This window comes from Pipistrellus kuhlii, unplaced genomic scaffold (genome assembly GCF_014108245.1).
Source record: "Pipistrellus kuhlii isolate mPipKuh1 unplaced genomic scaffold, mPipKuh1.p scaffold_m20_p_1, whole genome shotgun sequence".
NCBI lineage: Eukaryota > Metazoa > Chordata > Mammalia > Chiroptera > Vespertilionidae > Pipistrellus > Pipistrellus kuhlii.
The window spans coordinates 123,222,619-123,366,797 of record NW_023425404.1 but is presented as its reverse complement, the minus strand read 5'-3'; the positions used below and the strand labels follow the sequence as shown (position 1 = coordinate 123,366,797).

Genomic DNA, 144,179 nt, shown 5'->3' with positions numbered 1-144,179 from the left:
CATAAAGTAAATAATAATGAGTCTAGGTCTAAGGTATATCTAACCCTTATGAAACCAGAAACATACCTGCAAGCCATACAAACTTGGAAAAAGCATTACATGAGTCTTTTTAGAACTTTGAAAATGTCCAGGATTCTACTCATACGAAAGATTATTCAAAGGACAATTTTTAAAAATATATTTTTTAATTTTTTTATTTTATTTTTATTTTTTATTAAATTATTATCTGTGTACATATTTTAACATTGCCCCCCCTCCCATAAATACCCTCCCTTGTTTTATGTTTTATGTCAATTGGTTGTACTTATATGCATGTATTCAAGTCCTTCGGTTGATCTATTATCTCCCCCAGATCTCCCTACCCTACCTGCTGTAATTTGACAGTCTGCTTGTTGCTTTACTGGCTCTATATCTATCTTTTGGTTCATCAGTTTATACTGTTCTTTATTATCCATAAATGAGTGAGGTCATATGGTATTTCTCTTTCATTTATTGGCTTATTTCATTCAGCATGATGTTCTCCAATTCCATCCAGGTTGCTGCAAATGATGAGAATTCCTTCTTTTTAATGGCAGCATAGTATTCCATTGTGTAGATGTACCATGGTTTTGATCCAATCATCTGCTGACGGGCACCTAGGCTGTTTCCAAATTCTGGCTATTGTAGATTGTGCTGCTATGAACATAGGGGTGCATATATCGTTCTGATTGGTGTTTCTAATTTCTTGGGTTATATTCCTAGGAGTGGAATTACTGGGTCAAATGGGAGTTCCATTTTCAGTTTTTTGAGGAAACTCAACACTGTTCTCCACAGTGGTTGCACCAGTCTGCATTCCCACCAGCAGTGCACGAGGGTTCCTTTTTCTCCACAACCTAGCCAACACTTGTCGTTTGTTGATTTGTTGATGTTGGCCATTCTGACAGGTGTGAGATGGTACAGCATTGTTGTTTTGATTTGCATCTCTCGGATAATTAGTGACTTTGAGCATGTTTTCATGTGCCTCTTGGCCTTCCTTCTGTCTTCTTTTGAAATATTCTATTTAGGTCCATTGCCCATTTTTTAATTGGATCATTCATCTTCCTTTTATTAAGTTGTATAAGCTGTCTGTAGATGTTAATGGTTAAACCTTTATCAGTGGTAACATTTGCAAATATGTTCTCCCACAAAGTGAGCTTTCCTGTTGTTTTGTTGATGGTTTCTTTTGCTGTAAAAAAGCTTTTTATTTTGATTTAGTCCCATTTGTTTATTTTCTCTTTAGCTTCCATTGCCCTAGGGGCAGTATCAGTGAAGTTCTTTTGGCATATGTCTGAGATTTTGCTGCCTGTGGATGCTTCTAGTATTTTTATGGTTTCCCGTCTGATGTTTAAGTCCTGTATCCATTTTGAGTTTATTTTTGTGAATGGTGTAAGTTGGTGATCTAGTTTCATTCTTTTGCATGTATCTGCCCAATTTTCCCAACACCATTTATTAAAGAGACTGTCGTGACTCCATTGTATATTCATGCCTCTTTTGTCAAATATTAATTGAGCATAGTGATTTGGGTTGATATCTGGGTTCTCAATTGGATTCCATTGATCTATATGTCTGTTCTTGTGCCAGTACCAGGCTGTTTTGAGAACAGTGGCTTTGTAATACAGTTTGAAGTGTGGTATTGAGATGCCTCCTACTTTACTCTTCTTTCTCAGGATTGCTGTGGCTATTCGGGATCTTTTATTGTTCCAAATGAACTTTTGGAGAGTTCTTTCTAGGTTAGTGAAATATGCCATTGGTATTTTAATGGGGAGTGCATTGAACCTATAGATTGCTTTAGGAAGTATGAACATTTTGATGATGTTGATTCTACCAATCCATGAACATGGTATGTTCTTCCATCTCTTGACATCTTCCTCTGTCTCTTTTTTCAGTGTCATGTAGTTTTCCGCATATAGGTCCTTTACTTCCTTAGTTAAATTTATTCCTAGGTATCTTAAATTTTTTTTTTTTGGTGTGATGGTAAATGGAATTGCTATTTTAGTCTCTGTTTCTGTAATTTCACTGTTGGTGTATAGAAATGCCATGAATTTCTTGGCATTAATAATAGTCTGAGGAGGATAGGTTTCAGTTCTTCCTTGAATGTTTGGTAAAACTCTCTTGTGAAGCCATCTGGCCCTGGACTTTTGTTTGCTGGAAGCTTTTTGTTGATTGTTTCAATTCTTCCCAAGTCACTGCTCTATTGAGATTTTTAGATTCTTCCTGATTAAGTTTTGGAAGGTTGTATTTTTCTAGGAATATGTCCATTTCCTCCAGGTTGTTCAGTTTGTTGGAATAGAGTTGTTCGTAGTATTTTGTAACAATCCTTTGTATTTCAGCAGGGTCTGTTGTTATTTCAGGTCTTTCATTTCTGATTTTGTTTATTTGAGTCCTCTCTCTTTGTTTCTTGGTTAGCCTGGCTAGAGGTTCATCTATCTTATTTATCCTTTCAAAGAACCAGCTCTTGGTTTTGTTGATCTTATGTATTGTTTCTTTGGTCTCTATGTGGTTTATCTCCGCTCTGATTTTTGTTATTTCCTTCTTTCTGCTTACACTGGGCTTTTCTGGTTGCTCTTTTTCTAACTCTTTGAGTTGTAGAGTTAGATAATTTGTTACCATTTTTTCTTGCTTTTTGCAATAGGCTTGTAGGAAACTTTCCTCTCAAAACTGCTTTTGTTGTGTCCCATAGATTTTGGATTATTGTGTTTTCATTGTTATTTGTTTCCAGGATGTTTTTAATTTCTTCCTTGATTTCTCTGGTAACCCAGTCCTTGTTTAATAACATGCTGTTTAGTCTCCATGTGTTTGATTTCTTTGGGTTATTTTTATTGTAGTTAATTTCTAGTTTTATGCCACTGTGATCTGAGAAGATGCTTGATATGATTTCTATCTTCTTGAACTTGAAGAGACTTTGCCTATGTCCCAAAATGTGGCTGACTTGTCCAAGATTTTTCTCTGCTATCTGGATTCCAACAAGAGAGTTAGCTTCCTGTAGGCCCCCATGGTTTAAGTCAGTAAATTCTGATCCACTCTAAGATAATGTCAGAATTAGGGCTGGTGCCTTCCCAACCATGAACTCTGATGATGCAACTCCTCCTACAAGTTTACCATGACAAACAGCCATAGTAGGTGACATACAGCCACAATTGCAGGACACGAACCCCAGCCCCCAAGTGCCTCCCCATCAATCACACCAGGAGAGGGTTCTGCTGTCAGGAACAGTCAGGAGACAAGGCTTTGGGATGTGTCTGTGCTTCACTATCCTCTTTTTAAAGGATGGGGATCATTGTGTCTGAGTTCTGGCTTCAGGTTGTATCTCTGTGTGCTGCCCTAGGAGAAATGTGTTGCCCTACTACTCCTCACCAGTTCTCCCAATGGTACTGCCTCAGCAGGTCTAATGGGAGTGCTGCTTATCAATTCATCAGTTTCTGGCACGTCTGTGCTGTTGCTTTTGCTGTTTGAATAGCTGGGTCCATCTCTTGAAAATCAGGGTTCCCAGCTCCACCAAACAGCTATTTAGCTTCCCTGGAGAGGGTAAGGATCATCTGCCTCTTTGAGCTCTACATCCCAGACTCCACAAAGCAAATTCTGTATATAGCATTTAGTTCGACCCCAAATCACACCTCCCCACTTGGTGACAGTGTTTCTTTTCTGCGATGTGACCCCAACTCTTTAAGCTCTCTTCCTTTTTTCCATTCAAAAGTGAATGTGGATATTTCTCTTCACCACATGGCCTGTATTCTAAGGCAGATTGTTCCAAACATACACTATAAATTTGTGGGAAATCTGCCAATTTTTCAGTGATTTAGTGACACACTAAACTGTATGAGCTTTATTGACATTTATCGATCTTTTATGTATTTGCTTGGTTCTTGGATCTGGATTTAAGAATACAAAAATAATACCATACCACAAAGCTTATGCTCTAGAATCAGAAGACTTGAATTAGGAACCCCTTTCTGATATCTCCTAGTCTTTGTGAACTTGGGAGCATTGTTCTATCTACTTTTATAGAGCACATACATACAAAAAGCCACACAGATAAATCATGACTGTTATTTAATTAAAGGGATTCTAAAAGGTCAACCTTATAGGAAATATTCCATACCAAGTATTGTCATAAATCTCCTATATTATTATTAAAGTGATATATATTAAGCAGGTCACTAGGAGTATGTTACCTGGAGGCAAATACACAATGCCATCCTCATCCTTTATATTCAGACAAATCATGTCATCAAATCAGGTCTTGGAGTCACTTTTCAGAGCTGTGCTCAGAAAACATGGGTTTTTATGGTGGGATGCGATCAGGGAAGAGCCATAGAAGAAAGTATTGTTAGGGCTGGCAGTTTTGAAGGAGCATTTTAGGAGTGCTGAATTCGTGATGGATTTGCACAGAGATTCAGGTTGAAATTGGGATTTTAAAAAGAGAAATAAGGTAGGCCACAAAATAGATATGGTATAAAACAAGACAACAAAAATCCTGGGCCATTTTACAATTGCAGGAACTACATAGGGCTTTTACTGGAAGCAAAATTGCAATCTGAAGAGAGATGCATGTAGATTGCCTAAAATCTGAATGCTCATAACTTCTAAGAGATGAAGGGGAGAGAGAAACAAAGACAGATCCTTCATTCTCCCCCTTTTCAGTTGACTTTGTTGATTTTCCCAATCACCTAGTCATCCCCAAAGTCCAACTTGATTTTTTGCCTAAACTAAACTACAGAACAGCAAACTTGTTCCTTTGGTGTAAGGTCCTTAATGCCTTCAGTCACTATCATAGCAAAGTGGTCTTGATATTGAGGTAAAAACAGGGCTAGAGCCTCAATGGTTGGACAAAAATGAGGCTCCGCAGCCCACTCCAAAACCTGACTTGCATGCGAAAAAAGTGATGTTGTGTGTTTGGTGGAATTTTAAAGGAATTCTTCATTATGAACTTTTACCATCTAACCAAACCATTACAAGTGCAGTGTATAGTGCCCAATTGGAAAGGTTAGCCCAAGCTTTAAGAGAAAAAGAACCCGCGCTGATTAATCAGAAGGGCGTAATTCTTCACCACGATAACGCACGACCGCATACTGCAAGAATCACTGCTGAAAAACTGTGCCAGTTGGAATGGGAAGTTCTCCCTCAACCTGCATATTCTCCTGATATTGCCCCTTCCGATTACCATTTGTTTCGTTCTTTGCAAAACTTTCTTCTTGGAAAAAAATTTAATAATGAAGAATGCCTCAAAAATGCATTGACCGAATTTTTTGCATCAAAATCACAAGAATTTTACAACAGAGGGATTAAAATGCTTCCTGAGCGTTGGGCACAAGTATTTGAAATAATACATAGCAAGAAGTCCAAAATAAGATACCTATCATCAGCCCTAGCTGGTTTGGCTCAGAGGATAGAGTGCTCGCCTACTGATTAAAGAGTCCTGAGTTCAATTCAGGTCAGGGCATATGCCCTGGTTTCGGGCTCGATCCCCAGTAGGGAGCGTGCAGGAGGCAGCTGATCAATGATTCTCATCATCGATGTTTCTGTTTCTCTCTCCTCTCTCTATTCCTCTCTGAAATCAATAAAAACATATTTTTAAAGAAATTTACTATTATCAGTTCAGAGACGAGATAGTGTTTTTCAAAACATAGGATTTTTGATGTCATATACATTCTGCAGGCTTTATATACAATTTATCTGTCTGTCAACATATTTCCATGGGGTCCTAAGTTACTCAAATGCTTTGATTTTGTTTATAGTTTCAGGTGAAGGCCCTTTAAGGACAGTTTCTTAGTATTCATCAAAAACATGATCACTTAGTCCGACCAGCCTGAATCAATGGTTGAGCATCAACCTATGAACCAGGAGGTCCTGGTCAGTGCATATGCCCAGCATGCAGACTCAACTCCCTTTGGGGGTGTGCAGGAGCAGCCAATCAATGATTCTCTCTCATCATTGATGTTTCTATCTCTCTTTCCCTCTCTCTTCCTCTATGAAATCAATAAAAATGTAGTTTAAAGAACATAATCACTTGAATGCCAAAATAAAATAAAATAGATGTTGAAAATTTTAAGTTGTTTCAGTAAATAGCTATAACATTCCATTACTAACAATCTGGAAATTAATCACATAGAATAGATTTAAAAAAAAAAAAACTAAGTTAGTTGCAAACACACTAACAGGATTAATGCCAGATATGATATTGACATATTTGTAAGCAACTGTTGTTTTATCTAGAATTATGGAGATTTTTAATACATACATTGCATTCACTAGCTGCCTGTATCAGTGCTGACAATAGAAATATAATGAGGGCCCATAGGTAATTTAAAATTTTCTAGTAGCCATATTAAAAAGGAAAACTGGGCTACCTTGACTTTAATATATATTATTTAAACCAAATATTCAAAAATTATCATTTAAATGTGCAAGCAATATACAAATTATGTATAAAACACCTTGCATTCTTTTTTTTTTCTACTTAGTCTGGAATTGGGTGTGCATGCACACTCCCAGCAAACCTCAGTCAGGACTGGCTACATTTTATGTATCCAGAGGCACAGGAATCCAGTGGCTGCTACATTGGGCCACACAAGTCTAAAATCATAATCACAATTCAAGTTCACTATGATTCATCCTCTCTCCTAAAAGCAGTATAGATTTACTTCCTTAAATTCTGTATTTTTTTTACATTGCTCATTGCTCATAAATGCTGACCCCAGTAATGTACCTATACATAAATGAGAGGAATAATCCAGTCATTTAGCCAATAGTGCCAGGAAGTTACTTCAAATGTGCTGATTGTTAAAATTGCTTCTAAGGTAATAACAAAGTGATGTTGTTTCTCAGTTTTTAATTTCTTTGGGTAATTTAGAGACACTAGTGATTTTTTGTAAGTACTGATTTGAAGTTTCTATTTTATATGCTATGACAAAGCTCATAGACCTCGGGAATTTTTTTAAAAATTATCAACTTAAGTAATTTTTTGAATTAAGACTTCTGCTCTCATGAAAAACTCTCACAATATTAGATCATAACTGTGTCTTAGATGTATTCCCTTTATTATATTTTTATAGATCATATGTGTCAATATTGAAAATAGAGGTAATAAAATGTCTAGAATATTATTGTGAAGACAGAGCAATTATTGAACACACAAAAAAAATATCTGAAGGAATGCTTCTCTGTACCCATTAATAAGAATCAATACTAAAATGTGGGTACAAATCATAGCTCCCTTCTGACCATGACAAATGGCACTTATAAACACTAGTGGTGGATCCAAGGTGAGCAAGTCACAGACACATTCAGGGTTAGAGCAACATGAAATAAAACTAGTATATTAATAGACATGAGTTTACTCGGTTGCCCCTGTACCCTGAAAAGTTAATGGCACTTAGATGACAGTAAATATCTGGTAGTGGAGAGGAAAAAATAGCCATCTGAAGATACCTATTTGTTTCTTAACCCTGTAAGTAACAACACCTTTCTCAGGATACAAAATTACATGTAAGTGTTCCTGGAACACTAGAAAGAAGAAAATAGCACTTTTGCTTCCTCTCTATCTTGGAAGTAATGGTATCTCTATTTAAAAGTATTTTGGGTAAATAGGCATATTTAAAAACTACCTAGGTCAATTTTGTTGTGTAGATATTTAATATCTTTTCAAAGATAAATATTTCTAACTAGAGTTCTGGTGCACGGAATGTGTGCATGGAGGGGGTGTCCCTCAGCCCAGCCTGCACCCTCTCCAATCCAGGACCCCTTAGGATTATCCGACTGCCAGTTTAGGCCTGAACCCTGTGATCAAGCCTAAACCAGCAATAAGACATTCCTCTCACAATCCAAGACTGGTGGCTCCTAACTGCTCACCTGTCTGCCTTCCTAATTGCCCCTAACTGCCCCCCTTCCAGCCTGATCACCCTTAACTGCCTCTGCCTGTCGGCCTGATCACCCCTAACTGCTCTCCCTGCCAGCCTGGTCACTCCCAACTACCCCCCTGCTGGCCTGGTTGTCCCGTAATGGCCTGATCACTACAAGCAGCCTGCTGTTCAGTTGTTTGGTTGTCCCTCACTAATCCCCTTGCTGGCCTAGTCACCCCACACAGCCTGCTGATCAGCCATTACTGTGACAGCATCCTGGACAATTTGCATATTCCTCTATCATTAGTATATATTAGGGTGTGATTGGTATTTTACTGATATAACTGTGTAGTTAGTATATAGCCATGTGAACAAATATAATTTAAAAGTTTATGTTAAGAGATGAAATTTTCAAGGAAATTTTAATTAGAAGGGGGTTCTCATGGGAAAAACTTAGCATTGAGGAATAATACTCCAATGTTTCTAGTTCATGCATGAACAGATCTTTGCTAGTTGGAAAGATAAAATAAAAGATAAAGTAAGTGAAAATCAGCCACTTGTTTGTATATAATGTGCCTTCCAAGGGATCATAAAGCATAGTGAAAGAGTAAAATAAGAAAAATACTAACCATTTTCAATCCACATAAAGTTCTGTTTTTCTTTGTGTTTAAGAGACAAACTTCAACAATTATCCTGCTTAGTTATATGCAATCATAAACCGTTAAGTTTCTATTCCAGACATTAGCAGTCATAACATGACTGTCACATTCTGCAATTAGTCAGCTTATTAATATTTTTTAGGTTGATGTGCCTTTTTGGACTGCTATCAATATTTACTAATAGATGATGTCAGTGGACATTTTGTATGAAGTATTTGGAAAGAAACACTCTTTTTTATTTTAATAAAACCATGTCCACATAACAACTGGACTTGACAACTTTTATACCATTTTGAAGAAAGATGGAGTTTTCACATAAATATTGATATTTCTTTTATTTGGATGAAGGAAGTAAATCAACAAGATATTTCAGACCAAAAATTACAAGCCTGGGGTTCAAATATTACATTCTCACAAAAACAAAAAAAGACTAATAGTCCCTTAGGACAGATGGAGCCACTAAGTATTATGTGGTCTGTTTACCCCTATCTATACTAATAAAAGGTAATATGCAAAGGTCAGGATGCCCTCACAGTAGTGACTGAACAGCAGGTTGCATGGGGTGACAAGGCTGGCAAGGGGGTTAGTGAGAGACAACCAAACACCTGAAAAGCAAGCTATGTGGGACATCCAGGCCAGCGGGTGGGGAAGAGGGGGTAGTGAGGAATGACCAAATGACTGAACAGCAGGCTGCATGGGGTGACCAGCCTGGTCGGAGTGTTAGTGAGGGACAACAAGTAACTGAACAGCAGGCTGTGTGGGACAACCAGGCCAGCAGAGCGGGGCAGTAAGGAGCAACAAGGCCTGCAAGGAGGACAGTTGGCAGAAACCAGGCTGGCAGGGGGGACCATGAGGAGTGACCAGGCTGGCAGGGGGAAGTTGCAGGTGACCAGGCCAGCGGGGGGGTGGGGAGCAGGCAGTGAGGGGTGACTAGGCTAACAGAGGGGAGCAGTAAGGGGTGACCAGCCTGGCAGGGGAACAGTTGGTGGCAACCAGGCTGGCAGGGGCAGTTAGGGGCAATCAGACCAGCAGGCAGAGGGAGTTAGAGGTGATCAGACTGGCAGTGGGGGCAGTTAGAAGCCAGTAGTTCCAGATTGTGAGAAGGATGTCTAACTGCTGGTTTTGGACATTCCCCAAATGGTCCCAGATTGGAGAAGGTACAGGCTGGGCTAAGGGGAACTCCTGGGCATGAATTTTGTGCACCGGGTCTCTATTATTTTATAACAGTGGTTCTGAAACTTGTTGGATTCAGGATCTCTTAACAGTTTTAAGAATTTTAGGGAATCACAAAAAGCTTTGTATCATATGGGTTACATCTATAAATCTTTATGTTACTCAAGGTAAAATTGAGAAAATTTTTGATAACTACTTGTTGATTTATTTTTAATAATTATAATAATAAAACCATACCCTATTAACATATTTTCAAAGAAGAATAATATGTTCTTTTAAAAAAGTGAGGAGAGGCATTTTTTTTTTTACTTTTGTAAAAATCTTTTTAATATCTAACTTAGAACAGAGTTGGAGTATCTGAATTCTGAATATCTGTTTTTGCATTTATTCTGTTAAAATATACTGTGTTGGATTATCTACATAAAACAAATTCAACCTCATACAAGATTCTATTTGGAAAAGGGAGAATATTGTAATAGCCTTTTCAGATAACTGTTATATTTTGGGATATCACACCAAAATATAACAAGTGGTTGTTTCTTATAAGCTTCAGTGTGAAAACTGTCATGTGTAATCTGAAGCCCAACAACATTTTTTTGTACTCTGTGACATTAATATCTATGAGTTTATCTTTCGCTTTCAAGTTGATCTATTACCCATACGCAATGCCATAATATCATTCATTTGTCATTTGGAAATATCAGTTAAAGTTGTTCAGTTCTTTCATATATTGACCGGTCTCAATAAATAATACCAAAAATTCACACTTATACTATCACCACTGAGCTCATTAGAAAAGTATGTAAGCACTAGAAAGATGCAAGATCACTGTGATGGATGCAATTTTTCCAAATTGTATCATTTGAAAGCTCAAAGTGTATTGGCAGCAAGTAGTGTCAGCTGTTTTCCTTGAAATGGTGGATCAGTTTATTCCATTTCAGAAAATATCTGCTAGCTCCCCAAATCAGAATGATGAGAAATTTTCTGTCAATCATTCTTTGAAATAAAAAAGATTTTCCATGGAAAAGTAAGCAAGGTCATCTCACAACTCAATGAGGCATGTGCTTTTTTTCATGATAGTTACACTATTTTGATAACTAAAAGTGAATAATCCATATTTCCCATTTCAGTACATATTAAAGGTAGTGTACAGCCTATCCAGTGTGGCTCAGTGGTTGAGAATCGACCTATGAACCAGTAGGTCACTGTTCAATTCCCAGTCAGGGCACATGCCTGGGTTGTGGGCTCCATCCCGAGTCAGGGGCATGCAGGAGTCAGCCAATAAATGATTCTCTCTCATCATTGATGTTTCTATCTCTCCCCCTCTACCTTCTTCTCTTAAATTAATTTTAAAAATATATTTTTAAAAGTTATGTACTAAAGAGTAAAATTTAATAAAATTAAAATATATTTTCCTGCCACAATAGTAATGTTCTAAGTAAAGCCAACATTTGTTTTCTTTTACTGTGCTGATAGTGAGAAACAAAACTGATTGTTAGTACAGTGTTGTGCCACTGTTTTGATTCATGCTAAACCACCAGCAATTTTATCCACGATTGCTTTTGCATCATCAGAGCCAATGGCAACACAAAAGGCACTGATGTCTTAGTATAATTATGCAAATACTTTTGACCATCACAAAGATCTCACAATGTATCAGAGATACCACCCTGGGAGAACCACTGCTCAGTAATTTCATTAAGCAGAGGTCCAGCTTCAGCTTGAACACCTTAAGTCAGGACATCCCTTCTTAGGACAGAAACAATGATCTTCTTTAATAAAGTTGAAGTCCATCACCCTATAACTTCCACCAGTAAAGCCTAACTACTTTGACCTCTTGAATACCTATGCATTTGAATAGCCAAGATAATACTTTTATGTTCTTGAAAAATAAAAACCCATTTCCTATGTTCTATTATTTGTTAGTTATTTGGAAAAATTCACATTTTTTCATAGTAGAAGTTTATTTTTTAATTTGTAGTAAATACCACTTCTCCCAATAATTTCTGTGTCTCTTATTAATGGTCCCCTCCCTTGTGTTCTGTGATCCTTTACTTCTGTTCTGCTCCCTGCCAAAAAGACAGAGCCTATGACGCTAATTTGTTTTAAGCCAAAGCATATGAGAACATAAAAGTCATCCAAAGTCTACTTAAGCATTGCTAATATTTATGTAAAAAGACATGAAAAGTGTCAAACACACTCTTAGATGGGTTTATATGAGTTGTTAAGGAAAGTATGTTATATTAAAACTAGAGGCCCAGTACATGAATTCATGCATGAGTGGGGGCCCAGTTGGGGGAGGGACCACAGAAGGTTGGCCAGCTGGCCCTGCCCCCAATCAGAGTGTTTGGGACTGATCAGGGGAGGGGCTGACTGGGGAAAAAGAGCTGTGGGTGGTTGGCCAGCCCCATCCCTAATTGGGGTGTTGGGGGCTGATCAGGGGCCAGGCAAGCCTGGGGGTGAGGGGGCAATTGGGGCCCAGATCAGGCTGGTTGACTGCCATAGTGCACCGATAGCCACTGGTCATTCTGGTTTGTTTGGTCCCTGGAATTTGAGAGAGATAGATAGATAGATAGATAGATAGATAGATAGATAGATAGATAGATTGTTTTCCGTGAATTTCATGGATACTTTCTGCAAAAATGACATAAAGATGTTGAAACCCACTATTGTTTGTTAAATGTGTTTGCATAAATCTGCCTTTCCTGACAGCAAACTATTCTGAGAATATAAATATAGGACTTGAATTATTGAACTCTTTCTTGTACTTAATAAATAACAGTTTATTTTAAGTATAACCATATTTTTTTAAATTCAAGCTTATAAAAGCTACTGGGTAAAAAATATCTGTACTAAGAGGCTTTTTCAGCTAGCACCTAAGAATTAAAATATGTCATCTTAAAATAATTTTTAAAACTATATCAAAATAATAATTACATAAAAAGTTCTTCTTAGAAGGGAAGATATGAATACTAATGAAGATAGCTATTTTTAAAAAAATATGTAAGCATTAATAAAAGTCATACAATTTACTTCTAAATTCTACAGATCAGTTTAGAATTTTTTATTTTTAACAAGAATTGCAAAACTCAATTAGACTTGACATTTCTGATCTAAAATATACAGAATAAATAAATGAAAATATGAACTACTATTTTCTAAACATTTGAAAGTCTAATTTATTACTTCTGTATTTTAAAAAGTAAAGCTAACCTATTTTCTACATTTTATTATATACTAGAGGCCCGGTGCCTCAGCCCAGCCTGCGCCCTTTCCAATCTGGGACCCCTCAAGGAATGTTAAACTGTCCAACAGGCAATTGGACATCCCTCTCATAATCCAGGACTGCTGGCTCTAAACTGCTCACCTGCCTGCCTTCCTGATTGCCCCTAATCGCTTCTGCCTGTCAGCCTGATCACTCCCCAACCACTCCCCTGCCAGCCTGATTGATGTCTAACTGCTCCCCTGCCAACCTGTTTGGCCCCAACTTCCCTCCTCTGCCAGCCTGGCCACCCCTAACTGCTCTCCCCTGCAGGGTTGATCACCTCAACTGCCCTTCCCTGCTGGCCATCTTGTGGTGGCCATCTTGTGTCCACATGGGGGCAGGATCTTTGACCACATGGGGGCAGCCATCTTGTGTGTTGGAGTGATGGTCAATCTGCATATTACTCTTTCATTACATATGATAGAGGCCAGGTGCACAGGTTGGGGGCAGCAGGTTTTCCCTGAAGGGTGTCCCAGATCAGGGTGGGGGTTCCCCTGGGATTGGGGCAGCCTGGGCGAGGGGCCTGTGGTGGTTTGCAGACCTGCCACACCTTCTGGTGACCCAAGCAGAGGCCCTGGTGTCTGGAATTTATTTACCTTCTATAACTGAAACTTTGTAGCCTGGAGCAGAGCCAAGCCTCATGCTCTCTCCAGCTGCCACCATTTCTGTTTGGTTTTATGTATCTTTTATAACTGAAACTTTGTAGCCTGGAAACTTTGTAGGCCTGAGCCACCAGGGTAGGTGGAAAGCTTTGCTTCCTCCATCGCCAGTGGCAAGCCTAGCCTGCTCTCTCCAGCCATTTTTCTTGGAATTTATCTTCTATAATTGAAACTTTGTAGCCTTGAGTGGAGGCCTAGGACAGCCAGGTGTGTGGAAAGCTTGGGTTCCTCTATTGCCTGGGAAATCTAAGCCTCTCAACTGCTCTCTGTGGCTGCAGCCATCTTGGTTGGGGTTAATTTGCACACTCACTCTCATTGGCTGGTGGGGGTGGCTTAATTGGAGAGATGGTTAATTTGTATATTACTCTTTTCATTAGGTAGGATAAACTAGTGGCCGGGTGCACAAAATTTGTGTGTGTGTGTTGGGCGGGGGGGGGGGGGGGGGGGGAGGGAGGTTGTCCCTCAGCCAGGCCTGCACCCTCTCTAATCTGGGATCCCTTGAAGGAAGTCGTCTGACTGCCAGTTTACAAGGATCAGGCCTAAACCAGCAGTCAGACATTTCTCTTGCAATCTGAGACTGCTGGCTCCTAACTGCTCACCTGACTGCCTGCCTGATTGCCCCTAACCACTCTGCCGGCTGGCCTGCTAGCCCCCAACTGCGCCCCCGGGCCAGTGTGCTCACTCCCAATTGCCCCCTGCTGGCCTGCTCACCCCAAACTACACCCCCCCCATCCTGATTATCCCCAACTGACCCCCACTGATAGCCTGCTTGCCCCCAACTGCTTCCCCTGCTGATCTTCTCACCCCCAGCAGCCTCCCCCACCAGCCTGATCACCCACAACTGCCCTCCCCTCTTGGCCTCTAACCACCTCTACCTCAGCCCCACCACCATGGCTTTGTCCAGAAGAGCATCCTGAAGTTCTCCTGGAAGCTCTCCCAGTCTAATTAGCATATTACCCTTTTATTACTATAGATAGAGGCCTGGTGCATGGGTGGGGCTTCCTGGCTTGCCCTGAAGGGTGTCCCAGATCAGGGTGGGGGTTCCCTTGGTGCACGGAGCAGCCTGGGTGAGGGGCTAATGGCTGTTTATAGGCTGGCCATGCCCACCAGTGGGGACCTTTAGCCCTTGGGGGTGTGGCCAACCTGGGTAAGGGGCTGAGGGCCATTTTCAGCCTGGCCACACCTCCCAGGGACCCAGGCCTCCAGCCACTACTTCAGTGGTGGCCAGAGTGGGTGGGAATCTTGGCTTCCTCCATAAGAGGGAGCAACCCAAGCCTCCTGCTTGCTCCAGCTCCATGGCCACCACCATCTTTGTTTGGGTTAATTTGCATACTCACTACTGATTGGCTGGTGGGTATAGTGGAAGGATGGTCAATTTGTATGTTTCTCTTTTATTAGTGTAGGTATAGCAAGTTTATTTTGGTATGTTAATTTTTAATACATTTTAAAATAAAGCATTACCCTAGCTGGTTTGGCTCAGTGGATAGAGCATTGACCTGTGGACTGAAAGGTCCCAGGTTCGATTCTGGTGAGGGCACAAGCATAGGTTGTGCTATTAAAAAAAAAAAAAAAAAAAAAAAGCCAAAACTGGTTTGGCTCAGTGGATAGAGTGTCGGCCTATGGACTGAAAGGTCCCAAGTTCAATTCTGGTCAAGGGCATGTAGCTTGGTTGCAGGCACATCTCCAGTAGGGGGTGTGCAAGAGGCAGTTGATCAATGTTTCTCTCTCATTGATGTTTCTAACTCTCTGTCCCTCTCTCTTCCTCTCTGTAAAAACTCAATAAAATAGATTTACAATAAATAAATAAATAAATAAAGCATTTACTTAATGTTTAAAGCAAAAGTATATTACTTTTCAAAAATATTTTTAAATAAAACTACTCCATACTCTCTTCCAAAACCATTCTAAGTCCTAAAAAAGGATAAAAGAGTTAAGTGAATCTTATTGATCTGTTCCAGATGTTCATGTTTTAGTGTACTGGATCGGTAAATAATTAATGAAATATTTAGGATGTTTCCCTGAATAATTAATGGATTAGCATAAATTGGTACTTCTTACTTGGTAGGTTTTCAAGATACTATTTCTTCCAGGTTCCAAGTTTTTTATCAAACAGCTGAGTTGAACAGAGACAACCTGGTTTCTCTACCTTTCTTTACCAAAGGAATTTCTATCAACCTAGAGTGTTCCATTGCAGTAGGTTGGATTAGCATTATTATTACCCATCCCATGTTACTATCTCCCCCTCCATGAAATGTAGAACACAGAGTGTCTGTTCCTGCCTCACTGATGTTAAATTTCACCATGCAAAGTACTTTAACATTGCAATGGAATAAACAAAAATCTTTAGACTTGCATGCACATCTAGCTAGCCATCTTGCATTCATATAAACTGCCATGAAAAGAAATGCTCCTAATAGTTCATGGTCCTCATAAGATGAGGAAATATATGGCATACCCTTGAAATGAATTTGCATTATGGAACCTCTAGTCCAAATTCTGAAGGTCAGCATAGCAAGGTGAGTTGCATCTGATCTACAGTCCCATGAAAAAGGAATAGGTGCTCTTTGTTTTACGTCCCAATGATTTTTTTTTCCAATGAAATATTGCAACAGAAGAGAGTCACTGTCATGGATACACAGTGGTCTTGACAAAAAAAAAAAAAAATCTCACTGTGAACACCTGCCTGTATGCAGAGCTTGATGGTGAAAAGCGGGGCTACGCATTTGTTAGGAGAGCAGGTTGTAAGTGCCTGCTTACACAAATAGATACGCTATGTTAGAATTAAGTACAATTTTATTGTTATAGAGGACTGAGTAGAAAGGGGATATATATATGGGATGAAATAGCACCATTTGCAACAACATGGATGGACCTTGAGAACATTATGCTAAGTGAAATAAGTCAGAGAAAGCTAAGAATCAAATTATTTCACTCATATAGGTCCATAATGCCATTGAGGTGGGTTGAGTCAAACTGGTGAACACAAACAGCAGTATGGTGGTTGCTAGAGGGAAGGGAGAGGGAGAGAAGGAAATCCTAATATATGGTGATGGGGGGATATTGGACTTTGGGTGGTAGGTATGGTGCAATATACAGATCTTGTAACAGAAATCCACACCTGAAACCTATACGTTCAACATCACCAATGTCACTCCAACAAATTTAATAAAAAAAGAAGTGGGATATCTATACTAATTAAAGGGTAATATGCTAATTAGACTGGGAGACCTTCCGGACAAAACCATTGACAGGGCTGAGGCAAAGGCAGTTAGGGAAGATTGGGCTGGAGGAGGAGGGCAGTTGGGGGCAAGCAGGCTGGAGGAAGAGGGTGGTTGGGGGCAAACAGGTCAGCAGGGGGGCGGGGAGCAGTTGGGGGGGCATGCAGACTGGCAGGGGGAACAGCTGGGGTGAGCAGACCGGCAAGGGGGGCAGTTGGGGTGAGCAGGACAGCAGGGTGGCAAGCAGACTTACAAGGGAGCAGTTGGGGACAAGCAGGCTAGCGGGAGTGGGAGTGGGGTGGGAGGGGTGTTTGGGGGTGAACAGGCCAGCAGGGGGGCTAATGGGGGAGATCAGGCTGGCAGGTAGAGTGGTTAGCGGTGATCAGGCAGGCAGGCAGGTAAGCAGTTAGGAATCAGCGGACCAGGATTGAGAGAATATTGTCCGACTGCCCCCCTATCCACAGGGATCAGGCCTAATTGGCATTCAGACATCCTCCAAGGGGCTCCAGATTAGAGAGGGTATAGCCAGGCTGAGGGATACCCCACTCCCCCATGCATGAATTTTGTCCATCAGGCCACTAGTATATAATATGTCATATGTTGTTACCATATGTTGTCATCATATGTTTGTTTGTTTTTAAGTAGCAAGAATTAATCCAATATAAAACAAAATTAGTTTCAAATAATATCTATTAATTACCATGATTATACATTATATACATTTTAGTGTACTGGGATATAAAGGGTATTCCAAAAATGTATACACACACTCTGAAGAATTATAAAGGCAGAATTTTTTTAAATCTATTTTTTTTTCAAAATTGAGCTATCAGATGTTAAAGTGTATATATATCTTTTAGGACACCATGTACATATATAGTGTATAATATATATATATATATATATATATATATATATATATATATATATATATATATATATAGTTTCTGTAGCTGGTTGTGAAGCATTACATTTGTTGAAAATCCTTCTGAGGGTATGTGGCTATTGACCTGTATTGGTAGCCTATTTTATCATTTTATCCCTAATTGTCCCACTGGAAATCAGAGATTACTTGTTCTTATTCCCAGTGATGTGTGAGTTCTAAAAGCTGAACGTGTATATTTTTTCTCCCGGTCCCCTCTAACTACTATAACTAACCAAAATAATCTATTACTGACAACTAAATTGTGTAGATCTGTCTGCAAAATGTAGAGTTTTGTCTCTTATTCAAAGGTATGTACTAGCTTTTACTTCCAATTGTTTTGGCCCAATTTATGATAATAGGTAGTATATAATCCCTCATACAGATTTAAATAACATAAAAACAAAATGAGGAGGATTAAACACCTTGAGGAAATACTATTTTAATTTTGCAGATAAGAAAAGTGAAGTTATGTTGGGAATCTTGCCCAAGATCACAATCTACAGAAGCACTAGCACCATGACCCCTAGCTTCACTCAACTGCATGTGTAAGGAGCCTCCTGCCCTTTTGTCTTATCTCAAGATCAAAGTATCTAGGGTAGGGGTGTCGAACTCAATCAGAGAAGGGGCCAAAATCTAAAATCCAGCCTAAATCGTGGGCCGAATGGTTTACTGAACAGTCATAAACTGTCATTGTGATGGAAACGCAGCGGAGTGCAGTGATGATAGCGCGGTGCGGCCACATTGCAAGGCCTGGCGGGACAGATTTGGCCCGCGGGCCTTGTGTTTGACACATGTGATCTAGGGGATGCACTTTTTGGGACCCTGCATGCATGTGAAGCTCTGGAACAGTAGAAGTCAAGGGGAAGGAAAAGCATCTTTGCTGGTGATGTCATTGGAGCTGAAGGTCATACCTAAGGAGGAAGCAATGTTAGCCATTACCATTTACTAGAGACCCAGTGCACACACTTGTGCACGGGTACGGTCCCTCTAGGTCACACATGTCAAACACAAGTCCCGCGGGCCAAATCCGGCCCGCCAGGCCTTGCAATGTGGCCCGCACCGCGCTGTCATCACTGCACTCTGCTGCGTTCCATCACAATGACGCGTGGTGACATAGGAGGTTTGTGATCTCGCCGGCCTCGCCGGCCACCGTACTTGCTATCTATTATGCATGCGCATAGATAACAAGTCACGCGAGATTCAGGAGGCGTGACCTATAGTCCGGCATCCGATGTGGTTGTGCGGGTGGCAGAGCAGAGGAGAGAGTGAGTGTGCGGGCATAAAAAATACACAGCAGAAGCTGCCAGTTCCTGGCATAAAGTGCAGGCATAAAAATCGCAACAGAATCTGCTATCTGTACCCAGCCAGGCATTTATTGACTGACTTGTTTTTTCTCCACTCCATCTGCCAAATCAAGCTATCCCTGTGCAGTTTTCAACTTTTTCCTTCTAACGCAGATTTCCAATAAACTACATCTTTTACTGCCAATATTGATACCAAAATGTTCAGGAAAAGAAAAGTTGACGGTGAAGGCACACAATTTAATGACAAATGGGAAAATGAATACATGTTTGTGCTTAGAGAGGGCAAACCAGTGTGTATATTGTGTTATGAGACAGTGTCGGTGATGAAAGAGTATAATATACGTCGTCATTTTGACACCAAACATACTGTTAAGTATGGCAAATATACTTTGGAAGAAAAGCATAAAATTGTTAAAGAACTAAAAGGCAAACTACAATCACAGCAGCAAATGTTTACAAAGGCTACAGCGAAAAATGATGCTGCAGTGAAAGCAAGCTTTATAGTGGCTGAAGAAATTGCACGTACTTCAAGGTGTTTTTCAGAGGGTGCCTTTTTGAAGCAATGCATGCTAAAAGTGTGTGAGCAAGTATGCCCAGACCAGATACAGAGTTTTCAAAATGTCAGTTTGTCAAGAAACACCATTGCAGATAGAGTTCAAGAACTCTCAGGAAATCTATCATCACAGCTGGCCAAACAGGCATGCAGTTATCTCGCTTTTTCACTTGCTATCAATGAAAGCACAGACAACACTGATACAGCGCAGCTGTCCATCTTTATACGTGCTACGAAGACCGACCTCTCTGTCACTGAGGAACTTTTGGATGTAGCTGCCATGCATGGGACGACGACTGGTAGAGATATATTTGAGGCTGTGGAGAAATCTATAAATAATTTTAAATTACCCTGGGAAAAGTTGGTGGGGCTAACTACAGATGGCGCACCTTCAATGTGCGGAGAAAAGAAAGGCTTGGTTGGACTAATGAAGGAAAGAATGCAAAAAAGTCACTGCCACACACCCTTGATTACTTATCATTGCATTATCCACCAAGAGGCTATGTGTGGAAAAGTTCTGGACATGAATGACATAATGACCACAGTCATTAAAACTATTAACGTTATACGGGCACGTGGCATGAATCATCGCCAGTTCCAGCAGTTTTTACAGGAGGTGGGTGCAGAGCATGGAGACGTGCCATACCATACCACACAGAAGTAAGATGGCTGAGCAAGAGCGCAGTCCTCAAAAGATTTTTTGAGCTCAGAGAACAAATTGCTCTTTTCATGGAAAGTAAAGGAAAGCCCTTGCCTGAACTGTCGGATCCCGCCTGGCTATGTGATTTTGCTATGATGTGTGACATATGCGAGCATCTCGCCCAACTGAATCTGAAGCTGCAGGGACGCAAACAAGTCATCACGAAGATGTCTGACATGATCACAGCATTCCAGCGTAAACTTCAACTATAGAAGTCCCAACTGGAACAGGACAATCTTGCCCACTTTCCCGTTTGTTTGAGTATCTCAACCACTATTTCTGGTACTTTTCCTTGCAGTCGGCTGGCTACCAAAGTTAGCCGTTTACTAAGTGAATTTGAGCGGCGCTTCTCTGACTTTAGAACACAGCACTCAGGCTTTGACATCTTTGCCAATCCTTTTACAGTTGATGTCAACAATGTGCCCCATCACCTTCAGATGGAGATAATCGAGCTTCAGTCTGACAGTGGCCTGAAATCAAGGTTTCAGGATGTTGAAATTGAGGACTTCTACCCTCTACTGCCCCCTGACTCAATGCCAGAGCTCCGACTTCATGCTGCCCGTATTCTACCCATGTTCGGGAGCACCTATCTTTGTGAACAGATGTTTTCAATAATGAATCTGAACAAAAACAAGCACAGATCACGCATTACCGATGACAACCTCCATGCTGTTTTGTGGGTTGCTACAGCCCAAGAAATAAAACCAAACATTGACTCATTGATGCGGGGAAAACGGTGTCAGACATCTAGCCAGAAAACAAAACAATGAGCATTTTAGGTACATTCCAATATTACTGTTTTGCTTGATACCAATATTACTGTTTTGCTTGATAGCATGTGAGTTGGTTAACAGCACTGTTAAGGAAAAGATTGTTCCACTCATTTTAAATTCACATTTCTGGTTAACATTGTCAGTTTATGACTGTTCAGTAAATCATTCGGCCCGCGATTTAGACTGGATTTTAGATTTTGGCCCCTTCTCTGATTGAGTTCGACACCCCTGCTCTAGGTGGCCTGTGGGAATCAGGCCAAAACCCACAATTCAACACTACCTGCAGCTCCTGCCTGCCACACTTGCTCATCCTGGCTCCATTGTGCCTGCACTGGACTTGCACCCAATCAGTTCCAATCGGGAGAGGCTTGTGCTGCCACAGCAGCGCTCACCAGCCATGAGCCCTGCATCTGGCGCCCTCCCAAGGGGAGTGGTCTGCGGATTGGGCTGAAACCAGCTCTCCAACAACCCCCAAGGGGTCCTGGATTGCAAGAGGGCACAAGCCAGGCTGAGAGACCCCACTGGTGCATGGAGGGACCACAGGAGAGTCCTAGGGCATGTCCAGTCCATCTCACTCAGTCCTGATTGGCTGGACCCCAGCAGCAAGCTAACCTACTGATCAGAGCATCTGACCCCTGGTGGCCAGTGCACATCATAGCAACTGGTTGACCAATTGACTGTCTGCCCCCTGATGGTCAGTACACATCATAGTGAGCAGTTAAGCAGCCTAAGCATATCATTAGCATATTATGCTTTGATTGGTTGTTCTGCCATTCAGTCTATTTGCATATTACCCTTTTCTTATATTGGATAAGACAGATAGGTTTAAGTTTGGGGAAAGCCTGCCCTTCAGCTCTTCCATATGTTGTGTGTGTGTGTGTGTGTGTGTGTGTGTGTGTGTGTGTGTATTTCAGGGCCTTATAGACTTGTAAACACAAGAGGCAATTGTGTGTAAGAATGATTTTCCTAGGTAGGTGTATATATTTTCTATTTATTGAAATCAGGAGCAGTTAAAAGAGCTAAATGTAGCCAAGAGGGGAATAACCCTGCTGCTTATGAGAAAAGGCTGTATATATTTTGCAGAGTGGATAAACTGGTAGTGGTTTAATGATTTTTGAAAATGATTCGCAAAAAACTGCTGCAGGGGACAGATAGGTAAATGTTGATTGATTCATAAAAGGATGTTACTCTCATGGGAAGTGAGGAGCTGGAAATGTACATCTGCGACTCTAGTTTTGCTCCACACTTAGTAGGCTGCTCTGGGGGGCAAGGTCTTTCCATTCAACAGTTCTCGCTTTTCTCCTTATATGGATTCCCCTCATGCACTAGTGAGGTTTAAACTAGCTAAAGCACAGCCTACATCAGAGCAAGGTGACATTAGCAAGTGGGTGGGAAAATTCGATAAAGGGGTCAAGTGAACAATGGCAGTAAGGCTAGATGTGTGTAGCCTGCAATGCTCTGAGTTGCAGATTTATAGCCATTATTGCTCCCTAAGACCCATATGAACATTGACAGGCATACTTCTGAGACCTTCCTCTCAGATCAAGGTCTTCCTCTCTCTGTTGATCCATGAATAAACATTTTCGTAGTGCAGTATTCTATTTTTCTTTTATTAAGAGATGATCACAAAGGTCAAACTTCAGTACTAGTCAGCAGAATCAAATTTCTTCTCACTAATACAATGTATTCTTATTTATGGTTCATATTTTAGATAGTTTATTCCTATCTTACTTTCTCAAAAGTCCCTAAGTTGCCAAAGGAAGACTTTCTTTCAAAGAATGAAAAAACCTGGGTGATAGGACATGATAAATTTAAATTGAAAATAGCAACGAAAAATGTACGTTAAGGAAATTCTGACACAGACTGCAGATGGGTGAACCTTGAAGATTTTATACTAAGTGAAATATTGCAGGTCATAAAAGGACAAATATTGTACGATTCCACTTATATAAGATAATAGAATAGTCAATTCATAAAGACCAAAAGTAGAACTTAGAACAGGTAGTAGAAAACGTGGTGGGCCCTGGAGGAGATAGGCCAGGCCAAGACTTTGCCGTGTTATATCAGTGAACTATTACCAGCAACCAGTGTAAGAAGGTAATTATCCAAACAGGACTCCTTTAAAAACATAAAATCCAAAACCTAAGTCCTCGTATGTGAATATTTATGTTAAAAGCCTGGTAAATACTTAGTTATTCTTTATTTACACATATAGGATCCTTTAACTGCAGAGTGTGGCTGCATTTACAGCACCTTAAAATTGTATTAAAACAACTTAATATGATTAGGGGTGGAGCCAAAGCCTCTTAGTCCCCAAGTGGGACTGAAGACCATGCCCGCCCATCCAAGTAGCTGCAGAACAGGAAGGAGTGAATCCGAAGCTCTGCATCTCTGCTGGGTGAATACTATCACCCAAGTTTCCACCCTGTCTGATCCCAGAAAAGCCCAAATTCAAGTGATGGGGTAGAGCAGAGTTCTCAATAGAGAAGAATATGGGACCCTTGAGCACAGCAGTACCCTACTGATGTCACATCTACATCTGAATGTACAATAGGTCATTGAAATATCATATGCTTGAACCCCAGTCCCATTAGCACAAAGGGGATTTCCTCCATCAGGAAGAGCCACAGGCAGAGAAGTGCTAATTAGACAAACTCCTCAGTCATTGGCTACTAGAAGGTGGGTTAGGACCTAGTACCAGTGACACTTGTACTAAAGTTTTCTCTTGTTCAAAGTTTCACTGTTGGTTGGAAAGTCAGAAGCTTCAGTGGCCCTGATTATAAATAGGCATACCATTGCCCAAGGAGAAACCCACATAAAATTCAGGGGCTTAAACATAGAACATTGTTTCTTGGGAACACGTAGATGAATTCACAGTCCCCAATCAAACCAGCATCCAGTTCAACACTGCAATCTCCTTGCCTCTCTCCTCCACCAACAACCTCCACTAAGGCAGGACATCATCACCTTATAAAACTCTTTGGGTTCTGCAGACCATGTATGCCTGCCTCACTTGGGCATTCTATGAGGCATTTTTATTGGCTAACATACAAATCAGAAAGGAGTTTAAATCAGAAAGTTGTGTTAGAAACTGTTCAGCAAAGTGTGATCTACTCTCTACTGTTAGTGCCCCAAACCTTAGTGAACCTTTGAAACTATAAATCTATATGACTGATGGATTTTATCAATAGATCTTCTGACCAAGGGTTGCAGCCTTCACCCAGAGATGCCGGATTTGGGGGTCTGTTGCCTGCGAGACCTTGTGAGTGTCTAACCTGATACTTCCATTTCGGGGTGAGTTGAGTCAGACTCAGTGACTAACAAGGTGGGGAGGAAGCTCAGGGGCTGTGGCACCATGAGTAATCAAGTCCTTTGTCTCTGGTGCAGGAACCTCATGTCTTTTGGGAGATCCCACAAAACTGTGGCAGCCTAACTTGTCTGTTGCAAGTTGGGCAAAACCCTTGGCCCTTCCAAGCTCTTGACAGTTCCCATAAGGAGCTGCACTGCATGTGTCTGCAGAGCAGTTTTTGGCTGAATAGGAAATAAACTTCAACTACCCATGGGCTTTGGAAGCCTCAAATGGGCATCTTTATAAAAATGTAAAAAGATAACATGCATTTAGGAGCTATATGTTAGAAACCCTTCATATTAAAATCAGTATATTCCCATTCTAAATGAAAAATCACTCTAATTACCCAAAAAGCACTTCAGGGAGTATTCAAAATATGAGAGTAATATTCACATCATAATCTTGTTTTATTGTGATCTGTGAACTAATCCCATAGTCATATGAATATGAATAACCCATGGAGAGGAGAGAGAGAGAGAAATACGTATATATTCTGAATGGGGGAAGTTGACATTAGAGCACAGCAGGCCATTAACTTTAGTCACTGCAGAGGTTTTCTTCCCTTTCAATAACCTCAAATGCAGTTATTCTGCCATTTAATATCATTATTTTGATTCTGAGACGACTATTCATTTTATAAATCAATTAGTTTGACTAATGGTTGATTTTCATAGTTAGTATTTGATTTTGTTCAAGTGACTCAGAAGTTCATTGGCCCATCTCTCTTTTCAGTCTTACAACTCCTTCACTTTTCTTTCTATTCGTCATTTTCTCAGTGACTTCCCAGGGACCTGCAAAGCAATTCATTGAGTTAGCGTACTTCATTAGAGCAGAATCTTTCACAGAAAGGGGAATGTTTTATTTAAGATTTAAAATTCTTGCCTGTTCTGAGAACCTTTTTGCTTGATGACATCAAGAAGGTTGATGTAAGCTCCCTGATAAGAATAAAATAAATTTAACACAGGAAGGTACCCCCAGCTATGGAGCTACAGAAAGCAGTGGGGGCCTTAGGAACCTTGTTGTGTCCAGCATGTTCTACTCAAAGCCACTCCAAGCAAACAAGTAATCTGCAAACAGCCAGCGTGTTTTCCATGCACATAGAGCTTCATGGAAACTCCGAAACTCTCCTTCCATAAAATTATCTTTTTAAGTGTCTCCCTTTTAGAAATTCTAGAACTATTTTACACTGAGAGACTGAATATGGAAAAAAAAAAAAAAAAAAAAAAAAAAAAAAAAAAAAAGACAACAGCTTGACCATCTATGACAGAACTCTGACCAACAACCTCAGCAGCAACCAGCCCTAAAGGCCAGGTCTTGATCAACAACTGCCAGCTTCTCTCTGTTTTGCCCCCTCCACTCCCTTACTAAACTGCAAAATTCATAAAAGTTAGGGTTTTCTGTTGTTGTTTTATTGTGGGGTTTTCCCCCCCAATTAGTTCATATGTTTGCATTGACACACACACACACACACACACACACACACACACACACACACACACACAAATGCATGAAAGTAAAGATAGTGAAATTTATAATGGGACCAGCAAAGTAAATACTGACAAAGTATGCCCCCACCACTCAAGCACACTCCCTCCCCAGATGTGAACTTCCATCCACCTGCACTTGAAAATGGACATCAGTGGAGGGTAGAAGCCAAGTGTCTATCCTGTTATGAAGGATCCCCACTATTGAGGAAAGAATTATCACAACTTTTACTTTGTTTGTATTGTTTTAATTGGTAATCTCCATGGCTGCCCAGGTTCTACAATTCTGAAATCCAAAATACAGTTAAAAAAAAAAAAAAAGATGTTTGACTAAATGGCTTTAGTCAAAACAGCTAACCTGAATGGAGGAGAAGCTATTCATAGTCCCAGTTTACCTCCACCTAACCTGTGGGTGGTCAGGCACTGGAAGCATAAACCTTAAAATGCTTGATTATGGGGATGGTTCACATATTTGTATGTCATAACTCATAGATTTAGTAATTTGGCAATGTTTTAGCAAACAGAGATAGTGACAGAAAAAAATGGGTTAACAAGTCAATTTATAAGCAATATTTAGCCATTATTACTAGGTTCAAATTATTTTCTTGGTTCCTATGAAAGTCATCAGTACATTTTTACTTGTTCAAACTTCTATTCATCTAAAGCTAAGGTAGCCCTGGCTGGGTGGTGTAGTGGATTGCAGGGTCATCCCTTGCGCCAGAAAGGTTGAGGGTTTGATTCCTGTTCAGGGCCTATACCTAGGTTTTGGGTTTGATCCCAGGTCAGGGAGTGTACAGGAGGCAACCGATCAGTTTCTCTCTCACATCAGTGTTTTTCTCTCTCTTTAAAAACAAGCAAACACACACACACACACACACACACACACACACACACAATAAACATATCATCTTTGGGTAAGGATTAAAATAAAAATAAAAAGATAAGATAAATATTAACCAAAAGAAAACATGTGATATGCAAAATGGTTTCAATTTGGCTAGGGAGATAAATTGTTAAACCTTTTAAATAATGTAGGTTTGCTCTCAAGAGAATATTTTGCCAGGCTTTTGGTTCAGGATATTTTTTAATGAAGTAAGCATCAGGGAAATCATGTTCCCTAAGATATAATTTCCAATTCAAATAGGTATTACAAATCAAATTTGTCTTACCAAATTTTCCCATAATGTTGCCAAATGGTTTGACATGGTTGTCCATGCAGAGCTCTAACAATAAAATCAGAGGATTTTTTTTTCTTCTTTATTTGGAACAAGATGGTTAAATCAGCAAATGTTAAATCTCAGTAGTCTCCAAGAGAACATCTGATTATGCCATTTACTTTTATGAGTACACCAGGCCTGGACATTCAGTTATTTAATAAAGTTTCTTCTGCTCATAAATTGGATGCCAAAAATTGGATGCCCATTTTGCTGCACTTTAATGGCAAAAAATAGTAATAATATTAATAGTAGCAAGCTATTTGAGCCAAACAATGGGAAAAGAGCTGTACTCTGCATTCACTCGCTGAATCTTGTTTCTAAACAATATGTCCCAATGGACAGCCTTTGTCAAATTGAAACTTAGTGTAATGATCTAGGCAATTTGATTTCCAGACACTTTCAAAAGGAAACTGTAAAAAAAATAATAATAATAAAATAAAAAAATAAATCGTATTTTAAAATAATATTTTGAAGAATTCTGCAAAGTAACTTATTTTTTCCAATTAGATATTTGATTGAAGTGTTGTTTACCTTATATTCTCTAGTTATAACACATAGAAAGTTATTTTGTTATTAAACTACTATCTCCATTGTTTAGGGTTAAAACTATCACCTTTGATAAAAGGAAAGAAGAATAGACAAATCTTATAAGACATCTTGGTTTTCCAGAAATTTTATCTTTCCAGGCCTCTTCAACAAAAGCTTCTAATGGTTTACTTTTAGCATAAATCATTTATAGTCCTGCCAGTTTCTAAGCCATTTGACAACATTAACAACAAAAATAATGTAAAATTTAAAATACTCAATGTTCTAGAAGTCTATGACTATCATGTCAATTTTCAGTCCTTGTCGTTTTCAAGAAAGGCGATTATATTTTGGGTGCACTGTGTTATTTTTAAACTCAAGTTTTCAGTGTTCTTTTGTTTACAATTCAATAATGCAGTTTTGTGTCAAACACTATTTTTTGAAGACTAGTGTGCACTTCCATTAGCATTCTGGCAACAAGACAGAAGCCAGGTCTCCTTAATCATTCCTGTTAGTATATTTGTTGACTCTATCAGAATAGCTTCCTAGTACAAATAAAACGTATGGAAAATGCTTTTCCTTCTATTTCAGAAATAGACAGAGGTTAGGAAGGAAGCATTTTGAAAAATGGCATTTCCAATTCACACTGGAAACAGAGATGCTTTAGAAAATGGTAAACATGTGACAGAACCACATATTCCTCCTGAAAATGCCGTTTCTCTGAAAAGATGAATGTTCCTGCAAGAGAACTAAAGAGTCTATACAGGTAACACCAGATGAAAAACATCCATTGACTTCAGTGATCCCAAATACCCCCAAATTATAATTATTGGTCTAAAAATTGTATTTGGCTGAGGGGCAGTGTCACTGAATCATGAGTGCTGGACTCAGCGATGTGACTAGGATGCTCATCAAGACCTTCCCCACTCGGGGCTTAAGTTCAAGGTTAAGAACCTCAGTCTCCTCTACTATTAAACAGAGGAATTGGACCAGAGAGCTCTGAGGTCTTTTTTAAATTAAAAAAAAAAAAAAAAATCAGATAATAATTATCCTACCGTCACTGTAACACAAATATTATAGTTTCTATGGTTACAGCTTTACTTTTTTATTGTTACTAAAGTCATTACATTTAGTGCATTAAGAATTAATAAGCAAAGAGAACGTGCCATTTTAGGTTATTTTCTGATAATGGAAGTCTTCCTCTGACTATAAAATAGGTTGTTGCGCCATCTGCTGGTAGTTCTGAGGTTGTCTAGTGTATTAGATGATCAGTGTCTGAGTTTTAAGGGTACATTTCCTTTTTTCCCTTTGTTGCTCCAAAAAGCTTTCAACACGCCTTCTGATATCCTGGAAAGGTAAATATAAATGCCAAGATAGTTATAACAGTTTAAAATAATTTAAAATCATGAGATTTTATTCATACATTTTGTCACGTTTCTCCAAAAAGGTTCTGATAAATCCGTTTTTTTTAATGAGATGTCTAGATCGAATTTGTTGGTATAATAAGTGGAGTATTTGCACTTTAACACATAGTATTTACAATGCCCCGGACTCCCTTGAGGCAGCCAAAGTCTGAAAAATAAAGTGGCTCCATGGCTACCACATTCTAATGATTTCTTCCCACACATACAGTAAGAGCCCTTCCTAGAATGACACTTCGCAAGGTCTCATGCATATGCATGACTTCATTGTGCCAAGGAACGGGAAAGAACGTGAGTGGCTTTGTGAAAAGGGACAATTTGATTCCGAGTTATGATGAATAAAGATTTGTTCATGAACAAAGAACAAAGAAATCTTCTTGGGAAAAATGCACTTTAGGCAGAATTATCAGAAGAATAAATAAAGATTCTCCCAACTTTCAAAGATTCATGAAGTTGTCTTCTTCAGCAATCTAGAGGTGCCTTGAGGATGCTGTAATTAAGTTTCTAAAGAAGGCAGAATGTGTCCTTTGAGAGTAAACAGAAAGGCTAGTACAGCTTCAGTGACTTTTTAAGGTTCTAATACTGAAAAAACTAACGGAATTCTTCCATCATCTTTCGCATGAGGCCGACTTACAGAGCTTTCCATGAGGAAAGTCTCCAGTTCAGGTGGAGCATAGGAACTGCCCAAGTGCTACCTCAGGCCGGGTCAGCTGAGTGCACTGAAGGTGGTAACCAGGAAGACATCTTTAAATTCAGAAACCTGTCTTTGAACAGAGGGCCTGGGAGATTGATCATCCAAATTCGACAGACACTCCACAATCAAATTGCAATACATGGAAGTGATCACTGAAACTGCTAATATATATGATGACAACGAAGAACACATGCAAAACAAATGTGTTTTAAAATTGCATCTATTTTTAGTTTAGCTCACGGAGACCTAGTAACATCATGTCTATGGATGAGTTTTGCAAAAACATTCAGGGGATCCCCCTGGAAAAGCTCTCGAGCTTAAAAGCCTTTCAGTTCCATGGCAGTCTGTGATTTGACCACAGACAGGTGAGGGATGACGTGTGCAGGAAATGCAAACTAATGTTTTCGCACGCTTGGAATGCATCACCAGCACAAGTAAGGTTGTTAGGCAACTTGGATTATCTGCACCCTGACTCACTGAGGTTTCCTTTATCTCTTCCTCATTCCCTTCCACCTCCCCCTCTACTTAGGGACATTAAGCAAACTGCAGCAGGGCTACAGAACTAATGGATAGGTCGGGAATAAAGAGACATTCATTACTGGCCCTTATGCTCAGGGCGGTTTCCTTCCGAGGGCCACATGCCAAGCCTCCTGAATTAATAAAAGTGACTTCTCTGCCAGAACAATCTAATGAAATCTGCATTTCCATGTCTCAATCTGTAACTGAGGCAGCAGGTTTGAATGTGTGCCTGACAGGGGCTTTCATACATTTTATGGGAATATTTAATTACCTTAGATGTAGATAGAATGGTGGGAAGAAATATTTAAATCTGATGAGCGCTGATTCTTTGAAAATAATCCTGGCCCCAGACCTCATCTTGCCTAACATCCTAGGCCTGGGAAATCAAATGAATAAAAATGTCAGGAAGGGACATAATTGAATCCAGCCAGTGACTGCACAAGCCATGCCTTATTAAATGAGGCTACAGCCAAAAAGAAAACCCATTGCCCTAACTCAGTTAGCTCCCTTGGCTTCCAGAGAGCACTAAGCAAGGGGGGAATTGGAAATAACAGATTTGAGCATGGTCAACTTGCAAACATCTAACCCATAAGAAGGTACTTTAAAAAAAAAATTAAGAGATTATTTTACTTCCTGCTGTATTGACATATAATTGACATATACATTGTGTGAGTTTAAAGTGTACAACATGTTGATTTGATACACTTACATAGTGCCATATGATTATCAACATAGCATTAGCTAACGCCTCTATCGCATCACATAACTATGGTACCATTTATCACTGTACATTCCTCTCTTAGCAGCTTTCAACTATGTAATAGACAAGAGGCCTGGTGCATGAAAGTCATGCACTGAGGGTGGAGGGGTCCCTCAGCCCGTCCTGCGCCCTCTCACAGTCTGGGACCCCTCAGCAGATGTCCAGGACCCCTCAGGGGATGTCTGTCTGCTGGCTTAGGCCCATTTCCGGTGGGAATCAAGCCTAAGCCAGCACTGGTAAATCCTTCTCAAAGTTCAAAACCCCTTGTTCCTTACTGCCCGCCTGCTAGCTGCTTCTTCCTTAGCACTGCTTTGGAGGCGGGAAAAGCTCCCACCACCGCTGCTGCTCTCACCAGCCTTGAGCCCAGATTCTGGCTGAGAGGCACTCCCCCTGTGGGAGTGCACTGACCACCAGGGGGCAGCTCTTGAGTTGAGTGTTTGTCCTTTGGTGGTCAGTGCACATCATCGCAACCAGTTGTTCAGGTTGTTCTGGTCATTCTATTATAATGGTCACTTAGGCTTTTATTATATAATAGTAGATTATAGCTAACCATAATCACCATGCTGTACCTTAGAACACCACAACTTACTCATCTAACTGGAAGGTTGTGCTCTGTGACCAAATCTCTTCATCTCTCCCATCCCCAGGCCTTGGTATCAATTTTAGTGAATGCATTATCCATACCTATTCAAAAATAATGCCTTCAATGACCTTTACAAATACCTGTCAATTGGTGTGCTTACATGATGCTAATCTTTCTATGAATTTAATAGTATATAAATCTATGTAAATTTCTTCATCACATTAAGTATCAGTTCTGATTTATTAGTTCCATCCTAAAGGCAGTGGATCAAATGTTCTCATAGGGAAATAAAACTATAGTCACTAGTGATCTGCTTTTTTATGTAGAAAATTACATTACAACTCAAGGCTAACATTATTTTTACTTTTTAAAAATATTAACAAATTATATACTTATTCACACACAAGCTGAGTAAACAGACAAGCATTTATTGCATCTCACCATTATGGAAATTGGCTTATTTAGGTCTCAAAAGCTTCCTAAACCACTGGAATTTAGATATTGACAAAAGGTTTTTGTCCCTTCTATGATTCAATATAAAATTGCTAGCTGACCCAGAAGAGGGCACAGACCGGAAAGCCATTTGTTTTAAGGAGTCTTAAGCAAAGTGTGTAAAAATAAATGTGCCTTTAACGTCTCCTTAATAAATCAAAAACAAGGGATTATTTGTATAATAGTAAATGTAACTTTGAGAAAACTTAATTATATCACTTTAAAAAGGATAATTCTGGATGTTGTTTTGAGAACTACAAATTTCATAATTTACTTCTTTAATATCAATGTTTCTTTCTTAATCCTTTAGATTCTAAAAACCAATAGTATGATACATCTGAATGTTAGCCAATACAAAAAAAAATTGAGTATTTCAATATTTTGAGAATTATTTGAAATATAAAACTCATATATTAATAAAATCAACCCAAGGTGCTAATCCATATATGAATAAAGAAAAATATATATATTTGTCATTGAAAATATCACAGCTTTAGAGAATTAAAATGTACATGAGAGTGCTAAAGATTCTAACATGCAGCTTAAAAATGTGGAGTATGAAATTTGCTTTGCTGGGAACAGCTCTCATTTCCTGAATTTCAGATTAATTATATATCTTGGTTCAAGATCATATTTCAGGTTAAAATTAACATCATTGACTCATTTTGTTTTGCCTAGGACTTAACATACAGCTACAAAATTGGAAGCTAATAAGAAAGAATTTTTAAAATTTAAAAACTATTTGAAAGATTTTTCTTATTTCAGAAAAGAAACTGCACTCAATGGTCTGTTGGATAAATTCAAAAGTATCTAAAACATAGGTAAATTCACTTAATAAAATATATTCTATATTGATATTGATATTTTAAATCCTTTACATATTATTTGGCTGGTTCTTTTCTTTTAAAAGTACAAAATATCTCTTCCTGATTTTGGAATAAACAAATACAGTGCTATGAGCAACTTGGTAGAAACACAATCAGATTCTTTAAAACATTTTTTTTGTGTTTCTTTTTTTAAGTTTCCTGTTGGCTTGTCACATTGTGTTCTCACATCCCTTAGAAACCATATGGGGAAGTAATAAAAGGCTTCTCTCTGTCCACGGATACACAGTGTTTATTAACTGACTGAGAGAAATACTGAGAGAAATACTGAGAGCTCATTAGGAATTGTTATATGTGGTCATTCAAGTATACAAAGCAAGGGACAAGACCAGTACACAGGAAACACCCGTGAGAAAGGACAATGGATAATGGGCAGTTTAACAGTTACATTAAAAAAAAAAAAAAATTAAACATGACCGTAGACAAAATACAAAACAGTAGCAGCATTGTTGGCTATTGCAGTTCAAAAACAGAACTAGTGTCTCACAATGTGTTTTTCTTTAGCACCAAATCTTGCACACTGTAAGCATTATTTAGAGAGAAAAAAAAAGAAATTAAGAGCCTTGAGCAGCAGAAGTTAATATTGTCTTTCAAAGAACTTCCCAGTAAATTCTAAAATGTGTAAACATATGCTTGAGGATTTAGCTCCATCTACAGGAAGCAGGAAATAAATTCTTTGTAAACCAAGTTCTCTCTGCACACACCCTGATATTAAGATAAGATTGTTTTTGCTTCTTATAAATGATGCTTTTGGCTGAGAAAAGAAAAGAACTGAAAAGAAAAGAAAAGAAAAGAAAAGAAAAGAAAAGAAAAGAAAAGAAAAGAAAAGAAAAGAAAAGAAAAGAAAAGAAAAGAAAAGAAAAGAAAAGAAAAGAAAAGAAAAGAAAAGAAAAGGGGAGGGGAGGGGAGGGGAGGGGAGGAGAGGGGAGGGGAGGGGAGGAGAGGAGTGGAGAGTGAGTGGACAATATGCCAGTGGTTCAATCCTTACTGAGTCTTTGAATTACCTTTAGATTTTTTTCTCTTCTTTATAAATCAAAGAAAGTAAGAGAGAGAGAGAGCAAGAGCAAAAGAGAGAGAAGGTAACAAGATATTCCATATACTTATTCTTTTTCTCTCAAAAATTAATAAATGCTCTAGGTGGGCTCTATGTGAGCCCTTAAAAAAAAAAAAAAAAAAAAAAAAAAAAAAGACTTGTTTTTCTTTTAGAGCAGTTTTAGGTTTACAACAAAATTAAAAGGAAGGTAAGAAGATATTCCATAGTCTCTCTTCTGTCTCTCTCTTTCTCTCTCTCTCTCTCTCAAATGATAATTTAAAAAAATAAAAAATTATAAAAATATGTATGAAAGTTGACTGAAAATGATAATAAATAGCTCCATAAATTGTAAGTTTTTAAAAAGACGTTCAGTGGCAAAACATCACATCTAGAAAGAATGTATTAATTAGCTGCCCAACATACTTTATAATGCTTTCCCCCTCATTTTTTACTACATTCTCTTTGACCATCTCTTCATATGACAATAATTTTGTAACTTAATTTTATATGAAATGACAAAAAGATAATTCAAGTATTTGTGGAGACTTTTTCCTCCAGCAAGGCTGGCCAAAATTTGAGTTCTTATTTTAGATCATTTTGAAAATTTCATGTCACCTTCACAACTCATGGCTGATAATTTTATGTGAATTTTCAGTATTCTTATCAAATTTAAGGAAAGCTTTGTTAAGGTTATTTATTATATGACCTGTGATATCTCAGAGCATTCTGAGTACTCTTGTACAGTGACTAATTATAAATACCCTGAGTACTCTTGTACAGTGACTAAATTGTAAATGGAAAAAAACAAGTTATTTTCCATCCTATGTAACATTTGAAAATTCTAAAAAGAAAAGAAAAATAGATTTAATCTGAAATTATGACACCCACAATAACAAACCAACTGTTGTACAAAGATACAAACTGTGCAATCAGATGCCTCTTGTACTTGCACAGTGTTACTGGAATATTTGTTTTGATTAATACTTTGTGCTGTGGACTGAATGTTTGAGTCCCCCAAAAATACAAAAGTTGAAGTCTGAATCCTCCATGTGATGGTTTAAGGAGGTAGGACCTTGGGAAGGTGATGAGGTTATGAGAGGGAGCCCTCATGATGTGATTAGGAGACAAAAGAGAGATGATCACACATGTGAAGATATGATAAGAGGGCCCTCTGCAAACTAGGGAAAGGGCTCCACCACGAACCTGACTATGTTGTTATCTTATGAATCATAAATTAGAAAGATTCTCAAATTCCACAAATTCAGCCTCAACCATTTTAATACCTAGTCTCCTTCAGTTTTTATTACTTGTACTTAAATGTTAAAGTCATAATATATAAGGTTCTGCTCTACTAATAAAGCATTATGGCTGTCATATGATCCTATATAATAAAGAGGTAATATGCAAATTGACCTTCACACCCTCGTGTCACAAGATGGCTTCTCCCATGTAGTCACAAGATGGCCGCCCCCATGTCATCACAAGATGGATACCCCCATGTTGTCACAAGATAGCTGCTTCCATGTTGTCACAAGATAGCCACCACAGGATGGCCACCCCCATGCCATCACAAGATGGCCAGCCTCACATTGTCACAAGATGGCCACCTCAAGATGGCTGTCCCATGTCATCACAAGATGGCCGGCCCCATGTCATCACAAGATGGCTACCACAAGATGGTCACCCCCACATTGTCACAAGATGGCCAGCAGGGGAGGCCAGTTGCGGGGGACCGAGCCTGCAGGGGAGGGGGTTGGGAGTGATCAGGCTAGCAGGGGAGGGCAATTGGGGGCAATCAGGCTAGTAGGGGAGCAGTTAGGTGTCAATCACGCTGGCATGGGAGCGGTTAGGAGACTATCAGGCTGGCAAGCAGTCAAGTTGTTAGGAGCCAGCTGTCCCAGATTATGAGAGGAATGTCCAACTGCCTGCACGGGTCTGGCCTAAACTGGCAGTCAGACAGTCCCTAAGGGATCCCAGATTGGAGAGGGTGCAGGCTTGGCTGAGGGACACCCCTAGTGCACAAATTTCGGGCACCGGGCCTCTAGTTTAGAAATAAGCTTCATAACATTTCTAAGCAAATAAATTGTAGGAATTCTGGTTAACTGCAGTAGGTTAAATATATACTTATCTAAGTCTGCTCCTTCTATAAGTCCTACTAAAATGATAGAAATGTATAAACTCACAAACTTCATACATTACTGGGCTGGAGACATTAATGATTATTTGAGAGAGAGAAAGCAGAGGGACAGTGGAAACTTGGTAGAACAGAGGAAGCTGAGTTCTTAGTAGAACTAGGAAAAGATCCAGAAACAGAAGACCAAGTGCTACAAGCAGAACAAATGGAAGGCTTAGACTAGGAGGGTGATGGACAGCTTGAATAGTCATCCAGTGTCCAGGATTCTTTCTCCAAAGCCTAGTGACTCTGCCTCTCCAATCCAGAAAAAAAATGGATCCAGAGATTTTACTTTGAGCCTGTGTGTATACCTAGCACTGAGTAGCTCTAAGTTCATCAACAAAGAAACTTTAACAGTGGTAGGTAGCTCAGAATATTGAACACAGTCTGATAGATGCATTAGCCAGAGCAGGAAATTTATGCATGTACATGACCTTTAGCTTCAAAATAAACTTGTGAAAGAAATTATTTCTGAGCAATGTTTTTACACATAGTTTAATCAATTTATCATACAAATCAACCTTATTGTGCATTTCAAAGGCAGCCCTTCAAATATTTGAGGACCACTGCAATGTTCCCACCTTCCTTCATGAGTTGTTTTCTTTTTGTTTGTTTGTTTTTTCTATATGTGGATAAACATAAAAAGTTTTTTCAACCACTAGTCATGTAAGATACTGTTGATTATCTCCATGTTCTGAAACATTTCTATGGGCATTCACTATTTGGCCACTGTCTCATATAAAACTGTTTGTTGTTGTTGTTGTTGTTGTTTACAGGGCAAGTTAGAAGTTTTAGAGAAAACTTATGGAAGAACTAATGCCTGACTTCTAATTTCAGTTTTGACAGGAAAAATGCTCAGAAGCTATCAGTCACATTTTTGCAACAAGAGGAAAGCTAGACAAATGACTTTGCTTGGATCCACCAGAGAACTGAGGCTGCAGGGCTGCCCTGAAATCTGGATCCACAGCCAACCTGCTCACCTGGACCAGGAGCTTCTGGAGCCATAGACAGGAGGTAGCACTTGAAATTCAAATGTTAGGAATTGCTGGAAAATAAGTGTGGAATAGTAAGAGAGTAAGAAACCCCTAGGAGTCCCGGCCCTGAGGGTTAGGGACCCACACTTTCCTGGCCAAACCTCAATATAACCCATAAGGCACTTGTGGTAAAGAGCCAAGAAAAAAACCACCTTGTGGCTCTGGCAAGGAGAGGGCAGAGTAATCGAGCGGAATCCAGATTTTTCTCTTTAACAGGACCTACCCTTCCAGAGAAAAGACTTTGCTACCCTTACCTCAGCTGGGGGACGGTCTTTCGTCTGCTCTAGCTCCCTGTAAGATTTATATTTCACTGAAGGGGAGAAAACAAAAATAGTCATACGAGAACTGCATGAAAATAGATGGGGAGCTCTAAAACCAAGAAAAGGAGGGAGATGGTGGAACACTCCAAGAGAAACACTCATGAAGGTCACAGCCCAGAGATGCAGGCTCTCGAGACACGAAGATTTTGTCCTAAGATTGTAGAGCATTTTCCCTCACCCATGTGTTACAAAACATCATAGGGTTCCTTTAACATAACAATAAATTCTCCCTGAAAGAGCAGAAGACACAGATTCTCTCTGAAGTCTGTTTAGAGTACCTCAGAGTCAAAGGGGTGGTAAAAGCAAGGGACTAGAGAATCTGAACCCTCGCACATTTAGCTACAGCTGCCCTCAGCAAGGTGACCATATATCCTCCAACTAAAAGCCTATTGACTTTGGTACCCGTTACCCAATCTGTGCCCTGCTTTCAACAAAATTTATGCTAAAAGACAAGAAAAAAAAAATACAATGTGAGCAGATGAAACCAGCATCAGTATCAGAGACCTGTGACACAGATATTGGAATGATCAGATAGGGAATTTAAAATAACAATGATTACCATGTTAAGGGCTCTAATGGGAAAAGTGGAGAGCATACAAGAACACGTGGATAATACAAGCAGAGAGACAGAGCTCTAAGAACAAAAAGGACCTAGAAATAAAGAACAGTAACAGACAAATAGAATGCCTCCCAAGGGGTCACCAGTGGACAGGACACACCTAAGAAAAGAGTCTGAGAACTGGGACACACAAACAGGAATTTCTCAAACAGGAGAGAAAAAATAAATAAATAAAAAATAAACAAAACACTTAACAATGGAGGGACAATAGATCCAGAGACAGAGAAGCATTGAACAGACTGTCAAACTTCAGAGGGAAGGTGGGAGCATAGGGGATGAGGAGGGAGGAGTAAGAGACCAACCAAAGGATTTGTATCCATGCATATAAGCATAACCCATGGACACAGACAGTAGAGGGGTGAGAGCATGTGCTGGGGGTTGGAGGTGGCTAGGGAGATATCAGTGGGGGAAAACAGGATATGTAATAGTTTAAACAATAAAATTTTTTTAAAAAGAGAATGCAGTGACAATGTAAAGAATGTAACCTATATGTAATTAGTATATCAAGAAAATAAGCTTAAATTCAACATCAAATATGTCTGATTCTAGTCTTTCCGTATGATTTTATATGACTCATGTGGAAAATCAGTACTTGAAAGGGCACTTGATCTTTGTTTTAAGCTTTCCTTAACTGTCATTGTGATCTTGGATGTCTCAAGATTTTTGCCTCTATTCTCCACTCTATAAATAAGGATAACAACAGATTTTATAGTCAGCAAACATTTTTATTCTTAAAAAAAATCTATAAAAGAAAGATTTGCTAAGGAACATTAAAAAATAATTTAATTTGAAGTTTGACTGTAGGAATTCTGCTTTTTAAACAATTATTTGAGTTTAGGACCTGGGAGAAAGGTCAGAGCACCAATAACAATGTTCTCTCCTTGGAAAAATAAAAATTACTGAGATAACATCTAAGAATTTCATTTTCTAAATGTCTTGGCATTTGGGTCTGAGTTTTAACCTGGCACGAACATTAGTTTTACAATTGAATATGCACTTGTTCCATTGGCATCTTATTTAATGCTCAAAGAAAAATGGTTATAAAATAAATTATAATATTACAAATCCTTATTTTAAATTTTTGGTAAATACAAAATATCATAACTTCTTCCATCCAACAAAGCAAAATAAAACAGAATTACCCTGATTCATTTTAAGATTATGCTTTTCTTAATTTATATTTTGACATTATTATTTCCCTCTTTTTGTTTTTATCTGCAATAATAGTTTTCATTTAGGAATTCTTTCTGAGCCAGGTGGAAATTACATATTATGATATTAAGTCAATGTTGATAATTCAAAGAAAATTGGTAGCAAACAAAGGATTTTAATTTAGCTGGCTAACTCATCATATTTGGAGAAACTACAAGTACCATAATTACCTGCCTAGATACAGTTTTATTTTCTAAAATTTGAATTATACCTTCAAACAAAATAAAAATATTCTATTTATATGTATGTATTCTACACCTTGGTTGTCAAAGTGTGGTCCATGGCTAAGCATCGCATGGAATCTTATTCTTTACCTGAGATCTACTACATCAGAATCTACATTTAACAAGATTCCCAGGTGCTGTGGATGCACATTAAAATTCTATCCTACATAATAAAAGGCCAGCCACCACATGGTGTAACAACAGGAACAAACAATCAACCAGTCACTAAGAGGTGCATTGACCATCTCATTGTCCATCCCCCCAGTCCCTAAGCTCTGATTGCTTGATGGCCAATGGGGAACCACAGGAACCAGGGTGGGTGGAAGCAGTGGGGTGGGACTGGGGACTAGTGAGCGGGTGGAAGATGGCCCTGATCACAATTTAGGCCTAGGGGCCCTACCTGTAGTGTAACTATAAGGTTAAGAACAGTATTTTCCCCAGAATGTGCTGTGTAAAATTCAAAGTTAAAGTTTATTTGTTAATTTGTTACTTTTTGTTCATTTGTCTTATATCCTCCTTCCAACATATCTATACTAATAAAAGGGTAATATGCTAATTAAACTGGGAGACTTTCCAGGAAACTTTCCGAATGTCCTTCCGAACAAAGCCATGGTGGCAGGGCAAAAGCAGAGGCAGTTAGAGGCAATCAGGCTGGCAGGGGAGGGCAGTTGGGGGTGATTGGGCTGGCAGAGGAGGAAGTTGGGGCAATCAGGCCAGCATGGGGGAGCAGTTGGGGGTGATCAGGCTGGCGGGAGGGGGGGGGGTAGTTTGGGGCAAGTAGGCTGGCAGCGGCGCAGTTGGGATGAGCAGGCCAGCTGGGGGCAAGCAGGCTGGCGGGGGGGTGGGGGGGGCAGGGGGGACAAGCAGGTCAGCAGGCAGAGTGGTTAGAGGTGATCAGGCAGGCAGGCAGGTGAGTAGTTAGAAGCCAGCAGTCACAGATTACAAGAGGGATGTTTGACTGCCAGTTTAGGCCCAATCCCTGTGGGCCTAAACCGAGAGTTGGGACATCCCCTGAGGGGTCCCATATTGGAGAGGGTGAAGGCCAGGCTGACAGACACCCCACATGCATGAATTTCATGCACTGGACCACTAGTGGATATAATAATGGAGTATCAGCTAAAAGTAACTAAGTGCTCCATGGTGAGAGTTCATTCTTGCCTTTCAACTCCAAATTAAGTATTATCAAATGAAGTAACGTCCCTATATGACATTTTTTTTAATATATATTTTATTGATTTTTTTACAGAGAGTAAGGGAGAGAGATAGAGAGCTAGAAACGTCGATGAGAGAGAAACATCAACCAGCTGCCTCTTGCACACCCCCTACTGAGGATGTGCCTGCAACCAACATACATGCCCTTGACCAGATTCAAAAGTCTGCAGGCCGATGCTCTACCGGTTTCGGCCCTATATGACATCTTAATGGTAGGGTCTACTTCCCCTACTAGTATTTCAAAGGTCAGGGTCTACTAATGGAGGTGACAGAAGGAAGTCTGGTTGCATATATGCTCCTGAGTGATTCTACACTACATGCTACAGGATGGATTCTTCTCGCTCTTACAAGTCAAAAGAGATGAGGTTATCCTTTTGCTTTGGTAACAAATAACTTTCAATCTGAAGGCTTAAAAATACCAAGGTTTATCTCTCATATTGTGTGTGTGTGTGTGTGTGTGTGTGTGTGTGTGTGTGCAAGAGAGAGAGAGAGAGAGAGAGAGAGAGAGAGAGAGAGAGAGAGAGAGAGACCAATCTTTTTCTTTAATGGATCATGCTTTCGGTGTTAGCTGTAGAAATTTATCAGTAAACAGAAGGTCAAGTAATTTTCTCCAAATGCATTCTTACAGTTTGGCAGGACAAAAGTCCAAGACTGGTCTCCCTGAGCTAAAATCAGGTTATCAAGGCTATGTTCCCTCTGAAGGCTTTTGGAAAGATCTGTATCTCTGCCTTGTCGAGCTTCTAGCAGCTGCCTGCATTCCTTGGCTCATGGCCCCTTCCTCCATTTTCAAAGCCAACAGCCAAGCATCTTCAAATTTGTCTTTGCCTCTGCCCTTCTCTTTGTCTCTTTCTTCTATTTCAAAGGACACTTATAATTATACTAGTGGCCTGGTGCACAAAATTTGCACACATTAATAGGGGATTAGTTAGAGGAAATATTTTAATATTGCTGTTTGCCCTTTCTCTAAATAGAAGTCTCTATAATAGTAAATTAATAAAATGTATATGAAAATCTTTCTCCTGTCAAAGTCTGGGGTGCACCACAGGACACAGAGTCAAGTCCCAGCCCACACACGTGCACTTCAAAATCGCATGAGACCTAGATCCGGCAGCTCCCCTCCCACCCATTGGGCTTGTTTCAGACCCAGCTGGTCTCACCCTTGTCAAGCCCTGCCAGGCAGGGATCACAGCCTCAGGTCCTCTGACCTGGCACTAGGGTGGGGACAAGGCCTGAGTCCCCTGGCAAGCCCTGCCAAGTGGGAGATATTGCCTGAGATCCCCTGTCAAGCCCCACCATGCAGGGGGCATAGCCTGAGGTCCTCCATCAAGCCCTGCCTGCTGGGGGGCACAGCCTCAAATCCTCTATCAAGCTTCGCAGGGCAGGGGATGTGGCCTGAAGTCTCCTAGTTCAGGGCAAGGGGAGCAGCCTGAGGTCCCCCGACCCAGCACTGGGGTGGAGGGGCCACACCTTGAAGTCCCTAATCAAGCCCTGCTGGGCAGGGGGCATGACCTAAGGTCCCCTTTCAAGCCTTGCCAGGTGGGGTCACAGCCTCAGGTCCCCCAGCCTGGTGTCAGGCCGGGGGGCACACTTTGAGGCTCCCCTGTCAAGCCCTACCAGGCAGGGGGCTCAGCCTCAGGTCCCCTGGCCCAGTGCCAGGGTCTTCCATCAAACCTTGATGGGTGGGTGATGCAGCCTGAGATTCTCTGTCAAGCCCTATTGGGGAAGGGGTGGGGGGCGCGCATAGCCTGAGTTCCCCTGGCCTGGCACCAGGATAGTGGGTATGGCCTGAGGTCTCCCATCAATCCCCATTGGGTGGGGGACGTGGCCTGAGGTCCCCTATTAAGCCCTGCTAGGTGGGGACAGGTCCCCTGGTGCATCCTAAGGTCCCCTGTCAAGTCCCACGGTGGCGGGGGGGGGGGGGGGGGGGGCAGGGGTTTAGCCTCATGTCCTCGCTGATTGCTTATTAAGGCTCATTTCGGGAACTTGGCCTCTGCTGTGGGTGTAGCCATCTTGGGTTATGGAAACCCTGCCTCCACTGTAGGCACTGCCATCATTGTGGTGGAGTGACGGTCAGTCTGCATATGCCCTCTTTATTATATAGGATTGAGTCTACTCAGGTAATCCAGGAGGCTGTCCTTATTTTAAGGTCAACTGAATAGCAATCTCACTTTCATGGGCAACCTTAATTCCCTCTTGCCATCTGACATAACCTAGTAGCAGTTTCTGTGGATTTGGATGTGGATATCTAGTGGGGAGGTAGGCATTGTTCTAACAACCACACTGACACTATGTAAAAGAATGCATTGTGCTAATAACTGAGAGTCAACTTAAACCACATCATTATGTCACAAAAGGGAGAAACTTCTCAATAACCTCAGAGATTAATTTTTCTAACATAATTTCCAATATATATGAAAAACATGCAATTATTTTATAGGTAAGTAAAAGGTATTCAAGTGTATAGATAACTTGAAATAAAATTATCTGGAAGATGCTTTTTAAAATTCACAATTTCTGAAATACAAAGCAAAATAATTTGCATTGTGATAATGAACTCCAATAAAGGAGATTATGCATGTATATATATGCATGTGTGTTCCAGGAACCCTTATTAAGATTTTAATTTGCTGTCAAGAACAACTTGTCATATGAAGAGGAAACCATTTTATGATTCATTTGCCAAGTGTGACTGTGACAACTGAGATTAATTTAATCTGAGCTTTTATGCATTAGTATTCAAAAGGATACAACTTGGTTTTGTTTTATTTTTATAATGAAAGAAATATTTTCTGTGTTCTCTGTTTTGACAGTTACAATAAGCTAGTGGGTTAAATGGTTTTATAGTTAAACACAAATACGTATTAGGAATGGAAGATATTTCCAAGATGTATCCCTGTCCTTTAGACAAGTGCTTGAATGACATGCAATCATAAAACGCAAAGGCTGTAACATTTACCCTAGAAAAGAAATGTTTACCTCAAGCAGCAATTGACATTTCTAGCTGATTTCGTGAATGTCAAGCACTGTTTCAAATCATTTTGACACATAAGCCCTGGTATCTTGGCCTTGGGCCTCAATAAACCTTGATTGGTGGGTTACAGGTTACCTTCACTTCCTAGAAATTCTTATTCATATTAGTAACAAGATTGACAGATGTTTTCAGAACTTAAAATTAGCCTGCAGGAACCATGGGGCCAAGGGAAAAGCTACAGATGCAGGGGGGCTGTTCTGTGAGTTCTAACCCTTCCTACTGAAACCATGAGGCCTCCAGTACCACAACCAGGCAAAGTCCCCATCGTCAACGCTCGCCTCTGATCCTGAGTGAGCACCTTATCAGCACTGAGCACTATGATTACTATCATGACTCCCCTTCATAGTTTGTTCCTGAACTTCTGCTCTGGATTTGATAGAGGATGCCCCACTCTGCCCTCACCTTCGCCAGCTCTCTTAGCTGGCTTAGCTTGGTTACCTGCACTGGACTTTCACAGTTCGTGGAAAACATACAATGAAAATTGCTCCAGCTGGAAAAAGTGACTTCTGTGCTGAAGAGAACTAGTTTTTAATCCTATGTCATTATCCAAGTCTACTAAATTGGACAATTTCAATTATTTTTGATGACCTCAGTTTCTCATTTATGAAATGAGGTGTTGAACTATATGATTTTAGAGATTCCTAATAATGTATAGTTCTCAGATAAAATTGCAAAATCTTTCTTGCATGTAGGAATATATGATGCTACTGCATGATTTGAATATCTTGTGCAATCTTTAAATTCCACCTCATGAATCAGTTATATTACTGAAAGATGAAACAGAGTGGGCTGGAAACCGGGATGCCAGGACACAGGCTTTATTGAAGAGAAGAGTACCACTACCTGCTGCTTTCCAGAGAAAGAGAATGAGGGCGGGGGTTCATGTACCTTTTAAGGGGAGAAAAGAGAGGGGATTAGGCTTAAGGCACTCAGCACACGCTGATTGGTGGTTTCATGTAAGGCCTATGATTAGGGACCTAGGGACTTAAGAATCAGGGGTTTAGGGTATTTGGCAGGTGCTGATTGGTGGTTCAGTGCTCAGGAATGTCTGGCTGCAGGTGGAGTTTACGTCGGTCCATCAATTGTAGGAAGGAAAGATCTATCATTCCAGGCTTCTGGTAATATTTTAAATAATTGAGAGTCCCGGCAAGGTCAGGGGGTGAAGGTCAATCTTCCATAACTGCTTCCAGCTGAGAGGGGGCATAGTTAGGGGCATCTACCAGGGGTCTCAAAAATTCTGGTGTTCCGGCTCTGAATTCAGTGCCAGATAGATCTCTCCCACCTTCTGGTTGGCAAACGCCTGTGTTCTGTTCTGCAAGAAACTAGTGAAACAACACTGCGACATGGGCCAAAGAGCAAGATTAAGAGTAGAGATACCAGTGGGCCTAATAGTGGGAGGAGCCATAGAGTATGTGATATCCAAAAACTGGTATTGTTTTCCATGCTGGATGTGGGTACAGCAGCATGATTTTCCCAAGAGACTGGTTGGTGAAGTCTTGAGACTGATCCTGTTGAGTCACTTGGGAGGTAAAAGCTGGTCCTGAGGCTGCCATGGCGTCACTAGTCTGGTTTTGCTGCTTTTCTGTGCTTGGAGCTGAAATACAACTGAGACCTAGATATTATTATTGGGGGGGGGGGGGGGAAGAATAGGGGTCTCAGTTGCCTCACTATTAATATGAAAGGGGAGAATAGGTTACCCTGGAAGTGAGGTTCTTGTTTTCCCAGTTTTGCTTCTTGCTGGGTGTCCACATGTTTCTTGTAAGTCCTGAGACAGGGTTTCAAAGTAGGTAGAGCAGTGGTTAAGCTCCCTGTAGCAGTTCCAACTCCTGCTATGATGCTGAGGGTTAGGAGAAGAGGGATTATCTGGACTCCTCTTTTGTGTCAGATATGATGGTTTACAGGGACAGGTAAAGACTGATTACTGGGGCTACATCTACATTGGGTGAGAGACAGACAAGAGTCCAGCTGATGGGGAGACAGATGTGTTTTCCCCACAAAGGAAGAAAAATTCCTGATCATGGAGACAAGCTGAAAGGTGTAAGGAGAAGAAGTGGGCTAGAGGGTATGAGATTCCTTTTTCTAGTTCTGCACTCCTAGCTGAGAGAGTAGTCACCATGGTGCTACCATATAAGGTGACAGATGAGTGACTGAGATTGTACTGCAGCTAAAGTGGGAGGGAAAAGGAATGAAAGGAGTAGTGAAAACCAGGAACCTGGATGACTGGATAAGAGGTTAGACACTGAATATTCTGGTTTAGCTTAAGAAGTGTCCAGCAACCTTGTCCTGCCAGGGTTGGAGACTGAAGTCTTACTTTCTTGCTTAGAGTAACTTAACCATGCCTCAGACCTTCCATTAAGTATGTCTAAAAGGCAGGGGTAGCCGAAAACGGTTTGGCTCAGTGGATAGAGCATCGACCTGCGGACTGAAAGGTCCAGGGTTCGATTATGGTCAAGGGCACGTACCTTGGTTGCAGGCACATCCCCAGTAGGACGTGTGCAAGAGGCAGCTGGTCGATGTTTCTCTCTCACCGACATTTCTAACTCTCTATCCCTCTCAATTCCTCTCTGTGTAAAATCAATAAAATAATATATTTTTAAAAAAATAATAAAAGGCAGGGGTAGGGGGAAAGGAAGGCACAGGTTCCACAGCCATTCCCAGGCTAGCCAGGCCTCTAGCTGCTTGAGTCCCAAACTGTGCCACATTATTCCAATAGATAGAGGAGATAAGGAGATAAGGCATTTGCAGTTCAAGGAATGACTTGGCCTTGTGGTTCCAGAGTGAAACTGAGGCAGGTGACTGTGGATTGGGACAACTGGATTTTATGAGGGGATGGATGGTAGCCCTAGCAGGGCACCGAGGTAGAATGAGAAAAGAGTGAATGGGGGAATTTAGTAAGATGCAGTGTGGACGTGAGGTGGCTAATGGCTGTGAGACTAATCCGTCAACCCCCATAATAGAGACTGAGGAGTGGAAAAGGGTCCCAGTGAATTTAGAGAGGGCAGAATAAGTGGCCCTAGTGTCGATTAAAAAATAAATCAGCTTACCTGCCACCACGGTCATTACCTGAGGCACTGTCCTGGTGATATAAGTGTGTGAGGCCCTGTCAGGGCCTGGGCAGCTTCTTCGGTGGCCAGTCCCAGGAGGTCTGGAATCTCCAAACCAGATCCAGAGGGTGGCCATGCTGGACTGGCTGAGGCCTGACCCAGAGGAGCCAGACTACAGTCTGATTTCCAGTGGCCTTCCCTTCCGCACCTTGGGCAGGGCCCAGGCGGGGGTGTCGGGTTTGAGCAGGACTTGGCTCAGTGTCTTTCCTTGCTGCATTTGAAGCTTAGGCCCAGAGGAGGCTTAGCCCCAGACTTACTCTTGGTTGGAGGACCGGCACTTCGTTTGGGGTTTATGAGAGTGGTGGCTAGGAGCTGCAAGGCATCCTAATGGGCCTCAGCCTTGGCCTGATCTTGCCTTGTTGTTGGATCTGGGTATCCTTATCTCTATTATTAAAGACCTTACAGGTCAGGTTAATGTGGTCTTTTTGAGGGGTTTATGGACCTGCATCTATTTTTGAAATTTGCGGAGTATGTTGCGGGAGTAAAGGTGCTCAGGTCAGTGAAAAAAGAAACCTGAGATGCCTCTCAATATTGAGGATGGACATAGAGAATGGAATGTGGACTCAGGCTACGCCCTCAGATACTGCTGCCTCCCTCGGGGGTAGAGTGGACTGGGAATAGAAGAAGCTGTTGAGGAAGGCAGTCTTTGGGCCTGAGAATGATTGTTAGATGGGAAAGGCTGTCTGGAGCTCAGGTTCTCAGGATTTGAGTTCTCAGGGACTGGGGAAAAGGCAGCTTCTGATTAAGAGGTCTAAAGAGAAAGAGCTTAGGCATTTTTCAATTTGAGAAAGATCAGAGTGAGAAGGAAAATGGCCAGCCACCTGTGAATTCCTTTGCTGGAGGCCACAGGGTGCGGTTAGAATTCTCAGAGGTAGGGATGCCCCACCCTACAAGGGCGGGATCCTGAGGGACTGCACAGGGAGGGGTGTGCAAGCACCACTGCTACACCGCTGCTGTAGCTGCTGCCGCAGCCGCTGATGCCCTGGGCAGTGGGCAGGACCAGTGTGTGTAAAGGGGGGAAAAAATGTTAAAACTACAACCAGAGTCTGCCAAAGACTCCTGCACTCCGGTACTGACCTGGGAAAAAGAGTGCTTTTTTAGAGAGGGACAGGTTTAGGGTTGTAAGGAAGTGATGGGAGTGAGACACATGGAGAGGAATGATCCACTGGGTCTAAAGAGTCAGAGGACAGAGAAAGGGGTTTGAGAGGGCAGAGAGGACTTCCAGAGGAGGATCTCATGGTGGAACATGAGGAGTAAAGCAAGGGGGGAAAGCAAGAGGGTGTGGGAGGAGAGAAGCCTGTTCGTAGGAATCTCTGAGGATTCCTTGTCCGGTGGCAAAAATTATCTAGATCTCGGAGGATATTGGAATGCCGTTTTACAAGGCGGTTTGGTGAAGGATATTGGAATCGAAAGTGCCATTTTAAATGAGCTTTTTTTGGTTTGATGTAGCCAGATTAGAATTGAAAGTGCCGTTTTTTTTAGGGGGTTTGGATTGAGAGTTTCCCAAGACCGGAGGGAAAGGGCCACCGAGAAGTTGGGAAGGGAATAAGAAGTGTCCTTTTCCCTTAGCCAACCTGTAGAGAAAGAGACGAGAAAAGGTCCCAAGTCATCACCCTGAAACCTTTTCCGTGGAGTAGAGCAGAGTTTTCCCTGCCAGGCACCTGGGCTTTCGTACAATGTAGAACGCGTAACCGAGTAGACAGGAAAATTCTGAGGGAAGGTCCCTGAGGCCTACCGGTAAGAAAGTGATGAGCTTCCCACATGTCCTGGTACGGCAGGGTTTGATAGGCCCGGTCAGAACACCTCTCAGGACCATGCCACCGAGCAGGGGCAGAGGACTGTCCACATTCACCCAGATTTCGGCTCCAGTGTGAAAGATGAAAGCGGGGGTAGACTGGGATGCCAGGACACAGGCTTTATTGAAGAGAAGAGTACCACTGCCAGCTGCTTTCCAGAGGAGAAAGAGGAAATAGAGTGAGGGCCAGGGTTCATGCACCTTTTAAGGGGAGAAAAGAGAGGGGATGGAGCTTAAGGCACTCAGCACACGCTGATTGGTGGTTTCATATAAGGCCTGTGATTAGGGTCCTAGGGACTTAAGAATCGGGGGCTTAGGGTATTTGGCAGGTGCTGATTGGTGGTTCAGTGCTCAGGAATGTCTGGCTGTAGGTGGAGTTTATATCCGTCCATCAATTGGAGGAAGGGAGGATCTATTAATTAGCAAACGTATCAGTATCAATGCAACAAAAATGTAATCTGTGGGCTACAAATCAAATTGGCTGAAGCTCTAAAGGAAAGTAATGGACGTGTAAGGTCTAAAGATGCAGTTGCATCAGAGCCCTATTCTGCATGTTCTATTTTGCAGGATCTGATCCCCATTGTGACTGGGCTTCGAACAGATGATTTGCAATCTGCTTGCTGGCACCAAGCCTGCTGCCCAGTTTTCCTCACCAAATAGGAGTAATTGCCCAAATCCCTAAAATAATGTGTTTGAATGAGGCTGGGGGCAGGGCAGGATTGCACTGAGGAGCTCAGACCTGGAACACACCGATTTTGAGGGGTGGGAAAATTCTGGGACAAAAATCTAGGTGCATTTATGAAGAAAGAGGGAAGTAGAGAATCAGTAGGCCCAAACAACACAACTATCAGAGTAGATAAGCCTTGGAAAGTGATTCCTTTAAAAGCAAAGAAATAATAAGTGTGCATCGAGGATACTCAAAACTACACCTTAATTTAAAACATCTATCTTCAAATTCACATGCAAATCTAAAATTGAATGTTACAGCTTTCCTCATAGCTGTCCTGTTATTTCTTCAACTCAACACATGTACAAGAGCACACACAGGCCTTTTCCATACACACCAGCCTACAGAACATTATGTTTCTTTGCTTGGAAGGGAAAGGGGATGGGGTGGGCTGCAATGGTTCCTAAAATCAGAACTTACCTAGCCACCTAGTAAAGTTATGCTCAAAATAAACAGAATCTTATCTAACAAAAGAGTAATGTGCAAATTGACCATACCTCCACTACACCCACAAGCCACGCCCACTGATCAGAGTGAGTATGCAAATTAACCCCAACCAAGATGGCTATGGCCACAGAGAGCAGGAGGGTGGCTTGGATTCCCCAGGCAATGGAGGAAGCAAGCTTTCCACCTGCCCTTGCTGGCCTAAGTCTCCACTCAAGGCTATAAAGTTTCAATTGTAGAAGGTAAAGAAATTCCAGATACCAGGACCTCTGCTTGGGTCACCAGGGGGTGTGGCTGGCCTGCAAACCACCATGTACCCCTCATCCAGGCCACCTCACATTCCAAGGGAACCCCTACCCTGATCTGGGACACCCTTCAGGGCAAAACAGCTGGCCCCCACCCATGCACCAGGCCTCTATCCTATCTAATAAAAGAGTAATATGCATATTGACCATCACTCTAACACACAAGATGGCTGCCCCCATGTGGTCAAAGATCCTGCCCCCAGGTGGACACAAAATGGTCACCACAAGATGGCCAGCTGAGGGCAGTTGGGAGGGAGTAGGCCTGCAAGGGAGGGCAGTTGTAGGTGATCAGGCAAGGGAGGGCAATTGGGGGTGATCAACCCTGCAGGGGAGGGCTGTTAGGGGTGACCAGGCCAGCAGAGGAGGGAAGTTGGGGGCAAACAGGCTGGCAGGGGAGAAGTTAGACATCAATTGGGCTGGCAAGGGAGTGGTTAGGGGGTGATCAGGCTGGCAGGCAAAGCAGTCAGGAAGGCAGGCAGGCTAGCAGTTTGGAGCCAGCAGTCCTGGATTGTGAGCGGGATGTCCCAGATTGGAGAGGGTGCACGCTGGGCTGAGGGACACCACCACCTCACAAATTTGTGAGAGACACCACCCCTCACAAATTTCATGCACCAGGTGTCTAGTAGAAGATAAAATGGGTGATGTAGACAGAGTATTCATGACAATAAAATATTTTCTAGCTGAGCAAATGCATTTAGGTCAGATTTTGAAAAAACTGAAGTTATCCCAGATGAATTCTCTTTATACAATGTAATGAACTGATATGAGTTGAAGAAAGATACTCAAATGCATGGCTGACTAAAATACAGAAGAAAAAAATCAGCAAATACACATAAATGTTTTCAAGGTATAAATTCTGGAACTATACATTTGTTACAGAAGTATACACTGAGAGAATGCCTGGTGCATAAAGTGCCCTAGAGCCAGCAGCTCTCAGCCTCTTAAATTACTAAGTCTCACATCATCTCATGTCCCGACCCGCGGGACAACAACGGGGGGCACGCAGGAACCACCTAAGAGAATGAATCAAACAAGGAACGCGGAAAGAATGGAGGCAAGACAAGGTTCTGATCAAGCCTCAGTTTTATTCTCTGAAATGGCTGTATTTATATAGCAGAGACAAAGGGGGGCAGGGCCACTTATGCAGGGGGATCTTTGGTATGGCAACACAGGATTGACTAATTGCCAGAGGCTGTGTGACATTCCAAGGTGCAACATTCCAAGGCTGGGCTATCTAGGGGGGAGGATCAGGAAGGGAAAGAGGCAGGAAGACAGGAGATGCTAAACCCCAGGTTAATCTTATCTTCTGGCCAAGCCCTCAGGGCACCACACAACCTCTGCTAGAAGGAACTTAATTCTATTTCCTTAGGACTGAGTTGCTTGCCTCAACTCTGCTAGCTCCCAACAATCTCAGGGATAGTACGGTGTGTTATTGATATTCTAATAATTATTAGAATATCACCACTTAAAAATATAAAGAATGTGTTCTTGTTATCAATAGTCCATCAAACAATTACAAGAGCCCTGGCTCGGTGGCTCAGTTGGTTGGAGCATCATCCCATACACTAAAAAGTTTTCATGTTCACTCACCAATCAGGGCACTTACTTAGGTTGCAGGTTTGATCCCCAGTGTTTGGGAGGAAATTGATTGACATTTCTCTCCCACATTCATGTTTCTATCTCTCTCTCCCTTCCTTTCTCTCTAAAAAAAAATCAATAAAAATATATCCTCTTCTTAGGGCTAAAAAATAAATTAAAAAAACTACAAGAGTATTTGTAGGGTTGGTATTATATTTATTTCTATTTAAGGATAATGAAATTGGGGTTCAAACAAGGGCATATGATAGGGCCAGAATCACTAGGGTTCAAAAGTTTTGAAGCCTTCATTCCAATAGTTTTTTATATTAAATTTTGTGGGTTTGTCATGGTATATGTAAAAACATTGTTCCAAACAACTAAGTCACAACTTAGTTGTGCCACACAACAAAACAGCCCTGACAACTTCTGTGGTAATGAATATTTTAATCTCCAGTTGCCTGATTTGTCTCTCATTTAATACTAAATGCTTTGGAAAGGCCCTGTCATCTTCAACTCGAATCCTCACCACATGGGAATGGCAGATCTTACTTTGAAAAGAACTATTTGCCCTAAGAAAATAATTTAATATAGCACTTGGTTTTCATAGTTATTTGGCTAAGCCTCTGACATGGCTGTGACTTGCCTGTCAACATTTTTAAAACATTCTGACTGAAGGAAAAAGTCTATAGAGGCAGATAATCTCAACACATGAAATTGAAATTTTGATATTTTGCATAGTCAGAAAGACTTGTTCTGCTTAGAAAGTGTTTTCTCTGTAACACAGATGTGCTTTTCAAAGCCTTGGAATTTCCTCTTTCAAAAATATGTTGAGCCAACTGAATTTTTCAAGGAAATAATTTATATCCTGAATTTAGGTCTGCTGAAAAGCATGCAAGAATTGCAATCATGTTCTTTGTAAATGTTTTTAAGTTTTCCTGCAGTTTATCATGCGAGAATGAACTAAGGAGACTGTAGTCCTAGGATTAATGTAGACTTTGATTTTTAAAAGAATGAGAAAGTGCACCACAGTTAAAAAAAAAAAATTGCCAAAATATACATTATCATTAATCCTCAGAATTTGAAAAGCTCAATTTGTAATATTTTAAGACCTTATTGGTCATTATCAGCAATGTGCTTAGCATTATAAGATTTCTAGCAAAATAAAGATTGACAGAGGGTAAATAGATTACAATGGGAGCAATGTCACTTTATGTGCTTATAGTTGGGGGCGGGAGGATTACAAAGATGTCCACTACAAACTTTTTTTCCAAAGTGGCCATACTATTTGCATTCTTACCAGCCAAAGGTGAGAGTTCCATCTGCTCAGCGGTTTTGCCAACACTTTATGTGGCCAGTCTTTTTCGTTGCTATTCATTCTAACAAATATGCAGGGGTATCTCACTGTGGTCTAATTTGAATTTCTCTAATGATTAGAGTTGTTGAGCATCTATTTATGTGCTTATTTGCTATTTAAATATCCTATTTGGTGAAGTGAGTTTTCAAAACTTTCAGCCATTCTTTTTTCAATTGTTCCTGCTTCTTCACTATTGAATTTTGAGTTTGTTATGTATTCTGAATGCTAATAATTAATTATTTAATGTTTTGCTGTTATTTTTTTAGTTGATTACTTTTCATTTTATAATAATAGTGCCTTTCAAAACTCAGTTTTTCCATTTTTATTTTTTAAAATTATTTTATTTTTTCCATCACCTTTATTTAAATTATTTATTCATTTATTTATTTAAGAGTAGTGCTTTTGGTGTTAAGCCTAAGAAATCTTTTCTGAACTCAAAGACACAAAGTGTTTCTCCTATGTTTACTTCTAGAAATTTGATGCATTTTAAGATTTAGGTTAATAATCCATTTTGAGTTAATTTTTGTCTACATTGCAAAGTACAGTGTTTTTTTGTTTTGTTTTTAAGTTCAGTATTTTTACATAAGGAAGTCCCCTGGACCATTTGTTGAAAAAACTGTTTTTCCTCAACTGAATTACCTTTACAACTTTGTAGAAAATCAATCAACAACATTTAGTGGCTCTATCTCTGGACTTTTCTCTGGTCTTTGATTCATGTATCCATTCTTTTGCTAATACCGCACTGACATGTTTACCTTAGCTTTGTAATAAGCCTTGGAAGTAGGTAGTGGGAACCTACCAATTTCTTCTCCTTTTTAAAAATGGCTTGGGCTGCCGAAACCGGTTTGACTCAATGGATAGAGCGTTGGCTTGGGAATTGAAGGGTCCGGGATTCAATTCTGGTCAAGGGCATGTACCTTGGTTGGGGGAATATCCCCAGTAGGGGGTGTGCAAGAGGCAGCTGATCGATGACACTCTCTCATCGATGTTTCTAACTATCTCTCTCCCTTCCTCTCTGTAAAAAATCAATAAAATATATTTTTAAATAAATAAATAAATAAATAATAAAAATGGCTTGGGCTATTCTGTTTGAGTTGCCATAAAAATTGTGGAAATAGTTTGTCACTTTTTATTTTAAAATCCAGTGTGACATTTATTCAAGCTATATTTTAAAAATCTATGCATTAATTTTTAGAGAATTGACATTATCACATTATTGAGTTGTCCAATTCATGAAAAGAACACACTACTATGTTCATTAAGGTCTCCTTTAATTGGCGCTTCTCTCATACATGTTTTTGTGGTGTCCACATACAGATTATGCATATATTCTGTTAGACTAATCCATAATAATTTAAAGTGTTTTGATACTATTGAAAACGGTCTATATACCAATTTCAATTTTCAATTGCTCATTGCTAGCATACAGACGTGCACTTGATTTTAAAATATTGATCTGCTAATTTCACTTACTATTTTAATAGCTTTCCTTATAAATTCTTTCGGGTTTTTCAACTTAGACAATTAAGTTGTCTGTGAATAAAGACAGTATTTTTTTTCAAGCGGTATTTATTTATTTCTTCTCCCATTATTGTACTACCTACAGTGACTAATAAAAGTAGTTATTGGGGGCCTTGCTGTCTTGCTCCAATTTTAGGAAGAAAGCATTCAGTCTTTCACTAATAAAAGTTAGCTGTAGGTATTTTATACATCTATTTCATCAGGTTGAGGAAGACTATTTCATCAGGTTGAGGAAGACTTCTTTTATTGCATGAATATTGAACTGTACCAAATTTTTTTTCTGCATCTAATGAAATGTCCATATCCTTTCCTTACAAATGGCTTATTATACGATTGATTTTTGACTACTGAACCAGTCTTCCATTTCCAGAATAAAACCCACAATTTACCATTTTTACATATTGCTGAACTCACTTGGCCAATATTTTTTAAGGATATTTATGTTTACAATCACGAAGGCTATTGCTCTGTCCTCTTATTTTCTTGTGATGACTTTGGTTGTGGTGTTTGGGTAATGCTCTCCTCATAAAATGAACTAGGAAGTGTCCTAAAAACTTCTTTATTATAGAAGAAATTCTGTAAAATATTTATTTCTTCCTTAAATATTTGGTAGAATTCACCAGTGAAACTTTCTAAGTCTGGAGTTTTCTTTGAAGAATTTTAACTATAAATTTAATTACTTTAGTTATGTATTTCTTACTCAGTGAGCTGATAGTTTACCACTTTTTCTTTCTCTGTGGATTTTTCTCAAACCCAATCAGTTGAATTCAGGTGTTTCTTCCCATCACGGTAACACAGACCAAGTATTTCACACCTGCGCATTAGGGGCTGTAATAGCCACAGGAGGCTCTGATGCCTACATTGCTACTCAAAGGTGGCAGAAGCTAGCCTGTGAATGGTTGGAGCAACCAGGGACGTTTTTTTCATTTGACACCCCTTCCCAAGCATATGGACTCAGGGGCTTTGCTTTTGCCCTTAAAACTCTTTGCCAACCCTACACCCAGTACTGCTCTCCCCATAGGACAAAGTAGAAGGGTGAATCAGGCCTCTGCACAGCAGCAGTCAAGTTTAAGCTCCTCCTAGAGGAGTGGACCCTTTCATACAGTTCCTCATGTTGTGGTGACCCCCAACCATAAGATTATTTTTGTTGCTACTGTTATGAATCATAACATAAGTATCTGTGTTTTCCGATGGTCTTCGGCAATCCTGCTAGCAGTTCTCAACTGTGGGTCGCTGCTGTAGAGCCTAAGACCATTGGAAAACATGGATATTGACATTACAATTCACTAACAGTAGCAAAATTACAGTTATGAAGTAGCAACGAAAATAATTTTATGGTTGGGGGTCACCACATGAGGAACTGTATTAAAAGGTCATAGCATCAAAAAGGTTGAGAACCACTGTCCTAGAGTGAGCTGCTCATACCTGCATGCCCAGACTTTCCTGAGGGACTTTCCTGATTTTTCCACTAGAAGTTCAGGATTCCAGGAACCACCTCAATCCAGCAAATTGGATGGCTGGTCATCTTCATTCCTGTCCCATTGTACTGGTCTAGTTCCCTGAGCTTTGTTCTAAAGCAGCTGAGGCAGGAGTTGAGGGGAATGGGCATTAGGAACCTGCAGAGAAGACTGAGCCTTCTCAATATGAATCAATGCTGCCTGTTCCTCTCAATAAACAAACTCTCCAAAGCCCTCCATGGGAATAGTACCAAATTCAGCATTGGAGATCCTGTGACTCGGTAGTCACAGTCATATTACTCTTTAGCTAGGGTCAATGTGAACCAGGAAGGAATCGAAGATAGGGTTGTGTGCACAGACCTGAAAGAAAGCTTAGAATAGATCCACGGAGTTCCTCTTTCAATTTTTTGATGGAGATAATTGGTTAGGATAAAGTATCGGAATTGTAGGGTTGCTTACCTTGACTGTCAGAGTCACTGATGCTCCAGAACACTGTTATGAGAAGTTTAAAGGGCCTCCATGGGTATCCACCAATGCCCAGACTAAATAGAGTTGACTGAGGTGAAGAATTAATAGGGGCTAAAGCCCTAATCCTCTGAGGAAAAAAGTGTTCTTCAGAAAAGGGCTTAAGAATTGTTACAACACTATGGAGAAAAAAAGATAATCCACATAAGGGTAAAAGGCTGTCCTTCCACCTCTTTTAGAGACAGGGGAAGGGGAGGGAGAGAGAGGTGAGAGGCTAGACTGGAGAAACGAAAGGAGAGGGGAGAGAAGGGAGGGGAGGGAGGAAAAAAGGAAGGAAGGAGGGAAGGAAAGAGGGAAGGGATAGAGGGAGGGAGGAAAGAGGGAGGGAAGGAAAAAGGAAGGAGGGAGTAGGGAGGGAGGAAGGAAGAGAGGGAAGAAGAGAAGAAACAATGGAAGCACTGATTGTTTTCCTCCAGCATGCACCTCATCTGGAGACATAACCCACAACCTAGGTATATGCCCTGAAAGGGAATAGAATTTGCGACATTTCAGTGTACAAGATGCTGCTGCAACAAACTGAGCCACAATGGCCAGGGCGAGTATTCCCTCTCTTAGTGAATCTTTCCCCTCAGCATATAAACATACTGAGAAATCTCATTAACAAACATGTAACAAAAAAGAAAAAAAGAAAACAATAACAGCAGCAAAATAACCTAAACTCCAAAACAAAATATCTTAATTATAACCTTCCTCTATATCAATTTATTTTAATTCACAACCAAACTTCTGTAGGGAGTAACATGAAGTCTAAACTTCTGCATCCTAGCTTCTAACTTTCCATTCACCCCTAAGTCTACTGCAATTTATCTTGCATTAATAGAATTACACCAAAACAGCTCATACAAAAGTCACTGATGATCTTTCACTTGACCTATTTTATCCTCCTTTAATTTTTCAGTTGGGTGTCGATGTCATTCTATAAAAACTGGAATACTTTTGGCTTTCAATTTCAGAAACCTCAATTGAAAAGGGAGTAAGGGAATTATAAGGGAATTTTATTATCTCACATAATCTACCCACACTCCTTAACAAGATGCCCAATATATGTTATCTCCATAGCTGTTAATCACCCGTACATAAATCAAGGACACTGTTCCTTTTCACTTTTAATTTAACCATGGTTGGACATGTTGGAAATCAAGGTTGTGTGTGTGTTACAAGAGCAAAATTGTACATGTCAACGTCTATTCAGAGGAAGTTTCTCCCCATGAATCTTTCTCAGACTGTGGGATCTCAGGGGGAAGGCAAAGGTGGGTGGGAAGAGATTAACCAAAGAATTTGTATGCATATATGCATAATCCATGGGCACAGGCAACAGTGAAGGCCAGGGGTGAGGGGGGTGGGGGGGGTAGGGGCAGGCTGGAAGGTGTCAATGGGGAAAATGAGGGGCATATGTAATACTTTCAACAATAAATATCTTTTTTAAAAGTCTAAAAAATTTTCCCAGACATCTTTTCATGGCCTCTAATAATACAGATTACATACTCCTTGGTTCAAAGACAAGGAAGAAAAGATACCCATATTCTTTAAGGGTTCCTAAATAGAGAAAATTCTATTTGTCCATAGGACCCATGTCTACCTATAAATTAACCAGTTTCACTAAGAAACAGACCATCATGAGGACCCAGAATAATCAGCATTTACCCGGTTCATGTAGAAAAGGGATGCCAAAGTTCTGCCAGGAAGGGGGGGGGACGACGACAATGTTTGTTGGGTGGATAACCAATGATGCCATCTGTATACTTTTTACTGGATTTTCTGCTTCCAGTAAAATTGTTTAGGCCTCCCATCTTCTGCTTATCTCTTAAATATTCATATTGGTAGAGTTGTTCAGGGTCCTTCTCCAGTCATTTTCTTCTTCCCAATTCTTCACTCACACTTTTGGGTCTGTCTACCAACTGTATCTCTTAACATAGGAACCTATTTTTCTGCAAGAGGTAATATATCAGCCTGAATAGACAAGAGAGCAAATCTAACTACCCCTCTGCAAACACGCACGTGCGCGCACACATGCACACTCTCATATGCAGACATATTCACAGGCATACATACTCACACAAACAGGCACACAATGACACAGATACAGGCATGAACTCTTTCCAAATCTTTACTTTTTTGTAGCATCTGCTGAATACACTCAGCATAACCATAGAAGTATTCTCTTCATGCTGTCACACACAGACACAAACACAGACACAGTAAATGTCCATATTTATCTCAAGTGTTTTCCTTCTGGGGCTCATTTATACGTCTTCATATGCCACAGCCCATCATTTAAATAATGGATATTCTCAATGCCAATCCCTTTGTTCACTTTCTCAATATCTTCCGCAGACATCTTCATAACTCCAACACACAGGGCATGCTGTTTTCCTTCTGCCATGATTGCAACCACCGTATCCACTGCAGCAGGGTAAAGCTTGGCTCCAGGAGAGGTTAGGCCTGGACACATGATATTTGCTCCACTGAGCACAAATTTGATGGCTCCTTTATCAACTTGCTGTCGTGGCAGGATAAATGGGTATTTGTGTAGTAGCCTTAGCGTTGGATAAAAAGGCCCTTCCCTTTGTCGGAAAAATAGTAACTCTCCGTTTACGGTAAGGATTTCTATATGTTCGTGGCACCGCACTATTTTAACCGGATCTTTCTTAGGCATGATTTGATTAAGCCATGGTTCAATGCCTGGAAACTGTTCTATCAACTGGTTCTTAATACCCTTAATAACTGACGTTTTCAACTGGATGCAGTTGGACACGTTTTCTTTCTCGTCAAATTTCTTGAACATGATCCAAGGTGGCGGGGGCGACAGTAGGAAAGGGCCCGAAAGAGGAAAGAACAGAATTCACGAGGATCGGCAGAGGCGCTTACCGGAGGAAGGCCGGCAGAGACGGTCGCGGCTGCTGTCGTGAACCGGAAAAGAACGTGCTTTACAGCTCACCGTCGACCCTACTTTACGGCTTGCCGTAAAACCGATTTCCTTTCCTCCTGACGCCGTCGTGCTTTCTACGGCTGTTTTGGTCGGTGGAGCCCCCGCCAAAGTGTTTGGTAACTGGGCGGCTTGAGAGGGAAGACGAGTTAGAGCGATGCTTCTCGTTTCGGTCTCTGTGTTTTGTTTATATTATTGGGAACCCGAATAACCCATCCAGTTACCCGCGCCAGAAACCACGGGACGCCTCCCGGCTGACACGCCTCTCCTCATACGTCACTACTAAGGGTCGAGACCTATCTGTGTTCCTCTTCCGCGTAGCTCACAATCTTTCTCTGCCGTCGCGCTGTTTGACGTCATGGCGCTCAGGTCCTTGTAATTGCACGCCTTCCTTCCCGTTGCCGCTGAAGGCGACCTTGTCCATTCTGAGTTCTTAACCGCCTGCACTCGGAGTGGAGGGTTTGTCGCTTTGCGGCCAGAGAGGATGCAAATGTTGTTGGGTTCCAATCGTTTTAAGCAAATCCAAACTCATTTTACGGCCCAGTACACGGTCCGTCTTGGTGAGTGTTCCCGGTGCTCCTGAAAAGAAGATGCAGCTTTGTTTGGTTTCAGCGCTCTGTACCGGCCGGTATTGCCCTCTTGGTGGAGAAAGTTGTTCAGGTGTTCCTTTTCCTTACTGATTTGCTACCTGCTATCTGTTATCAGTTACTGACCAGCATATTGAGATTATGATTATGGTTCTATTTGCCCTTTAGCTTAGCTCTATCAGCTTTGGTGTCATGTCTTTTGAAGCTCCATTTATTAGGTGCCTACCCTTTTAAGATTAATTGGTTCTATCCATATTGATTTTACTTGTCATCCTAAGAAGGGAGAGGTCCACGAGAGCAGGAATTGTGTATTTTATCTCTGTATTCTTTCACCTAGCACAAGATCTGTTTCATACTAAATACTATGTACACACTGAGTACCTGATACATGCATAAAATAATACTTTCCTCTTCCCCAGGATCTGACCCCTTCTTTCCCTGACAGTGCTATATAAAAAGAATAAAGGCAAATGCTTGCTATCTGGACACTTCTCCCCAGTAAATATGCTTAACCTGGGGAGTGTACTGCAGCAGGAATTAAAATAAGTTCTGGATATATAGTGGAAAGATATCATATCCCCATTCTTGTGAGCTCACAGCACATGAGGATGTCATGTGTAATTGCCCCATTCTCAAGGCAAAAATCTGTATTAGTCTAGGTTCTTTATGTGTGTGTGTGTGTGTGTGTGTGTGTGTGTTAATTATAAGAAATAGGCTCACAATTATGGAGGCTGAGAAGCCCCAAAATTAACACTCAAGCTGGATTCAAGAGAGCCAGTGGTGTCATTCTGAGTCCAAAGGACTGAGAATTAGGAAAGCTAATGGTGTAAATTCTAGGCTGAGTCCAAGTCAGAAAAAGACCAATGTCCCCCTTCAAAAGCCATCAGGCAGAAGGAATATCTTCTTACTAGGGAAAGTCAGCTAATTTTTTGTATTCAGGCCTTCAAATGGTTGGATGATACCTGTCCACATTAGAGAGGGCAGTCTGCTTTACTCTACCAATTAATATGTTAACCTTAGCCAGAAACATCCAAATAATGTTTGACCAAATATTCGGACCAGCTACATTGACACAAAAAATAACCATCACAAAGGTACACCATCTTAAACGAAGCAGCATAGAGGGGGGTGTTTATGTGTACTGACCCTGGAACCCAGGAAAGACTCCTGCTCCATCACTTAGAATCCTGAGAATTGCTGAACTTGTCTGTTTCAGTTTATTCATCATGAATGTGTGATTAACAAGAATACCCGTCTCCTGGGGGTGAGGGTGAGAATTGCTTGAATTAATATTCAGAACAATTGGGTTTTAATTATTTAATTAACATAAAAACGGTTTTTTGAATATTAAAAAATTTCTACACAGGAGAAAGTAAAACTGGCTTTAGATTTGAACTTTCCTATTTATGGCTGAGTTTCTGATCTGCCTTCCTGAGATTTCACTCTAGGTTCTCTATCTACCTGTGTGTGTATATATATTATTATAAGAAATTCAGTCATTTGAACCTGTGAATAGTCACACCTTTCCAGATACATCTCTGATTATTTTACAAGTAGCTAACCTTTGCTTGTTACGTATGAGTTTTTTGTGCTTACCTCTTACCGGGTGATTCTTTTCTTTTCTTCTTAGTGCTTGTCCCATTGTTCTTATGTATGAATTTACTACTGTGTAAGCCAATTAAACAAAAATGTCATAGAAATTCAAAGGATGAAAAGTCATTATTGGCTAGAATTACCAGGGTGACCTGTCTGTAGATAACTACTAGTTTAATCCAGAAATAACTGATTTGGAACTGGCTATCAAAGAAATGCCCAAAGGTTTTTGTTTTTTTTTAATGAAGCTATTGTAGACAAAAGACTCTAAAAGTGTATCAATGAAAAATCTTTTTGAAGCCAATCCTTTTATCTGAAATCATGCTCAATTCTGTACAATGTAACTTCTCCAGGGTAAATTTTTTCTTGGCCCACAAGCATCTGTTTGCTGTCTATCATAAAGAGGACACTAAGCTCTAGTTTCTGTATGTAAATTCTTCAGTTGAAAAATGAAAAACCAAAAAAAACAAAACTTTTTTAGATTTCCTAAAAACTCACCTTCTCTAAAATGGGGCCTGGATCTTAAAATTTAGAGAAGAACCTAGATTAGGGGTGTCGAACTCAATCAGAGAAGGGGCCAAAATCTAAAATCCAGCCTAAATCGCAGGCCGAATGGTTTACTGAACAGTCATAAAGTGTCATTGTGATGGAAATGCAGCGGAGTGCAGTGATGACAGCGCTGTGCGGGCCACATTGCAAGGCCTGGCGGGACGGATTTGGCCCGCGGGCCTTGTGTTTGACACATGTGACCTAGATCTTTGAAACTGGTATACATTAACATAAAAAAAAGATATATAAATGTTGCTTAAACTAATATGTTAAAACACTGAAGTATTAATTCAAACTGAATTAACTAGATACATTTTTATTTTTTTATTTTTTATTTTTTAATATATTTTATTGATTTTTTACAGAGAGGAAGGGAAAGATAGATAGAAACATCGAAGAGAGAGAAGCATAGATCAGCTGCCTCCTGCACACCCCCAACCAGGGATGTGCTTGCAACCAAGGTAAGTGCCCTTGATTGGAATCCAACCTGGGACCCTCCAGTCTGCAGGCTGACGCTCTATCCACTGAGCCAAACCGGTTTCAGCTAGATACATTTTTAAAAGAAGGAAGAATGTTAAGGCACCAAACTCAGTGTTTCAAACCTGAGTATACCACTTCCTAAGTTTTATTAGTCCCTTAGTATTACTTTATTTCTTCATGAAATCTGAATAAAACTGTATATACTTCACAATATGTATCTGGTGGTTATGAGAGGGGAAAAAATACGGTATATAAAGGACTTAGTAGTAGGAAACAGTACATTTAAAAGTGTTACATTCATTCATTTATTTATTTATTTGAAATTACCCTTTGTGCAGTAGTTATAAGATCTAAAATTATACTACCTATGTAAAAATTTTACAGAAAATTACTGTAGCTTTGTATAATTTATTAGTCAAATGGTCAAGAGATGCCAGAATTCAATTTTACATCTGGAATCTCAAGAGAGTAGGTACTTGAGTTTTAGTGCTTATGTTGCAAAGTTAAAATGAGGAAACTGATTGAGAAAATTTCTCAGGTTTCTCAAATCTCCAAAATTTGAAGTGGGAAACACACACCCAAGTTGTATTAATAGTTTCAAATGTTTTCCCTTAAAATACAGCTTTGTCTGCATTTTGAGAAATGGCCATTAGAGGGCAGAAGCACTAAATTAAAATCCACATGTTTGGTTCCTAGCTTGAAATACTACACCAGTGTTTTTCAACCTTTTTTGGGCAAAGGCACACTTGTTTCATGAAAAAAGTCACGAGGCACACCACCATTAGAAAATGTTAAAAAATTTAACTCTGTGCCTATATTGACTATATATAAAGTAATTCTCTCGAATAGGAATCAAATAAACACAAAGTATTTTATAATTACTTTATTATGAAATATTAAGTAAACAAAATAGTGAAAAATTATAAAATTCTTGTCTTGTCTTGTCTGCACCTACGGCACACCAGGCAACATCTCCCGCGGAACAGCGGTTGAAAAACGCTGTACTATATATATTAGAAGGATTATTTTCAACTAATAAGTAACTATTTTTAATCATACAATTATTTTCCTCAATTGTATTTTCTAAATAAATAAATCCATTTCTATAGTCACAAAATATTTTCCAAGCTTAGGTGAAGCAAATTCTAAATATAGGTATTAGTTTACAATTTGCCAATTTTCTCTGTATCCATCTATAAATAATCAACAATAAAGTAATTATTTTAAAATGATGTCTATAAAAACAATTAGCCCTACATTTTTTTTAACTTCTCAAAGAAATACAAAACTATTTTTTTCACATTGCTTCAATTTATGAACTATTTTTGGAAATTCAAAAAATTATTTGTATATTGTAAAGATAGCTTCACAATATTCAAAATGTTTTTATGTCTTCTACCTCATTGCTCAATTCCACAGGTAACTCTTTTAAGTTTCTCATCCACTCCAAAAATCTAAATTTGAAGCAGGATTCACATACCTGGGTTGCATGAATAGTTTCAAACGTTTCCCCTAATACAGCTTTGTCTGCATTTTGAGAAATGACCATTAGATGGCAGGAGATCCAAATTGAAGTCCACATGTGGTTCCCAAGGTTGAAGTACTACACTATGTATTACTAGGCATACTAAGCATATAGATGGGTAGTTAAAATGGAGTGTGTGTTTGTCTGTGGGTGTGTGCATGTGTGTGAATAGCCAGGAGAATCAGCCTCACATGGGAAGAATGGGCAGGGCCCCCTGGGATCTTAGGTATCCTCATAGCCAAAGCAACCTCATGAGAGGATTAATCCCAGGACTAGAAGGTCCGAACCCTCTCTTCCCATAGGGACACCCACCTCTCACTCTGGACAAATTCTTACCTCTCCTGGTCCCAGTTTCATGATTATCCCATGAGGACTGGACAGGGAACCACATGAGCCCAGCTCAAAGTGGACCTGGCCCCTGAGTGAGAGTGACAGGGCACATTGTGGCTTTCCTTTACATGTAGACTTGAGCAGAGCGTCCAGCCTCATGTCCATGGGGGGGCACACACAAGGTCTTGTGAAATGCCACCTCATGATATGCACAATATACCAATGGTCTCCAGCCTGGCCAGTACCACTGGACCTCAGTGGCCACTGCTCTGAGAACCTACAACCTCAGGAATCACACTGCATTGCATTACCCCACTCCAGCCAGTTGGGCCAAAGGCCTGGGGACATGAGAGTTGTGGAACAGCCCCTGTCCCACTGTCCTTGTTCCCAGGCACTTCCTGAGGGGCCAGTTCTGAGCATGACTAGGACAGGAGTCCTAGAGGAGGCAGTAGACACTGAGTCCGGGCAGGGAGAAATTCAGGCTGCCCTTCCCCCTCCTCCTTTTTGCCCCCTCCCTATTTCCTCTGGCAGGAGCCCAGGACGAGTTCCTGTCTGTCCCTGACTGATGTAATGGGGCAAGAGGGAATCCTGGGAGGAGGTGACCCCAAAATGAGAGCAGAGTAAGAATTTGGAGTAATTACTGCTATTAAAGAACCCTATGAGATTGGTGAGTCCACCCCATTTTAGAGATGAGTAATGGTACCGACTTCTATGGATGGGCCACAAATTTTCAGTCGCACTGTACATGTTCGCCCGCACATGGTATTTTGTAGAAGAGCCACACTCAAGGGGCCAAAGAGCCACATGTGGCTCCCGAGCCGCGATTTGCTGACCACTGGGCTAGAGTGACATACCAAAATGAGAATTATGTTGCCTTGTGTGGACGAAAGGAGCCATATGCTAACCTGATAAGCTCAGGGGAGGCCTGTGTGGCAGTCTTGCAAACTCAGAGACCTAAAATAACCACAAAAGATGGTCTGAAAATTAATATTTTAACTTCAAACAGGTTATAGTGGATAATCATGTCCTAGGCTAATATTTTTTCTGACAAAGATCAACTTAGATCTTTCATGAGCCCATTTGTCTTTTTGCCTCTAAGATAACATATCTGTGAGATGCCTGGGTAACTTGTAATTTCCTTTTTTTTTTTTTCCAGAGCCCCCGGGGCACAGGGCAAATGCCTCAAATTACTCCATTATCATGTTAATTGTTCCTGTACCCACCTAAGTATGTGTCCATCATTCTACTTTTTATCCAATGCCAGGGGTTTCCCACCGCTTTGCTTTATCCCACCTCCTTAATCCATCTCCAGTGAATTTCATGTAACCCACCTATGTCCCTCCTTTGATTGCAATGTATAAATACAAATATAACCCGCAATATATAAAGACAAATGTAATTCTTCAGAGCATTATCTCAATTTCTTGAGGTTCTGCTTCCCGACATATGTCGACAGTTTGGCTCAAATAAACTCACAAAAATTCACCAAAACCGGTTTGCCTCAGTGGATAGAGCGGACTGAAAGGTCCCAGGTTCAATTCCGGTCAAGGGCATGTACATTGGTTGCGGGTACATCCCCAGCAGGAGGTGTGGAGGAGCAGCTGGTCGATGTTTCTCTCTCATGGACATTTCTAGCTCTCTATCCTTCTTCCTTCCTCTCTGTGGAAAATCAATAAAATATATTAAAAAAAAAAAAAACTCACAAAAATTCTTTACATGTTTCAATGTTGGTTTTTTTTTGTTTTCTCATTAACACTTCAAAATTGAGAGGCCACTAAGGTTATGCCTTTTCTGGTGGAAGGAGGGGCCTGGTGCAGCAATGTATCTTTCATTTTGGAAGGGGTTAGCTTGACATGCCCTAGACTACCAACCCTTAGACATGTTCAAGGTCATCCCTGATGCTCAACCTTGATGTGCTTTCCTGAGAGGAAGGGGTTTGTGCCTGGAAGAAGAGAGAGCAGGCAGGCAGCCAGGCCATTTCCCCCATCTGTCCCGGATAGCAGACCCACTGTTCTGCTCAAAAGCTAGGTTATGGGGCAAGAAAGACGGGCATGGATGTGGCCAAGACCAGGGCAACAGCCCCACAATGAATAGTCTGTGTAGACTGTAATGGGTAGCCTTATGAAATATAACTTGGTAGTATTCTGCAGGCATTTCTTCTGGATACATTCCTAGGTTCAGCACTGCTAGATAAAGATTGCACCTTTGTACCTGCGGGACTTTATACTCTCTCCCAGAGATAACTGTCCTTTCACAGTTCTCTCCAGGGGATCTGGTGGGGCCTCTGCTTCCTCACATTGTCCCCAAAGTTGGTTATCACCTGACATAAAACCTGCTAGTGATGGTGACATGCTATCTAGCAGTGTGTGTCCTCAGCAGGGAGGTGGGCATTCTGGAACATGGGCCATGTGCCCTGCTTGTTTGCACTGCATGTTTCTTTTCTGGACCTCTTTAAAACTGATTTCTGAGAGTTTCCATTTGTCTTTCCACTCGGGATGTTCTTTTTGTTCCAGATGGCCACCAAAGCTGGCGAGCACAGCAGCAGTGGTGGGAGCTTCTCCTGCCTCTGTGGCAGTGCTAAGGCCATCCTCCCAGGGCTCCCGGACTACGAGAGGGCACAGCCCAAGTGCCTGTGCATGAATTTCATGCACCGGGCCTCTAAGTATATATAAAGGCTTCAGTTTTCACATATAATCTTTTTTTTTTTTTAATCTGGGATTTCTCTTTTAAATAAAAAGTGCTATTTTGAATTTTAAGAAAAGCAAAATGAGTCCTTAAAATATGTGGGCATACTTAAAAGGCCACATTGTATGATAATCCAGACTAGGTAAAGAAACAGGCAAAACAGGTTAGCTGTTGCTGGGGGCTAAGAGAAGGCAGTGATCACTGGGTGTGGGCTTTCCTCTCCGGGAGATGAAAACAGATAGTGGGGCTGGCTGCACAGCATAGGGAAGTACTTAATGCCTCTAAATTGCAGTTTAAAATGACTAAAAGGTTACATAATCCTAAATCTAAATTTTAACAAGATGGGTTTTTTTAAGAATTTGAAAAGAAAAATGAAAAAAAAAAAAAATGGTACCACCAGAGGGGAGAGGAGGTCAGCCGTGGTGCCAGGTATAGCTCAGGAGCTGGCGTGGAGGGAGGTGAACAGGTACAGCTCCTGTTCCTCATGTGGGAAGACAGGCCGCTCTGGGCTGCTTCTGGAGCAGTCTCTAGCTCTGAAATTGCTGTTAGAATTGGTCATACACTCGGCTCTGCCACTGGAGGCGGCATTGAATCTAATGACAATAGTGCCTCCAGCTCTATGCGGGCTTGGGTCCTGTAGTTATACAGCTGGATCTGGCTCTGGAGATGCTACAGGAACTGATGCTGGAGCCAAAGCCACTCTGGAGATGGTGCTGGAGCTGCAAGAGGAGGAGAGGTCACCTGCATGCCTCTCCAAAGACAGAACATATCCCAGGATTTTCCAGAAAAGGACGTCTTCCCAGGCTGAGTCCTCCTAATGGGTGATCTGAGGCCACTCTGCTCCTGTCCCTACACCAACCTCTGGTAGCTCTCCCTGAGTAGCCCCAACATCAACCCTTCCCCTATGCTCACCTTTCCACCTCACCCTACGGCTCTGCCTCAGTGGGCTCCTGGTCACCCAGCAGGGTCAAAAGAAAGGAGGCACGGTGCTCCAGGTCTAGGCTGGGCATGCTGAGCTGCATGTCAGTCAGAAACTGGTTTAGGCCAGTGAGGTCCACACCCTCCAGAGGCTGCCCCCCACTGGCTTCAGCCCCAATGTCCCCCTCCATGGAGACAGGAGCCCTCTCTCTTGACCCAAAACTCACTCCTTTAGTTTGTTCCTGGGGTCTGTCATCCTTCTGACGATTAGGGCCGAGGAATCCATATCTAGAGAAGGCCAGCAAGGTGTCACATTGAACATCCCATGTCCTCTACCTGCTGTGATGTCCAGTGACACTGGCTGATGCCCCAACTGGAGTGGAAGCAAGGGAGGGTAGGGATTTTAGTCTGCTCCATTCATTGAGCTATGCCAAATGTCTAGAAAAAAGTCTGCACAGAGTAGGCACTTACTAGATTTATTGTTAATGTGTGGGATCCCTAAACACGACCCGCATGGTTCAGGGCCCACTCAGGGTCCAGTTTCTGGAGAAGGCCGCACACTAAAATGAAGAAAGAAACTGGAAAAGAGTTAATTTGGGAAAATGGGGGCCAGGCAGGAAGTCTACCTCTAGTGCAGCGTTTTTCAACCGCTGTTCCTGTGCCGCGAGATGTTGCCTGGTGTGCCGTAGGTGCAGACAAGACAAGAATTTTATAATTTTTCACTATTTTGTTTACTTAATATTTCATAATAAAGTAATTATAGAATACTTTCTTTGTGTTTATTTGATTCCTATTCAAGAGAATTACTTTATATATATAGTCAATATAGGCACAGAGTTAAATTTTTTTAACATTTTCTAATGGTGGTGTGCCTCGTGATTTTTTTCATGAAACAAGTGTGCCTTTGCCCAAAAAAGGTTGAAAAACACTGCTCTAGTGGGATGACTAACCACTCCCTGGCCTTTTACCATTCCTTTTATTGAGATTCTGAAACAAAGACATCTCTTAGGCGGGAAGTTCCAACAACAGAAAATCAACTTACATTTACATATGATTAACAAATTAAAGTTGCCTCAAGCACCACTATCTCAACTAGACAATGAGTTAATAGCTCCGACCATTCAGATCCATCAAGCTCGGCTAGCTCTTTTTATATTTTATCTCCAGTGACAATGTTAGGTTTCTGTTCCCGGCATTAATGGAATTAATCTTCTCAGATATCTGAGTGTACCTGGCATTAATGGAATCAATCTTCTCAGATATCTGAGTGTATCTGAGGCCCCTCAGCAAGTCCCTAAGAGTCCTTGCTCTGGCTACACCAGCACAGGGGACCGCCCAGATAGAATGTGACACCTCCTTTACAAATGTGAAGCAGCTTGTCCCAGGCCACAAAATAAGGAAGGCTTGAGGCAGAGAGCTTCATGGGAAAGAGAAAAATCATAAATAAAACCACAGTCCTTAGCAGCCCTTTCCACAGGACCAGGCACAGGGTCAGCGCTCTCCATGGCTTATCCCACTCAGTCCCTGACAATAGCCCTCTGAGTTTGGTCCTCACAGTACCTCGGTTTCCACACAAAGTGAGGCTCAGAGAGATGAAGTGACATTCTCGAGACACTCAGCTAGGTGCTGTAGTGGGGGAGAAGCACCCACCTTTTCCACAGCAGGTGTGACCTGTTGGGTGCTGGAGAAGTTTCAGGAGATAGACCGGGAGGCAGGACACAGTAGTCTGCTCTGGAGGACAGACACCGGGTACTTTACCAGCTTTTGCAGTGTGTCTGCCTGCATGGTCCCCACCCTGCAAGTCTCATCCAGGTTCAGGGACAACTTATTTTCTTTTTTTAAAATATATTTTATTGATTTTTTTTTATTTTTTTTTTTTACAGAGAGGAAGGGAAAAGGAGAGTTAGAAACATCGATGAGAGAAACACCGATCAGCTGCCTCCTGCACACTTCCCCTGGGGATGTGCCCACAACCAAGGTACATGCCCTTGACCGGAATCGAACTTGGGACCTTTCAGTCCCCAGGCTGACGCTCTATCCACTGAGCCAAACCGGCTTCAGCGGGACAACTTATTTTCACGCTGGAGTGAGACAAAAGAGGGGCGACTTTATAAACAGTACCAGATGCAAAAATATTTGAGGCCATATTGTGAAGTAAAAGCAATCTATAAAGAATGTTCTGATATTCCCACAAATAAGTAATTTTGTGAGGGTTTTTTTCACAGTAACTGAATAAATCTCCCGCCTCTGAGCTGCTCACATCATCAAGGAGATAGAGGCTAATAATTAAAGGTACCAGGTGTTCAGAGGCAGGGCCACGCCCAGAATGACTGACCCCTTCCCTGCCCCAGTTACTCCAGCGAGCCCAGTGGGCACAGGCCGTCACCCTGGTGGTCAGCCCCAGCACTGCAGCAGCAGGCTGGAGACAACAAAACACACTATTTGTCGGAGTCATCCAGGCAGTGGGGTCCCAGGCCCTGGGTGGAGGGGGCGGTGGGGCCAGGGGGGAGGGGGAGGGGGGGGAGGGTGAATGAGAGAGACCTGGAATACTCTATGCCCCCAGATTCCGTCTATTATCGTGGCCATGGGGTGCCCGGTTCCATTGCTCAGCCAGGGCAATGACTCCGCCCAGTTCCACCTGAGGACCTGAGGCTCCAGCAAGGGTGTTCCTGCCCCTGGTCCCCAAGGAGCGGCCCAGTGCCCTGCCCCGGCCTCCAGGCCGCCCTCTCCCATGCAGCTTAGGGTGTAGAAAGCATTACCGGCCTCAGTGCAAAAGGTCATCGAGAAACAAAGCTCTACACACTCCTAGGGACCAGTGGAATCCTCAGGATCCCTGCCCTAAGCACATCCAGGGGTAGAAGAGGAATCTTATCCTGGAGGCCCCGGACCTAACCTAGTCCCAGGTGCCCAGAGCGGTGCACAGAGCGCCCTAGACGGGGTCCTCTAGGGATTGCCCTGGGGGTGGCTCTGCCGACCCTGGGACCCTGGGGACCCCTGCCCATCTGCCTGGCTTGAGGACTGAGGACCTGCCAGGACCTCAATGCACAGCGCGAGCTCGCGCACCCAGCTTCCTAACGTCTAACTTTCCCGGGACATGTGGGCGTGTCCCCTGGCCCGGGGGCGCGGTCCGCTACCTGGACACCTCAGAGCCCCCGACCAATCGGGGCCCCCGCCGCAGGCGCCGCCCCCGCCGTTGAGATGTCTACTCGCCGGCCACCCCGGAGCTGCCAGCTAATCTGGAGCCCGCCGCGGTGGCTCACCTGCAGAGCAGCCTGGCAGCCGCAGAAGCCGCTCCGAAGGATGGAGAAGATTCCTCTTCTGGGCCTGGGCACCTGGAAGGTGAGGCGGCCTTGGGGTCCAGGAGAGGCGGCGCCTTTCCTTACCGAGGTTCGCCCTGATGTGGAGGGGACACCCGCAGGGACAACCTGGGGGACCCCTGCCTGGACGCCCCGCAGAAACCCGCGGGGACACCTGCAGCCCCCAGTCCCCAGCTAGTCACCTGTAACTCCCGGGGAGGCTTCCTGTGTTGGAAAGATGGAATTTGTAGATCCCCAGATGATCTGGAAATGGGGGTTGTCTCTCTGCTATTGCATATTGCAGCCAAATCATAATTATTCAGAAATAACTTTTGGGAAAGCCCAGAAGAAAAGATTGTCAGGTTTGGGTATAGACAGAAAGAGTCGCAGTCACCTGACTAGATCAGAGGCAACTGTTACTGGAAAGTGGTATAAAAAAGATAAAGGAATCTTGGCATTGCCACCTTGGCTTTAAACAGGAACTTTGTAATTTCCTGTCCCCTGTGTAAAACCTGATAGTGGAGCACCTTGAACTTGGGAACTTTCTCTCCTTTGGCTTTCTGAACTGCCAGTGCTTTGAGGCTTGGCACTAACTAATTTTCAAATGTGCTTTTCTTCTTTTTTTAATGCAGTCTTTGATTTTTTAAAAAAATATTCCTTTAAGAAGTCACCTAGGAAATGATTAGAATAGGAATTAGAATGATCAACCCCCCACTCATCTAAGTATTATTTAAATTATTTCTTCTATCCCCTTAACCACTCTTAGAGGCCAAGGGTGTGGTTTCACTGGTGGTTCTCAGCATCTAGCCAAGGCCATGCATTTGGCAGCCGTTCAAAAAGCACTTTATGGATTTAATTGTCTTGACTTTAATTCTTTTTTAAAAATATATATATATTTTATTGATTTTTTACAGAGAGGAAGGGAGAGGGATAGAGAGCTAGAAACATTGATCAGCTGCCTCCTGCACACCTCCTACTGGGGATGTGCCTGCAACCAAGGTACATGCCCCTGACTGGAATCGAACCTGGGACCTTTCAATCCACAGACCTACGCTCTATCCACTGAGCCAAACTGGTTTCAGCTTGACTTTAATTCTTGTATGCACTATGTCTTCTGCACACAGCTGGGTGCAGGAGTCAATAAGTTCTCACACACAGGGTAAGGAAATGCTGTGAAAGCTGTTGGACTTGAGTGGAATAGAATTGGATTAATCCTAATCACCTCCAAGGCTTCATTTTATGTATTTTTAATCTTCTAAGATTACAAATAAGCTGTTGAAATCTATTGCTCAAGAAGTGCTGCATAACAACCAACCACAAAAGCTGGGTGGCTTACAAGCACCTAGTTTATCACTGCTTGCAGGTGGTCAGCCGGGCAATTCCTTGGGTCTTCTTCATTCTGCAGGCAGCGCCCGGGGAAGTGACTGAGGCGGTGAAGGTGGCAATCGATGTGGGATATCGGCACTTTGACTGCGCCTACCTGTACCACAATGAGAGTGAGGTCGGAGCCGGGATCCAGAGCAAGATCCAGGAGGGCGTGGTTCGGCGGGAGGACCTGTTCATCGTCAGTAAGGTAGGACTGTGCCCGCAGGGAGAGCAGGTGCAGGCTGCTTGGGGCTTGGATGTTGACATAGCACAGGAATGGTTTTCCAGGCTCCCATAGAGCTGCTGACTTCATTCATACTGGGACCAGACCTGACAAGGGCTTCTGCAGCTTTGTGCACGTGCTGGGAGTGGTGCAGGTGAAGGGGCCGGGGACAGTGTGACAGGCAGAAGGGATAATTAGAGCAAAGGCAGGAGGCAGTGTGGTGCTGGTAGGGTGGGGGTGTGAGCATTGAGACCTTTGAGAAGCTTGTTGTTCTTGGACTGAGCAGTGTTGGGGGCGAATAGAAGCAGCGGTGAGGCTGGAGCCGTGAACGAACCTGATTACAGAAGACCTGATCACCATTTCAGGAGTTCTCTTCTCACAGACAAAGGAGCACTGCTGAAGGTTTTACCTTCTGTTGAGCAAGAGTTATTCTGAATAGAGGAGACTGTGAAGGTGAAAGCAGAGTGCCTTTAAACAGGAGGCAGAAGGCAGGAGACCTTAACGGCAGTGTTGGTGGGAGAGGTGACAGCACTAGACAAAATAGCAAGGACATGGCTGGGAAAGACCATCGGGAGGTGAGCCCTGTAAGAAATGCTGGTGACAGCCGAAACCAGTTTGGCTCAGTGGATAGAGCATTGGCCTGTGGACTGAAAGATCTCAGGTTCAATTCCTGTCAAAGGCATGTACCTTGGTTGCGGGCACATCCCCAGTAAGGGGTGTGCAGGAGGCAGCTGATTGATGTGTCTCTCATTGATGTTTCTAACTCTCTATCCCTCTCCTTTCCTCTCTGTAAAAAAAATCAATAAAATATATTAAAAAAAAGAAAAGAAAAGAAAAGAAAATGCTGGTGACAGACCGAGAGTGGAAAATTAAAGAATCCCTTTGCTTTTGACTTTGAAGAAGAATATTAAGACCATCAGGCCAGGAGCAGTGAGTTCACATGGTGGCTGTCCTTCCCGAGCCTGGCTCAGGAACCGGCTCCCTCGTGGACGAGGAGACAGTGGGTTTCACAATCTCCCGGGTGATTGCCACATCTAAATTTTCCGTAATTGCGCCCTCACTGGTTTGGCTCAGTGGAGAGAGCGTCGGCCTGTGGACCGAAGGGTCCCAGGTTCGATTCCGGTCAAGGGCATGTACCTTGGTTGTGGGCACATCTCCAGGAGGGGGTGTGCAGGAGGCAGCTAATCAATGTTTCTAACTCTATATCCCTCTCCCTTTGTCTCTGTAAAAAATAAATAAAATATATTTGAAAAATAAATGAATTTCTGTAATTACAAGCTTTGGTGCTTTTCTGTGTTACCTGGATATAATGCTGTAACTCAAGGCCCAGGTGACCCTAGCCAAGGAATCCAAATCTCTCCTGATCCTCCAATTAGGGAGGTGTGTACCTAGGGTTCCTGTGGCTAGCCAGCAGAGAGGACATTTGCTCCCGGATGGATCATAGCCAGCAGAGGATGTGTGCTCATTATTCCTGAAATTTAGAAAAATCTTGGAAATACACTTTTTTTTAAATCACTGATACACTCACCATCTAGAAAGTGCTGTTGTTAACAATATGATGTATTCTAGTTTCTTTTTTGTAAACATACTGTACCTGTAATTTGGTTTCATATATTTTATCCTCTTTCTTTTATTTATCTCTTTTTGTTGTTGTTTTGTTTTGCTCTTGCTGCAATGGTGCCTAAATAGTATACTAAAGGAAACAATAAGGAGAAAACAAATTACAAACTTTTTACTTCACAAAGGGTGTAGATGGACATGCTAAGTATAAGGTCGTGTGTGTTAACTTACTTACCTAGTGTAATCTGCAGGATAATGAGACCCTTATAACAGAAAACCTTTAACATAGAGTCTGTTCAAGTGGGAAACTCAATATATAAATTCTTCTGATTTTTTCTCATATCTTCTCTGCCCATGGGGATGGATGGAGATATATACAATATATATCTCCTGATCCTCCAATTACTATATATATATGTATATAGTATCAGCAGTGAATCCAAATAACCAGACAGCTCTCCCACCAAATAATTTCACAGTGTTCCTCCCTCTCCCCCCACTTTTCCTGAGGAGAAATCAGGTAGGAGGAGCTGAGTTTTCCCTCCCTGTGGACGCCCTGGACCATTGGAGAATAATGTCACATTCTGTATTTATGACCACTTGATCTTAGATGCTGTTTGTCTTCCAGATCCTGGGTTTGTGGGGCCCAGGGGTCAACAGTGGCTCTGTGGCCGATTGTCATGATTTGTGGACCCAGATGTGTCAACAGTGGCTCTGTGGCCGATTGTCATGGTTCTCCTCTCCCTTATAGCTCTGGTGTACCAGCCATAAGAAGTCCTTGGTGAGACCAGCCTGCTCCAACACTCTGAAGGCCTTGAAGTTGGAGTACTTGGACCTCTACCTCATCCACTGGCCCATGGGTTTCAAGGTACTGCCCAGGCCTGGTGAGAGCCCCCACTGACAGCTTCTTTCCTGGTCATGCTCCAGTGGGTGGTGTAAAGAGCTGGGCCAGCAGCCAGGGCACAGAGAGTCCAGGGCTGCATCGGCCACACACACACATTCCATTATCTCTGGGCCTCCACTCAGGAGAGGCTTGGCCTCGAGGACCTCTAACCAATTATGGTTTTTGCTTCTAAGCCAGTCATTTCTTCCTCCAAGCCAACAGAGCAGTCCACTTTTTCCACAGGTCTTTAGGGGAAAACAGGTGTCCGGACAGAGGACACACTGCTACCCAAAGCTGCCACTCATGTCATTTCCCGGGTTCCAGGGAGTTCCTTGGCCCCGTCTCCTTGTGCAGGTTATGAGCTCTTTGGAGAGTGAAGGCTGCTTTGCCATATGGGAGACGCCTGCTTATCCACTTGCAGCAGGTCCAGAGGGTTCTGGAGGGAGATTATTTCTCCATTTGGTGTTATTCTCTCTATTTGATAGTGCTCATACCCTCTCCCCTCCCCTGACACACCTTACACCCTGCTCAGATGCTTTACCAACCTCAGTCACAGTTTTGTCCTGGCCAGGATGTCCCTGTGCAATGCCCCAGGCCTAGATGACATCCTGGCTGACCCAGGGCTCAGGCACACAGGTGGCACCGCGATTCCTGAGAGAGGACGCTCTCCCTACGCTGGGGTGGATGGTGGCTGCACTGGAATCTCCCACGTGTGCACCTTGTTGGAGGAGCTCATGGTGTGTGTCGAGCTGACAGGTTTCTTTTAAAGTTAATGGACAAAAAGCACTTCATTCCTAGCACAGCTTCACTCTCAGGCTTTGTATTTAATTTCAATAAAGGACGTAGCAACTGCACGTTAGTCACGCCGCTAGTGGAGAACAGAAAATTCCCAGAAAGTGAAATGAGAGAGGATGATTCAGAAATGATTTCTGTCTGTAAAATCTGCCTGTGCACCCAGAGAGCAATGGGTAGGTGATGTCCGTAGCTGTGTCACACGTACTGTCAGCGGTCCGTGCTCTTTTAGCATTGAGCCAGACACTTTTTCAGGCACCTGACAGGCATTGTTCATTAATCCTCACAACAATTATGTGAGGCAGGTACTGTTAACACCCCCATTGCACAGAGGGTACCATTGAGGCACAGTAAGACTTAGTGTCTTTATTGGGGCCCAGAAGCGGATGCTCAGGCAGACATGGGTTACTGTGCCTCACCCTCACCTTCTAGCAGATCCCTGACTGGCTCCTGGTGGTCAGCAGCCCTCAAGGACAAGGCCAGGTAGCACTTGTACATAGAGGTCTGGACATACGTCAACATGGGAGGATGCTTTGACATGAGACATTTAGTTGCTTCATCATGAAAATTCCTAAAAAATGTGCATCAAGCTGCAATTTTAGACATTGTTCCCACCATTGCTTAAGAGAATTTTTGAAGCCCCTTGTATTCTGGCTTCAATATCTCTCACCATGATATAAATTCTAAGAAAAGCAGAGAAGAGCCTTGGAGTGGCTCTTCTTAGGAGAAAGTTGACTGAGCTCTTAGGATAAGAAGGCAAGACCCCTTGCCCTCCTTTTTACCTGAAATTGCTAAACAATGTTCTGACAACAGACAAGGATCCTAGGTCCTTCTTTCCTGACATGTGAGAGGTGGGCAGTGAACATCCAGGCTGTTGGGAAATTTGCTGGCCACCGAGCCACCCAACCCCCTGTCTTATAAAGGTGGAGATAGGGCATGGAGAAGGGAAGTCACCTGGCGAGGACTGTGCTCAGACCCAGATCTTCTGGCCTAGCATTCTTTCCCCATGTCTTGATTCTCCCTCCATCCAGTCTCCTGTTTAGAGGGTGACTACCAATAAGCCCCCCTAAGCTCCTGTCTTCTTGTTCTAACAGCCCGGAGGGAAAGAGCTGCCCCTGGACCGCAGTGGCATGGCGATTCCCAGTGACACTGATTACCTGGACACCTGGGAGGTAAGCTGAGCTGGCCAGCCGCATCTTCCTCCTACTGATGGGCCTCAAATGGGAAGCCAGGGATCCTGAGCTCCTTGCGTTCAGAGATACCAGGTGGTCTCCTCACAAGGCAGGTGTGCAGCACGAAGGGACGCCTGTCTGTGGGACTCAGAGCCCAGTTTCCTCTTGTTCATCTCTCTGAAACGTGTATTTTAAGGATAACTGACCCAGACCTCCCTTTATTCTTAAATGTTTATTTTTTGTATTGAAAAACATCACATGTTCACTACAGAAACTACAGAAGAGAATAAAAAGAAAATAAAGAGTCCATTTTCCATGGCCACTTTATAATTCCTTTAGCTCTTTTGTAAGCATTTCAGAATGAAAACTTGGACAGATGGTGACATTGGGGTGTATCTTGGAGATGCATGGAGGAAGGGACCACATTTCTAACCTGCTGCCAGTGTCTGCACAGGAAGGGATGAGGCCTGAAGTAGAATGTTGAGCTTGGGAGTCAGGGAAAGTGGCAGGTGTGAGGTGTGGCAGTGAATTGACGGTGTGGCAGAAGGAGAGGAGGTTCCTGCTGACTCTGCTCACCAGGTGCCTATAATCTTGCAAGTCAACATAAGGGTGAGTGTGAGGCAAGGGAAGAAAGCAGGTTCACAATGGAACTTGCTGAGTTTAGGGAGATGCGACGCTGGAGCCACTGGTATGAGATGGATAGGTTCAGGGGTGGGAGTGCCTGAGGTCATCCAGGCAGAGGGAGGAGGGGAGCACAGTCAGGGAGGAGCTCCCAGGTCAGGCTATTCTCGAAATGGGCGAATCGACCTCACTTCACAGAGGTTAACTGAGGTGTCTGATCTGTCGGGAACAGTGCCCGGGGAGCTGCAACCCTTTGGTCACAGGGTCACAGACACTGCCTCTCCTGAAAGGCATGGCTGCAACTCTAGGCTGTTTGTAGCATGAGTGAGGTCAGGGTGACCATGCAGTGCACCCTGACATTGGCCACCAGCCCTGTGGCCACCAGGACTCATGCTGACTTCTTAGCCTGGCACCAGGCCATGCTTTTCCTGAATCTGAGAGCTAGTCTGGCTTGCTGGCCAATGGACAGCACAGAGTAGGGATTCTGCTCTCAAGCCCCTTACAAGGTAAAAGGTGGTGAGTTAGAACGATGGTGCATAATCATGCCGAGGAAGATGGTCATTTGGGTAGAAACTGGATGAGCAGATACAGTCCGCAGTGGACATCCTTGTTGATATCCTATCAACAGACATTCAGAGTAACAGAAATAACAGGTACATGTGCTGAGTGTGAACTAAATGTCCTGTGTTCCTTATTTGATGTAATCCTTAGCCCTGTTTCATGGTAAGGTTGTAACCCACTTGGCAGATGAGAAAATTGAGGCTTAGTGAGGACATATAATGATGAAATGGGGGGAAACTTCAAGTACAGAAATGCTTATAACACATGAAGTCAAATATTTGAAGACATTTTAAGATTTTTGGCAGAGCCAGTTTTAGGATACTGTGTGAAGGATTGGGGATCTCAGATTATTAGTGGAGTAGACAGAGCCCATGCATCCAAAACAATTACATTGTTCTCTCCAGGCCATGGAGGACCTGGTGGTTGCAGGGCTGGTGAAAGCCATTGGGGTGTCCAACTTCAACCACGAGCAGCTGGAGAGGCTTCTGAATAAGCCCAACTTGAGATTCAAGCCATTGACTAACCAGGTGAGTGTGGATGGCTAAGCTGCTTGAAAGAATGGAGTCAGCTTTTCATCTGTTGCCTCCGCATGGTTACACTGGAACATGAAGTAGGCATTTTCTCCTGAGGCTGTCAAAAGTCATGACTATGGTGCTAGTCATTTTGCCTCAGTGGATAAAGCAGGATCTCGGGTTTGATTCCAGTCAAGGACATATACCTTGGTTGCAGGTTTCTGGTCCTGGTCAAGGTGCGTGCAGGAGGCAACCAATCAATGTGTCTTTCTCACATTGATGTCTCTCCCTCTCCCTTGCACTCTCTCTAAAAATCAATGGAAAACTATCCTCCAGTGAGGATTAACAACAATGAAGAAAGGCATGACCATGGAACAGTTGGGCAAATGGCAGGTGTATAGGCAAGACCCTTTTAAAAGGCTCATCAGGTGAGGTGGAGTCCTTGGAAGGCAGGGTTTTCACTTCAGCTATGGAGTGGTCACCAGGTATGCTCAGAAGTGGCAAAGGGTACAGTCAGTCCTGATGCCTCATTAATGATGGTCAGAGGTGGTACTGGCTTCCTGGGGCCTCACCAGGGACCCTCCCTCTGCAAGATCACAGCCTCTATGAGACTTTAATGATGAGAAATGACTTGTGAGGAAAGGGTTACAGTATTTTCTAGACTAGCTGCCTTCCTATGTAAAAAGGGGCCCTTATTTTACTTAAACTTGTATTAACATGTTGTGTACCATACATGCAAAAAAGTGCACACATAAGAATGGAGCTTGATAAGTTCTCAGAACTGGGCCTCACTCTCCACCAGCCCCCAGAGCAGGGGTGGGGGACTTCTGGTCCGCGGGCCATATAAGACCAGTGGAATCATTTGGTCTGGCCCTGCCAAGGCATGAGGGGTGAGTTAATTAAATGTTTGACTAAATTCAGCAGGTTAATTTTTAAGTAGATCATTTTGTATGGCCGTCGAATAAATATCCAAGTGGCCCTTGGCAGAACAAAGGTTCCCAACCCTGACCCAGAGGAAGAAACAACTAAGAGCCCTTACCCTGCTGCTTTCTCGTCCCCACTGCTTGCCAAGGGCAGCTACTGTTCCAAGTTCTGACAGCACAGATTGGCCTTTGGGCTTTACATAGAGAACTAGAGGCCTGGTGCACAAAATTCGTGCATGGGGGTGGGGGTGTCCTTCAGCACAGTCTGCACCCTCTCAAATCTGGGACCCCTTCAAGGATGTCAGACCACTCATTTAGGCCCAATACTACTGGGATTGGGCCTAAACAGGCAGTTGGACATTTCTCTCACAATCCAGGACTGCTAGCTCCCAACTGCCCTCCTCTACTGGCCCAGTCACCCCTAACTGCTCTCCCTACTAGCCTGATTGCCCCCAACTGCCCTCCCCTGCAGGCCTGGTTCCTCCCAACTGCCCTCCCCTGTAGGCATGCACCCCCCATCTGCCCTCCCCTGCAGGCCAATTCCCCCCCCCCCCCCATAGGCCTTGGTCTCCTCTCCAACTGCCCTCCCCTGCAGGCCTGGTCCCCCTGCCAATTGACCTCCACTACAGACTTAGTACCCATCCCCCAATTGCCCTCCACTGCAGGCCTAGTCTCACCCCCAACTGCCCTCTCCTGCAGGTCTGGGTCCCCCCCCAACTGCTCTCCCCTACAGGCCTGCCCCCCCCCCCCCCAATTTCTCTCCTCTGCTGACCTGGTCTCCCCCAACAGGCCTGCCCCCCCCCCTCCCAATTGCCCTCCTCTGCTGACCTGGTCTCCTCTGCTTGCCCAGTCACCCCTAACTGCCCTCCTGCTTGCCTGATCACCCACTACTGCTCTCCCCTGCAAGCCTGGGTCCCCCCCCCCAACTGCCCTCCCTTGCTGGCCTGGTCTCCCCCAACTGCCCTCCTCTGTTGGCCTGGTCACCCCTAACTGCCCACAATTGTCTTCCCCTGCAAGCCATCTTGTGGTGGCCATCTTGTGTCCACGTGGGGGCAGCCATCTTGTGTCTTGGTGTGATGGTCAGTCTGCATGTTACTCTTTTATTAGACAGGATGTGATGCGCGATGGGCTTTCCTTACTCAGCATTGTATGTCAGGTCCTCCTGTATCCAGGTGTGATTTGCCCATCCTTGTTTCCCTGTGGTATTCCATCCCGTGACTATCCTCTCAGTTGGCAATGGGTACATGGGTAGTTTCCAGTGTAGGGGTATTAATAATAGAACAGTATGCTCTATTCTATTCTTTTTATAAATAAACTTTTTCAGTGGAGGTATAACACAAGTACAGAAGAGTGCACGGATCTTAAAGGACACCGCTCAGTGAATTTTCACAAGGGACCAGACTCAAGTCTTCAGTACCCAGGGCAAGAGCTGGAAGTCCTCAGCCTTCTGGAAGCTCTTCTGGTCACCTCCCATGAGGAGTGGCCGGTGTCCCGACCTGCAGCCTTGCTGAGCTCCCCTGCTTTAAAACCTCACATTCAGTTCTGTGCAGACTTTTGTTGAGTGGCACTTTAAATCATGGGGAGAGGTGTGGCCTGGTCTGTGGGGTGAGGAGGGGCTGCAGGGTCTGTTTCCTAAATACTATGGGGGAACCCTTTGGGAATGCACCCTCAGAGGAGTTCTCAGAGAGCCAGTGGCTTATCTTAGGGGTCCCTGTCAGCTCTGCCTGTGGGTCCTGACAGCTCAGCGGGGAACCAGCGAGGGCACTGTCCCTGGTTCTGAATTCACTTCTGCCAGTGAATCTGATCAGCTTTTTACCAGTGTAGTACTTAACTTTGAGTTCACACAGAACTTGGAATCATACATGAATATGTAGAGTGAGGAGGAGACAGGAATCTGCTCCTGATTTTCTTACACCATCCCTTGGAATCAACTGTAGCACGTGTTTGTCACACATAACCCCCCAGCTTCCTTCATTTACTCAACACTTTCTGAGCTTTGTTCTATGCCTAGCTTATTCCAGAGATCAGGGGCATGTCTTGAACAAAAGAAAATCAGACTCAGAACCCTGCCTTCATGGAGCTTATGCCCTAGAGGCAATAATAGACAGTTGCAAAGAATGACAGCACATAAAATGTCAGCTAATGATCCATGCTACAGTGCAAGGTAAAGGCAAGGAGGAGGTAGGAGGCTGCACTATTACCTCAAGCAGTCAGTGAGAGCCTTGCTGAGTAGGGATTCTTGAGCATTCAGATGGGAAAGGTGTTCTTGGGCTTGCTTACAGTAGATAGCCTCTCGGAGACCCCTCAGCTCAGCCTGGTACTTTCCAGGCATGGCCACGCGAGCCTGGAGGTGGGCCATGTAGCTCATCAGTGATGGAGCCAGGGCATTGATGTGGATCCTCTTTTATAGTGCCCTGTTAGTCACAATGGTCTCTGGTCAGCTGTGATTCTCTTTGTAGGTTGAGTGCCACCCATATCTTGCTCAGAAGAAACTGATCAGCTTCTGCCAGTCCAGAGATGTGTCCGTGACTGCTTACCAGCCCCTCGGGGGTTCCAGGTAGGAGTTTGTGGCCGGAAATGGATGCATGCCTCAGTTTCATTTACAGGGTAAGGTTTAAGGAAGGTTTAGGCAGGCTGTGGACACCACGGGCCTTCAGCAGGTAGGACTGAGAGAGGAGCTGGTTCACATAGGACAGTAGTCATCTTCAGTGGCTGCCTCCTGAAGGGCAGTGATGTTTAAGGGCCATAACCAGCAGGAAGCAACCTCTCTGCTGAGCTCTTTCCTGGTACCTCCCGTGCTGTGCCAGACCTCTCTAGGGACAGGTCACAGACATCCTGATCTCTACGGAATCATCTTCCCAGAACCCGAACTGTATGCTGTGCCCCCTACATCAGCGGATGAGCCACCACCCACTGGCCACGTGGGCCAGAAATGTATTCCCTTTTTGATCTCTCCTCATACCCCCAATCCAACTTGACAGCAAGGTGCACTTGTTATTTTGCCAGGAAACTTGGATTCTATCTCTTGATTTCTGTTCACACATAATGCTGTCATGAAGTATGAATTCTCTCCCGTGATTACAGCAGCCTGTTAACACCTCCCAGGTCTGCCTGGTTCTCATCCACTATCCATACAACAGCTGAAGGGAGCCATCTCATTGTGACTGTGTCATTCTCCTGCTTACATATTCTTCAATTCCTGGTCTGGCTCCTGCCTATTTCTACCTATTCCTGCACCATGCTATGAGCCAACCATCTGAAACTATTTGGAGCTTCTGCTTTCTAGTCTCTGTGCTTTTGCAAATACAGTTCTCTTTACCTGAAAATCTTCTTATCTTTTTTTTCTTAACCTGGCTTACTCCAATTTCTAATATAAGGCTCAGTTCAACACCACCTCCTTCAGGGAGCCCTCCCGATTTCTCCTTATTTGTGTTGCCCTTATTTGTGTTGCATCCACAGCCCTTATCACACTATCTTGTCATTATTTTCTTCTCATTTTCTTCTACTTGTAAGAACTATTTGAGTTGTGGGGACTGCATCTAAGTAATAACTCTCATACTAGCCCCTAGCTCAGTATTAGTGGTCCAGGAAAGGCTGAGATTATTGGACTGTTATTGCCTGTGTGTTTCCCAGATGAAGTGGTGCAGATGTGCGTGAAGTTGGTAGAGTGAGGGAATTCCTAGTGTCTGGGTTGTATTCACAGATGAGCTTGGGGTGGAGGAAGCCAGTGAGAGAGTGGGTGGTGGGAGCCACGTGAGAGAAGGGAGGTGACCAATGTCCCACAGCCAAGAGGGGTGGATTCTGTTTGGTCCCTTCATAGACACTGAGGATGGTTTTCATCTCAGTAACTGCTTGAAACACAGTAACTACTTTAAAAACGTTCACTAAGAACAATAGCTCTCCAAGGGCCGAGGGCCGCTTGACATCATGGAAGGTCAGACCCAGGGTCAGTCTTCACAGTCTCTGCATAAAGCACATGTGTCAAACACAAGGCCCGAGGGCCAAATCCGTCCCGCCAGGCCTTGCAATGTGGCCCGCACCGCGCTGTCATCACTGCACTCCGCTGCGTTTCCATCACAATGACAGTTTATGACTGTTCAGTAAACCATTTGGCCCGCGATTTAGGCTGGATTTTAGATTTTGGCCCCTTCTCTGATTGAGTTCGACACCCCTAGCATAAAGGCTGCACAGGCCCACTGTTTCAGCTTTCTCTTGGGGTTAGAGGTGAACTTTTCCGAGATGCTATCCATTATCAGTTCATGCTGATGGTGCTGTAGACAATACTCTAAGTCCTACCGAAGAGGTCAGAAGTCCCAGGGGCACAGCACTGCGGAGAGCCTGTGCTTCAGACACTCTGATGTTGCTACCCGGGTCTTCAGACAAAGCACTGACAAGATGTGAAGGCCAAGTGTCCAGCTGCATCCTCCCAAAAGTCAGCCGTGGCTATCACTAGACGGTGGACTTGGTGACAAGCGTTTCTGCACCGTTTAAATTTCCCACACTGAGCATGTATCATGATCAGACAAAAGTAGATCTAGAGTTTCCATTTTGGAGAAAGTCTTGTTTTCAAAGAAGGAGGTGCACAGATTTGGTCGTGCAACCCCTGCAAATGTTCTCCTTAGTGGAGGTGTGGACCTGATGGACAACCCCGTAATCCAGTCCATTGCACAGAAGCACCAGAAGACCGCAGCTCAGGTAAGTGGATACCTTCTGGGCTGGGCGGGCTTCTTTCTGCTCACTGCAGGAGCCATGCATGGGCATGGGCGGATGCCTCGCTGTGGCCCAGCAGGTGACTAAGAGAACTGTTCAGTGTTCATCAGCCCCTTAAGGATGCTGTGGTTCCATTCATTCAGGCCCCAAGATCAATTCTCTACATGCCATGGTCCCAGGCTTCCTCCCGCGGCCCACCAGTTGAGTGGACCCCAAAGGAGTTTATGACTCTCTTCCTTGTTCTAATGTCCAGCGGTTCATGGGACTGGACATGATAGCGAACTCTGTTATGGCACTGGCATGTCCTCAGCTCCTGGGGCCAGCGGCCATCCCTCCAGACATTCTATGGGACAGTGCAGAAATGCCACGATAGTGCCTACTGCCCGGGTCACTGGGCTTCCCTGCAGTGAAACATGACTCAGAAGGGAAGCAGTTGGCTTCTGACTCTGCTCAATTCCCTTCGTCTCATACTATGCGTTTTCCCCAGCAGATTTTGATCCGGTTTCAGATCCAGAGGAATGTGATCGCCATCCCCAAATCTGTCAACCCGAAGCGGATTCTTGAGAATATCCAGGGAGGTGTTCTCCTTCTTTGACATCAGTGGGTTTGGGGAACTGTATGAGCTAGGCAGCTACACACTGCAGCAAGCAGGCCAACCTGTGAGGCTCTGACACAGCAGAGGGGCGGGGAAGCATAGGCCACGCCCAGTGGATACAGAGCTTCCCCTGGCAGACACCCATCTGGGGGATGTAGACAAGATTAAATGGGGAAGGACTGATGGTGAGGGACCAGGGCGCCAGCCAGGCCACCTACCATCCAGCGCCTGCTCTGTGCCCAGCACCACTCACTAGTGCTGGCCCATGGCTGCCCATCCTGATGAGAAGGACCCTTCCAGACTGTTCGTTTCTTCCCTTAACCCACATTGCCCAGGGCCAGCTCCCCTGCCAGGCAGAACTGCTAACAGGGAGCCCATGGTTTCTGCTAGGCAACCGTGGAGGATCTCCGGTGGGCAGGAATTGGTCGGGGCCTGTCGCCTCCTGAGTGAAGATGGACTCTTTTCTGGTCCTTAGCGGAGGCTCAGGGCTGGCTCTCCCATGTGAAAAGCTGTGGTTGCAGGAGCAGGTCACAGTCCTCAGGCCTGTTAGGGGCCAAGTAAGGGGACAGCTTAGAATACATTTTAGAAGGAACAGAAAGTCTGTACTCAAAAGTACACGGTGTTACTATAAATATTTCTCTTTTTTCCGCGTCCAGCGCGGCTAGAGAGAGCAGTCCTGTTCCTGAGTAGGGGCTTCTGGGGATTGAGAAAATGAAAAAGAGACAGACACAGAGGTAGAAGGAAAAGGCTGGGGCCAGGTGGGACAGCTGTCCTCTGATGGAGAGGCAGCGACCCAGAACCATAAGAGTTTATTTTATAGTCTGATTATAACAAGATTAACATGTATACAAACGTTCTTGTTTTGGCAACACTTGCTGAACCTCCCACAGCCCATTAGCTTCCTAGGAAGGAACTAGGGAGAGCTACCAGGTCAGGTTTAACAATGCGAGGCCAGCTCTGCCCTCCGGCTGGGACTTGTTTGTGGCCCTGCCACAGGTCAGCCCGAGGCTTCACCCTAGGCCTAGAGCCTCCCTACCTGTTACGACTGTTATTAGAGTTAATGCTCTGTGGCCCAGACTCCCCTCACTGCTGGGGCCTGTGGAACACATGTTTGTGTTTTGGATTTGTGGTGTTTTGTTTTTGTGTGTTTTATGAGCACTGGGAAAAATCCTTCACTGCACCCTTTGACTGTCCTGGTGTGCTCCTCACTTCTGTGGGACGAGCCCAGCACAGATCTCATCTTTCCAAGGGTCCTTGCTGCAGCTTAAATGGCCCAAGTCTCAGTGCATCCTGGGAACTGAGGCTGAGGGCCAGGGAATATGCCAGGTGCCACATGAAGTGTTTCTTTCACATCCTAGTGTCCCCCAGAGGCCCAGCACAGTGCTCAGCAGGTGATACGTGCTCATTTAGGTGTTCACTGAACTGACTTTCCCATGAACATTTTATTTTGGTTCCAGGTGTTTGATTTTGAGTTACCAGAAGAGGATATGGACGCCCTTTTGAGCTTGGACAAGAACCTCCGACTGACCAAATTCTCCACGTAAGAACAGCTCCTTCACTACACTGGAAATAGGGGACTCGATATTCAGATTGAGCTTTTGGTTCCTGGATGGATATTTATTGTATGTTTTAGGTTATTAAATGATCTCAGAATTCTTTCCTATTTGGGAATGGGCCGGTGAGGGAACCCAAAGATGAATTTTAGACACTAGAGAGTATAAAAATATAGAATTGTGTCATTTAAAAATGTTTCTCTTAAAAATTGTAATCCCTCTTTGTTTTTGTCTTTGACTTGTTCCCCGGTTTCCAGAGCTGTAAGCCACAAGGACTATCCTTTCCACATAGAGTACTGAGCCTGCTCCTGCTCCCCTCCCTCCCGCCCAACAAATCTAGGGTTGAAGGGCTCCCGCCCAGCAGCACAGGGCTCTGCCTCAAAGGCACAGACAGCCTGGCCAGGGATGGGAGGGACAGAGGCTAAGCTCCCTAAGAAATCATCAGACTCGGTGAGAATGAAGGAGGAAGCATCTGAGAGTGTGCTGCCCACGGAGTACTGGGAGACCAGCATGAAGAACCTCTACAGCTGTGACTCAGCTTCAATGAGCCCCTCCTCTCTGCCACCCACCAGCGCCCCCCCCCCCCCCCAGATGATTTTATAGCAAAACCCTTACCTTCACATCTGGAAAGGAGGACAGGAGGACTGGGTGAAAATGATGAGCTGTCTTAGTTCAACGAAGGCCTTTTTTTTCTTACTTACAATCTAAATTTTAGTTTTAAAACACTAATGTTTGAGAAAGTTTTCTGGGAAATCAGATTTGATCAGGCATAAATAAACCTGTGAAAACAAACCAGAGATGGATGTGGTCATTTCCCCTCATGGCCTCAATGTTCAGTCTAAGACAGTGGAGTGGATCTGGGGCAGGAGTACTACCCCTTAGGAAAAAACAGGGTGGGTATCCACGCAGGGCAGTGTGTGACTCCTGCCCCCTGCAGGTTCCTTCCAGTTTGGCCCAGGAGCTCCCTCCTCCTGGGACTTGCTACCAGGGCTTCTGGATGCATCTCCACCACACACCCTGTCCAGCTCCGAGCCCCGCTCCCACACACATCTCCAAGGATGGAACTTACTTGATGCACTAGGCATTTCCACCTTCCCCAAAGACTGTGCCTCCTCAGGAGTTAATTACTCCTGGTTGTTACCCCAGACACCCTCACCTCAGGCTACCATCCACGCCCAGTGCCGGGCTTCCTCGCCCACTGGTGAAGCTGTCTGTTTGGAGGCCAACCAGTCACACACTTGACATGTTTTCTGCCCGTTTCTCATGGGGTCTTCCTCATTTGTGAGGCCCTCCTTCCTGCTGTTTTGAGTGCTCTCAGTGCACCACCCATACTCCCTTGATGTTCAAGCCTCAGTGCTTAGTCAGGGAGCTGACATGTGGCCCTGAACCCCCAGCCTCTGGCAGGAGCAAGAGAGGAGCTTGTCCGTATCTGCTCCCGAGGCCAACTAGCCAGAGAGGGTCCAGGGCCCAAGTCCCAGGGATCTCCCACCCACATGGCCTGGGTGTGATGCACCCAGTGGGGTGGAGACACACTTCCTACCACAGGCAGAGGGTGGTCACGAGTGCCAGGAGCAGGGACGGGCGGCATGTGCCCCAGACTCTAATGTGCAAAGTTGCAGTCCCCTGGCTCTTCCCGTGTGATCTGTGGCATAAGCAGCAGACACTGGCCTTGGCCTATCTGATCCAACCAAGCCATGGGTGTCCTCAAGCCCTGAAGGTGTGACCCGCACATCCTACCTGTGCTTTCACTCTGCTTGTCTGTTTGGGGCCTTGGGTTCTCCTGTTGGGCTCACGGGAAAAGGGGACCCACCCAGACCCCTCTCCTTTTACTGGGTGGGGGCATAGACACAGTCTAGGAGTCTCTGTTTGGTTTCCAGTTGATGCATGACACCCAGAGAACATAAAAAACATCAGTGATAGGAAAACAAGCTTTCTCTACTGCAGTGTCAAGGACAAAGTCTATGGTCTTCCCTTCTTTGGGTCCTGAAGTGTGTGGCTGCAGAGGCGAGGGTGGCTCTGCTGTGAGTCTGGGTCTTTGTTCCTGAGAGACAGAACCCGTGTCTCAGCCCATCCTCAGGCACAGCAGGTTCTCATTACCCGTGGTATAAGCAGTTAGACAGACATGAGCAGAGTGAGGACTATGGGCCAGGTACAGAAACTCACCAGGGCAGAAAGCCCCGGATCCCTAGCAAGGGGCAATACCAGAAAAACAAGGACCTTGTCCCCAGGGTAACTTTTCCTCCCCTAGCATATTGCTGGTCATACAGTTTGGAAGCCCTGGCCTTTCCCTCCCTAAAGATAACATCTAGGCCTCAGTTGTATTTCAGCTCCCAGCCCAGAAAAGCAACAAAACCAGACAGTGACACTGTGGCTGTGGCTGACTGAGGACCAGCTGTATTGACTAATGATCCCCGCCTTGGTGCTGACCAATGAGTGGAGACCATGACCCTGAAAGAGCACACTTGGAAAGCTGATGCATATTCTATTGAGACGTCCCCCTGAAACCTGCCCTAAGATTTCCACTTGCAAGAGAGAGAGAAATATGCTCAACACAAAGGACCCAGGAGGAGCTCTTCCCCAGGCGAGCATGCGGATACCATTTCCTTTCCACTTCTTTCCTCTAAGGGACCCCAGGAGACTTGTCACCCAGGGGAGCAATGGGCAGGGGCATCTCCTCCTGGGCTAACTTCCTGAACCTGTCTCCCAGACCCCCTTTTCTCTGACTTCCCGGTGAGCCAAAGCAGCCAAGCCTAGGCTCTCCTGTTTGCCCTTCTGTGTTTCATTGTCCTATGTATATTTTTGCTGCAGCCAGTAAATTCTTACATACTTTGCTACACGTTGTCTCTTTATTGAAATAGCTCCTTCAAGAAGACAAGTTTTGTTGTCTCACCAGTAACACTCACAGTGGTTGTGTTTTACAAAATCACCGCAAACACAGAACTCGCAGGCTCTGAACTACTGCTTTGAGCCTCTGGTCACAACATTTTCCTCATCCAATCATACATCACCTGTTCCATGTGTGCTTCTGTCTAAAGGCACCTTATTGGGTCATTAGCACTGAACTCAGCCAACAGCACTGCGATTCACACCTGGACAGAGCTTATCTAACATTTATTTTTTCCATAAAACACTGCACAGCCTCCTTGCTCTTAGGAACAATAGGCAGCACTTCAGTACTACTTTGGGGGCATTTTTAAGCTGCTATAAAATACTTTATTATCTTATATTAAAAAGGCTCATTTTCATGAAGTGATTGACAGATGTTTCTTCTTTATGTTAAGTATAAGAAAAGTTCTGCACAATTGCCTAATATAGTGCTTTATTCATCAGCTTAACAATAACCCACAACCTTCGGACCATCTTACAGTGCTTTATTAATACTGATATTAATCATTAAGTCATTCTACTTGACCCAGAATGCAAAGAAATCAGAAAAGCTCAATGAAAGAAAATACAAATGGCCTAAAATACCAATATTTAAGAATAACCATTTCTGTATTTGATCCTTCTAATCTTTGTTCAAGTCTATGACATACAGAGATAGATCAGTTTTATAAAATATGTAATAAATGTGCATAAACATATCTCACAAACCAGTCACAAAGAACATGCAATTTGTAATTTTCCTTTTAAAAAGACAAACACATACTAGACATACCGTTCATGCAACTGTTACCTTGATAGTTTGATAAGCAACTTCAATAAACATCATGGAGCCTTTAATTTTGTATGTTTTAAACTACATGATTTTAACTTATCATAGTATCATCCAAATGATCTCCACGTGTTACACTGTCTCATTGCCGTAAATAATTGACACCTTTCAAAGACCCTGCTAGCTGGAGAGAGAATGTACATCTTTATCCTTTAAGCTTGGATGCTGATGACATACACAAGTGTGGAGATGCTATTCTGTGTCTGGGCACCAAGTTGTAATAATAGCTACCACTTTTATAATAACTATATTTTATAGTAAAGGTTTTACAAAATTTTAAGGAGCTTTTCTACTAGGACCACTTAAAATAGTAAAATCACCAACAAGAATCATGCAAATGAGGATCACTTGGCACTAAACAGATGCTGTGAGGGACACAGTGAGAGCTGAAGAGGCACAGAAGTGCCGCCAGGCAGCCCAGTGCGAATCAGCTCAGGGGGCCCCAATTTTTGTTGCACTATGCATGTCTGAAAATGATCAGGGAAGCCCCACGAATGTTGATTTCAGTATTACAAATAAATTTTAGCCTGTAAGCAAATACTCAAATATGGAATCCTGAATAATGCATGCATCACCTGTCTTCGCATTTACAATTTATTTCTTAGCCAGCATCAGAGCTGTTGGGTACATTGGCCACCAGGTGGCATCAAAGACTAATTGCTTTGAAATTTTCTCTTTTTTCATTTGTCCCAACTTTATTTGTAATTGCTTGATGAAACAGTTGTATGATGGCTGCTTCGGAACCTTGGTCAGGTTATTCTAATATCTGAGTCATCTTGGTGCATGAATCTGATGCTTATCTTTCATTCAATTTGGTATCTCCCTTGTTCTTGGTATTGTGAGTAATTTTTAATTGAAATCTGGACCTTTCACGGATTTGTATTAAGCTTAAGATCTCCTTAAAATGTCTTATAAAGCTGTATGGTACGGCAAACTCATAGAACAAAAGAGAAAATAAGACAAGAATTACAGAGAAGTAAAAAAAAAAAGTGGACTTTGAACATTTACAAGTATAGTAAATGGTTAGTTTTCTGTGTGTGTGTGTGTGTGTGTGTGTGTGTGTGTGTGTGTGTGTGTGTTTTGAGAGTTCATACTTCCTGGGATGTCAGCATTTCAACCTCAGTGACACAGGGAAACACAACACAAAACAAACAAAATAACCAAAGCAGTGGTAGCTTAGGTTATTCAAACTGTATCATTATTTACTCCATGAGGGAAAGGTCCAGTTTAAAGATTTTTCTTTTCTGGTCCAGGGACTCAAGCCACATTGTGACTGGTTGAGCTGAGGGGCACAAAATGAACCAGATGTCTTCTTGTCCTTGATGTTCTCCAATCAGCAACCAAAATAAAAAGCCGGAGCACCCTCTGACACAGTTGTCAATATTCATCATAAAATGGATAATCTGGGTGATCAGCAAAACTAAAAGGTAAAAGGAGAGCCTTAGTCAAGTCACTGTTTCTGGGCTGGATAGAGAGGTTTCTTTAAAACTGGCTTAAGTTAAAAATTAATATAACCTTTAAGGGGAAGTGCAAACCCAACTAATGTTATAATAACCATGCTGCATTACAATGCAATACATACATTGTAAAATACAATTATGCATACTTGCACTTGAGCACCTACACAAAAATAAATTATTATATTCTATTTTTGCAGGTATATTATTCTACAAATTAAGGAGATAAAACTATTGATGTTACTATTTTAATCTCCCAAAAGGGCAGAAATGAATTATGCTTTCATTTAAAACAATATTAATTTAGCCGAAACTGGTTTGGCTCAGTGGATAGAGCATCAGCTTGCAGACTGAAGGGTCCCAGGTTCGATTCCGGTCAAAGGCATGTACCTTGGTTGCGGGCACATCCCCAGTAGGGTGTTTCTCTCTCATCGGTGTTTCTATCTCTCTATCCCTCTCCCTTCCTCTCTGTAAAAAATCAATAAAATATATTTTAAAAAATAAATAAAATAAAATAAAACAATGTTAATTTGGTTAAATTTATGAAGTTAATAAACATTTCAAGTTGATGATAAGGAATGTGATAAAAATATGACTGTTATTCAATTTCTTCCAAGCACTCATAAAAGTAGACCTAAAGATAGATACAGTGATTATAAAATAAGTCACTTAGATAAAGAGCTTCCAATTAGCAAGCACTACATAAAAATAATTTTTGAGATAGAAAATGCTAAATCATCTCCAGCTAGTATGGCTCAAATGGTTGGGTGTTCTCCTGTGTACCAAAAAGTTGCAGATTCAATTCTGAGCCAAAGTTTTGATCCATGAAGAGGAGCATACAAGAGGCAGCTGTTCAATATTTTTTTTTCTCTCTCCCTCTCCATTCCTCTCTCTCTAAAATCATTTAAAAAATAAAAAAATGCTAAATCACTGAATAATTATTGATTATTGTTTCTCTATTCTCTCTTCCTCTTACCCTTCTACCTATTCTTTCAACTAATAGTTATTGATTATTCAAGGAAGAGTAGCTTACTTAAAAACCTGCCCTAGGATCTGCGAGGTTTCACTTAATGGCTGAGCTTCGATCTACAAACCAGAAAGTCACAGTTCAGCCACATGCCAAAGTTGTGCCCAGTGTGGGATTTGCAGGAGGCAGTCAATCGATGATTTTCTCTCATCACTGATGTTTCCATCTCTCTCTCCCTTCCTCTCTGAAAATATAAAAATATTTTTAAAAATAAAATAAAAACATGCTCAAGGATCCAGCATTCTGTGCTCAACGAAAAGTAACCAAATAGGTTAGTGAACTATATGGCATGTTAATTAGGGATAAGTGCCAAGAGAAAAATAAATCAGGGTAGAGGGGAAGAAAATGCTAGACAGGGGGTGCATTTTTAGATAAGGTGACAGAAAAGGTATTACTGAGGTGACATCTGAGTTAGGATTTCAAAAGGTGGAGGACTGAATATCCAGCCCCTTGGAGAAGGACCCTCTCCCAGAGAAAAGAGCCAGTGCAAAGACCCGGACACCGACTTATCATATGTGATAAGCAGCCAACGTGTCACTGGATGGAATCAGAGGGAAGAGTGGTAGGTTTTGGGGGCAAGGATATAGGGAGGGAGCACCCTGTTGGCTCTTGTAGGCTGTGTAAGGAAGTTGGCCTTTGTTTGAAGTGGCCTGGCAGGCCACCAGGTACCACAAGGGGGAGTGCCTGACCCGGTCTACTGTGTAACCCGTTGGCTCTTCGTAGAGAAGCCAGGGAGAAGCCAGTAGACTTGATATTAACATGAATGAAGGGCAAAAGCACAGCAGCCAAAGAAAGTAAGTGTTGCTTGGAGGAGAGAGTGGCCCACTCAGGTTTCAGCAAAGACGAGGTTGTGGTTAACCTGATAAGAGTGCTGGCAAAGTAGAGAGCAAATGACTGATTTGATGAAATGGAGAAGAGAGACCCTTGGGGGTAGGGGAGGCCAGGGGGAGGTCAATGGGAGAAAAAAAAAGGAGACATATGTACTACTATTTGTAATACTTCAAACAATAAAAGAAAAAAAGAGAGCCGAAACTGGTTTGGCTCAGTGGATAGAGCATCAGCCTGCGGACTAAAAGGTCCCAGGTTCGATTCAGGTCAAGGGCATGTACCTGGGTTGCGGGTACATCCCCAGTAGGAGGTGTGCAGGAGTCAAGCTGATCTATGTTTCTCTCTCATCGATGTTTCTAACTCTCTATCCCTCTCCTTTTCTCTCTGTAAAAAAATCAATAATATATGAGAGAGAGAGAGAGAGAGAGAGAGAGAGAGAGAGAGAGAGAGAGAGAGAGAGAGAGGCCCTAGAGGGACAAGTGTAGCCTGCTCCTAGAAACTTTTCTATAAAAGGTGATGTGGGTGGAGCCTGGGTACCTGGGAAGTGAGGTAGCCTTTTTTTTTTTTATTTATTAAAGATGAGCACACATTTGAATGCCTTAAGGAATAATCTTGTGAGGAGAGAAAAACTGATGATGTGAGTAGGAATGGGACTTAACCAGGTTTTGTTTAGATCAATGAGTAAAACAGGGGAAGAGAAGGGCTAGAGTTGAGGCACTCTGCAAAGGATATTAATAAATTGACCCTAGAATTTAAGTAGTATTAGGACAGAAGGAACATGAGGGTAACAGTGAAAAGGCTTCAAGAGAAAGGATTTCCAACAAATTTCCTATAGGAGGAGGAAAGAGATGACCTTGTCCTTTGTGGATAGAAATAAGCATAATTCTTTCCCTGTCATGCTCTCCAGCATCTACAATGGAACAAGCTACTTACTATGTGTCTTTAAAATAGCGAAGGTTCCTGTTGAGTCCATCTAGAGTTTTCATATCCTCTGGTGTCAACTGGAAATCAAAAACCTAGTAGAAATGTGAGAAGAACTTTTAAATTTCCCTGAGGCAATTGCTCCCTACCTTCCATCTCCCCAGACACTGACACAAAATTGAAGTAGGAATTTATGTAGGTTTTATGAGATAATTGTCATTAACTTGGGGTCATTTCTTGGCAAAAGTCATGGAAATTTTCCACTCTGAGAGTTGAGATCGGCAATTCAGACCACCCTCAAAGACTTCTATGGGGTGGCTAGGCTGATGTAGCAAAGGAATCCTAGAAATATTTCAGCCCAAACCTCATCTCATTTAACTCCTTCATTTTATAGCTGAAGAAATTAAGGGATGATTTGCCCAGGACCATGCATTTGGATTAGAAATCAGTATTGAGACTAAAACTAACCCTTTTTAGTGGTCTTTCCAACCCTCATGCACCCCCTCACCCTGCAACAGGTGGAGGACAAAATAATTAAACACAACACTTTTATGCACAGAGTACAAGGAGACAAATTTGACCCAATCCACATTGATAGCCTCACCGATAACCACAACTGGGAAATGCTATACTGTCAGTCCTTGCTGACCACAGCCCTACCCTGTACCTGGAAGTTTTCTCGGATTCTCTTCTCAGTGAAGCTTTTGACCAGGACCACCAAGCCCCGCTGCAGCTGGTAACGCAGGGCCACCTGAGCTGGGGTTCGCTGGTGCTTTTCAGCAATGACATTGAGTACTGGGTCCTCCAGGATAACTGGGTAGTTCTTGGTCACCCTGGGAAGGAGGCAGAGTGCTCTGAGTTTGAGGCTGAGTATCTATTTCATGGTGGGGGTAGGGGGAGCTTTTCATTTGGGGGGTGGGGAGGGCGGGCTAGTCCTCTAGAACCTTCCTCATTACCCTCTGGCTACCTCAAGGTCCAATTTTGCTTCTTCTGGTAACTCCAAAGAAGAACAAGAGAAAATAAGACCGAAAGGGAAACCAGGTATATTTTAAAAACACTTTTCTGAGAAATTTAGTAAAAGTTTGAATAAATTAAAAAAAAAAAAATGGTTGCCCAAACTAAAACCCAATAACCACCATCACAAAAATAACTACCTATTGTATAATACTTTGCTATTTCAAAAACATAGTTTCAATCAATTCTCCCAGTTTTGTCATCCAGCACTAAAAGGTACATAATATAAATTGCTCTTGAAGAAATAAACTGAAACTTGCAGAAGGGGTCACTTATATCACCTCACTCAACTATTAAGTGTCAGAATTATGGCTTGGGCTAGTTTTCTCACTCTTCATAGCCAACCCTGGAATTTATGAACATTTTACTCATAATGTTATTCTATATAATAAATGCCCAGCGGCTGAATGGCAGAATGACTAGAATGACCAGAACAACCAGTCGACCAGTTGCTATGACACGTACTGGCCACCAGGAGGCAGAGACTCAACACAGGAGCTGCTCCTTGGTGGTCAGTGTGCTACCATAGTGGAAGTGCTGCTTGGCTGACCAGGATGAGTGGCTGCTCCTGCTGTGAAACCCGGGCCAATGAGCAGGAACCCAGGCTGTAATCATAGCCTCCTCACTCCAGGCTCCTCCTCCTCCTTGCTTTCTGTCTTCTCCTCCAGATGCATGCAGGCCATGCAGTGTTGCAGCCAGGCTCGCAGAACTGACCCCGCAGGCTGGGAGGTGGCTTCATGACCACCACAGGTCTGAGGCCTACTAAGCTGCCTCTCAGTGCTATTGTCCTTGGGTATAGCCCAATCAGAACCCCTGGAGAGGTGAGTGCTGCAGCTCCACAGAAGAAGCCAGACCAGGGAGCAGCTGCTCAGAGGGAAGGTTCACAGCCGCTTAGCTGACTTGGATGAGTAGCACTCCCATAGCGGGCCCCACCGCCCACCAGTGTATGAATTCCATGCACCAGGCCTGATAGACAAAATTTGTGCACTCAGGGTGGGAAGAGGGAGGTCTCCCTCAGCCTGGATTATGAGAGGGTGCAGGCCAAGCTGAGGGATCCCACTGGTGCATAATTGGGGCAGGGGAGGGATGCAGGAGGTTGGCCAGCTGGGAAGGGACCATAGGAGGGCTCCAGGGAATGTCTGGCCTTCTTGCCCAATCCTGACTGGCCAGATCCCAGCAGCAAGTTAACCTACCAGTGGGAGTGTCTGGCCCCTGGTGGTCAGTGCACGTCATAGCAAGCAGTTTTGTGGTCTTAGCATATCATTAGCATATTATGCTTTGATTGGTTGAATGGCCAATTGCATGACCAGACACTTGGCATATTAGGCTTTTATTATATAGGATGTTTTATAGAGTCTTTACAATGTGGCCTAGTGAAAGGGTTGACAAAGATGAGTTACTAATTTCCTCCAGACAGTTGAGAGAGGACTCAAAGAGGAATGGCATCTAGGATGAAAATAACTTTTTAGAGAATAACTTTTTTACCACTCTTTTTCGGGGTCAGAGCCCAGGACGCCATATGCAGTGAGGATAATGTCCTTGGACTTGCAGAAGTCCAGAAGTTTGCTCTGGTTAAGGTACAGGTGACACTCTACCTGCAAAACACCAAGCAGAAGCATTGGATTATAGACCCACCAACACCAAGTTTACAAGGAACATACAGTGCTGTTTTGCATGGTGCCAAAAATGCTTAAGAATACCAACTACATGGACAAACACATGGTTGTCACACACAGCTGTGCCTCTGGATCTTCCTAAGTCTCAACTCTGGCTACCTACCCAGAGATAGCATCACAATATTGAGCTCAGTGCTTGTGATAGGGGGGACCTAAATCTAACAGATAGAACACCAGAATTAATCTGAAAAGTAATCATACCATTTTAAATCTTAGAACACATATACTTATGTGAATAGGGGGTTAAATTTTTCTTCAAGTGTCCTTTTCAAGGCCTGTATGAAGCGATTGGGGAGGTATTATTCAACTGTGAATCCAACAAGCAGAGCGGATAAGCATGATCAGGCCGACCCACCAGGAGTCAAACCATCATCTCATCAACATCATCTCATTGCCTGATGACTAATTACAATAGCTGACATCTGCATGTAGTTGCATTCCTCACCCCAGGCCCTTCCTTTTTATAATCCTGTCCCCTGTACTTTGCTGGAAGGCAGCATTAGATGTTTGTCAGTGTCCCTGTCTTCTTGGTTGGCTAGTCTTCTCAATAAATGCCTTATATGATTCAACCCTGTCTTCATTATTGGACCCAGGAACAGGCAGCCCGAGCCAAACCAGGAGTTTCCCAGTAACTCTTGTGGAAGATGAGTTCGAATGATGAGATGAACAGATCTCCCTGACTCTCAGGCTGGAGGCCATGGTGGTGTTCTTGGGTCTTTTTCATGTAAACTCCCTCCAACCAAGTTGGCTAAACACTATCACCCATTAGAGCTCAGGAAATATCCAGCTTCTCCCTTAATTTTTCAGCAACTACTCCAGTCAAAACCAATGTTCTTTCCTTTCTGTTAATTGGTAATCTCAAAGTGAAAGTAAACTTCCCAAGGGACACAAAATACAACTTTTTAGAATTCTTATTTGTATTTTTAATCTAAAAATAAAAAATATGTCTTGCTAATATTTAATATATTGATTGACTACCATCCTCTCAGTTTGCATGGAAGATGTTTAAAAGGAGATGAGATAATCCAGGGAGTGTAGGCTATTTCAGCACTCCTGGTTTCTTTCACTATTCTCCAAGACAAGTAGGTGTATGTGTTGTTTATTAAAGTGAGTTTATTTTAAGGTAGCCTTCTAAATTAAAAAAAAAAATGTAAGGTGGTAAAATATACATAACACTTTTACCACTTAAACTATTATTAAGTGTACAGTTCAGTGGTATTAAATACATTCACATTGTCAGTGATTTTGTACTATCAAGGAGATCAATGATTCTCATGCACAGAACTCAAGAGTTATTAGACTTAAAGATGAATCACCCACTTTCTTTTATTCACAAGTGTTTCAACTTTGTTGACCTTTTATGAGATGAGAAAACTCAGTAGTGTGTTGGTTTTAAATTTTTAGGACCAATCCCCATAACACCTAGTAGATATTCTCCAACCTGACCTTTACATGTTTTTTTTGGGTTTTTGTGTTTTGTTTTGTTTTGTTTTAATAAAGTGACATGATCTTGGCAACTGCCAACAACTTGAAATACATTCTGTTCTCTTGAAGCAGCTGATGTCAAAGTTACCATACACTAGAGGGAGTGCCCTTGGAAATTTGTAGAAATGAGAAAAAAGTAAGCTGAAGAGGAGGGCGAGGAAGTCAGTGGTGTGTTGATGGGGCTTACCTGGTTGCATACAGGCTTGTATTTGAGTCCTGGTTTGTTCAGGATCATCTCCAGCTGCTTGCAGTTAAAATTGGATACACCAATGGACTTGGCCAATCCTGCCTCCTTACACTTCTCCAGGGCCTGGGGAGGAAGGGTTGTGAGAGGTCATGTGTGTAACTGGCTAGAGAAGCCTAATGGAAGCACAGTGAGAGTAGGGCGTGGGGATGGGAAAAAATATGAGCCAGAGCAGGAGAGAAAGTCTTGAAAGATTCAAGTGTCATTCAACAAAACAGAAATTGGCCAAAGGAGGAGAATTTAAAAAATTATAGAAAAAAAAATGGGTAAGAACATAAGAGTAAGAAAAGAATGCAAGAGGGCAAGACAGAGCTAAAAGAGCCAGATGATCTTTAGCTGAACACCAGGTAAAATTTGATGAAACAAGATGGCAAAATCAGCCACAGGAAATGAAGTAGCTGAGCACGGGGAAAAAGAGGGTGGCCCTCTTTTCTCTATGACCCCATTTCTTATTATTGCCCTTTAAACTCCCTCTGTTCTAGTAAACAAGTCTTCTTGCTGTTTCTGGATCATGGTAAGTTCTATCTCATCTTAAAAACTCTGCCTTGGTCTTCTTTTGGCTTGTATCACTTTTTGTCCAAATATCCATATAATCAATGTTCTCACTTCCTGCAAGTCTTTGATCAAATGTCATCTTCTCAAAGAGGCCTACCCCACCCATTCTGTATTTAATTGGCTATCTGTGTCCTAACCCCTGCACTCTCAGTTCCCATGGGGCCAGAGGCCTCAGTGTTGCCTGAGTATTTAGAAGCACTAAGTATTGAGTACGTCATAGGCACGCAATAAGTATTTGTTGAATTATTAAGTGGATGAATTGAGAACATTGAGGCAGAGGGGCATTCAGGGTCTTCCTTGAGTCTACACAGGTGGAAGAACTGGACTAGTTGTATCTTTCCTGAATTCCCATCTGTCCTCTCTCCCCACAGGGGCAGCTATACTCACCTCCCAGGTGGTACAGAGATCCACTGTGTCAGAAAGGAGTTTCCCATCTGTGTTCTTTGGGAAAAGTTCCTCCCCAGGCTGGAATATAAGCAAGAAGGAAAAGGTGTACAAAGCCATGTCTGACTTTACCCAAATTGTTTTGAATCTATAAGAATAATCTATCCTTACTTTTTAAAGGAATTTTAAGGTTGGGATAAAAGGAAAGGAGGTATATTTAGGAGGTACACTTCCCATAAATGTCTTTAATCACCAAAGGTTTAATAAGTATTGCTTGTGTCAAAGACAACTGGAGACACCCTGGACACCATTCTAGGGTGAGCATGGCTCAGCAAGCTCCTTTCTCCTGAGCTCCCCCACCTCACTTTCTACCAGAGAGCAACCTGTCTACCTCTCAAGGGTTGAGTCTCATCCTCTTTGGATTTCTTTGTCCTCAACTGACCTCCACATCAGAACATTCCCAGACACAGGTGGGCACTGGGCTCAGATTGAGGAGCATAGGGGTTCTCTCTCTGGAGCTAAAATAATGAACTGAGATGGAAATAGTTGCAGCCAAAAGAATAGGGAATCTTAAAGTGTTATGCATGTTTCTTCTCATTTTACAAATTATCTCCTCTCTATCAGTCAGCTACAATGTTTATATTGATAACCAAAGTAAAATAACTTTTGCTAACCTTCAAAGCTACTGGGAAATGAATAAGAAAAAGATCCACATAGCTCAGCTGAAGTTTCTTCAGAGATACTTCTAGGCTAGTTTGGACCAATTCTGGACGGAAAAAGGTGCCCCACAGCTGCAATGGTTGAAAGAGAAGGGATGTGAGATTATTTCTTTAAGAGTCTTTCAGCTTTAGCTTATTTTGCCCTCAGATAGAGCATTAGCCCACGGACTGAAGGGTCCTTGAGTACAACTCCATTCAAGTGCATGTATTGTACTTGGTTGCATGTTTTATCCTGGCCCTGGTCTCCTTCTTGGCCGTGGTCAGGGTTCATGTGGAAGGCAACCAATGATATTTCTGTGTGTCTCTTCCCCTCCCTTCTACTCACTCTAAAAATCAATGGAAAAATATCCTCAGGTGAGGATTAACAGCAACAACAACAAAAACCTTTAGGGATTAATAACAACAAAAAAAAGTCTTTCTGAGAAACTGGCTGGAGTGGCTCAGTGGGTTGAGCTTTGTCCTGTGCACCAAAAGTTTCCTGGTTCAATTCCCAGTCAGGGGACATGTACAGAAGGCAACTGATTATTCATATTCTCTCTCTCTCTCTCTCTCTCTCTCTCTCTCTCTCTCTCTCTCTCTCTCTCTCTCCCTCTCTCTCTCTCCTTTCCTCTCTATAAGCATGTCATCAGGTAAGGATATCTATCTATTCTATCTATCTATCTATCTATCTATCTATCTATCTATTGCTAAGCGACCGTCTGACCTTCTGACTGATAGCTATGATGGTCACTGACCACCAAGGGCAGATGCTCAACACAGGAGCTGCTGAGCTGTGTGACTTGACAGTGGCGGTTCTCAGGTGATGTACCCCAGAACCAGAGAAGAGGGAGCCTGATTCTGAGGTATGTCACCCAAGAACCACCCTTTCACAATCCGGGGGGATATCAGAGAGCTGGTTTCAGCCTGATCCCTGCAGGCCAGGCAGAGGAACCCCACCTGCTAGAGGAACCCCGCTCACTCCACAGACACCCTTTGAGCTGCAGTGCTACCCCAGGTGTGGCTGGCCACAGGGGAGGGACCATGGGAGATTGGATTTAGGGTATCTTCTGCCTTATTGCCTAGTTCCATTCCATCGGCCATCTTCTAATTAATTTTCTTTCAATGTGCATGAATCTGTGCACCAGGGCACTAGTATATGTGTGTGTGTGTGTGTGTACATATGTACATATATGTACATATATGTTCATATATATGTTTTTCTAAAACCTTTATATGTACTTATTATATAACACATATAAAAATTCTGTGACATAAATAATATCATCTTTATTTTACAACTTGGGAAGCTGAGGCATGGAATTTAAGTAGATTTAAGTCCAAGGTCACACATTGAGTAAAATTCAAATATAGGAAGTCTGAAGAGAACTCAAATTCCCAACTGGTTAGGAACTCAAATTCCTAACCAGTCTTGCATAGTCTGAGAATGAGTCAAAATGAAACCAATGAGATGGTTGCCAAGAAATTATTCTGCTAAGAATGAGCTTCCCTCAGGTATACATGCAACTCTACAGAGCACCTTTGAAGTGTAGAATATGTCATCTCTCTTCACAGTGCCATTGGAAATTTTCTTCTGGATGGCCCTCCCAATCTCTTCTTCATTTAGGTATAAATAAGCTGAATCAATATGGCGATAGCCTATATCAATTGCTCTCTCAATGGCCTCTTCCACCTTACTCTTAGGAACCTAGAAAAGCATAAAAAATAAAGACTCACTTATTGAAAAGCACATGACCAATTCCATGAGCAGAGCTAGTTGACAGAACCTCTTGCTTTTCTAAGGTCTAGGAACTAGAGGTGACAAAGCCAACTGTTGACTTATAAAATGTGATAAATGTTTAACAACTGTCTAAAGAAAAGTCTTGATTTCTAGTATTTAATAATTTCTATGGTGCAAATACTCCCCCTCCCCATGTCTAATTTCAAGCTTCCAATATGGGGAAGATGCTCACAAGTGAATCTTGTGATCCATGAGCTGGCCCTAGCACATTTCTGTGTTTAACCCCCTACTCCTGAATTTATACTCTCTATGTGATCTGTAGATTTACAAAACCTTTAGATTTACATTCCTAAATTAATTTACTTGATACAAGATTATGAAGTTGGTTTCAGCCCAGAAATCCAATGCTAAAAATTATCAATGCAATGAAAATGTAATTTTAGATAGAATACACTAACTCCCTTTTCACTCAAAAATACCTCATAATTATTTTTTGGTGATAATTTTTGATTCACAGCTTTGTTATTTTTTACAGCTGCCTACTTTTTTCCTGGCCCACCAGGCTGAACCTATTAAATTATCTGTAATTATTTTCTCTTCATTACCCCTTTCTACCTCATTTGATAATGAGAATGTCTGGGGTATAGTTTAAAATGTTCAACTCCTGATGAGTTAACTATCTCCATGGAGATTAACTGGATATGAATAGATTGAAGAGCTAAATCAAAGGAAAAGCAATACATACAAGTGTCCTTGTGGCAGTCCTCATTACATAACTCTCACACTCGAGAAACTATCCTACAACTTTCCTAAAACCACCATAAACTTCACCAGGGAACACTGAAGCTGAGTTCTTGTAAGGTTGTAGTGTTTGAACCAGAAACAGGCAAGGTGTTTGATGAACCTGGAAAGCATTATGCTAAGTAAATAAGCCAGTCAGAGAAAGATAAGTACCATATGATTTTACTTATATGTAGAATCTAATGAACAAAATAAACTAAGAAATGGAGACAGACTTATGGATTCAGAGTATAGACTGACAGCTGTCAGAGGGGAGGGGTTGGGGGCTGAGTAGAAATAATAAAGGGATTAAGCAAAGGAAAAAAAAAAAAGACTCATGGACACAGACAATATGATGATTTCCAGAGGAAAGGGTGGATAGATATGGGTATAAGAAGGGGATAAATGGTGATGACTGAGACTTGACTCTGGGCGGTGAACACAGTACAATATACAGATGATGTAGTGTAGAATTGTATATCTGAAACCTGTATAATTTTATTAACCAACTAGAGACCCATTGCACAAAATTTGTGGGTGGTGTCCTTCAGTCCAGCCTGCAGCCTCTCCAATCTGGGACCTCTCGGGGGATGTCCAGCTGCAGGTTTAAACTGGCAGTAGGACATCCTTCTCACAACCCGGGAATGCTGCCTGTCTGATTGCCCCTAACCACTTCTGCCTGCCAGCCTGATCACCCCTAACTACTCCCCAGCCAGCCTGTTCAATGCCTAACAACTGCTACCTTGCCAGCCAGATTGCCCCCAACTGCTCTCCCACCCCTGCAGGCCTGGTCACCCCCAAATTTCCTCCCAACTGCCATGGTCCCCCCAATTGCCCTCCCACCCCTGCAGGCCTGGTCACCCCCAAATTTCCTCCCCTGCCAGCCATCTGGCCCTCTTGCGACCACATGGGGTGGCCATCTTTTGCAAGGCTGTGATGGTTAATTTGCATATTACCTCTTTATTATATAGGATATTATATAGGACTAGAAGCTTGGTGCATAGATTTGTGCACAGGTGGGGTCCAGCCAGCCCACCTCAACTGAGACCAATTGGGCCAGGCCAGCCAGGGGGAGGGGAAACAGGAGGTTATCTAGCTGGCCCTGCCCCCCAATCAAGGGGGGAGGCTGGGGGAGAGGCTGCCTCCTGATTGGGCTCGTTGGCCAGCCACAATGCACATCATAGCGACCAGTGGTTCAGTCGTTCCAGCATCCTGGTCATTTAGCTTTTATATATATATAGATGTCGCCCCAAGAAATTCAATTTATATATATATATATATATATATATATATATATATATATACTTCTGAAAAAAGAGAGGATTTCCAAGTGCCACTTGGCCCTCCCCTTGGCATAGTACTAACAACCTGGCTTTCAGAGACTATTTCCACCCAGACCACCAAAACTCTACCATGAATCCTGCCTCTCTTCCTCCAGGTCTTTTTGTAACTGAGATTTCTCTCAATATTCTGGATAGTGAAGGACAGGGGCAACTTGGACCTTAAAAATTACAGAGAAACTTCATCACAAGCAAGCTTGCTGCGAAGTCTCTGACCTATAGTAACATGATAACTGGGCTCCATTTATTCCAATATATTGTGAAATGGCTACAACTGGATAGCAGGTGAGAAATAGACTAATCTACCCCTGAACTGCTGAAAGGTGACACTCTTCATCTCCCTTAATACAGTGCCACTCTGAGATCTTTGGACAAGCAGCAGCAGAATCATTTGGTAGCTCATTAGAAATATGAACTTTGAGTCTTCTCCAAGATCCATTCAATCAGAAACTTTGTGTGTAGAACATCTAAATCTGTATTTCTAACAAGATTCTTAGATATTTTATGCCTATTAAAATTTGAAAAGCACTGACTTACTGCACAAAATAACCTAACCTGGAGAGAAAGCATCCTACCAATGAATAATAAGATGCCCATCTGTATTCCCCAAATTCAAGCAGTGACTAGTTCTGGTCAAAACCCTATCTGCTGCCCCTCCATCTCCAAGGCCATTATGATTACCTTAGCAGGAGCTGAGGTGCCAAATCCAAGAATAGGCATGGAGTGCCCATCATTCAGCTTCACAGAAAAGTGTCTCATTGCACGCATCTCCTTTCACTCTCTTGGTTAAATATACAGATTTTCTTTATTAAAAGTCATTTGAAGAGAGAGAGAGAAAAAACACACACACAGTATAATTGCTATTTTTAACAGCTTTAATGAAGTAAAAGTCACATATAATAAAATCACCTCTTTTTAATTATACAATTCAGCAGATTTTAGTATATTCTTAGGATTGCTACCACTATACAACTTTGGAGCATTTTTATCATCCCCAAAGATACCTCACACTCACTAGAAGGTAACTCCCATTCCTCTTTCCCTCCAACCCCTGGCAACTGTTTCCTATCTCTATAGATTTGTCTATTTTGAAAATTTTATGTAAATGTATTCATACACTTTGTAGCATTTTGTGGTTACCCTTTTTCACTTAGCATGTTAAGGTCAGGCTGTGTTATTTTTCACTTATCAGTATTTCATTCCTTTTTATGCCTAACAAGACTCAGTGCACAAATTAGTGTACAGGAGGGGTCCAGTCGGCCCTCCCCAATGGGGTCAATTGAACCAACTGGTTGGGGGAGGGGACACAGGAGGTTGGCTGGCCAGCCCTGCCCCAGGGTGGGTGGGTGGGGCCAATCAAGGGCAGGGACAGCCAGGAGAAGGGGCTGAGGGAGGTTGGCCAGCCAGCCTCGCCCCTGATTGGGGTGGCCTATCAGGGATGGGGCCAGCCTAGGGGATGGACCTCCACCAGTTGGCCATCCCCATCCCCAATTGGTGTGGGGGTTCAATCTGGGGTGGGGTCAGCTGGAGGGAGGAGCCCCTGGCAGTTGGCTGGCTGACTCCTGATCAAGGTTGGGGGGCTGATTGTGGAGGTGTCTGGCCAGGGGAGGGGCCACAGGCAGTTGAGGGGTCTGATTGGGGCCTTGATAGGGCCAGTTGGCATCCCCAGTGTGTGTTATAGTGACTGGTCCTTCTGGTCATTCTAGTTGTTCTGTTTGCTTGGCTTTTATATATAAATATAGTCCCTTTGTATGGTTATACCACATTTTGTTTATCCATTCATCAGTTGATGAACATTTGGCTTTTTCTATTTTTTTAACTGTTATGAATAACTAGAGGCCCAGTGCATGAAATTTGTGACAGGGGAGTTTGGGAAGAGCACGTTCTCCTCAGCTCAGCCTGTACCCTCTCCAGTCCGAGATCCTTTGGGAGATGTCCGAATGCTGGTTGAGACCTATCCCTTTTACAGTCCTGGACTGCTGGTTCCTAATTGCTCATCTGCCTGCCTGCCTGGTCACTCCTAACTGTCTTCCCCCCCCCCCCCCCCCCCCCCCCCCCCACTGCTGGCCTGATCGACCCTCAATGCTTCTGCATGCAAGCCTAATCACCCCTAATTGCCCCTGACTGGCCTAGTTGCCCCCACCTGCACTCCTGCTGTCTTAGTCACCCCTCACAGCTGGCCTGGTTACCACATGCAGCCTGCTTGTTCAGTTATTTGGTTGTCCCTCACTAACCCCCCTGCTGGCCTGGTTGTAAGCAGCCATCTTCCTAGGGTGTAAGGGTAAATTTGCATATTACCTCTTTATTATTATAGGATTATATAGGATACTTCTGTACACATTTATGTATAAGTTTTTCTGTGGACATACATTTCCAGTTCTTATAGTACATGAAGCTTTCCTTCTATTTGTGTCTTCAATTTCTTTCATCATTTTATAGTTTTTAGTACACAGGATTTTCACTTCCTTAGTTAAATTTATTCCTAAACAATTTATTCTTTTTGGTGCTATTATAAATGTGATTGTTTTCCTAATTTATTTTTCAGACAGTTTACTATTAGTGTATAAAAAAAACAAATGATTATTGATATAGATTACTTTTATTTCTTTTTCTTGCTTTAAGACTTCCAATATTACATTGAATAGAATTGGCAGAATGGCATCCTTGTCTTCTTCCAGATAGAGATACTATTTATATCTCCCCTTAATTCTGCCTACATTTGCTTTATATATTTAGGTGTTTTGGTATTGGATCAGTATATATTTATAATTATTATGAATTCCTGGTGGATTGGTCCTTTTGTTGTTTTATAATGCTCCTCTTTGTCTTTTAGGATAGTTTTTTACTTAAAATCTATTTTAACTGATATATATATATATATAGCCTCCCTTGCTCTCTTTTGGTTATTATTTGCACACTTTTTCTCTCCCTTCACTTTAAACCCATGTGTGCTTTGCTTTCTGGAATTTAAAGTGATTCTCTTATAGACAGCATATAGTTAATCTTGGTATTGTTTGTTAGTTTGTTTTAATTCAATAGTAACTCTGTTTTTTGATTGGATAGCTTAACCATTTACATTTAAGTAATTACTGATAGGGAAGGTTCTACTTTATCACTTTGATTGTTGTCTTCTGTTAATCTTGTTCTTTCATCTCTCTTTACTTTAAAAAAATATATTTTAATTATACTTTACATTTATTGTTATTTTGTATTAGTTCCAAGTATCTATCTTTTCCTTTCTTGATGTCTTTCTCATGTTTTGTAGATTTTTATAGTGGATATCCTTTGACTTCTTTTTCTTTTGTGTAACTACTATATGTAGTGTGTGTGTGTGTGTGTGTGTGTGTGTGTGTGTGTGTGTGTGTGTGTGTGTGTGTGTTTGTGAGAGAGAGAGAGAGATAACCTTGGAGCTTACATACAATATTGTTATTTCAACTGTGCTAAATCCATCAGAATTTCAAGACTGATGAGGAAAATGCTAGTTCTTTGGTAAGCCAAAGAAAAGATGGAGCAGGATGCATAGATTAACTCTGTTCTTCCCCAAGGGAAACTGAGAGCTGGGGCTTTGTATCATCTCTCTCTATGCTAGGCAGAGGGAGGATCTATGGTATCTGCTAGCCCATGCCACCATCTCTGTCTATTCTGGGTGGCTAGACTGTGGCAGACCCATTGGACTCCTGGTGAGGAACTGCTAGTTCTTTTGGAAGTTCTGGAGAATTTGATGAGCTGGAGATAGAATGATGGAGATAAAGGCCACAAAACTCACTCTTAATAATGTTTAGTGATTTTTCTTGAATGAATATTCCTTGGATTTTGACGTTGGCTAACTTACAGAGTTTTTGTTTTGTTTATAATCCTCACTCAAGGATATTTTTTTCTGTTGATTTTTAGAGAGTGTAAGGGAGAGGCAGAGAGAAATACTGATGTAAGAAAGACACGTGGAAGATGCAGTTGCATCTGTAGAATGATCTCACAACTTTGTGAAACTGAGTTATGGCAGTTCTGATCAAAACCAAGTATCATGCAAAAATAGTGTGGACAGTAAACAAAGGTGGTGATGTTCAATTGAATTACAAGGTCTGAGCAGTGGTCTAGAGCCTATTCATCCGATTGGTATTTATGATTATTTAAGAAGGAACTGAAAAAACCAGCAGGTATAGAAAATGGAGGTGGAATAGACAGACAGGTCCCAAGCCTTGTCCAGGAGCAGAAAGAAAGAACAGCTGAGAGTTGCACAGGGAGTATTTGTTGACAAGTTAAGGGACATCTATACTCCAGGAGAAGTTTGGGGACTGTTGGATGGGGTTCCCCTGACCGGGCAGCCCCCACTGCTTCTGGGTCCCATCCCAGAGCCACAGGCTCAGACACAGAGACCATGCCATCTTGAAGGGGAAAGTATATCTTATTGGAGGCTTGAAAATCTACAACTGCAGCAACTACAGAACAGCTGTGAGTCCCAGAACTCCAGTCCCCAATTGGTGCAAACATGCAGATTCAGAGATGCTCTACACTCCACCACAGAAAGGTCAGATTTCGCCTGGGAAAAGGTAAGGTCTCTGGTCCCAGCAGGAGAGAAATGCATGCACTGTGGGAGCTGGAGGACCGAGGGAAGTCTGTGCCTAGAAAAATCCATGGCTGTTGGGGCTGGTGTGATCCGTGAATATGGAAGGGGGTCCTCAGAGCTGCTAACAGAAGGGATCTTTAAAAAGCAACCCATTTTGTTCTGATGCAAAAGGACAGCCTAAGAATTCTAAAAGTGTTCTGGCTGCTTAGACCCAAGGGGGAAAGAAAGACTTTGTAGACATGCATGCAGTCCCATTGTTCGCACACATGGACTTTTTCCTATTCAAATCCTTGCTTCTGATTACTAAACCCAATACGTAAGATCACCCCATTGGGGACACCCTGGAGACTTCAGGGGAAAGTTGTTTTTCTGGAACCTGGGGATCAGAGTGGGGAGTGACCACTGGAGAGCCAGCTCTGGGGCAGCCCACTCCCACAAACTGGTATTGAGTGCCACAGGAAAAGCGGGATCTAAGCACAAGCTCAAGAGGCCATATAGACCCAGAAGTCAATCCAGAAACAGGACTGAATCACAAATTGACACTTGTGTAATCAAAATAAAGGAATGCGAGAAATTAAGACACCGCCTGCTTAAAAATCAGGACTGGCTTACAACACTTAGGAGCAGCGGAATGCAGGGATATGCAATATTGTCCTGACTGGGAAACAGGCGTGCCAAACAAAACAACAGAACTACTGCGCATCTTATTTATTTCATTTTATTTTTTTCATATTTTATTTAAGAAACTAATTTTTTTTCTTTTTACTGCACTTGATTTTACCTTTTTATTATTACCTTTTTATTTTCAATCAGTATTATTACTACTATTATTTACCTTTTATTATTATTTTTTAAAAGTGTTATTTCATTTTCTCTTTAGTTTACTTTGGGATTAGTGTTCTACATTCTATTTTCATTTTTCCTTTAACATTATTTTAATCTATCTCAATTCTACCTTTATGCCATCACTCTCTTCCTAACTTTTTCCTTTTTGGTGTCCTGTTTCTCTTACTCTTTTCTTGCTTTAGATTTTTTCTATTCTTTCTGTTTACCCCGTGTTAAAATTGCACTCTACTTATATATTTAATTTCCCATTCCCTGCTCCAAGTCCATACATACTTCTCTCTCCTCTATCTAAACTATCCAAAAAATTGTTTTTCTCTCTGTCCTTATGTTATTGTTGGCTTGAATGTTTATTATATTGAGTCTGTATGCTTTTTTGTGAGATGGTTTTGCTTATTATTTTTTGTTTGTTTTTGTTTGATTTTTGCTTCTGTTTTCCCTTGCCTTGCTTAATATTAGTTTATGTTATAGTTGGTACTAATCTCCAGGTACTTGTTGCTCACATTTGCTGGGATTAGTGGCTGCACTCTTGGGATTTTCTCCCTATATATATAGTTTGTTCTCCTTTCATTTCTTAGTCTCTTTCTTACTTTTTTTCCCTTTACCCAAAATCATTTTGGCACTCTTTTTTTTTTTTTTTAATTTTTATTTCTCCTCTTCTTTCTTTCCTATCCTCTAATTGCCTTTCTCTGTTGGTCACCTTTATTGGGGGTTATTAATATATGAGTACATATCTGTTCAATGTCTTGAGTATTGTACCTGGTTCTGTTGTATTTTGTGCCTTAAAGTCAACAAAAGAGAGAGAGAACTATATAACCAGATATCCAGAGAAGAGATACCATGGGGAGACAAAGAAACAGCCCACATATGAAAGTAAAGCAGGCATCACTAGAAAAGGAAATAAACGAAACAGAGGCAAGAAACCTGTCAAAGAAAGAATTCAAAGAAATGGTCATAAGATGGCTCAAAAGAATGGAAGACAAATTCAACAATATGAGTAAGAATTAAGAGGAAATGAAGAATAACCAAGAATAAATAAAAAATGACATTGTTGCTTAAAAAAACTCAATAGAAAGCATCAAGAGTGGACTAAAAGAAGCAGAGGACCACATCAGTGAGCCTGAAGACAAGTAGAGCAGCTTCTACAAAAAAATTAAAAAGCAGGAGGAGAGCCTAAGGTAAGTTTGGGACAACATAAAACAAAATATCTGCACAATAGGAGTTCCAGAAGGAGAGGAAACTAAGCAAGGAATAGAAAACCTATTTGAAGAAATAATGACAGAAAACTTCCCTGATATAGGGAAGAAGAAAAAACACACAAATCCAAAAGAGCTCACAGAGTTCCAAGCAAAATGAACCCCAAAAGACCGACACCAAGACACAGTATAGTTAAATTGACAAACACCAATGACAAAGTAAGAATCTTAAAAGCAGCCAGAGAAACAGAAAGTTACATACAAAGGAACCCCCATCAGATTACCCCATTTCCCCGAAAATAAAAGTGTCTTATATTAATTTTTGCTCCCAAAGATGCGCTAGATCTTATTTTCAGGGGATGTCTTATTTTCCCACGCACTAGGTCTTATTTTCGGAGGATATCTTATTTTCAGGGAAACAGGGTAGCAACCTATTTCTCAACAGAAACACAATCAGGCCACAAGGGATTGGAATAATATATACAAAGTCATGTAAAGGAAGGGTCTGAATCCAAGAATACTATACCCATCAAGGCTATCAATCAAATTTGAAGGTGAAATCAGGAGCTTCACAGACAAAAAAGAACTAAAGGAATTTATCACCACCAAACCAGCAATGCAAGAAATGCTAAAGGGTGTGCTGAAAAAAAAAAAAAAGAAACAAAAAAAGAAAGGAAAAACGAAATAGGATGCAAAGAAGAAACACAGAGGTAAAGAACAAAAATGGTGACAAATAAGTACTTATTAATAATAACTTTAAATGTAAATGGTTTAAATGCCCCAATCAAAAGACATAGGGTAACAGATTGGATAATAAAACAAGACCCATATATCTGCTGTCTACAAGAAACCCACCTCAGAAAAAAGATACACACAGACTGAGGGTGAAGGGATGGAAATAGGTTTTTCAGGCAAATGGAAATGAAAAAAAAAAAAAGTTGGGGTAGCAATACTTATATCTGACAAATTAGATCTTAAAGTGAAGGACATAAGAGATAAGGAAGGCCACTTCATAATACTAAAGAGAGCAATCCAACAAGAAGAAATAACTCTGGTAAACATATATGCACTTAATACAGGAGCACCCAAATACATAAAAAAAATCCTGGAGGATATCAAGGGAGAGATTTTCAGCAATACAATCATAGTAGGAGACTTTAATACCCAACCATCACCATTGGACAAATCCACTAAACAAAAAATCAGCAAAGAAACATGAATCCTAAATGACTCACTCGGACAGATGGAATTAATTGACATCTTCAGAACATTTCACCTAAAGCCAAAGAATATGCATTCTTCTCAAGTTACATGGGAAATTTTCAAAGATAGGACATATATTTGGTCACAGGCAAAGTCTCTACAAATTCAAGAAGATAGAAATCATATCAAGCATCTTGTCAGATCACACTGGCATAAAACTGGAAATCAACTAAAATACAAACAATTCAAAAAAAATCAAACAACTGGAGACTAAATAGCATGCTATTAAACAATGACCGAGTTACCATAGAGATCAAGGAAGAAGTAAAAAACATCATGGCAACAAATGACAATGAAAACACAACAATCCAAAATCTATGGGACACAGCAAAAGCAGTCTTGAGAGGGAAGTTCATAGCTCTATAAGCCTACTACAAAAAACAAGAAACAATGGTAATAAATTACCTAACCATACAACTCAAAGAGTTAGGAAAAGAGCAACAAGAAAAACCCAGTGTAAGCAGAAGGAAGGAAATAATAAGATCAGAGCAGAGATAAATGACATAGAGACCAAAGAAACAATAGAAAAGATCAAAAAAACCAAAAGCTGATTCTTTGAAAGTATAAATAAGATTGATGAACATCTAGCCAGGCTCACCAAGAAGCAAAGAGAGATGACCCAAATAAACAAAATCAGAAATGAAAGAGGTGAAATAACAACACACCCAACTGAAATACAAAGGATTGTTAAAAAATGCTATGAACAACTCTATTTCAACAATCTGGACAACCTGGAGGAAATGGACATATTCCTAGAAAAATATAGCCTTCCAAAACTCAATCAGGAAGAATCTAAACAGCTCAATAGGTCAATAACTATGGAAGAAAATGAAGCAGTCATCAAAAACCTTCCTGCAAACAAAAGCCTGGGGCCAGATGACTTCACAAGGGAGTTTTACCAAAAGTTCAAGGGAGAACTAAAACCTATCCTCCTCAAAATAATCCCAAAAATTTAAGAGGAAGGAACACTTCCAAGCTCCTATGAAGCCAGCATCACCCTAATACTAAAACCAGGTAAAGATAACAAATGAAAGAGATTTATAGGCCAACATCCCTCATGAACATAGATGCCAAAATCCTCAACAAAATTCTAGCAAACGGGATCTAGCAGTACATCAGAAAGATCATACACTATGACCAAGTAGGATTTATCTCAGGAATGCAAGGATGGTATAATATCCGCAAATCAATAAACGTGATACATCAAATAAATAAATTGAGAGATAAAAATCAGTATCAATTAATTCCAAAAAAACATTTGATGAAATCTAATACCCTTTCCTGATAAAAACTCTCAACAAAGTGGGGAATAGAAGGATCATATCTCAACATAATAAAATCTATATATGATAAATCCACAGCTAACATCATACTCAATGGGCAAAAACTAAAACCATTTCCCCTAAGAAGAGGAACAAGACAGGGATGCTCACTCTCACCACTCCTGTATGACATAGTACTGGAAGCATTAGCCATTTCAATTAGACAAGAAGAAGAAATAAAAGCATCCAAATTGGAAAAGAAGAAGTAAAGCTGTCTTTATTTGCAGATGCCATGATATTGTACATAAAAACCCAAAAGACTCCATCAAAAAACTAATAGACTTAATAAATGAATTCGGCAATGTAGCAGGATACAAAATTAATGTCAAGAAATCTATGTAATTTCTATATACCAATAGTAAACTTACAGAAACAGAGGCTAAGAAAACAATCCCATTTACCATTGCACCAAAAAAAAAAAAAAAAAAAAAAAAATTAAGATACACAGGAATAAACTTAACTAAGGAGGTAAGGACCTATACGCGGGAAACTACATGACACTGAAAAAAAGAGATAGAGGAAGATGTAAACAGATGGAAGAACATACCATGTTTGTGGATTGGTAGAATCAACATCATTAAAATGTCCATACTACCAAAAGCATCTACAGATCCAATGCACTCCCTATTAAAATATCAACAGCATATTTCAATGACCTAGAAAGAACTCTACAAAAATTTATCTGAAATAAAAAAAGACTGCAAATAGCCACAGTAATCCCAAGAAAGAAGAATAAAGCAGGAGAGATCTCAATACCAGATTTCAAGCTATATTACAAAGCCATTGTTCTCTAAACAGCCTGTTACTGGGACAAAAACAGACATACAGACCAACAGAATAGAATAGAGAATCCAGATAGTGACCCAAACCACTATGCTCAATTAATATTTGACAAAGGAGGCATGAACATAATGGAGTCAAGATAATCTCTTCAATAAAAGGTATTGGGAAAATTAGCCAGATACATGCAAAAAAAAAAAAAAAAATGAAACTAGATCATCAACTTATACCATACACAAAAATAAACTCAAAATGGATACAGGACTTAAACATAAGACAGGAAACCATAAAAATACTAGAGGCATCCACAGGCAGCAAAATCTCAGACATATGCCGAAAGAACTTCACTGATAGTGCTCCTAGGGCAATGGAAGTTAAAGAGAAAATAAACAAATGGGACAAAAGTTTTACACAGCAAAAGAAGCCATCAACAAAACAACAAGAAAGCCCATTGTATAAGGGAACATATTTGCAAATGTTATCACTAATAAAGGTTTAATCTCCAACATATACAGGCAATTTATACAACTTAACAAAAGGAAGATAAATGATCCAATAAAAAATGGGCAATAGACCTAAATAGAATCTTTTCTAAAAAAGACAGAAGGAAGGCCAAGAGACATATGAAAACATGCTCATCCTATATAATAAAGAGGTAATATGTAAATTGACTGTCATTCCAACACACAAGATGGCCACCCCCATGTGGACACAAGATGGCCACCACAAGATGGCCGGCAGAGGAGGGCAGTTGCGGGGGGGGTGGGGGGGGGAAGGACACAGACCTTCAGGGAGGTCAGTTGGGGGAACCAGGCCTTTAAGGGAGGGGAGCTGGGGCGGGGGGGACAAGGCCTGCAGGGGAGGACAGTTGGGGGGAACCAGGCATGTAGGAGAGGACAGTTGGAGGTGACTGGACCAGCAGGGGAGAGCAGTTAGGTGTAACCGGTTCTGCAGGGGAGGGCGGTTGGGAGTGGCGAGGCCTGCAATAGAGTGCATTTGGAGTGGGGGGAAACAGACCTGCAGGGGAGAGCAGTAAATGGGGGAGGGGGAACCAGGCCTGCAGGTGAGGAAAGTTAGGGGTAATCGGGCAGCAGGGGAACAGTTAGGTGTTGATCAGGCTGGCAGGGGAGTAGTTAGGGGTGATCAGGCTGACAGGCAGAATCAGTTAGGGACAATCAGGCAGGCAGGCAAGCAAACAGTTGGGAGCCAGTAGTCCTGGATTGTGAAAGGGATGTCTGACTGACCATGGGGATCAGGCTTAAATGGGCATTCAGACATCCCTCAAGGGGTCGCAGATTGGAGAGAGTATAGGCCAGGCTGAGGGACACACACCACCACCACCACCCAGGCATGAATTTCATGTACTGGGCCTTTAGTCAATAATAAGCTTCAATGTACATGGATTAAATGCTCTAATAAAAAAAGAAAGAAAGAAAACATGCTCAAAGTCACTAATTATCTGAGAGATTCAAATCAAAACAACAATGCGGTACCATCTCACACCTGTCAGAATGGCCAACATCCACAAATCAACAAATGGCAAGTGCTGGCGAGGATGTGGAGAAAAGGAACCCTCGTGCACTGCTGGTGGGAATGCAGACTGGTGTAGCCACTGTGGAGAACAGTATGGAGTTTCCTCAAAAAACTGAAAACGGCACTCTCATTTGACCTAGTAATCCCACTCCTAAGAATATATCCTAAGAAACTAGAAACACCAGTCAAAAATGATATATACACCCCTATGTTCGTAGCAGCACAATTTATAATTGCTAAGATTTGGAAACAGCCTAGGTGCCCGTCAGCAGATGATTGGATCAGAAAACCATGGTACATCTTCACAATGGAAAACTATCTTGCCATGAAAAAGAAGGAATTCTTATCATTTGCAGCAACATGGATGGAAATGGAAAACATTATGCTAAGTGAAATAGGCCAGGCTATGAAAGAAAAATACCACATGATCTCACTCATTTGTGGATAATAAACAACATTATAAATTTATGAACAAAAAGATAGATACAGAGGCAGTAAAGCATCAATCAGACTGTCAAATTACAGTGGGAAGATTAGGGAGTGGTGGGGGAGATAAGAGATCAATCGAAGGACTTGTATGCATGCATATAAGCATAACCAATGGGCGCAAAACACTGGGAGTTAGGGAATTTATGGGAGTGGGAAGGGGGTGGGGGGCAATGATAAGATATGTACACATGTAATACCTTAATAAAAAATGGAAAAAAATATAGCGTACCTTTGATACAAAATAATCTAATTTATACAATTCTATCCTAATTAAACTACCTAACTTTTTACATACAAAGATGTTTATTGCAGCATTACTAGTAATAGAGAAAGCTGGAGAGTAGTTTAATGACCACGGACTTAAAAATCACTACAATTCAGTACAGCAATTATAATGCATTGATAATATATTGTAGGATAATGATAGAGTAATGTACAAAGAGTAAAAATAATGCATACAATTGGTGTTTATGCAGATTTTAAAATTAAATGGGAAATTATTACATTGTTAATTACATAACAAAGTATGGAGTACAGAGATGTAAATGAAGCAGATTTAACAATGTAAACAATGCATACAAGGAGTGTGAAACTCCAAAATGTTGACAATTGCTACAATACTTGCTTCACTGTGATTTTGTTCTCTTATCTATAAACCAATTGTTAAGATTTCTAAGTGAAAATATATTACTTTAGAAAAAACAGATTACAATTTATTTTAAAATTACCTGGATTTGCAGTCTTTATTGCACAATTTTCCACAAAGAACTTCTCAGCATGTGCTCAGCCTCTCTGTATTTAGATTCCTAAAATGTCACCTTCCCAGCTTGTTTGCCACTGACCTCTGTTCAGGTCTTTTTCTGCCCTCTCAGTTGGGCATCTGATCTTGCCCCCCCCCCCCCCCCTCCCTCAGGCTAGGACTGCTTCTGTCTCTGTCTTGTTGATTTAGAATTACTTCTGAGGACTTTGAGCTGGCACAAGCCACTGATGCAAGTAGTGCCAAAAACACCAGGGCTTGTGCAATTTGAAATAACTTTTGGTACTTTGCACTCATCAATACAGACTGCCAGCTTGATTCCTTCCCTCTGCAATTCCCCCCTCAGTACTTATTCTCAACATTCTTCAAACCTGAGTTCCTATTTGTCTGCTGATGCCTTCATTTTCTTTAAACAATTTCCTTAAAATAAAGTCACTATCTATCAACATAGTAGAAAATATTAATGGTTGAAAATATGTTACACTGTAAGAGACAAAATATATTAAATTGAAAAAATTATGTGAAGTCATACCTTTAAAATAATGTTTCTAGCTCTGCCTCTCCTAAAGGAGGTTAGTGGTATCTAGGAGCACATTTACCCATCACCAATTTTCATAGGCAATACTAGTGACCAGAAGTTGGTCTCTAACCCTATTTCATTCTAAAAGAAATCCAGCAGAGGCAGAGCAGGCTCTGAGAGTGTGGCTGGAAGCAGTGCCTATTGCATCTCCCTGAGGCCTTAAAATGTAGCAACAAACCTTTAGGAACCCCTGCCTAGTGCAGGGAAGGGTGAGATTAAGAGATGGAAGCAGTTTGGACAATATGTAGATGATGAGGGATCACTGAAAATTCACCAGAGGACAACAAAATCATATTTCAGAAAAATCAATTAAGTACACTGTACAGCTGGAGTTAGAAAGGATAGCACATCAAGACATGATTTGACAGTTTTGAAAACATCGAGTTTCATTTTTCTATGCTCACCATAGTACCCAATAGGCAGGCCTTAGTAAATAAATGTTAAATATGAGATGAAAAAGAAAAAATAAATCTATTTTTTTTTAGATAGTAACTATTTTTATCTTGCATCAGGAAATTCAAGACAGAAGTAAATATTGTTGCCAGAAACCAAGGCCAATCCCAGTGGCTGCCAGAACAGCTTTGAAAAAACAAAGGCACCTACTGAAGGAATCCTGCCAGACAAGCACTGACAACTGGAAAATGCAAGTCATGCTACGTTGTTTATTGGAAAAAGTTGAGTCTGTGAAAAGCCATGCATTCATAATTATACTGAAAAAAAAAATAAAATTAAGGTGAGTTTAGGAAAAGGCAGTTAAAATGTGTATGTTTTATTTAAAAAAAGGATGAACAAAAATAAAATACATTTAATTTCTTACTGATTTTATTTTATTTTATTATTTTAATATATTTTATGGATTTTTTACAGAGAGGAAGAGAGAGGGATAGAGAGTTAGAAACATCGATGAGAGATGCAACCAAGGTACATGCCTTTGACTGGAATCAAACCTGGGACCTTTCAGTCCGCAGGCTGGTGCTCTATCCACTGAACCAAACCGGTTTTGGCTATTTTATTTTTTTTAATTGATTTTTTGCAGAGAGGAAAGGAGAGGGATAGATAGTTAGAAACATTGATGAGAGAGAAACATCTATCAGCAGCCTCCTGCACACCTCCTACTGGGGATGTGCCTGCAACCAAGATACATGCTCTTGACTGGAATAAAACCTGGGACCTTTCAGTCCGCAGGCTGACGCTCTATTCACTAAGCTAAACTGGTCAGGGGCTCATTGAGTTTAATAGGGAAGGTAAATGTATATGAGTAATTTTTCTTCTATATTAATATCAGCCTATAAAATAGAGATATGTACTTTTCTGTTTATGTAAGCAGGAAACTGAGTATAAGCCCAGCACTTGGTAAGTGTACCACGTACAAGAAGGACTGTGAATTCCATTGGCAGGAAGTGGGCCTAAAAAGAACAATCTGGTGAAACCTTGGAAATGTTGACACAACTAGAAAACATAAATTATTCTAGAAAAAAAAAAGACTAGCATATACTAGAATTTTTGTCATTGACTGGATACAAGACAAATTCAAAAACTTGTGCCAAAGCTCCTCAAAATGGAAACAAGTAAAATATCACATTTTTTCTAATGATAAAAAATTTAAAATACTTAGGAATCAATTTCACAACAATTATACAGCTTCTATAGGGAAAAAAAAACTATAAAACATCATTGAAGGCATAAAATAATATCTGAATAAGTGAAAATGTATATAAAATTTTGAATAGTACTTTAGAATTTAAATTCTTATAAAAAATATACACTTCCAAGCAATTCTGCTTAAAATTCCAACAAAATTTTTTAAATTAGATACAAACTGTATACAAAAAAGTCAATGTGGAGAGAAAACTTACAAAGGAGATTTTCTTTACTGGACCTCAGAACTTATTACAAAGCCAATATAATATAAACAATAGCACTGGCATAAGGTAACACATAAATACCAATGGAACAGAATAGAAAATTTAGGATTAGTTTTTTATTTATACAAGAATTTACGATATGATTAAAAGAGCATTTAATTCAGAGAAAAATAATGAATTATTTTATACATGTTGCTGGAACAAAAAGACTGTCCATCACAAGGAAAATAGAATTGGATTTCCCCTCTCACATCTTTTAAGTAAATAAATTCCAGATATGTAAGTAATATAAAGTATGAAAAGGGAAGAGAAAAATACAAGAAATAACAATGCACAATAATGTGTGAGAGAAAACCTTGAAATAAATAGATCAGAAAATTAAATGCTAAGAAAGAATAAATAAATATATTTGAGTACTTAAACTTTTGCATGGTTAGAGTTAGTAGACAAATGCCAAATTAAAAAAAATATTTATAAACAAGATGAAAGGAGCTGATATTATAACCTGAAAAACCTCTTAAAAATTGACCAAAAAATAGACTAATAAGTTGTAAAAATTAGACTATGATTATGAGGACACATACACAGAAAAACAATTCCAATGCTATTGTGGGCTTTTGTGTGAATGGGTGGGGAGTGAGGGTGCTGAGCGACTGTTCAGGTTAAAGGAATTGCTTTGGGAAATAGAGCAGATAATAGAATCTGTATTATAGGAAAGATAGGAAAGGGAGTAGAGTTTAAAGAGAAGATATGAAACACTGTTGTGTCCTGGGAGAAACTTGGGGAGAAAAAAACAGAGGTGTTTAAGTAGATATTTGTGAAGTTTTAATTATGGTGTTTGAGGGCATTCATAAACCAGGAAATTTTGAGTAAAATTCAGTACATTCACTGTTGTGTCATGGAGAGAATTCTGTTTGAAGACCAATATACCTTCCAAATGTGTCCTCGAGTGAGGGAAGGAGAAAGCTCAGGCTCACTGGGGGATCACTGCCTTTCCTGTATCATTTAAAAAAAATTTTAATACCACCCAGTACTATCATCAAATCCTTAGAATCCACTGGAGCTCATGCTTAGGGAATGAATCAGCAATTTTCACAGACTCTGAAATATCTACTTAGGTACAAAGTACAGGGGAGTTGTAAAGAGAAAATTATTATACTAACTTAGGTAGCTGCATTGGTTAGGATTTAACCAGACCAAGAAATGCTATCTCAAACTGGCTTAAGCCTTAGGCAGGGCTAGTAGCTCTGGGTGTCATCCACGGGAGGTCAAGAACTTCTCTGATATTACATTGGCCCTCCCTTCTATGTATCAGCAATATCCTTGGGCTCTGTGAAGACAGAACAGCAATTTCAGACATCACATCACAAAAGATATATCCAGTTGAATGGGAGCCTGTTTTTAAGAATAGAGAGTAGGCAGACACCTTGGGGGAAGGGAAGGGGGTATTAGGGGAGTGGAGGGATTGAGCAAAATAGGGGGGGAAAGTAGAAAGTGCTCATGGACATGGGCAAAAGTGTAGTCATTATGGGGGTGGAAGGGTTGGGTGGAGATGGAAGAGGTCATGGAGGGTATAAATGGTAATGGAAAATTTTAAATTAATTTTAAATAAATTCATCCTATACTTTTCTTAGTACAAATCTTATACTTCTTTGATTAAGTTTATTCTCAGCTATCTTATTTTCTGTTTATTTTTACTAATTTAATTTTTTATTGTTTAAAGTATTGCATATAGTAGTACATATATCTCCTTTTACGCCCCCCCCCCCATTGACCTTCTCCCAGCCTCCCCTACCCCCTGTTTCATGCCCTTATTCCCCCCTGCCTCCCAGTGTCTTGTGTCCATTGGTTGTGCTTACCGTATTTTCTGGCGTATAAGACGACCCCCTAATTTTACAGTTAAAACATAGGTTTAGGCCTATATTCGCTGTATAAGACTACCCCCCACTTCCGAGGCAACACCAGTTCTTTTTTTAATAGACCGCCTCTCTGACTCTGGCCAATCTGAGCAGGCTTTTTACTAGAATACAGTGTACACGTTCTGTACCCGAAGCTAGACTGTGTTCTAGTAAAAAGCCTGCTCAGATTGGCCAGAGTCAGAGAGGCGGTCTATTAAAAAAAGAACTGGTGTTGCCTCGGAAGTGGGGGGTAGTCTTATACAGCGAATATAGGCCTAAACCTATGTTTTAACTGTAAAATTAGGGGGTCGTCTTATAAGCAGGAAAAATACGGTATATACATTCATACAAGTCCTTTGGTTGATCTCTTTCCCCCACCCCTCAACACTCCCCAGCCTTCCCAATATAATTTGACAGTCTGGTGCTTTACTGCCTCTGTATCTATCTTTTTGTTCATCAGGTTATAATGTTCTTTATTTTCCACAAGTGAGTGAGATCATGTGGTATTTTTCTTTCATTGCCTAGCTTGTTTCACTTAACATAGTGCTTTCCAGATCCATCCATGCTGCTGCAAATGGTAAGAATTCCTTCTTTATTATAGGAGCATAGTATTCCATTGTATAGATGTAGCATAGTTTTCTAACCCACTCATTTGCTGATAGATATTTAGGCTGTTTTCAAATCTTAGCTATGGTGAATTGTGCTGTATGAACATAGGGGTGCATATATCCTTTCTGATTGGTGTTTCTGGTTTCTTGTAATATTCCTAGAAGTGGGATTACTGTCAAATGAGAGTTCCATTTTTAGTTTTGTTTTTTTTTTTAAAATATATTTTATTGATTTTACACAGAGAGGAATTGAGAGAGATAGAGAGTTAGAAACATCGATGAGAGAGAAACATCGACCAGCTGCCTCTTGCACACCCCCTATGGGGGATGTGCCCACAACCAAGGTACATGCCCTTGACCAGAATGGAACTCGGAACCTTTCAGTCCGCAGGCCGACGCTCTATCCACTAAGCCAAACCGGTCTTGGCCATTTTTAGTTTCTTGAGGAAATTCCATACTGTTCTCCAGTCTGCATTCCCACCAGCAGTGCAGGAGGGTTCCTTTTTCTCTGCATCCTCGCCAACACTTGTCGTCTGTTGATTTTTTGAGGGAGGATAGCCAATCTGACAGGTGTGAGATGGTACCACATTGTTGTTTTGATTTGTATCTCTTGGATAATTAGTGACTTTGAGCATGTTTTCATATGTCTCTTGACCTGTCCTTCTGTCTTCTTTCAAAAAGATTCTATTTAGGTCTGTCACCCACTTTTTTATTGGAACATTTATCTTCCTTTTGTTAAACTGTAAAAGTTTCCTGTAGGTGTTAGAGCTTAAACCTTTATCAGTGACAACATTTGCAAATATGTTCTCCCATACAGTGGGCTTTCTTGTCATTTTGTTGATGGTTTCTTTTGCTGAGCAAAAGCTTTTTATTTTGATGTACTCCCATTTGTTTATTTTCTCTTTAGTTTCCATTGCCTTAGGAACTGTATTTTTGAAGAAATTGCTTTGTATATGTGTAAGATTTCTCTGCCTATGGATTCCTCTAGTATTTTTATGGTTTCCTGTCTTATGTTTAAGTCCTGTATTAATTTTGAGTTTATTTTTGTGTATGGTGTAAATTGGTGATTTAGTTTCATTTTTTGCATGTATCTGTCTGCTTTTCCCAACACCATTTATTGAAGATACTGTCTTGGCTCCATTGTATGTTCATGCCTTCTTTGTTAAATATTAATTGAGCAGAGTGGTTTGACTTGTTATCTGAGTTCTATATTCAATTCCATTGATCTATATGTCTGTTCTTGTGCTAGTACCAGGCTGGTCACTGCCTCAACCCCCCATTGCCATTCCCTCTCTCAGCCTGCTGTCAATGCTCCCTCACATACTCAGGCTCTCAGCTCTTCCATTGGTGCTATCTCCAGGAAAACAGACCATTAATTTCCCTCCAGCAACCCAAACAAGATAAGACTCATGCTGCACCACAGCTGGACCCAGAATAGTCTCACTCTCTTCCACAAGAGTTGGAGCCTGAGTCTGGGGAGGGCACTTAAAACCTGTGCCTGGTGTAAACACAGTGGGCCTTCTTCTCCCTCAAGTGCTCCCACTCTCCTCCTTCCTACCTTCTTCAGCACTCCCTGCTGCTCCAACTGCATGCCTCGACATTTCTTATTTGAGTTTAATTCTTGTCTATGTTACTTATTGTAAAACAATGGCACATAAAGGATGTTCAATGAAGGTGTACTAAATGAATAAATGAATGAATGGCAAAATATCTGAGAACTAATCACAATGCCAAAATGTAGGCAGATGATTTAAATTAAATTAAATTAAATTAAATAATAAGATATGCTGCTTTATAACAGTAAAATATAATACTGGAATTTTAAAATAACATTTGGTTACTTGGAGAAAATACTTATGCTAAGTAGAAAAAAGTATACAACCTGTAAGTTGAAGATTATTTCAATGTTGTAAATGAGCACATATATCTTGTACAGGGAAATCATAAATGAAATGCCCCCAAGTTCCAGAATTTATAAATATGCTAAGTACAGATTATCTTTGTTTCCTTTCTTTCCCTTTTATTGTCCCAATTTTCTGTCATTGTGTATATATTATTTTAATTCTCAATTAAGACAAACATCCTTATTTGGAAGTATTTATTATTTCACAAAATAAAAAGAATTTTAAAAAGAAGACAGGGAAGCAGCATGAAACTTCAGAACTGCTTTTAATCACCTCCCCCAAGTGCAGAAATCCTCTGCACACCCTTGGAAGCAGGAGATTCAGGAAGAACTCATGGTAGATAGTTGATGGTCAATATTCTTCAGAAAATGGATAATAGGGGTGATCAACAGCACTGAAAGAGAAAGAGGGATAATCATTTGCTAACTTGTCCAGGTTCTTATTTTCCTATTAAAATTTGTCCTTTCTGATTTTATTTCATTGAAGAGTGCATTCTGAGAAATTGTGTGTGCCAGGATCTGCTATTGACCAAGGTCTAGGAAGACAGGTGCATATAATGACAGGCCTAATAAAGATCACAGACTGACTTAAAAGCCCTGAGAGCAGAAAGTTACTTCCCACATTTTTTTCATTTATAATGTATTTTCTCAAATTCACAAATAGCTTTACAAACAAGAAGAGTTTTAAGATCTTTCTCTTGAAACCCAACCTTTAAAAAAAAAATGCCCCTAACTGTCCTTCCCTGCTAGCCTGGTCACCCCCAACTGCCCTCCTCTGCTGGTCCAGTCCCCCTAACTGCCCTCCCCTACAAGTCTGATTGCCCTCAACTGTCCTTCCCTGCTGGCTCAGTCATTCCCAACTGCCCTTCCCTGTTGGCTCTGTCACCCTTAACTGCTCTCCCTTGCCAGCCCAATCACCCTAATTACTGCCCTCTCCTGCTGGCCTGATCTCCCCTAACTGCTCACTTCTGAATGCCTGATTGCTCCCAACTGTCCTCCCTTGCAGGCCTGGTCCCTCCAAACTACTGTCCCCTGAAGGCCTGGCCTTCACCTCCCCACCCCCCAACTGCCCTCTCCTTTTGGCCATCTTGTAGAGGTCATATTGTGTCCACATGGGGTGGCCATCTTGCGTGTTGGAATAATGGTCAATTTGCATATTACCCTTTTATTAGATAGTATCAGCACCCCTAAAGTATAGAGGGCAGTAGGCACTGAGCCTTTTATGTCAAATGGGTAAGTCAGATCTAGTGGGGGTATGTATACCAGGCACAGGAATTAGGGCATCAAAGTCATGCATTCACCCTGATGCAAACTTTGGCCATTTTACCTATGGTCTGCTCTGGGCCCTGCTCACATTTCTGTTGGGTCAGAGATTGAACCTGGAGTAAACCTCTGGTCTGAGGTTACCAGGTAGCTCGAGATTTACTTCTGCAGTAGAAATCAGGCCCATCTTTTCTATTTAAGGAAGCTGAGTCCCTCTGCTAACCTACATATTACAGGAAAGAACCCAGGAAAAACAATCTACAAGTCACTTACAATGGTAATTTAAAAAATCGGAAATTTCTGTTCAGACCGTCAATTGCTTTCATGTCTTCTGGAGTCAATTCAAACTCCAAAACCTGGAAGGAAGGCAAGAATCACATTAAAATCTCCCCTAAGGCAGGGACCATCCACCTGGGAACATGAGGACTTCCTGGTGGACAGAGGCCCAGAGAACACTTGGGGAAGCATCTGCTGCCATCACTTGCGGGTGTACTAGCCTGAGAACTCCCCTCCTGGGTTCACCATGGCTCCTGTCCCACTCCCTCTCCTCCTCTGCTCACTCCACAAAAGAAAGACTTTTATAAATCATCGACTCCAAAGCTCTCTGAGTTGTTTGCCAACAGAAAAAACAAACTTTTCCCTCCTAAACAAACAGATAATTGAATAATCTGGACAGATTATCTGAGACCAGATCAAACTTTAGTTCTTGCCTCCACTCTGCCATACAAACACTCTACAATTTGACAGAGCCTCAAGCTTAAGCAAGCTTTGGAAGAGCAAACCCCTATGAAGGCCTCTTCAGGAAGCTACTCACCTCAAGAAAAGTTTTTGCTGAATATTCAACACCTCCTCATTCTCTCTCTAGTCAGGCTTACTTCCCTATAAAAGAAAAACCTTTCTGATTTATCTTTGAGACACTTATAGTCCCAACATTCAGAAAGGCCTCCTTTCAAATAAAGTATCTCTTACTTAAGTCCAATTTGTTTTCGCTTGATGATATAATGGACACTCCCCTAATGGAGCATCAATTAATAGCAAAGCAGACACATCTTTGATAAGAAATATTAGATCTATCCACCTATTTTATCTATCTATTCATCTTTTATTCTTCTTAAAAATGTACTCCAGAAATGACTTGGTTGTCATATATATATTAGCATGTTGAGTTGAACTGAAAAATAAAATGGGATTTTTCTGATTGGGTTTAACAATGAAATTTAGATATGCCTATTAAATATTTGCATAAACTTAATAAACTAAATATACAGTTTCAATGTTTTGAAGCAAATGCATGATAAATAGTATGCTCTAAATGTCATATTTTGCAAATATTCAACTCATGATGAAATTGTTAGCTGTCATCTTCAAAACACAATAGAATTTACATAGTTTTTCATGAAGTTCACAACTAAATAGGTTGAAAATCACTGATTAATCCAAGGGACCAGAAGATATATGAGGGAGAGTTTATGGAGAAATATTCATGAAGATTAATATTAAAAAAATATATTCATTTGTTAATTTGGTCACTCTATAACCTTGTATGTAGTTTCCTACTTGCCATGTGCTCTTCTGGGGAAAAGATGTTAAAAGATGACCTCAAGAGAGTAACTGCATTTAGGATCTCCCAATCTAGAGGGCATACTGACATATAAACAAGCAATTTTAGTTTAATAAGGAAAAAAAATCACTAACGGCGCCATGCCAAGTGCTATAGTGACCCACAATTGTGCTGGGGTATACCAATGGTTTAACAAAGCAGCTAATCCTATTTGGGTTTGATATTGAAATACAAAAAGGAGTTTATTCAGTAGAGAAGATGAAAAAGAAGAATCAGGGTTTTAAAAGTGCTTTACTGCGGGGAAGGACTCCTAAAACTGATGAAAAATACAGCAATGATATGTGCTCAGTGTCACACAACTAGGAAGCAGCAAAGCCGGGCCCACAGGCCAGAAAACCTAGGACTTTGAAGCCAGTGCTGTCTCCCTCACCCTTCCAAGCTGCCCCCATAGCACAGGGGAGAGATGCATGGGAAGGAATGAACGTGGGTGAGTGCTGAAAGGCAAGAGAGATGGCCCCCAGTGCAGCACCTGTTCCTAACTCTGGAGAGACAGTGGCCAGCCTGTACCTGGAAGTTCTCTTTGATTCTCTTCTCACTGAAGCTCTTAGCCAGAACCACTACCCCTCGCTGCACTTGGTAACGCAGGGCCACCTGACCTGGACTTCTATTGTGTTTCTTGGCAATGGCCTTCAAGATCGGCTCCTCCAAGAGAATGGGGCAATCCTTTTCCACCCTGAAAACAAAACCAGAGCATGTAGATGTGAAGGGTATAGGACCAGAAATTTAAAGTGTGCTGTTCCTTTTCCCCCAAATTCTCAAAATAATCAAGAGAAATGTGTCTAGTACAGTGCATCAACATTGTATCACCAATATTAATGCATGACAAGCTGTGTAAATTATATTATAAAATAACATTTAGAGCGAGATTTAGAGTATACATGAAACAAGAATGAAGGAATGGCGATGACTGTGGAAGTTCTGTGACAGGGACCTCACCACACTATTGAGTTGGCTTTTTTGTGTTTGAAGTTTTCCATAATAAAATATTAAGGCTTAATTTAATTATTTTATATGTGTATATAAATTATTGTTGATAATATTACAGATGTTTCCCACTCCTTCCCTCCACTTTACCAGCCTCCTCCCACCCCCTACCTAAGCCCCAAAGAAAGCTTAATTTTAAAAAGTGCTCCACCACTAACAGAGTTGCTGACAGAGGTTAACTCTGATATTCCCATTACCAGTTTGGGTCTCTTTGGGATCCCAGGGCACTGTAGGCAACAAGAACAATGTCCTTGGACTTGCAGAATTCCAAGAGTTTGCTCTGGTTGAGATACGGGTGACATTCCACCTGTGAATTGCCAAGACCAGAAGGTATCAGAATACATGAACCAATATCATGTAAATTTGAAAAGCCTTTGAATGAATATCTAATATATGTACCACATTTTCCAGATTGGTCATTTTCTCAAGCATCTTCTGAAATACCTTTAAATGCTATTAGTTTTCAGATGTGATAAAATGATTTTCTTATTTTTTATTAGTTCTTGAAATTATTAAAGACTTATACCTGCTTTGTGATCTCCAAATGTAATTTCCTATAGAAAGAAACTAAGATTCCTTAGAAAAATGGCTGATCCCAATAATGAACAGAAAAGCTACAAATTGAGCCTAGCACATCTTTCATTCTAGAAAACAAAGAGGACAAAAAAGACAAGAAGTGTTGTCAAAAGCATCTTCTGGTTAAAATGATGACAATTCAATCATTGATAAGAAAGTAACTATATTTGTTGAAATTCATGAATTCACAATTACATATTGAAGTGAGAGACATGTTTTGTACATTATGAATCATTTTCTACAAATATATTCCTAGAAGTAATTAAGTAAAATGAAGAGTATAAATATTTGCCTGGTTTCTTGCATGCTTTTCAAACTATTTCAAAAAAGGGATATACAACTTTATAATATCATAATGATTGGACATTGGCAGCATTGTTATTTTTTAAATTATTTCTTTAAATGAGTTATCCATTTCCTCACTTTCCACTGGTTTGCTCTCTTTAAGGCTTTTCCCCTTACCACTCTGTAACTGCCCCTGCTATGTTGCCCATGAACTCTGTGTCCTAAAACCCCATTCTTTCTCTATCCCTACTTAGACTGGCTGCTGCCAGCAGTCTCCACCCCATGTCTCATGCAAACCTTTTCAAGGGTCTTCTTTAGTTTCCTTGACACCACACAGTCTCATTTTCTTCCTCCCTATCTACCAACTTCTGCTCAATCCTCTCACCAGTGCCTCTTTGTCTAATCTTTAAATGCTGACTTTCCTGCCCTCTTCCTGTTCATTCTTTGAAGTTCCTTAGGAGTGAGAATACATTTTTCTGAGTTCAATTGCCACCCATAAAGCAATGGCTCCAAAATATGGGCCTCTCCTCTAGCCCTTACAGCCTGCCTGGGCTCCAGACCAACACTACCACCTACCAACTCAGTATCTCTACTTGGATATCTCCTGGGAACCTCCAACCCACCTCTGAATAACTGAAGTAATGATCTCCCCGATCCATTCAACATGTTCCTTCTCTGAAATTTCTTATTGTTATAAAAAGAACAATTATCTGTGCAGTTGGCATCAAGCTAAAAACTTGGGGACACTTAATCAAGAAAAAAGATGTGGCCCAGTCAGGATGGCTCACTGGTTGTGTGTTGACCTATGAACTAGGAGGTCAGTGTTCAATTCCAAGTCGGGGAACATGCCCAGGTTGCAGGCTTAATCCCTAGTATGGGGCGTGCATGAGGCGGCCAATCAATGATTCTCAACACTAGTGTTTCTATCTTTCTCTACCTCTCTCTTCCTCTCTGGAATCAATGAAAATACACATTAAAAAAAAAATAAGAAAGAGGATGTGAAGGGCAGAAAGCAAAACAGTTGCCATGGTCATGCACTCACCTGGTTGCAGACGGGCTTGTACTTGAGCCCTGGCTTGTTCAGGATCATCTCCAGCAGTTTGTGATTGAAATTGGACACCCCAATGGACTTGGTTAAACCTGCATCCTTACACTTCTCCAGAGCCTAGGGAGAAGGTCATGTGAGGCAAATCTTTAGTATTGGTCAGCCCTTTCATTTGACAGTGAACTTTGTAAAAATTGGAAATCTGTCTTAACATACATAATTTTGTTACTGAGCCAAACAGCTTTATCACTTGGACATATTTTTTCCTACTGTACTTTATTGCTATGTACACACAGCTTTTGTCCTTGAGTCTGTGACATGCACACCTAGGGCAATACATAGATATTAAGATGCTTTTAAACTCTCTTCATCTCCCTCCCTCTTCCGTGGTGTGTAATTTGCTGTTAGGTATGTAACACCTGGTGTCATAGTTAAGGGCAAGAGGAACTCTTAGGTTTTTCACTAGTTAAAAGTTTTTATGCTTTCTCTTTCCTGGGATGGTGAAACAAGTGTATGGAATGGGGTGTAGAAGGCAGGCTTTTTCTCCTCCTGCTAAGCAGACAATAGCTTCCCTCTTTCTGGTGTGTTTATCTGTCCTGGGATAGAGCTCTAACTCCTCTGGAATTTGCTTCTGAACATGCCTCTTTTAGAGTTTACAGACTCAACCAGTTAAGTGTGGCAAAGAAACTTCTATTTAGGACCACAGAAGTTTACATTAATGTAAACTTAGTGCCCAGCAGGCATGGCTCAGTGGTTGTTCATTGACCTATGAACCTGGAGGTCACAGGTTCAATTCATGGTCAGAGCACTACCTAGGTGGCCAGCTTAATTCCCAGAGTAGGGTGTGCAGGAGGCAGTCAATCAATGATTCTCTCATCATTGATGTTTCTATGTATCTCTCCCTCTCCCTTCCCCTATAAAAAACAATAAAAACATTTTTAAAGTAGACCTTAGCTGTGATCCTGTTCAACTCCCTGCTTTAAAGATGACAACACCAAACTACAGAGGAGTTTGTTGACATGTCTGAGGACAGACAATGGATGGAGCCAGAACTCATTTCTTCTGATCCCCTTGCACTAATGTCCACCTGATCCCACTGTCTTTGGGTGGCAGTAGCAGTACATACCTCCCAGGTGTCACGCAGGTCCACTGTCTCTAAAATCAATCTCCCATTGGCATCTTTAGGCATAAGCTCCTCTCCAGGCTGGAATACAGGGAAGGGAGAAGAAAGAATTTTTTCAAAGAATGATCTTCCTCGTGCCTAGGTAGCTTGGTAACACAGCTTTCAAGAGGCTGTTATTACTAAGCGATGTGTGTGTGTGTGTGTGTGTGTGTGTGTGTGTGTGTGTGATGTAAGAGAAGACATTGAGGGAAAGGAAGATCAAAATCAGTTGAAGTAACTCTTTCCAATTTACCTCCACTTTCCTGTCTACACACTTCCCCAAAATTCCAGTAAGAATGAGTTCACCTACGGTTAGAATTGATTTTGTTTCCCAAGGACAGGCTTGTTTGGATGATAGGATTTAACTTTACTATTAAGAATGTGTTTTAATTCCAGTTTATGTTAACCCAACTTAGAGATAGTAAGAACACCAGATGTGCTCAGCAAATGTCCAATGATGAGAGGCTGCATCTGTGATATTCAAAGGAGCCCAGTATACCAATATGGACCATCTTACAGTGCTTCCCTCTTGACTGGGCTCAGAGGTCCATAAGCAAGGGACCCTTCCCCTAAAAAGGTGTAGACTTTCATTGTGTTTCTACTATGTTTGTAACTCAGCTTTCTTGAGACCCTCTTTAATAGGAGGAGCACATCACTTAGACATGGAAGGCAGTGTCATCAACTCTTTGATGTGAAATACACTTGGGCATAACAAGGAAAACAAAAGCTAACCTTCATAGCTATTGGTATATGAATGATGTATAGATCTACATAGTCAAGTTGAAGTTTCTTCAGTGACCTTTCCAGGGCAGGTCGAACCAATTCTGGTCGAAAGAAAGTAGACCAAAGCTGCAATGACAAAACAAAATAATTGTTTGTGATGTCACACATTTGGGAACTAAAATTAAACTTCATGGTTAAGAGATTGAGCAGTGAGTAACCAACCACTGTGGTGGTCTCAAAGTAGGAAGTTCTGGGGCTAAATTTATGTTACTTACTGTAAATGAGGCTTTTAATAAGGATACTGAGATTTATTTGAGTGACTGTAAGAAAACTGTCAATAAAGTATATATGGGCCAGGAAAAGCAACCTAAATGTTTCAAGGATTAACAAACGCATTTCTGAGAGGAAAGTCAAGAAATATCAGGCAAGGGGACATGGACTCAACTGCCCTACATAGGAAATGCGTGGAAGTAGGACCGCTGAGAGGTCCACATTCTGAAAACAAATCATCATTGATGTGGACACACACAGGACCACTCTGTAGAGACCTCAGCTCTCTTTGTGTTGGAAGCAGGGTTTTCCACCTAAGAAAAGTTTTACAAATGTCAGCAAATTCAGCACTGACTTGGAAACAGTCTTTCCTAGTCTGGTTCTCCTCTCAGGATAATATGTCAACCTCACTTGGATATGTGCTGAGAGAATTTGCTGAAGGATGAAAAGAGTGGACCCACTCTGCAGTGGCTCAGTCAATTCATAAGCAGATGGAGAAGCAAAGTGTCTTTATTTGTGTTTTACATATGAATGCTGACCCTTGTTCCAAGAGTCTGAGCAACTGTGCCCCACAGAGAAATCCTTTTCTTCTTTGTTTTTCTATAATGGGACTTTACAATATCAGGAGATAAAGAAATTATTCAAACCAAGTTCAGAGATTTTTGTTTTGTATTTGTTTTTTTCCAAATAGCCTATGTGCTCTGACAAAGACCTCCTGTCACTCACTCACAGTACCTTGGTGGTATAAAATAGGTCCTCTCTCTTCACAGTGCCGTCCGCAATCTTCTCTCGAAGTGCCTTGCCGACCTCCACCTCATTTTCATAGACATATGCTGCATCGATGTGACGAAAACCTACATCAATTGCCACTTTGGTTGCCTCAGCGGCCTTGCTCTTAGGAACCTATAAAATATGAATAAGGAGGGTAGGCAGTTGCCTTGACTCAGAGAGATGCAACTTATTTCCCTAAGAGTATGTCTGCCAGCTGTTTCTACATGCCTTCCATTTCCCTGTTTGATGGGGCAAGCCCTGGCTACAAACCTGTACCTTGGTGGCACAGACTAAACTCCAATATATCCTCTAATCTGCAATGAATTAGACTTCACCAGGCAACGTGGAAAATTAAGTCATTCAATAAAGAATTTGTTCCACAGGCACACCCTCATCCTCACTCCATGTTTCCCACTGGGAGAATATATGTTGCCCGTTTGCTCAATTTTAGCATCTGCCAGTGGAGGAAATCTTCTACCAGGTGACACAAAAAGGGGTTCCACCTACCCCTAGTCATTCTGGGCTCACATGCCAGGAGAGCCTGAGTTTAACAGCAGATTACTATATGGACGATGGTACTTGATCCTGCTTTTCAGAAGAAGACAGAATGGCCTCTATGTGATGGTGGCAGGGAGGAGAATGTCTGGAGTTTAGACAAGTCACTAAGGCAGCTCTTGTTGCTTCTACTGCTAGTAATAACCATGAATAAACAATGTTAGCAAGTACTGAGAAGGTTAACATGAAACACAGGCAGGTAGGCAGAGATTCAGTGGAAAACAAAGGCATGTGGGACATAAGCAGGGTCAGACATAGCAGTTTGAACAACTCTAATCACAGAAACCAACCATGCAGAAATAACAAAATGTTTCTAGACTCATAACAGAAGGCATGAGTAAACAAGAGAGGACCTGCAGCAACAAGGTGTATGAACACATAGAAACACGAAGTTCAGCATAGGAACATGCTGGAGATCGGGTGTAAGCTGACAGAGTCCTTGCCTCTGAAGGGACCAACAAGAATCAGTCCCTTCCCACACAGTGTCCCCTGACTTGTTTTCATCTGACTTGTTTTGATGGCACTTTCCTATTGTCAGCAGAATGAGAATGAGAGCGACTTTTCATAGCTTATCAGAAGTCTGTAAATATTTACCGAGAATTTGGCTTCCTGCTTTCTCTTAGAGTAGTGTTTTTCAACCTTTTTTGGGCAAAGGCACACTTGTTTTATGAAAAAAATCACGAGGCACACCACCATTAGAAAATGTTAAAAAATTTAACTCTGTGCCTATATTGACTATATATAAAGTAATTCTCTTGAATAGGAATCAAATAAACAAAAAGAAAGTATTTTATAATTACTTTATTATGAAATATTAAGTAAACAAAATAGTAAAAAATTATAAAATTCTTGTCTTGTCTGCACCTATGGCACACCAGGCAACATCTCGCGGCACACTAGTGTGCCTCGGAACAACGGTTGAAAAACGCTATCTTATCGATTAAGAGAAACAGAGAGTACATTCCTCTTTGTTGACCTCCCATTCAGTATTTGTGCATAAAAGGCATTACACAATTAATAAAAGTAGCTACAGTCAATCAATGACTACCAGCAGACTCCTCCGGATCCCCCTCTCCTGTCTTTCTTTCTTTTCTCAATTCCCACCTTTCTACCTCAGCCCAGTTCAACCATCAGGCTGGTCCCTGACAGGAACAGAGAATGAACACATACAAACAGAGAAAGTTCAGGTCAGTTTCTGGGCAAGAACAATTGAAGGAATCAATCAGGTGACACAACACGGATAGATATGAAAGCAGGCTTGTAGCAAATATATACCCCAGGACTACAAGGCTTTATGGGACAGCCTTTTATTACCCCTCCTAGTCACCCCTAGGCCCACAAGGGGAGTCTGGATCTCCTTGAAATAAATTTTCCACACTTTGCTTAAATCTTCTGGTCTTCGGAGCTCATGCTTCAGGGTTGCATGATATGACCGCAGGATAAAAACCTCGACTCACAATTCTGGTTATCAGTTTGGGGGGTTCAGTCAGAAATTCAACCTCTCCACATCAAACCGGCATTAGATCACCAGACAGAATGAAAGAAGACTGCAGGGTTCAGGTTTACAGCAGTGCTCTAGGCCCTTCAGCACTTTCTACAGTGCTCCTTGTGGTTCTTAGGACCTTTGAACTTAAGTACCTGGGACCTCTTCAAAAGTATGTTTCTGGGGAAAACTTGGCCATGTTTACAGATCAGATTAACTCATTACAGCTTTGACTGCTAGATCATCTGCTTTCATCTTTGTTGCTAAAAATCTGTAAAGTGGATTTAGAGCTATATAATGTCTTTTGCTTTGTTGGGAATATGGTTTGAAACTAAGTATGTTTGAAATATGTTCATAGCCCTGACCGGTAGATAGAGCATCTGCCTGAGGACTGAAGGGTCCCAGGTTTGATTCTGGTCAAGGGCATGTACCTTGGTTGTGGACACATCCCCAGCAGGGGTGTGCAGGAGGCAGCTGATTAATGTTCCTCTCTCATTGATGTTTCTGACTCTCTGTCCCTCTCCCTCCATCTCTGTAAAAAATAAATAAAATATATTTAAAATACGTTCATACAGGTCAATCTAAGGAATGCTGGTTGTTTGCTTTTCTTGGTTATTGAGGATTGAGGCTTCTAAGAATTATTAATTGGAAATTATATGATTTAGGTAATAAAAAGCATGATGCACAGAAAATTAGCTATTCCTGAAAATTGGAAAAAGGTTTGTGAAAATTATAAAAGGCTTATGAGGAAAAATGTTAAATGGAAGTAAAATCAAAGGCAAACGATATGGGCAATTTGCAATCAGCTTGTAACTAACAAATCATTATCTTCCCCAGACAAGGACCCAAAGCAAATGGTTAAAAACAACAACTTTTAAAAACCTCCCTATAGAAAGAGAGGAATGAAGGGGAGGGGGAAAAAAAAGAAAAAAGAAAAAAAAAAAGGCCATTTTACTCCCTAGGCACAGAGGCCTGCAGTTCAAGGCTTGGTAAGGTAAAGGTGCATCTCATGATTTCTGAAAAGACCATAAAAAATAATAATCATAATAACAGGGAATCTTAAGAATTGATCTGTACCAGAATATTCAATAGAGCAGTTTTGAGAGCTACAGATAAGAAGGTATATACACTGAGTGGCCAGATTATTATGATCTCTGAACACATAATAATCTGACCACTCAGAGTATATCCTATATAATAAAAGGCTAATGTGCAAATTTCCCCCTCAACCAGGAGTTTGACCAGCAGGCAGATGGGCCAACTGCTCATGTCCCTTCCTCCTTGGCAAGGCTGGCCAGACCCCGCCCATGCATGAATCCATATACTGAGTGGCCAGATTATCATGTGTTCAGAGATCATAATAACCTGGCCACTCAGTGTAATACCTTTGGCTCTCACCCAGACTGCTCTTTAGATTGGTTGGAGGCTCATCTACTAGTATCTTCATGAGCCAGATGTATATGTTTACTTACTTCGCTTCTTCAATAAAGATGCACTCTTTAATTGCTTTGATAAATTGGCTTTTCACAATAAAGTCAAGGTCTCTCATATGAATTCATTAATGTGAGAAGACAAAATTCAGGTTTTGTGATTTTTGTTAAAGGTATTCTTAATTTGGAGCTTTGTTTTTTAGATACAAGGACACAAAACATTTTAGTAAATTATATGTTTTTCTCCCACCTAATCCCTCCAGAATTTGGCAATCCATAATAAATAGGTCATAGCAATGTGTTTCTTTGCATGGATTCAGCAAGACCAGTTTTCAATGATAGTTTTATTAACCAAGACTTTTGCTGGAGTGTTGTGTCTGAGAGAGACATGCTTGGACTCTGAATGTCACCAGGATACTTGAAGCCAATATGAACACCTTGGAGAACACCCTGGTATCTAGCTTGGTCACATGGTTCAATGTCAGTCTTTCCAAGTAAGGAACCAAGGCTGCTTTCCCGAGAGTTAGCAAGAAAGGAGGCTCAAGACATTTTGGAATTCACTTGAGGAAATTCACCCACATTTGCATTGCAAGCAACTGGGTGGCTCAGCTTCTTTGCCCTGAGGGGCTCATTAAAGCTCGTTCATGGGATTCCAGCAAAACAGATTTTAAAAGAGCTTGTACTGTCATTACTGTTCTTATTGTATTCATATAAACAATTAGGCCAGATTGAAACTGGACTTAATACAATAAATGAATTGGTCTTTAATAAGATTAAGGGTGATTCAGGGAGAAAGATTATATTTCAACAGACTCCATAATACACAACTGTGAGTTGATTCCAATTAATTGTTTCAAAATTTTATCTTATACTTATGAACTGAGCTTAATCTTAAATTGTCTGGTTTCTCCCATCCTCAGTCTTGGGATCATTGAACACTATAACACTTTCCCTTTCGCTAGACCAGGCCTACAAGGGAGGCAGTTAGGGGTGACCAATTCTGCACAGAAGGGCAGTTGTGGGGGGACTCAGGCCTGCAGGGGAAAGCAGCTGTGGAGGACTAGGCCTGCAGGGGAGGGTAGTTAGGGACAAATAGGCTGGCAGGGGAGCAGTTAGGCATCTATCAGGGAGTGGTTTCTGGCAGGGGAGTGGTTGGGGGGTGATCAGGCTGGCAGGCAGAAGTGGTTAGAGGCAATCAGGAAAGCAGGCAGGTGAGCAGTTGGGAGCCAGCAGTTCTGGATTGTGAGAGGGATGTCTGGGATTAGGCCTAAACAAGCAGTCAGACATTCCTCAACTGGTCCCAGATTGGAGAGGGTACAGGCTGGGCTGAAGGACACCCACCCCCACTATGCAGGAATTTTGTACACTGGGTCTCTAGTCTTATCTAATAAAAGGGTAATATGTATCACTCTGCTACACCCACAAGCCATGCCCACAAAATCATGCCCACCAGCAAATCAGGAGCAGATATGCAAATAAACCCAACCAAGATGGCTACCGCCACAAAGAGCAGGAGGGAAGCTTAAGTTTCCCTGGCAATGGAGGAAGCCAAGCTTTCCACACACCATAGCAGGCCCAGGCCTCCACTTAAGGCTATAAAGTTTCAATTATGGATGATACATAAGTCCCAACAGAAAGGGCTGCTGCCACAGAGCTAGCAGAAGGATTGGCTCCACTCCAGGCCACAAAGTTTCAATTGTAGAAGATAAATAAATGCCAGATACCAGGGCCTCTGTTTGGGTCACCGGGGGGCATGGCCAGCCTGTAAACTAGGGGTGTCGAACTCAATCAGAGAAGGGGCCAAAATCTAAAATCCAGCCTAAATCGCGGGCCGAATGGTTTACTGAACAGTCATAAACTGTCATTGTGATGGAAACGCAGCGGAGTGCAGTGATGACAGCGTGGTGCGGGCCACATTGCAAGGCCTGGCAGGACGGATTTGGCCCGCGGGCCTTGTGTTTGACACATGTGCTGTAAACTATCAGAAGCTCCTCGCCCAGGCTGCCCCATACCCCACAGGAACCCCCCACCCTGACCTGGGACACCCTTCAGGGAAAACCAGCCGGCCTCTACCCATGCACTAGGTCTCTATCCTATCTAATAAAAGAGTAATATGCAGATTGACCATCACCCCAAAACACAATATGGCTGCCCCTATGTGGTCAAAGATCCTGCCTCCATGTGGACACAAGATGTCCACCACAAGATGGCCATCAGGAAAGGGCAGTTGGGAGGGACCAGGCTTGCAAGGGAGGGCAGTTCAGGATGATCAAGCTGGCAGAGAAGGGAATTTGGGGGGAGCAGGCTTTCAGGAGAGAGCAGTTAGGTGTGACCAGACCTGCAGGGGAGGGCAGTTAGGGGCAAACAGGCTGGCAGGGGAGCAGTTAGGCATCAATCAGGCTGGCAGGGGAGTGGTTAGGGGGTGATCAGGCTGGCAGACAGAAGTGGTTAGAAGCAATCAGGAAGGCAGGCAGGGGAGCAGTTGGTAGCCAAAAGTTCTGGATTGTGAGAGGGATGTCAAACTGCCCGTTTAGGCTCGATTGCGGTAGCATCAGGCCTTTATGGGCAGTTGAACATCCCTTGAGGGGTCCCAAATTGGAGATGGTGCAGGCTGATTTGAGGGACACCCCTCCCCCCATGCACAAATTTTGTGCAGTGGGCATCTATTGGATAAATGGAAGCAGGCTTGTAGCAAATATATATCCCTGGACTACTAGGCTTTAGGGGACAGCCTATTATTGTGCTCCCTCTCCATGAAGGGAGTCTGAATCTGAATCTGCTATAATAATTTTCCACACTTTTGCTTATATCTTCTGCTCTGCAGAGCTCATTCTTTGGCCTCATGGACACAATCTCAAGAGAAAAACCCTTGCTCACTGTTCAGGTCACCGGTACCACTAGGCAAGAAAAAATATGATAACCAGGTGATCAGACCTGTCAGTGATTACCCAAGAAAGGCCTTGGTCCCAATTGGAGCAGTGTAGGAAGTCTGTGTTACAAGTCTTAGTTTTGCTGTTGTTGTTATTGCATTATAGATAGATTCATTACTGAATGAATAATCTATCATGATTAGCATCATGAAAATTTTAAAATCTTATCCCAATTTTTTTTTGTTGTTGTTGTTGTTGTTGTTGTTGTTAATCCTAACCCTAACCTGAGGATATTTTTCCATTGATTTTTTTCAGAGTGATTGGAAAGGAAGGGATGGATAGAAGGAGGGAGGGAGGAAGGGAAACATTCATGTGAGTGAGACACATGGATTGGTTGCCTCTTTCATGTGAGGGTTCAAACCTGCAATCAAGGTGCATGCCATTGAGCAGGAAGCAAGCTCACAATGCTTCGATGTGTAGGCTGATCCTCTAACCACTTAACTATACTGGCTAGGGCTCATTCCAAGTGTTAAAAGAGGTCTTTAAATAAATTTCTCTTTCCCCCCAGGAAAATATTAGAACTCTGCCTGAAGTCCATTCTCTCTATACCAGGCAATTTTCTGTCCTTCTGTCTTCAGTCCTTTGTGTCTTCTGTTTCACATATGGGGAGGGGCTGTGTGAGGCTGTCCCTTGGTCAGCATCAGAGCTTCTGTAAAAAGACTTCAGTAGAAGTGTGGCTCTTCTACTTGAATGGAGTGATCCCACTGCTCATTAGATTGTCTGTGTCTGACATCCAGCCTTCCTAAAGTTCAGCTCACCTCCTCCTTGGAGCCTCCCCAAAATACCCCAGCTCACATCAGCCTCCTTCTTTCTGAACATCCTCAGCTTCCCCTGGCATTAGTGATATAAGCATTGTTGGGTAGCTGTTCAGCAGGCATTCAATGTCTTTATCTAGTTGTCAAAATGCCAGAAAAGCAGAACTATGATCTGTGTAAAGTCTCCCCATTGCTAGGATAGATTTTTATATCAAGTTGAAGTTTACTCTTGACCATGGAATTGGTTAATTGATTTCTTAATTAATAATTACATATTCTACATGGGTTCTTTTGAGAGCCACACACATGAAATAAAGAAAGTCATTGTTTCTTTCTTCCCACTAGGCCAAATACTGCTTATTCATCCTAATAGTTATCTCAGCCTCTGAGGTGACTAAATCAATGGTCTAGTTTCACATACTAGTAGTTACATAAGGCAGTCCCTTGATCAGCACCAGAAATGCTGTAAAAGGACTGAGGCGAAAGGACACTTGAGCCAGATCAGGAGATTCCATAGCAAGAACAGATGGATACATGAGGTGCCTGGAGAGCTGGTGGCTGCTCCTCCCCTCACCACTCAGGCATTGCCTGTGGGCAAGTCAGCAGGACATGTATAAGGCCTGCCGCAGGTGGCCAGTGGCAATTCCTAATAACTAAATTTGAGACATTGAGTTTGCACGATTCCAAGAAAACACACCTGACAGAACAAAAGAAGTCACATACATGCATGGACACTGGACCATACTTTTTGTTGTTGTTAATTCTTATCCCAAGATGTTTTTATTGATTTTTAGAGAGAGTGGAAGGCAGGGACAGTGAAACATTGATGTGTAAGAGACATATTGGTTCCTTCCCACACATGCTCCACCAGAGCAGGGGATCAAGCCTGCCACCAAGGATTATGCCCTTGACTGGAATCAAGCCCACAAATTTCAATACGCAGGCCAACCCTCTATCCACTGAGCCAAACCAGCTAGGGCTGCGCCCTACTTTTTGTTCCTGCCCTGAACTGCTATAAATTGCTGATAAGGTTGGGGAAGTTGCTTTTAGAAAAATAACTCTGATTAATATGCAAAAGAAGATTCTATATATTTCACTTAGCACTTTTTGTACTCACTAAGCAGATGCACACGTTACTTCTATTTTAAAACTGTTATGCCCTGACTTCGTGATCCCCAAGGACCACCAGGGAGCTGAGTCCGATGCAATAAACAAAAGAGCCTTTTCCACGCTAGCATGTGCTCTGTCCCACTCACGCCGGCAGCATGGCGGAAGAGAGAACGAATTTTGCCCAGTCCAGGGGTTTTACTCCAGTCGGTGGTGATGTCACTGCCTCAGCTAACCCTGATTGGGCTGAGTCCAGTTACAAAATGAAGGATAACTCCACCCTGCCCCACAGTGGAGTCAGGAGCTCATCCTCTCCCAGCCCTGCCCTCTCAAAACCTTTTTTTTTTTTTTAAATTTTAGAGAGAGAGGGAGAGGGAAGGGAGAGCAGGAGAGAAATAGAAACATCCATCAGCTGCCGCTGACTTGGCTTCTACTAGTAGCTGCAACCAGACCTGTGCCCTGACCAGGAATCTAACCAGTGATCTCTTGATGCACAGGGGAGATGCTCAGTCCATTGAGCACACCCACCAGGCACATGTTATTTTTATTCTTGGGAGGGGATTATGGGATCTTTTGTTCTATTCTGTCTTTAATGAGAGTCATAAAAGTTGGATATAATTTATGTAAGACATACCATGTGCTGAAACTATAAAGTGGAGACATGGATAATTATGTCACTGCAAACAGACTTCACTGTCTGGTGGCTATTGGTTATTGATATTTAATGTCATAGCTCTACTAAGATAGATTGGCTTTATCTCTGTCATTTATGGGGGCAATCTCTCCCAGGCAACCACAAAACTGCCTCTTCCCCACCGTGACCAGAGTTGGACACTAAGAGCTTTGCAGTCCATCATGGGGATATGTGGCTAATAGATCTGATGATCAGCACAATTCTGTCTCCACTGTTACTTGTGCCTCCTCAGGTTTCCTTTCTGAAGGCCTAACGCTATAATGATAGTGGCTTCTTGTAGGACCCAAGTTTCAAGGACAGGAATTCCCTGGCAAATACTTCCAGCCCCATAAATCCCGTTAGTTTCCCCTCCTCCTGGGCCCACTTCCCAGCAGGGAATCTAACAAAGCTCTGAGGGGGAGATGGGTCCAAGAAGTGCAGCAGAGCTTAGAATTTAAACAAGTAAGAAATGAGAAGAATCATAGCACTTAAAAAAAAAATCATAGGACTTACCTGGGCTAGTTATTGAGGAATTAAAGATAATGCATGTAATATACTTAAAATACATGGTAAGCATTTCATATACATTAAATAACTATATAACAGCAACAATAATAATAATAATATAATCCATCCTCAGAATTATCGGATCTGACTGATTCCTCAGAGGCAACAGCTCATCATCCCACTGAGCACAAAGTCAGAGGTTGTGAAATAGAGGCCACATGAGTCCCTCCAACCCTCCCCCTCACCCCCCTGCCACCTGTGTACTAGGCCAGCCCTGGTAGGGCTATTTGCATGTAACCTGCTGGTCCCCTGGGTTTGACTTACATCTTCAGAAGCAAGAGTGCCAAATCCAAGCACAGGCATGAAGTGGCCATCATTCAGTTTCACAGAATGAGTGCGTTTGTGGTCCATCACCGTTTACAGTCCTGGCTAAGCTGGCTGACTTCCCTTCCTTCTCCTGACTTCAAGCCAAGTGGAAGGCGAGGCTCCAGAATCATTTATTTCTACCAACCACCAGCGAGGCGGGGCTGGGATTGCCACTGCCCAGATTCCACAAGGAAACCAATCATCGACTTCGTGCATCTTCCAAGTCTGGGCAGCCACAGATTTCCAGAAAGAGCTAGAGAACTGTCTTGCACACTACAGGAGCTGAGGCTGTCTCCCAGCACTGCTCACCCAGGACTCCTAAGTTAAAAAAACAACATACAATTAATGATGGCAAGTTGTACTTGATAATCACAGCAGACTTATTCCACAAGAAACACAATTGTCACTAGGCTAGTCATCTCTAAACACTCATTCTACTAGAGGGCCTTAGTTAAGTTCCTCACCCTTCATTTGGTCAAAAATACCAGCAACCCTGGCCAGTGTTTCTCAACAGTTAGTGTGTCAGCCCATGCACTGAAGGATTTGGTTCTAGTCAAGGACACATACCTGAGTTTAAAGTTCTTCCCTGGACCCTTCGGGGTATGTAAGTGGAGGCAGAGGCAACCAATCTATATGTCTTTCTTAGATTAACGTCTCTCTCTCCCTTCTCTCTTACAATCTCTCTTTAAAAATCAATGGAAAAAATGTCCTGGGATTAGGATTAACAACAGTAGCAAAATACCATCAACAAAGACCTTATTCAGAATTTATTGAAATGAGCTCCATGCCTGGTCTCCAGCACACATGTAACAAAATTCTTTAGGAACCCTAGCCCCCAATTTCATTCTCTTTTGCCCTGTAACAAAACCTCACTCCACCTTCTGATTCTCTGTCTTTTTCTTTTAGTATTTTTTGGCAAGAAAATAATTATCTGACATCCAGGATGAATTTCTATGCAGAAATTGTGTGAAAACAAACTGGCCTTTGTTTCAGCTTTGCCTCCTCCTGGAACAGCCTACTCAAGCAGCCCCTTGTTCCCATCAGCTCTATGACCCTGACATCCTAAAAGCATGTGCTCTGTCTCCGGGATTATGAAATCCTGGAGGGGGAATCACTCTCTCCCATGTGTTCTCACATTGTCATGAGAGGGTAGGGCGGGGCCAGGATGAG

The 144,179-nt window shown here is 41.9% G+C and overlaps 4 protein-coding genes and 2 long non-coding RNA genes across 9 annotated transcripts; 1 reads left to right on the top strand and 5 right to left on the bottom strand.

The window, feature by feature from the left end:
- Positions 1 to 24,569: 24,569 nt before the first annotated feature.
- On the bottom strand, positions 24,570 to 60,050 carry LOC123653266. Its single transcript, XR_006742973.1, has 3 exons — positions 59,550 to 60,050; positions 56,616 to 56,698; positions 24,570 to 25,225 (listed from the first exon to the last, which is right to left on the bottom strand). It is a non-coding gene; the product is annotated as an uncharacterized LOC123653266 (long non-coding RNA).
- Positions 58,775 to 59,576, bottom strand: LOC118702304 (malignant T-cell-amplified sequence 1). The gene has a single exon (XM_036408141.2). It carries the CDS (start codon positions 59,464 to 59,466, stop codon positions 58,921 to 58,923), a length of 546 nt encoding a protein of 181 aa, XP_036264034.1. The 5' UTR covers positions 59,467 to 59,576; the 3' UTR covers positions 58,775 to 58,920.
- A 7,294-nt stretch (positions 60,051 to 67,344) lies between the features above and the next one.
- LOC118702308 lies at positions 67,345 to 71,287 on the bottom strand. The gene is made up of 3 exons (XR_004982689.2): positions 71,163 to 71,287; positions 69,925 to 70,106; positions 67,345 to 68,075 (listed from the first exon to the last, which is right to left on the bottom strand). It is a non-coding gene; the product is annotated as an uncharacterized LOC118702308 (long non-coding RNA).
- A 45-nt stretch (positions 71,288 to 71,332) lies between these two features.
- AKR1E2 (aldo-keto reductase family 1 member E2) lies at positions 71,333 to 87,832 on the top strand. The gene is made up of 10 exons (XM_036408128.2): positions 71,333 to 71,613; positions 72,976 to 73,143; positions 75,470 to 75,586; positions 77,488 to 77,565; positions 79,152 to 79,274; positions 82,642 to 82,739; positions 84,805 to 84,877; positions 85,383 to 85,466; positions 86,945 to 87,027; positions 87,298 to 87,832. Exons 1-10 carry the CDS (start codon positions 71,473 to 71,475, stop codon positions 87,338 to 87,340), a joined length of 1,008 nt encoding a protein of 335 aa, XP_036264021.1. The 5' UTR covers positions 71,333 to 71,472; the 3' UTR covers positions 87,341 to 87,832.
- A 4,099-nt stretch (positions 87,833 to 91,931) lies between these two features.
- LOC118702295 (aldo-keto reductase family 1 member C1-like) lies at positions 91,932 to 117,804 on the bottom strand. Of its 3 annotated transcripts, XM_036408081.2 has the most exons (10): positions 117,621 to 117,803; positions 105,584 to 105,705; positions 102,582 to 102,749; positions 101,021 to 101,137; positions 100,350 to 100,427; positions 99,351 to 99,473; positions 97,488 to 97,597; positions 95,656 to 95,821; positions 95,001 to 95,083; positions 91,932 to 92,175 (listed from the first exon to the last, which is right to left on the bottom strand). In XM_036408081.2, exons 2-10 carry the CDS (start codon positions 105,668 to 105,670, stop codon positions 92,133 to 92,135), a joined length of 975 nt encoding a protein of 324 aa, XP_036263974.1. In that variant the 5' UTR covers positions 105,671 to 105,705; positions 117,621 to 117,803; the 3' UTR covers positions 91,932 to 92,132. The 3 variants fall into 3 exon arrangements, with proteins under 3 accessions (XP_036263974.1, XP_045444694.1, XP_036264006.1); XM_045588738.1 differs by lacking the exon at positions 101,021 to 101,137 and having other exon boundaries at positions 117,621 to 117,804; XM_036408113.2 differs by lacking the exon at positions 102,582 to 102,749 and having other exon boundaries at positions 117,621 to 117,804.
- A 6,882-nt stretch (positions 117,805 to 124,686) lies between these two features.
- Positions 124,687 to 143,206, bottom strand: LOC118702292 (aldo-keto reductase family 1 member C15). Of its 2 annotated transcripts, XM_036408061.2 has the most exons (9): positions 142,968 to 143,194; positions 133,168 to 133,335; positions 132,172 to 132,288; positions 131,404 to 131,481; positions 130,275 to 130,397; positions 128,569 to 128,678; positions 127,895 to 128,060; positions 126,040 to 126,122; positions 124,687 to 124,898 (listed from the first exon to the last, which is right to left on the bottom strand). In XM_036408061.2, the coding sequence occupies exons 1-9, from the start codon at positions 143,052 to 143,054 to the stop codon at positions 124,856 to 124,858; spliced, it is 975 nt and encodes a 324-aa protein (XP_036263954.1). In that variant the 5' UTR covers positions 143,055 to 143,194; the 3' UTR covers positions 124,687 to 124,855. The 2 variants fall into 2 exon arrangements, 1 of the variants encoding a protein (XP_036263954.1); XR_004982686.2 differs by lacking the exons at positions 124,687 to 124,898; positions 128,569 to 128,678 and having other exon boundaries at positions 142,968 to 143,206.
- Positions 143,207 to 144,179: the final 973 nt, after the last annotated feature.

Bases quoted from the DNA above. Each gene is read 5' to 3' on its own strand.
- LOC118702304 (XM_036408141.2), bottom strand. From the start codon at position 59,466: ATGTTCAAGAAATTTGACGAGAAAGAAAACGTGTCCAACTGCATCCAG.
- LOC118702292 (XM_036408061.2), bottom strand. From the start codon at position 143,054: ATGGACCACAAACGCACTCATTCTGTGAAACTGAATGATGGCCACTTC. The intron at 133,336-142,967 runs GTAAGTCAAACC...CATATTTTATAG, and splicing joins GCACTCTTGCTTCTGAAGAT to GTTCCTAAGAGCAAGGCCGC. The intron at 130,398-131,403 runs GTATGTACTGCT...CCTTCTCCCTAG, and splicing joins ACCTGCGTGACACCTGGGAG to GCTCTGGAGAAGTGTAAGGA.
- LOC118702295 (XM_036408081.2), bottom strand. From the start codon at position 105,670: ATGCGTGCAATGAGACACTTTTCTGTGAAGCTGAATGATGGGCACTCC. The intron at 95,822-97,487 runs GTAAAAAAGTTA...CCTCCTTCCCAG, and splicing joins TCTGACCCCGAAAAAGAGTG to GGTGACCAAGAACTACCCAG. The intron at 95,084-95,655 runs GTACAGGGTAGG...CATTTCTACTAG, and splicing joins GAATCCGAGAAAACTTCCAG to GTTTTTGATTTCCAGTTGAC.
- AKR1E2 (XM_036408128.2), top strand. From the start codon at position 71,473: ATGTCTACTCGCCGGCCACCCCGGAGCTGCCAGCTAATCTGGAGCCCG. The intron at 82,740-84,804 runs GTAGGAGTTTGT...TGTTCTCCTTAG, and splicing joins CAGCCCCTCGGGGGTTCCAG to TGGAGGTGTGGACCTGATGG. The intron at 85,467-86,944 runs GGAGGTGTTCTC...TTTTGGTTCCAG, and splicing joins GGATTCTTGAGAATATCCAG to GTGTTTGATTTTGAGTTACC.